Source organism: Ascaphus truei, chromosome 4, assembly GCF_040206685.1.
Source record: "Ascaphus truei isolate aAscTru1 chromosome 4, aAscTru1.hap1, whole genome shotgun sequence".
NCBI classification, from domain to species: domain Eukaryota; kingdom Metazoa; phylum Chordata; class Amphibia; order Anura; family Ascaphidae; genus Ascaphus; species Ascaphus truei.
The window spans coordinates 295,615,622-295,757,609 of record NC_134486.1 but is presented as its reverse complement, the minus strand read 5'-3'; the positions used below and the strand labels follow the sequence as shown (position 1 = coordinate 295,757,609).

The 141,988-nt window shown below is 41.2% G+C and overlaps 1 protein-coding gene across 3 annotated transcripts; it reads left to right on the top strand.

Annotated features, from left to right (window-relative positions):
* The first annotated feature begins 47,318 nt into the window (after nt 1-47,318).
* LOC142493527 (amine sulfotransferase-like) lies at nt 47,319-117,873 on the top strand. Of its 3 annotated transcripts, XM_075597685.1 has the most exons (8): nt 47,319-47,378; nt 51,555-51,637; nt 52,397-52,562; nt 53,374-53,582; nt 62,522-62,648; nt 65,540-65,634; nt 69,867-70,047; nt 117,248-117,873. In XM_075597685.1, exons 3-8 carry the CDS (start codon nt 52,406-52,408, stop codon nt 117,856-117,858), a joined length of 1,380 nt encoding a protein of 459 aa, XP_075453800.1. In that variant the 5' UTR covers nt 47,319-47,378; nt 51,555-51,637; nt 52,397-52,405; the 3' UTR covers nt 117,859-117,873. The 3 variants fall into 3 exon arrangements, with proteins under 3 accessions (XP_075453800.1, XP_075453797.1, XP_075453798.1); XM_075597682.1 differs by lacking the exons at nt 47,319-47,378; nt 51,555-51,637 and adding an exon at nt 52,183-52,286; XM_075597683.1 differs by lacking the exons at nt 47,319-47,378; nt 51,555-51,637 and adding an exon at nt 52,233-52,295.
* The last annotated feature ends 24,115 nt before the right edge of the window (nt 117,874-141,988 follow it).

Genomic DNA, 141,988 nt, shown 5'->3' with positions numbered 1-141,988 from the left:
CGTTTCATATGCATTTTTTGTTCAACCCCTTGAATTATAGCTGAAAGTCTGCACTTCTATTGCATCTCGGTTGTTTGTTTCATTTCAAATCCATTGTGGTGGCGTACAGAGCCAACATTATGAAAATTGTGTCAGTGTCCAATTATTTCCGGACCTAACTGTACATAAGAAACCAAGTAAAGGGACATGGAGACTAAATGAGTCACTACTAAAGATTCCAGAGGTTGTATCAGAAATTGGTAGAGAAGCAAATAATTATTTCCAATCCAATGCAGGTAGCGTGGCATCACCCTTTACATTATGAGAGGCCCATATGGCAGTTGTAAGAGGCAAACTTTTATGTGTTGCAACACATAGAATGCTGATGGAAACACAGAACAGGTAAGCGCTAACTAGATGTACAATAAACACAATGAAAAACCTTGCAAAAGTATGTGAGCCCCTTGGAAGGGGCTGCCTAAAATACTAAATCTGACCCCCTGGTCAGAGTGGTAAAAGGGAAAAAGAAGTGCGTATTATAAGGTGCCAAACGGTAAAGGATATATCACACCAGTTGAAGGGCCAGGATTAGGCTCCGGACAGATGGGTTGTGCTTGAAAGAAATAAAAACAAAAGCACAAAACATAGCGTAATATTGTAAAAAAAGAGATTTAAAGCTGTCAGGGCCTGTGACCGGTGCAAAGGATAAACCTTTGGATAATATTTTGCTTTCCTTTTCAGAAATAGGGTACTTACTAATATTAAAAATATTATTGTATGTGGGTTTTGATCTTAATGTTTTATTACCTTTTCAATTCTTTCGCCCTCCTCTCGTTCCTCTAAGGTGTTTTTTCGTTTTTTGTTGTGTGTGTCTCTTATGGAACTGTCTTTCCCCAGTACATCCCTTATTGCTTCTTTGGCATTTTTTGGGTCCCTGGATTGTCTCCAATCTAAAAAAGAGAATTTAGCTCTCTCTTCCTCTCGACTGGACATGGCGGGATGGCGTTCTTTGTCTAAATAAATTAGAGGTTGATATTTATTATGATGGTTATATTGATCAAAAACATTTTCCATATCTCTCTCCAATTGATTGATGACATGGGGGGGGGGGCTGTGACACTGGATCTTAATGGTTGATTGACCAAGTTTGTTTTGGGCTGTGTAACAATTTTCCTTTGTGGCTTGGGGGACATAAATTGCACTGGCTCAGTAGAATTTTGTTTAAAACTAGGAATGGTTTTTCTATAATTTGAGGGTATTTTATGAGATTAATCTTTTGGATACTTCTCTTTGTTAGATTTATATCTTTCGAATTCTTGTTTAGGTTTTTTCCAATTCCTATAACAACCGGTAGCATAACCGACTTTATCGCGTTGGAACTTTATTTGTTTTGAACTAATGGTTTCCTTTTGTAATTTATCCATTTTGTTCTTAATGCTGGTCTCCAACATTGGTAACTCACTATGATCTTTGTATTTATCAAAATATCCCTTCATATCGTTAATTTCCTTATCTAATATTTCAAGACAGACTTTACGTTTGGATATTAATAGACGCATAAGTTCAAATGAACAATTGTCGAGTATGCGATTCCATTCAAGAATAAATGATTCACTCTGAAAATCAGTAGTGGGCTTTTTGAATAACCTTAAGCCACGTGGTATGCGTTTTTGTTCCACGTATTTCTCAATGGTAATCGCATCCCAAAGTTGTTTATTTTCATTCACAAGCAGTTTTTCTAATTTGTCTGCCATTTCTTGTATATCATTTTGAACATTATCAACCACAATGGGAACATCCTCATCAGAGAATATACGATTAATATCAATATTCCTACTTACTCGCTGTGCAAACAGTAGAGACATAGGGAAATTAGAAAGCAGCTCACCTTAAGGGGAGAAAAACAGATGGAAACACAGAACAGGTAAGCGCTAACTAGATGTACAATAAACACAATGAAAAACCTTGCAAAAGTATGTGAGCCTCTTGGAAGGGGCTGCCTAAAATACTAAATCTGACCCCCTGGTCAGAGTGGTAAAAGGGAAAAAGAAGTACGTATTATAAGGCGCCAAACAGTAAAGGATATATCACACCAGTTGAAGGGCCAGGATGAGGCTCCGGACAGATGGGTTGTGCTTGAAAGAAATAAAAACAAAAGCACAAAACATAGCGTAATATTGTAAAAAAAGAGAGACAAACAACATATACTACACACACCATACAAGACTAGTGACTAACAGCTGAGATCGAGGTGAAAGATTATTTAAAAAACATTTAATAAAATACACTAAAACAATGGACATATGAAAAATAAAAAATACATAGAATTAATGAAAAGACAAATGGTTAGGACCGGCACACTGCAACACCAGGTGGATTGCCCACTCACCGGACGGGAGATAAAAACAGGCGGTGGATAATTCTGAGAGTATCCCCTCTCTGCTGCTCGCACAGCCACTGCACCGGAACAGATCTGCAGATGGAGTGTTGCACACGCCAGCCGGCGTGTGTACGTGTAACCTCTATCGGCGCTCAATGGAAGCCGTGCAGATGGTATTGATTTCACCGCAGCAGATTCGTCTGTAGTGTGTAACAGCTGATTCGCCTCTGGATCGACTCGGGAGAGTGAAGACAGACCTGGTGCCACAGTAGAAGTCCTGAAAGGCCACCCTACGCGTTTCGAAAGCGTGCTGCTTTCTTCCTCAGGGGTTCTACAATAATGTCCATTAGCGTCCTTTAAATAGGAGTCCAAATTAGTCCAAATTCACCTAAAACATTCCTGCACATGCGCAATGGATATTCAAGAAAGTCAATGGTGTTATGGTGATACACGCACATGCGCAGTGCTCATAACATCAGAAATAAATATACAAATTGCTGTTTTATAACGATCTCAGCATACAACATATACCTAATAATAAACAACTAAAAAAAACTAAAGAAAAAATACAAGAGTGATAATAATTAACTGTGTGGTGCAAACACATATAGGCAAAGGGCACATACCGCAAATAAAGATAGTATCCCATAAAAGGGTAATATCATATATAATTAAAAGAACTTTAAACAATGTGTGGAAAAGTGAATATACTATTGTGTAAAGGTTAAGATTATTTTATAAACTCTGTGTTTGTGTTTTATCTATTTATTAAGATTATATCATAGTGTGGGGGAAATAAACATTATTGTGTTTAGTGATCTAATTTAAAATTAAAGAGCTAGGCTCCAAATTATATTTGATTAATAAGGACATATAGGGCCTCATGCAGTAAGCGTTGATAAGGGAATTATCGCCATTTTATAGGCAAAATTGGGTTTGAGATTCAGTAAGCGCCGATAAGTGCTTGATTTCGCCAGGTTTCGGAGCCGATTATTTTGTTATGGCCATTCGCCTGCCGATAAGCCTGTTTTCGCCACTGATCGCCACTTTTTTAAATCGGCTGGATTCAACAAAAAAAAACAGCTTATCGGGGCTGATCGGCACTACGAAATTGAGATGTTATGGCCAATTTCTCCCGCCAACTAAAGTTGGCAGTTTGGAGGGGAGAACGATCGCTAAGGCTGCCGGAACGGCACTTAGAAAAAAAAAAACTTCTGTACATCAATGGAGTCAATGGAGCGGGGACGTATAACAGTATAGTACTGTTTACGTTTCATTGCTCACAATACAAACGTCATTTGCATTACAGTGTGGGGGCATTCCCTGCATTGTGTCACAGCTGACGTGTATTATTTGCATAACATTATACTTTTACATGTTTTCAGCATTTGCGGGTCACATTACTCATCATGTGATGATGTGCCAAGGGAAAATACTATTCTCAACTCTTAAAGGAGAACCTCACATCATATCACACATTTTACTGAACTGAGCGACAATTATTTACATGATGTTACACATGACACACATGTCACACATACACCGTATATTCATGTTCCTTTACATTACACAATGCTTGTAATGTGACACGCATCTTTAAACGTTCATGTACATCTGTCTTCTTATGTTTACATCTAGTTTTGGGTCCTCCCTATTTTCATGACGTCACTTATTGGACGCTCAATCACATTGCATGTTTACATTGTAACCGTAGCATTACAAGCACTTCAACCTAACTTATACACACATTTACAGTAATTCAGCATTGGGACACCTTGTAAACTCATTCTATAGCAACTATCCTCATTACAGAAATGCATGCATATGCACACGAATATTCATTGTTGTCAACATGTCACAATAACATGCCTAATTACACATGTTACACAAAACTTTTCCCACGTCAATCTCAGCCTTTTTGTCTAATTACATGACTGACTGTTGCGTTCACAAGTGTTACATGCATTGCACATGCAACTATTTATTTGCAAGCAATGTTTCTACAAAGGTTCACGTCACATCATTGCCAAATATCATCATTCCCTGCAGAATACACACAACAAATACTTATAACAAGAACTGCACACAGCTTGCCACAGAAGTACTTTATTATGTTAATGTAACACCTTGCATTTTACTATGTCACCTGACATCATCACATACCTATTTAAAGGACGCCCATTACCTGCTCATTCACAGCTACTCATTTCAAAATGTTGAGATTGTTTAGGAGACGGAGGAACATTCTTTTCTATGACATGCTTGATGATGAAGAGAATCATATAGGGCAAGGGAGGGACACACCGAGGGACAGTGACAGGGACAGTCACGCGGATACGACAGGGACAGGGAGAGGGACAGGCCGAGGGACAGGTAGAGGGACAGGAGATCAGAGGAGAAGACAGAGGAGACAAGTTGTGCCTCGTCCGCGTCTGTACAGGGAGAGAACCCTGTTAGATGGGATGAGTGAGGAGGAGATTGTAAGTCGCTATCGTTTGAGTTCAGCAGCAATCTTATCTCTTTATCAGGAGATAAGGGGAGATTTAGATTTTTTCACAGCCAGAGGTCGTGCAGTCCCTGGGCTTGTTAAAATGCTGTGCTCATTACATTATCTTGCTTCCGCGTCATACCAGACAACTGTGGGCATAGTGGGCGGGGTCTCGCAATCTACATTCTCGCGGGCCTTGACCCAGTTTCTCTATGCACTCAATAGACACGCTAGGAATTATATTCATTTTCCTACAGAGGCGACAGAGTGGCTGGAAGTCAGGACTGGCTTTTATAATATAGCAGGGATACCATGTGTGCTGGGTGCAATCGATTGCACGCATGTTGCTTTGATTGCACCTAGTCAGAGTGAGCATGTGTACCGCAATCGTAAGCACTACCATTCACTCAATGTACAGGTGGTATGTGATGCGACGATGAGGATAATGCATGTGGTACCCAAATTCCCTGGTTCCAGTCACGATTCCTCCATCCTGAGGAACTCTTCAGTCTTCCATGCGTTCGAAGAGGGACATTTTGAACATGGTTGGCTGCTGGGTGAGTACACATTTACATGTTCTAACACAAAACACATTTTTATTTAGGAATGTTGGCATTGTACAATTTGATCACTAATGTCAGCTTATGTGTGCTCCATTCATTATAGGTGACTCAGGATACGGAATTAGGCCGTGGCTCTTGACTCCGGTGCTAAACCCTCAAACTGAAGCAGAGGACAGGTACAATGCAGCCCATATATCTACAAGATCTGTTATAGAGAGGACATTTGGCCTACTCAAGACCAGATTTAGGTGTCTGGACAGAACTGGTGGGGCTCTTCTATACAAGCCTCAAAAAGTGTCTGATATTATCCTTGCCTGTTGCATTTTGCACAATGTTGCACTCAGGCACAATGTACAGTCAGACCTAGCTGAGCCTGTGGTAGACGAGCATCCCACCCATGTAGCTGCTGAAAATGAACAAACAGCCAGTGGTGGCCAGACACGCCAGAATCTCATCAATTAATTTTTTTCTTGTAAGTAAAAACATATCTGTTCCAAGTTCTACTTTTATACTTACATTATGTTATCTTAACAATAATGTTTTTTTATATACCCTTCTGGTAGGACACAGATGAATATGGGTTGCACACCTTTCTTCTCTCTGCTGTGTGCACAAAGGGATGTGGCACCGGTATGTTATTGTTGCACAGGTTATATAATCCCTCTTCAATTTTACTTTAGTTGTGTGTATGTGAATACAACTGGGGTAACAAAGCACTAATATTTTAGCATTGTGTTGTTCCTTATGCTAACACAATACACATATTATGCCCATACTCATTCATGCTTCTAGTATGCTTACATACAATGTTATTGGTGCAGTGTAACATGTACATCCATATGATGTGTACACCAGGCTGATTTACATTTTGAATGTCATGAAATATACATGGTGTTGCACATTTAACACCAAATACACACTTTGCTGTGTTGTTTACGGTACTGAAGATGGCATGTCAATGTTTGCAATTTATATATTGTTCCTTTGCATTATAGGTATATCTCCAGTATGACTGATCATGGTATGTATATTTGCTGACATCTCTCATAAGATGTGCCTACATCAATCTTCCTATAATTATTTGAAGTCAAAACCCAACATATTGGTTTTAACACAAATGTAACATACATGTACTTTCTGTATCATGTATATGCATTTAGCTACTCTTGAGCTTTCATGTGCATTGTATTAGAAAATGATTACTCACATTTCATCACATTTTATGTATGTTTCCTTATAAATTCCATTAATGTAATATAGATGTGTTTGGAGACAAGGGGATAACTGTACTTATTTGTTTACTTACGGGAGCTCATTCATCACGGATGAAATTGACTGATCCTAACACTCCATGCATGAATGCCTGTAATCACAACAATGCGTACTACATCTTATATTTAGCAATGTAGGTGTTTTTTAATGCTAGGAATTAATAGTCAACATTAATTTACATTTGTGACATGTGTATGTATAAGTCACACGTGTGTGGATGTGTCCTACATGTACCAAGTGTAAAACTGTTAACAGAAAACACAATGTTGTTGCAAATGTTACTGTCATTTAGCATTTCTAATTTACCAATATGACAATGTTGGTAATATTTTTGCAATATAAATCACGTCACTTCATCATTATCATGATGATAATTATCAAGTATTCTCACAATTGTAACGTCAATCACGTGCACATTAGCATAGACACACTTTGTAAGACAACTGTTTGTGTCTGTATCAATTTGTGAAGGATCCATGTATAACACCGACAAATGATAACACCAGCTTTATTATGGTAGCTTATATCATCATATTGACTATACTATGTATTTTTAGAACGTTTAATAAACACAGTAAACTATAGTTAGTTAGGTTAATGAAATATACACAGAAACGTACTTCATTACATGATGTTGATGTCATAATCAGAACATCATGCATTGTAGGGGACCACAACATCTGGCCAATAACATTATTTGCTACAGTCCCAAACCATTTTATCAACATACCCATGTAACAAGAGATTTTTAACAAGAAATGGCTAGTTGGTTGTAAGTGTCCTTTACATTGGGAGAAGGAGTGGCTCAGTGAGTAAAGACACACACTGGCACTGAGAGTTTGAAGCAGGGGAGTCTGGTTCAATTCCCGGTGTCGGCTCCTTGTGACCTTGGGCAAGTCACTTTATCTCCCTGTGCCTCAGGCGGCAAAAAATAAATTGTAAGTTCCACGGGCCAGGGACCTCAGCCTGAAAAATGTGTCTGTAAAGCGCTGTGTACAACTAGCAGCGCTATACATGAACATGCTCATATTATAATTATTATTATTATTCTTATTATTATTGTTACATAGTTTCGACAGTCATACGTTCCATTACACAATAGAATTCACAAATGTGTTAGCAGAGTGGGAATGGTTGTTATATATAAAACACACCATGCCATAAAATGATAGTAGTCATTAAAGAACACTCAATAAAAATTCAAGAGGCACTATTTTGCAACATCATTATGTTAATTAAGTGCTTATGCAATATAGGCATAAGGGCATCACATTTTTTATTGTTTGTTAATAAGCGCTGCAAGCAATATAAAATTAGTTCCATATGTAGTATAGTAGTCGGTGGCTCCTCCTCACAATCATCTCATATAAAGGTAGACTCTTCTGAAATCATACATTGATCCGATTGTATCTTCCCCGACATCTCTGAAATACAGCAAACACATGATGGTCAAATATGGCACCTTACTATATATGTATCCGTGACAACGCATTACACAGCTCTATATGATTGTGTACATACACACGTCACTCACTTATATGTTAGAAGTACAAGTGTACATCAGTATGTAATGTTTCTTTAAATTTGTAGCAGGCATAACTATGTATATGATGTGAACGTTGCTTGTATACTGAAAAATGTGCGCACACATCTTAGTGTGCGCACGCACTTCACGCTTGGCTGCACTAACTGTTAGCGCATGCGCAAAACAAAGCGTACGTTGTGCGTTCAATACATCTTGAAAATACCATTAAACATAAAATCTTTATTTCAAATACAATGAATACGAAACTACATTCGTTCTAAACGAGTACATCTGTATTCTTTTTAAACAGACGTGTTTGGACAGAAAGGACGGCCGATAACACAATGCGCAAATGCAATACGTGTGACGTCATGTTAAACCAGCGTGAAACGCACGCTAACACTCCTCCCACTCAATTAACATTCGGCTAACGCCCAGTTTACGCCTACAAACACTGAGCCGCACACATGACACACTGCAGTTACCGTTACTATAACAAAACATGACAGCCAATAGGCTTTGAGGCGCGCACGTCGCTTGGGGGCGGGACTTACATCCGTAATCCTTTTTAAGGACGCCTTGGGCCATGACAAGGGTCCCACGTCATACGTGGTGGACCCGCTTTTAAATGTTGCATGATAACAAAACAGGTATGTGTTAGAGTTATGTTAAAATGTTGCTAATATGGTTAAAGGGATAGGAAAGTACGTATATTTATTCCGTCAGCAATGTGTACTACTCTTTCAGGTTATACTATATTGTATTCGGCAACAATTTCTTTGTGATCGCTACATGTTATGCAGTCTGCTATGTTACGCTGTATCCACGCATTGAAAGTGAAAATGGTGGTTAAAAAAAAAAAAAAAAAACATTTAAACGCACAGTCAACGCATAACGGTTGTTATATTTACCATTCTTCTAGAATTAACTCTTCGTCTGGCTGCAACTGGTCGCTCCAGAAATGCAAGGCATTTTCATCCACGCTTGACCCACCCGCTGAATCCAGTATGACACACATCTCCTCCATGAAGCGCTCATAGGAATCGCCACTGCTTTCTTCAAACAATTGGTCGGGAGGTAGGTTCATTTCTTCGGGTTCCCATTCCAATGCATTTTCAGCTGAAAGGCTTGGTACATAATCATAGTACTTTTGTTGTTGTACAATGTGGGTTTCAGGAATGGAGGGTGCAGATATTGCAGCAGGTATCGATTCACACGGAACAGTAGTAGCGGATCCATTGCTATTGGCATTAGGAATAAATATGCCTTTCACAACAATATATGTGCCCTCTTTCAGGGTAAAATGCTTTTCCTTTGCAATCTTCCAGAAACCATAGGTGTGTTCTAGCTTATCCTGCACACGTTCAAAAAAGTCATTAGTTGATAAAGTGAATCTTATTGATGAATTAAAATTCCGCGCATGCCTACGGTCTTGGTAATAAGGATATTTTGCTCGAATCAAATCATAGATTTGGCGTGTGCTCGCTTTGTGTCCGCGACTGTTCAAAATTGCTTCTGAAACCATGTACTTATAACCTAAGAGTGGATTCATATTGTTAACGAATTCATCAGCCATGTCAGATTAGCACAAAAGATGTGTGCAGTTCTGTGTTCTTTGCTCATCAAAATGATTCTGCTCAATGGCTAACAAATTCCTGTGTTTCGTTTTCAAGGTCAACAAAAGTAACTACTTTTACTCCTTATTTCAAACGCCAATTGGATGTGTCCTTTTAATTGGTTTAACTTTTGTGGTTAGTGATAGCCGAATGTGGGAAAAACATGTATCATTTTTTTATCTCGTTTGTGAAAACATTCCTACACTTTTATTTCAGTAACATTGAGTTTTCTTGAAAAATAACAAAGAGCACTGTGTGAAAATAGTGCTTAGACAGCCATATCAGTAAATACACACACCTGCAAAATGAAATGTTTTTTTCCCACATACATTTCTGTGTGTATTTGAAAGTCTGGTTAACTACCTGTCTGCATGAATTTAAATACGTGTGTATCTATATATATATATATATAAATATATCTCTCTCATAAATATATATATATATATATATATATAAAGTGTATATTGTACTATATGTATAGTGTGTGTGTGTATATATGTATGTATATATATATGTATATATATATATATATATGTATATATATATGTGTATATATATATATGTGTGTATATATATATATATATATGTGTATATATATATATATATATATATGTGTATATATATATATGTGTATATATATATATATATATATATGTATTATATATATGTATGTATGTATGTATATATATATAGTTATTTTTTTTATATTGCAGGAGTACACACAACATATTGATGGCAGTAAGTAGGCCTTGTATGAAACCTATTTAAATGGTGATAAACATGAGTGAATTAAGTAATAAACATTTGTTTGCACCCAATAATGTTAGAGGCTCACACTTAGTATAGTTGTCAAACATTAGGCCTGTATTATTAAAATAGTGTGTTTTCACAAGGAAGCATGAAGTGTATGTTTTTTGTAAATACATCTATACCAGTTTAGATAGTACTATATATACACACACACACACACACACACACACACACACACACACACACACACACACACACACACACACACACACACACACACACACACACACACACACACACACACACACACACACACACACACACACACACACACACACACACACACACACTGTGTGTGTGTGTGTGTGTGTGTGTGTCTGTGTGTGTGTGTGCATATATCAATACATACTACATATATATTAGTATAAATTCAGAGATGTTCTTGAAACAAGAACACATAAATGATTAAAGGACAACATTACAATGGCCACCAAAGGTAAGTAATATTTAACACAAAATCCTGCTGTACACGTACAAGAAAGATGTTTGCAGTTAAATAGGTGCTTTTATAATTGCATGAAAATAATATGCACATGCAATGATTACATCAATTAACACACCCAAATGCAATGTTTTGCTGCAAAGTCAATGGCAGCTTCTCTAAACTTAGCAACTGGCTCCTGGTGGACCATTACTGAACAGACGATTAATACATCAATATTTATAACACTATTCATTAATTAGGAGTGTTAACATTTCCAATACTTCACGTGTACAAGAACATACTTGAAAGTTTGGAAACAACACAGTCTTCAGCATACATACAATAGTAATTAGATAATCTGAAGTCAACAAAACAAGGCCAAAGACATATTTTGTGAATTATAAAATTTATTTATTTTTTTCCTTTTGCGAGCGAGTAACAGGCCTGCTTGTTGTCTCTTGAATTTTCCTTTTTTTTTTGCCACCAACTTTAGCCACAACAGAGCCACTTTGAGTGGCCTCTGGCACTTCACGGGCAGGGCTTGTGGCCAGTGACTCACCTACAGGGCTTTTGGGCAGTGATTCACCTACAGGGCTTTTGGGCAGTGACTCACCTACAGGGCTTTTGGGTAGTAACTGTTCACCTACAGGGCTTGTGGCCAGTGACTCACCTACAGGGCTTTTGGGCAGTGATTCACCTACAGGGCTTTTGGGCAGTGATTCACCTACAGGGCTTTTGGGCAGCGATTCACCTACAGGGCTTTTGGGCAGTGACTCACCTACAGGGCTTTTGGGTAGTGACTGTTCACGGACAGGGCTTGTGCCCACTGACACATGTGAGCAAGTTGGTAGACACTGCACAAGTGATGGTTGGTCTGTTTCATGTGTGTCTTGTTTTGTTTTTGTCGCCTCCTTTGTAGGTGTCAGCTGCTGAATTTGTACAGATGGCAGCGGTAGGATGTCGTCAGGAACCTGCACAGCAATGTCTGCTACTTGACCGGTAACATTCGGACCTGGTGAATGAAGATCAGATGAATGTGGTGAAAACTGGCCAGCATGAACAGATCCTGCCTGTGAGGTGTTGATGTTGAATTGTGATACATTAGTCATTCTCAAGTAATTAGCTTGTGTTTGCTGAACAACTAATGCTTCGAATGAGGTGTTGATTTTTTGCAACTGTTTAGGCACTTCAATGAAGACTCTGTGGAGATGTGCCAATTGTGAAACTGTTTCTTCCTGCAGTGCAATCATCCTTTCCAGCACTGTCATCAGGTCAGAATGGCGACGATTTTCTGCTTCCACAATTTTTCCCTCAGAAGCTACAATTGCATCATATGTGGTATTTGCTGGACGATTTGGCGGTAAAACAGTTTCAATTGGAACCTCTTCATGGTCACTTGCTTGTATTTGTGTGTCTATGGCGGCGGCGGCATCATCATCATCATCATCATCATCATAATCCTCTTCATCATGTTCTACAAATAAATGTACACATTATTAAATGGCATGTTAATCTCTGCTGTGTTACTATGTAATTCTACTGTGTCATAAGTAACAACTAACATGTTTCCATACGTTTTATAACCTCACATTAAAAACTACCTTGACTTAAGAATAATGTTTGGACTCAGTATGAAATATGAGTGAATGAAAACTTGCTGTAAACTCACTACTCCTACATGATAGTTAACATCACTAACACAATACATGTTGCCTTACACTTCATTTTCACATACACTAAGTAATCCTATTTAAAGAAGATGTGCAAAACAAATAATGAACACGACAACATAACATATAGAAGAGCACATATTATATGGCCACCAACTGATACACTCACCTTCTAGGTGTGTTGAGCTGGCTGACCCAGGTGAAGACACTTGTTCAGTCTCAGGTGACACATGTCCTTCAGGGGCAACTATATATAACAATAACATAAGTTTTACATTTACATGTGTAAATATTGAACAAACAGTTATTGTATGTTCTGTATTTATGAGTACGTAACAGCATCAGTTCCTTAACCCAAAATGTGTGTGTGAAAGTGAACATAAATAGTTGTAATAACAATGTACATGCCTGTGTACTTAGAACTTTTGAGTTCCCTAACATAAAACATACTATGTTTCTGCAGTAATGCGTGAGGATAAATAGATAAAATTTGTACATAAAAATCATATGTTGTGTAGTGATATCAGTATCATAATGTACATAACTATCATGAGATGACCATTCACAATGGTTATCATGAAGGTGGTCATATTGCAAAAAGTGTTGTTTTTGGTAGAGGATATGTGTGGTACATTAATCGAAGATGTGGCACACATGAATGTGGCTGTGACTCAACAAGACAACACATGCAGTGTGTGATAATGTGTCGTTGATAGTAGTAGTTCAACTATAGATATGAGTGAACTAATGTGTGATGTACGCTTTGATAAGTAATGAGTTGTTGGGGCATTTAGTAGCTAAAGTGAAGCTTTCAAATGAGTGTGATTAACTTCAGTTGTGCTAGTCAGGTTGTAAGAACGGTATTCACTTCCCCAAAAAGCCTAATCAGCCACACCTTTCAATTACTTGAAACAGGTGAAAATGGTGTGAACTAAGTTGACCCTAAAATGAGGCTGTAATTAGTGTGTGTGCTGAACCCCACCCCCTCTGTTGAAGTGTATGCTGTGATGAGATATTAATTGCAGCTGCTTTAACACAATGGTAGATGAGCTAAATAGTCGTGTGCAGTTTTTAAGTTATGAAAACAATGACATAACATATGATACGTGTGCCTCATTATGCTGTCTGTATATGACTTAAAGCAAAAATGGACCTTTTCATAAACAACTATAGATGTGTTAGTGCAAGTGATGTTTGTAGGCCGTTGCATGCAATATATTTGATGCATGCTTAAAATAGGCAGTAATGTCATGTTTGTCGGAGTAAAATAAATAAAATACACAATAATATTATACATATTTATGTTCTGTACCTGTAGCTAGTAATAATTTCTCATTAACATGTGTTAAACATGTGTACTACCCTGTTGTTCCCCATCTTCGCCCACCATCAATTGCTTCCACTGCAGCAATGCATTTTGGGAATTCACATGTAAATGAGCACACAATGGCACGTGCTATATTAGTTACTGCTTTTAGTAGGACTACAACATATATGTCTATTTTGAGATATATATATATACAGAATCAGACATATACATATATAGATGCAGGTATGCTTATATTGTGAAGACAGTATAAAAAACAGTGTAAATATGCAAAATAACTGTAAGCAACGACACGCCTAGTACATTAATATTTCTCACCTGGTGGAAATTGTGAGGGATAAATTCCTATATCACGGTCACCAGGTAAGCCTTCCACGACGACGGGAAGTAATTTTGCCCGAAGCAGCTCCTCCAATGGACTTAATATGAGACGTTGTGGTGTCGGCCCACCTCCAGTGCCAGTAGCATGCACGCGTTGGTGTTGTATTTTCTTTTTCAATTTGGACCTAATATCATCAAATCTCTTGTGACAATTCCGCTTGTCCCTCACATGATTCCCACACGCATTGACACCAATGACTATTGTGTCCCACATTTCTTTTCTGCTTGCTGAACTTGTCCGCCCTTGAAAAACATATAAAATATATGAGGAAAATTAATAATAATAGAAGCACCAGTTTCCTACACTGCTAGCTGTTCCAAGAGATAGCAAACATGCTGTTTTATGTGTAATATGTGAAGCACATGAGCATTCACTACTAAACCTATACATGTAAGCAAGGTTGCATTCATATTGTATGCAGTTATGGCAAATTGACCGCCTGTGTTTAGTTGTCCTTGTAAGGCATGATAAAAAGCTGTGTTTCCAGACTAATTAACATAGAAAGATATTCTGAACCCATATTTGCATATGAACAAAACTCAGATGACCTAGGATCACATGTATTTGATTAATAAATGTAAAGGTACACTTACCTAGTAAATGTCCATATATACTGTCATAGTGCTCCAGAATGCCAGTGACAAGAGCTGTATTTTCCTGGTCATTGAAGCGAGGATTACGTGGCTTCTCCACACGTTTCTTCCGAGCAGGTTTAGGGTCAGAGCTTGGCTGGTGCTGACTGGACTCTCCTTCTTCCAATGGAAGAGACTCCAAAAGCTGCCCACCAGCAAGCACGCCACCACCATCCACCCCATCAGCAACTGCGCCACCAGCAGCACTCACAGCACCAGCACTCCCACTCCTAGCACTAGCACTCCCACTCCTAGCACCAGCACTCCCACTCCTAGCAACAGCACTCCCACTCCCAGCAACAGCACTCCCACTCCCAGCAACAACACTCCCACTCACAGCAACAGCACTCCCACTCACAGCAACAGCACTCCCACTCACAGCAACAGCACTCCCACTCCCAGCAACAACACTCCCACTCCCAGCAACAGCACTCCCACTCCCAGCAACACGACTCGGTGCACCAGCAACATCACTCCCCTGAACAGTACGTTCACTCCGACGCGTACTCGCACGAGTAGCACTCCCACTCCCACCAGCATCACTCTTCCCACGCTTTGCGGGCATACTTCCAGCACTCACAAAAAACAGACAACTAATGTACAGCCAATCACACGAAACACTTCCACATATAAAACAAGACAAAGATGTAAACAAAACAACAATGGACAAAGCTCACCCAATACACAACAAGTCTCTCCGTCAATATGCAAATGTTCAATCAGCCAGCTCTGTGCGTCTCTCTCTCTCTCACTCCCAACAACACAGAGAATGATTAGCAGTACACGTTGCCTTTAAATATGGCGCGCAATCCAATACATGCTTGTTTCGCCTGATTCAGCAAGATTTGTGATTGGGCAACCTATCAGCACCCCGCCACGCACGCCGATACACCTGTGTGTGATCGGCTAATCATCGTGAGAGTGGGCGGATTTGTTTTCGGGTTGATTTTGAATGTATTCGGCACTTACTGCATACGGAGAGGAAAAATCGCCATTAACATGACTAATCGGTAAGCTTGCCGATTTCACTTAATCGACGCTTACTGCATGAGGCCCATAGCGTTGACATAGAGTTAGTGTAAATCAAGATGAAGTGATACGGCTTATGGTTAAAAAAACAACCATAGCTATTGCGTGAGCTAAGTGTGAATTAAAGCAAGCTTGTGTAAATATAAAGAAAATATATATTTCAAACCAGTACAAGCAAACACTTATTTACATGCACGTAGTCACCATAACCAACATGGGTTAAAAATATACCCAAAGGTCAATTTATTAGACTAAAAAGAAATAGTTCCAGTGTTGAAACATTTCATACCCAAGCCGTAGATCTAAAGAAAAAATTTCTGGAAAGGGAATATTCCTCTAAAGATTTAGACAATTCAATAACGGAAGTCGCAGCAATGGAGAGATTGAGTCTCTTGAAATATAAAAACAAAACTATTAATAAATCTGCTAATTTAGCCTTTGTAACTCAATACAATCAAATGGCACCCAATATACGAAAAATCTTTAAAAAATATTGGCCAATTCTAAAAAAGGACAAAGAACTGGAGGGCATATTGCCAGAACATCCCCAGATTGTATTTACTAGAGCACCCAATATTGGACGAAAGTTGGCTCCAAGTTGTCCATCTTTGCAAGCAACTTCACGCAATGTGGTCACATATAAAGGATATTTTCCATGTAATAGGTGTACTGCGTACAAATATAGCATTTAATCATCTAATTTTACATCTAATAACACCTCAAAAAATTATTCCATTCACCAACACATCACATGTAAAAGTTCTTTTGTAGTTTATTTGCTTGATTGTCCCTGTGGTCTGCAGTATGTGGGTATGACCACTAGATCTGTCCAAAGACGTTTATACGAACATGTATACAACATAAAAAGAGGGTTAACAACGCACAACGTATCGCATCATTTTCTTCAAGTGCACGGACAAAACCCTACAGGTTTAAAATGTATGGCAATCGAAACTATCACTCCAAATTGGAGAGGAGGAAACGCTGTGAGCCTACTGGGGAGGAGGGAATCCTATTGAATCTACGAACTTCGCACTCTATCCCCATTGGGCCTCAACGTTGACTTCGATTTAAAAGCCTTTTTGGTGACTTGATTTCCTGTGTGGTTTATCCAAGTTGTTTTTCAATTTTCTTTTTTGGCTTGCAGAATTCTTTTGAGGGTATTGGGGCCCAATGAATAACTAATTGTATACACATACTATACGTAACACTGTTTATATGCAATTTATGAATACATATATTTACACAAGCTTGCTTTAATTCACACTTAGCTCACCCAATAGCTATGGTTGTTTTTTTAACCATAAGCCGTATCACTTCATCCTGATTTACACTAACTCTATGTCAACGCTATATGTCCTTATTAATCAAATATAATTTGGAGCCTAGCTCTTTAATTTTAAATTAGATCACTATACACAATAATGTTTATTTCCCCCACACTATGATATAATCTTAATAAATAGATAAAACACAAACACAGAGTTTATAAAATAATCTTAACCTTTACACGATAGTATATTCACTTTTCCACACATTGTTTAAAGTTCTTTTAATTATATATGATATTACCATTTTATGGGATACTATCTTTATTTGCGGTATGTGCCCTTTGCCTATATGTGTTTGCACCACACAGTTAATTATTATCACTCTTGTATTTTTTCTTTATTTTTTTTTAGTTGTTTAGTATTAGGTATATGTTGTATGCTGAGATCGTTATAAAACAGCAATTTGTATATTTATTTCTGATGTTATGAGCACTGCGCATGTGCGTGTATCACCATAACACCATTGACTTTCTTGAATATCCATTGCGCATGTGCAGGAATGTTTTAGGTGAATTTGGACTAATTTGGACTCCTATTTAAAGGACGCTAATGGACATTATTGTAGAACCCCTGAGGAAGAAAGCAGCACGCTTTCGAAACGCGTAGGGTGGCCTTTCAGGACTTCTACTGTGGCACCAGGTCTGTCTTCACTCTCCCGAGTCGATCTAGAGGCGAATCAGCTGTTACATACTACAGACGAATCTGCTGCGGTGAAATCAATACCATCTGCACGGCTTCCATTGAGCGCCGATAGAGGTTACACGTACACACGCCGGCTGGCGTGTGCAACCCTCCACCTGCAGATCTGTTCCGGTGCAGTGGCTGTGCGAGCAGCAGAGAGGGGATATTCTCAGAATTATCCACCGCCTGTTTTTATCTCCCGTCCGGTGAGTGGGCAATCCACCTGGTGTTGCAGTGTGCCGGTCCTAACCATTTGTCTTTTCATTAATTCTATGTATTTTTTATTTTTCATATGTCCATTGTTTTAGTGTATTTTATTAAATGTTTTTTAAATAATCTTTCACCTCGATCTCAGCTGTTAGTCACTAGTCTTGTATGGTGTGTGTAGTATATGTTGTTTGTCTCTCTTTTTTTACAATTTTACGCTATGTTTTGTGCTTTTGTTTTTATTTCTTTCAAGCAAAACCCATCTGTCCGGAGCCTCATCCTGGCCTTTCAACTGGTATGATATATCCTTTACCGTTTGGCGCCTTATAATACGCACTTCTTTTTCCCCCAACACATAGAATGCAACTATATATGAACACTGTGTATCTATGAGTATGTAACTTTTATCTGTTATCTGGGAATTGTTTTTCTTTGATACAAGCAAGAATATATGCACATTAGCATTATTTCCACAGTGGGAGGTGCGAGTTGGACAGCTAGCTTCCTTTCTCTTAAGAAGTTAATTTTCATCACTGTGATGGGCTAACCAAGTGCTATTATACAGTCTCCAACTGAGCTCTCTTGATATACCAACATTTCCCCACTGAGATACTTACAGTGGTTGTGTCATATAACACTTACTCATTCTGAGGGTGTGTACTATTATTAATAATATAGTTATCAATTGTAGCGTGGTCGTGGGAGGGGGGAGCTGGAATAGAAGCCCCCTTCCTCCTAATAGGCTCAACTTCTAATTTTGTTGGGCTATCCAGCCCGGCCATCACCTTATCTAAGGTGTATTGTCTTTACTACCAAGTAGTTCCTTCTACCTGAGGTTCTATGTGCACCAGGGAGTTTTTAATACCCTATTTTTATTGTTAATTAGAATTATAATAGTTTTTATTAATATTGACATCATATCATTTCATTATTAATGGATGTTTTTTGGTCCCGCACCTCTTCTAGCTACTGTACTATTACATATCCTATTAGGGATACTGAGTGCAGACAGGTAGAGGGCTTCTGACTGGACCACTGGCCCATCTGGGTTCTGTGTATACCAGTCTCTTTCTGTGCAATGTGGTTTTAATGCGAATAAAACACTGCAGCAGACCCGGAAGGGTATTCCGTATTCCACCAAGGTATAGTTTTTACTATATATCTCCTAACTTCCAAAATGTGGAAAAATATTATAAATGCAATTACATTTTTTCTTTTTTACCTTTTCCGTCTTAGTAGTTGATTTTTTGTATTCGTTATTTTGTGTGCTGTATACACCATTAAACGTGTTACATACTGTATGTATATATACTAATGTATGTAAAGTAAAAGTAACATGATCCTCTCTTTTCTTTCTGTACCCCAACCCCCACCTTTTTCACAGAAATTCAAATAAAGAACAAGTTTAAAAAAAAAATTAAAAAGGCACATTGCACACTGCAAGTAAAAGTGCAGTTAGACAAAAGCCCAATAGCCAACGTTAGTAACCACTATAGTAATTAAGGGTTCAACCCCTCTCCCCTGCTACCCACCCGGGATACCAAACCACCCTCCCTGGGGCAACTAACCCACCCTCTACCCATTGATTGGGAAAGTGGTACACCATGACCATATATTATGGGCATGATTTGCCACTCTGGCATCAAAGGGCAACTAAAAAACAAAGGACCGAGGGGGCGTGGCTTGGATGCAGAGTGAGCAAGTCGCAGGGAAGGCTAGCTCCGTCTAAGCAGAGAGAATAAATCACATAACTCCAGCCAAAGTAAGCCAAAACCACCCAGGGACGGCTCATAACATCCCCTGAAGCTAAACCACCACCCGCTGGCACCCAGATCGGGAGGCTCACGAAGAATCGGGACCCCAAGTACACCCGCAGATACTGGAAGCGCTGGCCTCCCTTAAACATTCCAGCCGAGGGCACAAGATGGCCGCCGCATGTGCCTGAACCAGAGCATACCCAAAGGCTAAAGCGGAGCACCGAGTGGCGGAGGAAGAGACACAAACCGGTGCCGAAGAGGCGAGGACCGCGGCTCACCGGAGGTAGAAGTACATGGGGGGGACACGGATTAGGACGGATCAGGGGGGGCCTCGCTGCCAGGAGAAGGCGGGAAATGACCATCTTGGAGTCAGAGCCCTCCTGCAGTGGCGCTAAGCCGGGGGTGACGGACGTTAACCCCTTAACCCCTTACCCCCCACCCCTGTTGTAGCAGAGAAAGTGGTGGAAGTGAAGGTGGTGGACTTGCCTAGAACAGGAACTTCTCTGCCACAGCCTTCTCCTATCTGGAAATCCAAGATGGCCACCACCAGCCCTTAAAGGGAGAGGTCAGATAAATTAATCATTACAAATAAACTAATACATAACACAGTTCAAGGTGTGCTGGAAGAACTATACAGAGGAAAAGGAGAATAATTAACAAACAGAGCTGTGAATGCACGCCCCCACCCCCCGTCACCCGACGAGATGAAACAGAGAACAATCAATTAGCCCCATGTACTAACTGAATGCCCAAGTGTGGGGGTGCATATGTGGTATAGATGTGAGCCCAGAAAAAAGCACAAGAACCACCCTAAGCTCTCAGAATTTAAAGCAACCTAACAAATAATGTAAAAGGGGAAGATCTAGACCTGATTTACCTCTACATTTCACCGCTGAACGCTGGCGTCATGGCCCCCCCACTCGGACTCGGACTCAGGGTCAGACGCAGATCAACACCCAGATATCAGGAAACAACTAAAAGCCTGGGTTAAAGAAATTAAACAGGTGTTCCATGAGGAGTTGCAAACTGCAATGAAGAGCCTACACACTAAAATCGTGGAGGTAGAGGAACGGACAACAGGACTGGAGGTAGCCATGGAAGCAGTCACCGAAAAACAAGTGGTGACAGATATAACCCAAATGAATAAACAGATTTCCTGTCTCCAAGACGCCCAAGAAGAGGCAGAGAATAGATCGCGAAGGAACAATCTCAGACTTCGTAACATCCCAGAGACAGACCTTAACGAGGATATCAAGCCATACCTAAACAGGCTTTTCCAGAGCATACTCCCAGAAATCACCAACGCTAAGCTGGAACTGGACCGAGCCCATAGAATCTACAGGCCGAAAGAATTTGAAACAGAGGGCCCAGAGACGTAATTACAAGGTTTCATTATATCTCTACCAAAGAGGAAATATCTACCAAAGTCAGAAACCTAGATAAAATGTCTTTTGAGGACACAGAACTGCAAATCTTCTCGGACCTCGCGCCAACAACTATAGCCAAAAGACGCGAACTCAAGGAAATCACAGGTTACCTGAGGAGTAAAGACGTCAGATACAGATGGGGCTTCCCCTTCCGTCTCCAAGCCACTCACAAGGGAAAACAGGCTACCCTGAGAACCCAATACAGAGTAGGTTGAAGCAACGCACAGCAAGAAGGGGGTGACAGCAGGTCTGGCAAAAAATCTTCTTTATTGTGGAAGCATTAAAAATGTGGAAGGCTGCAACCTTCTACGCGTTTCGTGCAATGAAAGTTGCACTTTATCAAGAAGTCAGTTTGAACATGGTATGACACGCTATATATAGGGACAGTCTGACTTCTTGATAAAGTGACTTCTTGATAAAGTGCAACTTTCATTGCACGAAACGCGTAGAAGGTTGCAGCCTTCCACATTTTTAATGCTTCCACAATAAAGAAGATTTTTTGCCAGACCTGCTGTCACCCCCTTCTTGCTGTGCGTTGCTTCAACCTACTCTCTATTGGATTCTACCCTCTGGCGACAGCACGCAGATTGTGAGTAACCCTGGTGATTTACACATTCAATTGTTAGTACTACTGGGGGCCAGCCCAATGAGGTTAGGGGTGGGTGTTTTCATGCAACTACCCCTGCCTTCAGGGTAACTGGAGCCCTTCTTATAGTTGTACTGTATTCAAGTCCCAGGAGGTTACTTCATTAATGACTTTAACAATCACAAGTAATGGGACTACATACTTGAGCACCATATTACCCTTTAGTATACCCTGAGAACCCCAGAGGAAGGTCCGGAATTTATCTCAACGCTGGCCTGGAGATCCCGGAAGAACTACGGAAAGGCACAGGGAAGGCTTTTCCGCAACCAAGACGCGAAAGGTGGACCATAGTGACAACTAACCCAGGATAACCCACCAAGCCCCAAACGCTGAGGTTTAACAATCAGAACTTGGCAAAGCTGTGAGAGCACAAGAGAGACAATTCCACCTCAACTGTAACCCCCAGTCCTGAACTTTTATGCCGATCCAAATAAAAGGACACGAACTACTGGGAGCAGGAGGAGGGAGGGAAAAGGTTAAAAAAAAACAAAAAAAAAGCAGTATAACTAAACAACTGAGAGTACAAGGTTTAAGCCATTATTAAGCCTCCAAAGACTCTGTTTAGCTTAATTAAAAATATAACTGTGCTTAAAAATGTTTAACATGTTTGATCCAAAAGTTTGACTGTTGTATTTTCTCTCCCTACATATGTGTTTTAGTTCCAGCCAGTTTTAGTAGAAAAGAAGGTTGACCAACAATCGAAACACCGCCATGTGTCCAAGCAGAGCTGACTACTGTTCACAACCAATACCCTTCAGACTGCAAGTACCACATTGCACCCCACACACACTTTCCCCCCTTTTTCTTGACCCTGCATGTCCCAAACACCCCAAACGCAGAGTCAAAGGCCAAAAGCACCAGAGGGCCCTACACCATTCCATGTTAAAATCCCCCAAGGTTATTTTTGTTCTCCCCCAATGTTCCCCTCAGTTCATCCTCACTGGAATACACTTGTATACATCCAACATGACATAACCAAAAAATAGCAAAGGTATGGTCCCGAAAATCAGAAAATCTCCATAAGGCACCCCCTAATAAAAAGCTGGCCTTTGCAAACACTTACGCAAGAAATTTTAAACTAGTACATGGCTAAAGTATTAAAATTAACAACACAAAATGTCAAGGGATTGAACTCTCCCATGAAAAGGAGACTACTGTTCAGAGATCTCAAAAAAAGACAAAGCGACATACACATGATCCAAGAAACGCACTTGAATAGAGTAGACACGGTTAGGTTAAGGGACAAAAACTTCCACCAAATCTATCACTCACCAGCGACAGACAAAAAAGCATGAGTAGCCATCCTGATTAGAACTAGTGTCCCCTTTGCAGTAGAAAAAATAAAGAGAGATAAGGCCGGGCAAATGCTAATTGTATCAGGTAAACTAGGCACGATAGAACTAACACTAGTATGCCTATATGCCCCCAACACAGATCAGGAAAGCTACATTAATGAGGCTTTCGAGGTGATAAACCAAAACAAGAAGGGTTACTTAATAATTGGAGGTGATCTCAATACAGTTATAGACTTCAACAAAGATGAGGCGAAGCTCAAGGGCAAAGAGCACCACTCGAGACTGAAGAGCTCAATCGCCCTAAAACAAAACATAAGAATGGGTGGGTGGGTTGGTCGATGCCTGGAGACTAATCAACCACATAACCAAAGGGTTTACTTTCTACTCGGCCCAGCATAAACAATATACTCGCATCGATTATATACTTATATGTAGAGAATCGACTGACCGGATAATCAAATCAGAAATAGGCAATATAACATGGTCAGACCACGCCCCGGTTTCATTAACCATAAGAGATCTTCACCAAAGGCCGACGGGCACACACTGGCGTATGAACGACCTTCTGCTCGGTTTCCAGATACTAAAAAAGCCATAGGAAATGCTATATGGGATTATTTCTCAATAAACCATAACGTGCAAGTCAGCGACTGTACACTATGGGCGGCGCATGAAGCTACTCTTAGAGGCAATACAATCAGTATTGCCTCTCATAGGAAAAGGGGGAAAAAGAAGAGGATAAATAAGCTAAACAATAGTGTCAGTAGTATCAGAGATAATGAGGAGACCTACCAACAAAGCCCAACAGACATAATCAGAGCAATGATTGATAAAGACAGATTGGAACTTAAAAATATACTGATAGAAGATAACGAAAAAGCAATGAGATGGACAAACCAGACCTTTTACGAAAAAGGCAATAAGGCAGACAGACAATTAGCGGCCAAACTACGAAATAAAACAGCAAGCCTTAATATATATAGCATAAAAACCAACCAAAATAGCCTAACATTCAACCCAGCTGAAATTAATAAAGAGTTTGTCCAGTATTATAGTAATTTATATAATCTGTCAAACCCCGATAGAGCCAACAGGGAGCTCGATATAAAGTTAGACGAATATATATATAAAAAAAAAAAATTATCCAAACTAGACTAATCAGAATCAGCCCAACTAGGAACCCCGATAACATCAGAGGAGGTCTCAGCAGCCATTAAATCTCTCAAGAACTCCAAAGCCCCGGGCCCAGATGGGTTCACTAATTTTTACTACAAGAAATTTGAACACACTTTGAAGCCATATCTGGTCCGCTGGTTCAATGAGATCCTAGACGGGGAAGCACCACCGAAAGAATCCCTAAAAGCTTCTATCATTGTCATACTAAAGGAAGGAAAAGACCCGGCGCTATGCTCCAGTTATAGGCCAATCACTCTGATCAATACAGACATAAAACTATTCGCCAAAATTTTAGCAACCAGATTGAACAGTGTATAAAATTCCTTGGTCCACCCAGACCAAGTGGGGTTCACCCCAGAACGACAGGCCTCTGATAACATCAGGAGAGTAATCAACATTATCCATAACAGTAATAAGAATCAATGCCCCACCCTGATTCTGGGGTTGGAAGCTGAGAAAGCTTTTGACCGAGTGGCCTGGCCTTTTATGTTCCGGGTATTCAGAGAGATGGGCCTACATGAAAACTTTATTAAAGCGCTATATTCCCACCCAATAGCCACAGTTCGCACCTCAGGTTATACCTCAGAACCATTCACATTCTCTAACGGAACCAGACAGGGGTGCCCGCTCTCCCCAATGCTATTCGCTTTGTGCATAGAAGTATTAGCCTCAAGAATAAGAGAGAACCAAGGGATAGAGGGAGTCCCTATAGGAAACAATATATACAAAGTGTTTTTATTCGTGGACGATACGCTACTCTCTTTGACTAACCCAGATACCTCATTAAAAAACCTATTTGACACACTAGACAAATTTGGCAAACTTTCAAACTTCAAAGTGAACAACACTAAGTCAGAGGCTATAGGCCTACACATACCTCAGGAAACAGAAAGCGCACTAAAGAAAAAATTCCCAATAAAATGGTTTGCAGACAAAATTAGATATCTGGGAGTATACATTACAAGACTATACGATGATCCCTATAGAGCAAATTACCCGAATCTTATTAAAAGCCTGAAAAAGACCTAGTATCCTGGTCAAGATAATCAGATATCCTGGACGGGTAAAATTATATCCGTGAAAATGAAACTATTACCCAGAATACTCTATTTATTCCAAGTGCTCCCAGTACCGTTCCAATCTACGTAATCAGAGATCTGGAGAAAGCGATAACTACATTTATCTGGAACGGTAGAAAACCTAGAAAAAAGAAGAAACTGATGGCCCTCCCCATGGCCAGAGGAGGCCTGGGCCAACCAGACCTAGCTAAATACTATGAAGCGGCTAGACTAAGCCCACTAATCTATTGGTCCGCAGCTCCAGGGAAAAAGCTGTGGGTGGACATAGAGAGGGCGGAAGCTGGGACCGAGGAGTTAGCGTCTCTTCTATGGGTAAAGAAGGCGAACAGGCAAATAGCCTATAGAGATCACCCAGTCTTACTGCACTCCCTAAATATCTGGGACAAAAACTGCCAACACAAGCAGATCTCTTCCATCCCCTCGCCCCTAACACCTATTGGATCCAACCCCGAATTTACACCAGTTCACAACTCAAATATCTTTAAGCAATGGGATGAGAAGGGGCTTTCCAAGCTAGGAGACATGCAGAAAGGAGGAAGAGTTACGTCATTCATGGGGATAAGAGAGGAATACAATATCCCAACCCCACAAATATTCCAATATATACAACTGGCCCACCATGTCTCCTCAATACAACCAAGCGACACTTGGAACAGACCACTCACCAACTTTGAGAGCCTGTTCCAAAGAGGTCAATAGGAAACCCCCTAGAGTTAGAGGACTGGGCAGAAATCCACTAAAGGATAGCCAAAGCCTCCCGATGTTCACTGGTTAGGGAAACAAACTTGAAAGTCCTACACAGGTGGTATTACACACCAGCTCGCCTCCATTCTTTTTTCCGCTAACCTCCCCTATGTGCTGGCGCAACTGCGGTCAAATAGGTACATTTAAACACATATGGTGGTCCTGCCCCAAGATAATTCTATTTTGGGGAAGAATTAGACGTCTAATAGAATGGGTAACAGGGGTGTAGCTACCATGGGAAATAGAAACAGTACTCCTCCTAAAACCGAATGAGGGGCTAGAGAGAAAATTGGACTTCTTGATAACACAGATCCTTTCCGCAGCTAAAACTTTAATCGCAAAACACTGGAAACAGAACGACCCCCCCTTATCACTGAGGTAATGCACAAGATAAATTATATAATGACAATGGAGAGACTTACACGCCTAATACACGACAGACACAGCACCTTCTTGACAACATGGGACCCCTGGGAGACTTATATATGGAAGAACCCAATAGGAACTATAAAATATAAAGGAAAATAGAAACAACTGCTAACGGTTAAGTAGACTTAGACCTAGCGAAGGATGTAACAAGTATTATTGAATGTTTGCTCCTGCGTGGAGCCAATGTTGGATGTCACCCTACTGCCCTGCCCCCCCCTACCCCACAACCTTTTTATTTTCTGTAGCCCCCCACCCCCCTCCATTTCCTTCCCCCTTTTTATGTTATCATGTTTCTTGAAAAAAAAAAATATATGTTGAAAAAAAAAAATGGACCAAAAATACAAAGCAATAAAAAAACAATCACCAAAAATACACAATTAAACAAACCAAGCAATAAAAATACACAATGAAACTAACCAAGCAACAAAAAACACAATAAAAAAAAGAAGCGCCAAAAATACATAATAACATTTAAAAAAAGTATTTGCCAAAAAATACATTGCTTGAAACTGTATTTATCTATAGCCCTAAAGGAGCATAGATACACACATTGGAAGTCAATGGGCAACCTCAAAAAAATAGGCAATGAAAAAAAATACAGTCAATGTTTTTCTTACTTTTGACGTCTTCACCATCCGATTCTTAGTTCACCAGCAACCTCTTCATCCTGGATGCAATTCTCCTCAACATCTGGTAAGTCCTTCTTCTTTCTTCTTTATCTTCATTTGTATATTTTAATCCTTTGGGCAGATGTTGTCCTGCAAGCTTCGTAAGGTCAAATGAGACGAGACAGGCCTTAAATAAGGCTTGTGATGTCACATTTGACTGTCAAATAATACACCCCCAATACGATTGGCTGGTGTACCATATGACAGGGTTCTTAGTTTTTAATGGATGTGATGTCATCTTAAAGGGAAGGATTTAAAAAAAAAATGTCTGCCATCTGTGAGAATCGCCACTAGGCTCTGCCCCTTGGATGCTCCACGCAACGACGTCAGCAGTGCGTGCGCAACTCAACCTCCATGCATGTGGAGGAGCGCATCCGAGCCCCGGCTTAGTCGCTTTGCGTCCACGTCCATCATTGACGTGCCCACTCCGCGCTGCATGCCACCTACGCATGCCACGTGACAACCAAACAGAGGAGGATATCGGCTGTCTCTCACCTGAGTCCAATCCAGGCTCCCCCTATCAGTCTCCTGCTATCCGGTTATTTCATTCTGTCTACCCATCCTGATTGGTGCTTTCCCCTTTAAATGCCTTCCTGTTTCCCTTGCATTTTGCTGAGCATAAACTAAGGTTTATGTGCTGTGCTTGCTACTGTCTGTTCCAGTGTTCCTCCGATCTGGGAGCAACGACCAGACCTGACCTTCGATATCAACCTCTTCACCGCGGACAGACGAGACCAAAGTGGAGATGTTTGGCCATAATGCACAGCGCCACGTTTGGCAAAAACCAAACACAGCATATCAGCACAAACACCTCATACCAACTGTCAAGCACAGTGGTGGAGGGGTGATGATTTGGGCTTGTTTTGCAGCCACAGGACCTGGGAACCTTGCAGTAATTGAGTCGACCATGAACTCCTATATATACCAAAGTATTCTAGAGTCAAATGTGAGACCATCTGTCCGAGAGCTAAAGCCTGGCCGAAATTGGGTCACGCAACAGGACAATGATCCCAAGCACACCAGCAAATCTACAGAATGGCTGAAAAAGAAAATAATCAAGGTGTTGCAATGGCCCAGTCAAAGTCCAGACCTCAACCCGATTGAAATGCTGTGGCTGAACCTTAAGAGAGATGTGCATAAACAAATGCCCACAAACCTTAATGAACTGAAGCAACGTTGTAAAGAAGAGTGGGCCAAAATTCTCCACAACGATCTGAGAGACTGATAAAGTCATACAGAAAACGATTACTTCAAGTTATTGCTGCTAAAGGTGGTTCTACAAGCTATTGAATCATAAGGTATACTTAGTTTTTCACACATGGTTTCTCCATTTTTGCTTTATTTTTGTTAAATAAATCATGACACGGTATAATATGTCATGTTTTGTTGTTCATCTGAGGTTGTATTTACCTAATTTTAAGACCTGCTAAGGAACAGATGATTGTTATTATGTCCTGATATGTAAAACCATAGAATTCAAAGCGGGTGTAGAATTCAAAGCGGGTGTACTTTCTTTTTCACACAACTGTACATAAACCTTGGCCCCTTGTAGATGCACATACCAGAACGCCCTGTATGTGCGTGTGTGTATATATATGTATATTTGCATATATATATATATATATATATATATATATATATATATATATATATATATATATATATATAGCAACAAAAGAAAAATGAAACCCCTATAATGAGAGCACTCTACACAGATATGTACAATATAACACCAGAGGAATCTAATGATGTAATGAATTGATGAATTATTTAAAATTATCTTTATTAGGAGATACCTCAAAATTAAAATATTGCAGGTAAGTAAACCTATGCCTCCTCTGAGGCTTGCCTATTCTAAAGTGCGAATTTAAAATTGAATGGGTATAAACTGGGGTATAAAGCCCCAATATAACGTATAAGTAGGACTATAAAGCCATCACGTTTAGATGCAAAATCACATCTAAACAAGTGTAGTTAAACACCAGACTCTGAATGGTTAATGAATAACCTATATATACCATGGGAAAAGTATGGGAGGGGTGGGAAAGGAAAGTAAACCTCTGCTCAGCTAACAAGTAAGTTTTTAATGGTGTAGATAAGGTGCTTGTCTGACAATTGTATTTGCAATAAATCGAAAGAGAAAGAACTCAGTTGAAGTAGCACTCAATTATCAATGATGATTAGTGTATTGATTAAAAATAATCTTTATTATTCAATTTGAATGTTAAAATAAATGGTGTACAAAGAAAAAAGAAAAAATGATCTTGACATGAATGTGTCAGATATCTGGGACTGTGCCAGTAGTAGCGGATCGCTACATAAGGATTGACCCCTATTGTCAGTCTAAGAGTAGCAGTGTCTAGTTGCTTAAGTTGGTAAAAGTAAGTAATTACACTCCCCCTTGGCCAAGGTGAGGAGTGTAGTGATGTGGAACTACAGATGATAAATCTCGTCAGCTGCTTGTATGATATAGTTTAACACAGCAATTTGTGCTGTAGTGATATGGTATGTTGTAGTTTAACGCCACGTTGCTATGCAGATGGAGGAGGAGCAACAGAGTGCAGCCTTGCTGCTTGTTCTCTGTATATAGATGTATATCTAAAGTTTAGCCATATATACAGCCCTTCACCCAATGGTATGTCAGATGCTGCCATAAGTTCCATAAGAGTGTTCAAATTCTCTCTACCTAACTGGTCTAGTGGGTCAAGACCTAAGTCATCTGTAATGCGGTTGTCTCTTCTTTTAAACATTTTTTGCAGCAGAAGATTGCGTTCAATCAAATTTAGGTCTTTAACCCACTCAAAAATGTCCAAAAGACCAGAAGGTGAGAATGTTAACCCTTTTAATAGAACACTTAAATGGTTGGAATTAAGTTCACGATCTGAGAGGTTAATAATCTGACTGGTATCAGATCTAAGATCTGAGCTTGACAGCTCGCATTCAGCTATCTGTGTCTCCCACCTCTGTTCCTCCTGTAATCCCATTCCCCTCTGTTTTTCTTTGGGCCTCCTCTGCCCCCTCCTGGTCTTCCTCTGCCCCTCTATGGGTTTGTAGGCCCAGTGCCCTCTAAAAAAGGATTTGTTTCTTGAAACCGTGTTTGCATAGGGTGTTTAGGGTATTTTGAAGTTTCCTCCTCTATATCTGAGATCTCATATTCAGTCGAGGTTTCCAATGTCTCCTGTTGGGTGGTTGTTTGACTAGTCTTTTTAAAATGATATTTATAGATAAGTCCTACATTAAAGTCTTTCTTATCTCTCTGATATTTCTTATATTTTCTTTCCTTCAAGTCTTGTGTATTTGTCTATATTAAATTGTAATTTATTTTCTAGGTCAATAAACTCAGTGTGTCTTCCATTTTTCCACTTCAATCAGTAGTTGGTCGACTTTAGTATTTTGTTGTTTCAACTGTGTTGATTGATAGTCTACTACCAACTGCATTAGTGAAGTTGAACACTTGCCTATAATAATATCCCAGTCCTTCATAAATTGTTCATCTGAGATATTATTAGCCGGAGCTAAATGACTCCTAAGTCCTCGTAGGATAAGGCCATCAGCAATCTGTCTCAAAGCTAAAAACTTCCCACCAGAGTCTAGTTTGTTTCTTGAAATGAAAGTCAGGGTCTAGAAATAAATCTTTGATGTTAACAACAGGAGGTTGTCCTTGTGTATCAGTGTGATCTGAATGTGTAGTGAAAACATTTTGGCTTCAGTCTGCCAATTAGTGCGATTTGGTTTATTTGATAGAAAACCTGCCATAGTCAATAGGCGTGCTAAGGGAGGAAGGAGCAATAGACACTCCAAAATTGTCAAACACTTCAGGGGAAGGGGGGGGGAAAGGGGGAAGGGAAAGAACACCTTCGCTACAGCCTGGCTGGAGGTGCTACAATCAGGGGCGATGTAGAATAGCAACAAAATAAAAATGAAACCCCTATAATGAGAGCACTATGTGAAAGAGAATGAGAGGCTACTTTCAGACAGGCATGAATATGAATATGAAGCAGTGTATATATTGGCCCTCATTGTATGCCTGTACTTTGACCAGTACCCCTTGCCATTTGTGTGACCAGTATTCCTTGTTTTATAATATGACTACTGGATACATCTGTACTACTTAGTTGCCAAGTATGCATTTACTATATCAATAGTTCAGTTCCTAGTGCCCCATCAGACTAATAATAGGATCTATCTGAAGCCGAGGAGCAACCTATGAATGAGGACACAATTCTCATGCTTCCCACTCTACTTATTTATTTATTTATCACGGTACCTTTGAGGATAATCTAGCTGTCTATCACTTTAAGTGAGAGGTATAGGCATATTAAGGATCGCACAGCATTAAAGTATATAAGAGGGCAGCACTGCTCTGTTCAACACCTCCCATCTTGAGAAAGCGCCAGCCCCCTTAAGCGCGAAACGTAAGTCGGCATGACGTCATCGCGTTTACGTCGTGGAGGAGGAAGTAACGGGTGAGATCATTCCGAACAGGGTGGTAGATGCGGGCTGCTTATTGTATTAGCTACATGGGGCATAGCGAATTATAGGCTGTCTGGATCTGCCCTGCTGTTCACCTTGTATATACCTTGAAGTATTTTGACCCCATGGTCTGCCTAACGGCATAGTACAGCCTGCACTGCACGACTCTCCACCCTGAGCTAAAGAGACAGGATAGATATTTGTATTCTGACACTAATTCATTGATTTTGTCTCACTCACTACGATCTACCCACCTGTTTAGGGATTTATTTGTAGATCAATTTGGAATTATCCATGGTCATCCCTAGATTGGTTGTCACCCGTTACATATATGTTTGAATTGTTTTTATGAGAGTTTAGAGTATGTGTTATATATTATGTGTCACTTTGGTTAATCAATAAATTATTTATTATTTTTGCCATCTGGCTTTTAGTGGCAATTGCCCTCCCACAGTGCTGGGAGCGATTGCTTACCTGTACATTACAGCTAATTGAATCACTCATACAGTGGGTATTCAAGCCCTGCTAAATATTCCTAGCTTTGTGTGCAGCCAATGAGGATCTTTCTAGGAGGATTCTTTGTCTCCTTATGTGAGTCTATGTCTGTCAGCATTATCTCTTTGCACCAGCAGGAACTAAAATATGCTTTATGATTATATTTGAATCATGGTGAGCGGTATCTCACAAGTTATGTATACATGACTGTTTGTGGACATTGCTAGTGTCCTTTTTTGATTTACCTGCTCCCAAATTGTGGGATTGAATTAACTATCTATACTAGATAAAATTCGTGATCTTTGTGCCCTTCATTGAGTTTTGTATACCTTGGCAGGTAATCACCTGTAGCCAGTAAACCCCATTGCCTTAATCAGGGCTAACCCAATAACCACTAATTAACTTGTCAGTATGACAGGCTTCTTATCTATGCAACAGGATATTGGTATGTGGCAAGCACAAGCACAGAATCTGTTTTCCAGTACAGAACCAATATCTCTAGATACATCTCACAAAAATATAAATAGATTTTTTTATGATCTAGAACGACTCTACTGTACAAGAGCTAAGATCTGGTGGGAGACAGCCAGTCTTGAGAACTACTTGAGACTAAATATAGTTCCAAGGGGCTTACGGGTTAACTTTGCACCGTCGCATCAAATTAGTGATGAATCCTTTTTAACACAATGGGAGAAAATATTATTGAAATGCTCAGATGATTTGATGCAACTCCTAGTGACATATGAAACTAAAACATTTGATACCATCCAACCCGAAATTAAGAAACGAGTACCTGAAATTGAGACCTGGCGAGAAGTCTCTAACTTTGATAAATATGAATCAAAGTTAAAGTCACAGGTAGATAGATTTATCGCAGAGCTAAAAGAGAGAAAACAACGCAAATATTTACGTGACAAAATAGATTTTGAGGAAAATCGTATTTTTAAGTACAAAATCTTTAAACATAGAAATAAGAACTTACGTTGCCCTGTGGCTTTGAATTCCTCTACAGAATGGGAAGGTTCTGCTAGTGACTTAGATCAAGAAACTGGCATTGAACCAAATCTACCTACAACTATCCCTGTAGCCTCGACTAGTACAGGGAATTTTTTAGAATTGGAGGGGCCATCATATCTAAGCAATACCACAGGAGAAAAACCAGGAGGGGATCGGGACGACTATTTAAGAGACAGAAAAGTATGGGGTTACAAAGATCCAGGCTATCAGAAATCCAACAGGACAAAGAAGAAGAAACAACAAAAACACAGGTCATAAACCTATCCTCCAGGGTATTGAATACACATCATCTGTAGGTTTTGGCAAAGGGTTTATCCTTTTGTCCAACCAGCAAGATGAATCTGTTTGAAATTGTAAAAGTTCTTAATTTTTTTTCAAGAAAGCTTCTCCTCCATAAATTTTTTATGAGGCGGCAACAAAGAAGCATTGCAAATACATCTCTTGAAAATTTGAATTTGATGGATCTGGATAATTTAGCTGTTCTTGAAGAACTCTTAATAGATAGTGACAGACCTCCAGGGGAAGGTCCTTTTACTCAGTTGAAGGCTAAATCAACATTTACACCACCACATAAAGTCAGTGCACAAGTAAAAGTGTTTACGGAACTAGTCACACATGATTTAGAAAAATTGAATAATAGGACTAGTAAGTACAATCTGAGTATGAAAGAGCATTCTGCACTTAGAGAATTGAGCCAAGACGACACCCTGGTGATTAAGCCATCTGATAAGTGTGGTAATGTGGTGGTTTGGATAAAACAGCATACTTGAAGGAATGCCTGAGATTGTTGTCTGATAAAACTTGTTATCGAATACTTGATTGTGACCCCACTTCCATCTTTCAGAGAAAATTACTTGCCATTCTCGAGGCAGGGAAATTAAACAAAGTTATTACCAACAAAGAGTTCGATTTCTTATATATTAAGAACCCAAGGGTAGCTACATTCTACCACCTTCCAAAGCTACATAAGGGGAAGATTCCATCCCCAGGGAGACCAATAGTGTCTGGCATTGGTAACTTGACATCCAATGCCAGTATCTATGTGGACAAACTGTTGCGCCCGTTTGTGATTTCCCTACCGTCGTATCTCTGTGACACCAAGGACGTGCTGTTAAAACTTGAGGGCATTACTACCAGTCCAAGCACGTTCTTGGTTGGTCTTGATGTTGAGGGATTATATATGAGCATTCCACACACGGTTGGCATGAAAGCCATTGCCCATTTTTTACGATCTAGAGGGCAAGATTTATTAATACATAACGATTTCATTCTCCAATTATTGGACCTTACCCTCACAAAAAACTATTTTGTGTTCAATAACAAATACTATCGTCAAATCCAGGGCACCGCTATGGGGACCACTTGTGCCCCCACCTATGCCATCTTATATCTAGGCTGGTGGGAGGAAACGGTGGTCTTCAGCGATGCCCTGGAATCTTACACTATATTTATTGATCTGTGGGTAAGGTTCATAGACGATATTTGTATGCTTTGGACAGGGACCTTGGACCTTCTAAATGAATTTGTCAAATTGTTAAACACTAACCAACACAATTTGAAACTGACCACTGTCTCGAGTCATCTAAGTATAGATTTCTTGGATATTACCATTTTCAAGGACACATCAGGGAAACTAAAAACCACTATCTATAGAAAAATTACCGCAACAAACAGTTTACTTAGAGCAGAGAGTCAACATCCGATACATATTATAAAAGCCATTCCAACAGGCCAATATTTACGTGTACAGCGTAACTGCTCAACCTTATTTGAGTTCAAAGAACAAGCTAATCTACTGACAAACAGATTCCTAGAACGAGGACATTCAAAAGGTAGTCTGACACGAGCCTATAATAGGGCATTGAATACTACAAGAACACAGCTTCTAGCCAATGTAAACCCTGGGAATTCAGGGGGTGATTAAAAACCTATACAGTTTATTGGAACATTCAGTGACCAGTGGGGCTCGATCTATCATATCCTCAATAAACACTGGCACATCCTCCTAGATGATTTGACCTGAGAGGGGCATTATCAACTACTCCTAAACTCACAAGTAGGAGAAATCGTAATTTGAAGGATATCTTAGTGAGAAGCCACTTTCAGGTCAAACCATGGGGTACTTGGTTAGATCAGAAACCCAAGGGCTCATATGCTTGCGTAAGGTGTAAGGCCTGCAGATATGTACCTAAAACAACTGAGTTCATGGACTCCACAAAAACATGTACGTTTAAAATCAAGGATTACATAAACTGCACTACAGAGGGGGTTATTTACCTGATCATTTGTTCCTGTGGGAAACTATACGTAGGCAAGACCTTTAGACATTTTAAAACAAGAATACTTGAACATCTCGGATCCATAAGGAATGTAAAAGATACCCCACTTGCACGACATGTGATAAGTGAACATCAAGGGAATAGTGATAAACTGGTGTTTATTGGCATTGAGCATATTTCAAGGTGTCAACGTAAGGGAGACTGGAATAAGATCCTTCTGCAGACTGAATGCAAATGGATCTACACATTACAAACACTGAGTCCAAAGGGCCTGAATGAGGGCTATATATACACTTCTTTTATATAAAGTTAGAACTGTAATGTTTGCAAACATTAGCTCTATATTATAACTTAGGGGGCTCCTGGTATATAGTATAAAACTAGATGTTCATTTTGACCTATTGGGCGGACAGCATAGGTTAGATCATTCCTACACTATTAAGACTTACAGATAATTATATGTTTTCCCTTTATACTATATATGTATGCAACATGAATATGAATATGAAGCAGTGTATATATTGGCCCTCATTGTATGATAATACTTTGACCAGTACCCCTTGCCATTTGTGTGACCAGTATTCCTTGTTTTATAATATGACTACTGGATACATCTGTACTACTTAGTTGCCGAGTATGCATTTACTATATGAATAGTTCAGTTCCTAGTGCCCCATCAGACTAATAATAGGATCTATCTGAAGCCGAGGAGCAACCTATGAATGAGGACACAATTCTCATGCTTCCCACTCTATTTGTTTATTTATTTATTTATCACGGTACCTATGAGGTTAATCTAGCTGTCTATCACTTTAAGTGAGAGGTATAGGCATATTAAGGATCGCACAGCATTAAAGTATATAAGAGGGCAGCGCTGCTCTGTTGAACACCTCCCACCTTGAGAAAGCACCAGTCCCCTTACGCGCGAAATGTACGTCGGCATGACGTCATTGCGTTGACGTCGTGGAGGAGGAAGTAACGGATGAGATCATTCCGAACAGGGTGGTAGCTGCGGGATGCTTATTGTATTACATACATGGGGCATAGCAAATTATAGGCTGTCTGGATCTGCCCTGCTGTTCACCTTGTATATACCTTGAAGTATTTTGACGCCATGGTCTGCCTAACGGCATAGTACATCCTGCACTGCACGACTCTCCACCCTGAGCTAAAGAGACAGGATAGATATTTGTATTCTGACACTAATTCATTGATTTTGTCTCACTCATTACGATCTACCCACCTGTTTAGGGATTTATTTGTAGATCAATTTGGAATTTTCCATGGTCATCCCTAGATTTGTTGTCACCCGTTACATATATGTTTTAATTGTTTTTATGAGAGTTTAGAGTATATGTGTTATATATTATGTGTCACTTTGGTTAATCAATAAATTATTTATTATTTTTGCCATCTGGCTTTTAGTGGCAATTGCCCTCCCACAGTGCTGGGAGCGATTGCTTACCTATACCTTACAGCTAATTGAATCACTCATACAGTGGGTATTCAAACCCTGCTAAATATTCCTAGCTTTGTGTGCAGCCAATGAGGATCTTTCTAGGAGGATTCTTTGTCTCCTTATATGAGTCTATGTCTGGAAAAACAAACGAAAGATTCCTCCTTGAATGCACTCAGATGGGCTAGTGAAAATGATATGGTTAATACATTAAAAAACCTTTTAATCACATATATATTAATAAAACAATGTTTGTATAGAGGGGCGTGGTGTATACAGTCCAGGGCCAGCCCATACTGGCAAGCCAAGAGATCTTCCTTAAAATAAATATGCGGAAGATAGTACAAATAACAATACACCACCTTAATGTGGGCTCACTTGCTAGAAAAATCACCTAAGTATACCTTCAGACTAGGAAACCTGTCCCACCTAGGGAAGTCCTATTATCAATAAAATCAACAGACCTGGACAGATGCAGGCTGTTGACACTGGATCTGAAAGGTGACTAACTGAAAGCAGACTGGTCAAATAATAAAAGACCCGTGTGATGTCAATGACACACATTAAGTATAGATGTAAAATAACTCCAGAACGGGGTGAAATCGACAAAAAAATAAATAAATATAATACATAATGCATAAAGTGAATAACCACATACTAAACAATCTATAAATACAATATACAAATAATGGTAAAATTCATGGCGTGATGGTGTTGAAATCTGCAGAGGGCAAGCACAAAGTGTGCTCTGCTGATGCCCTGAGGCACGGTTCAGGGACCGTATCCAGTTATAGCCTCTGAAATATACTGATAAGTTTGTGCAGAGATCACTCATAAAGTCTCCTTATTTAGAGCCACTGACTTAAATGGCAAATAAATCATTCAATCAGGCTGGCCCTGGACTGTTTACACCACGCCCCTCTATACAAACATTGTTTTATTAATATATATGTGATTAAAAGGTTTTTTAATGTATTAACCATATCATTTTCACTAGCCCATCTGAGTGCATTCAAGGAGGAATCTTTCGTTTGTTTTTCCACTATTACCCTTATCCTCTTTTGCACCATTATCTGGCTTTACTTATTTACGTATTATTTATTAATTTTGCTGATGCGGGAGCTCTCCCTTACCCTTTCCCTTCCCCTCTTTCCCTTTCCTGGACTTGTTTGTGAGTCTATGTCTGTCAGCATTATCCTCTTTGCACCAGCAGGAACTAAAATATGCTTTATGATTATATTTGAATCATGGTGAGCGGTACCTCGCAAGTTATGTATACTTTCAGACAGGGCCTGTTATTCCATTCTGAAAAATGACCCTACTGCTGACTATAATAGGGAACTTAGTGAGATCTTGACTAATGGCATACTTGATAAGGTTATCACTGAGAAAGAAAAATACTTTATCCTGGTTAAACATCCAAGAATCGCCACATTATATAGTTTACCTAAAATGCATAAGGGGAAAATACCCCCACCAGGTCGGTCAATAGTCTCAGGCATTGGCAGTTTAACTGAGAATGCCAGTGACTATATTGACCGGATCCTGAGGCCATTTGTTACTGCCCTCCCATCACACCTTAGGGACACCAAAGACATTCTCTGTAAAATCGAGTATGTCAATGTAACTAAAGATACTATTTTGGTGTCCCTAGATGTAGAGGGGCTATACACGAGTATTCCCCATGATATAGGTGTTTCAGCAGTTTCCTACTTCCTAAAGTCAAGAGGCAATCATCTTATTAAACATAATTAATTTGTTCTTAGGTTATTAACCTTTGTCTTGACAAAGAACTACTTTTGGTTTAATAAAACACTATACCACCAGACCCAGGGTAAAGCAATGGGCACTAAATGTGCACCTTCATATGCTAACCTGTACCTGGGCTGGTGGGAAGCTGAAATAGTGTTTGCAGACAATATGGAGAGATTCACAAACCATGTAGATTTCTGGTACAGGTATATAGATGACGTTCTCCTGCTTTGGAATGGGACTCAGGCACTGCTGAAAGAGTTCATTGATACACTAAATACGAATGTGAATAATTTAAGACTTACTTCTGAAATAGGCCCCAAAGAGATCTCTTTCCTTGATCTTAAAATTTTGATCAAGGACAATGGGGACCTAACATCAACCACATTCAGGAAAATGACTGCTACAAACAGTATCATCAGGGCTGATAGCCATCACCCCATGAATTTGATTAGGAACATCCCAGTGGGTCAATTCCTTCAAATTAGATTTGACTGTACTACACTTTCAGAATTTGAAGATCAAGCAAAGCTCATGAAAGAGAGATTCATGGCTCGGGGCTATAGTATGAACTCTACAAAAAGGGCCTACAAGAGGGCCAAAAGTACCCCTAGGGAAATTCTCCTTAAAGATAAGAAACATGATTTTGAGCCTAAGACCATAAGATTCATTGGAACCTTTAACTCCCAATGGGAACAAGCCAGAAAGGTGTTTCAAAAGCACTGGCATATTTTAAGAGCAGATTCAGATTTACAAGAGATACTTAAAACTTACCCTGAAATGACATCAAGAAGAGCCAAGAACCTTAGGGACCATTTAGTTACCAGTTACTATGAAGGAGCCAAAAGTCAAAATACTTGGCTACCGGATAAACCTAAAGGATGCTTTAGCTGTCACAACTGCAAGGCATGTAGGTCTATCAAAACATCAAAGACATTCCAAAATTGGGACAATACAAGAACGTTCGATATCAGGCAATTTATTAATTGTAAATCATCAGGTGTGATATACATGGCCATCTGTAATTGCCAAAAGAAATACGTGGGTAAAACTAGAAGACCATTCAGACACCGCGTGTTAGAACATCTCGGCACCATACGTAATCAAATGGACACACCAGTTGCCAGACATGTTCAGGAATGCCACAATGGGGACAGCAGTGTCCTTACATTTATTGGTATTGACCAATTTTCACTTGGACTGAGAAAAGGAGACTGGGATGAGATTCTTTTGCAAAAAGAATCCAGGTGGATTTATACCTTAGGCACACTCTCACCTCAGGGTTTAAATGAGGGTTTTGTTTTCCACCCATTCATTTAATATCTTTTGAGACTTTGACAATATATGTCATTTATTTGCTGCTCTGATGCTTACCAGCAACCATTATCATGTTTGACCACTAGATGCCCCCAGAGACTAAGGTCTTATAGGTCCCTGCTGTTTTTTTCCATCTAACAGCCAACACTATCACTTTTGACCACCAGATGCCCTCAGAGGCCAACAGGAATTGACTGGTGATTGGCCAACCAATAGGAAACCTTCTTTTGCCTTTAAATATCCAGGGTTGCAGGAAGTTCTTCCAGCCTTGACAAAGCCAATAGCAAAACGTATGTAGGCAATTGGACGTGCTGACGTCATTGGGAGGGGTGCAGAGACTGCCTGCTGTCCACCCATAGCACTGCTGTAACTTTTACACGAACTTAGCTCTGCTTTTGAGCGCAGGCAGATCACTAACACGCCTATTTTTATCATAGGGAAGGGGTATAGCTGATCATGGGATTTATGTTCATAAATGTTGCTATATGAGTTTGTTGCTACGCCAAAGTTACCACTGGGACATGGAGACAGTGTGTCAGACATTACTGGTCTGTCACTCTGTCCAGTCACACATTTTTTTGCAAGCTACCTAATTTGTGCAATAATCTAGAGCTTTTATCCGGATATATTATCTCTATGGGTTAACTTAGAGACATTTTGCCAGACATATTCAGCCTGTCATTTTGTCCATGTTAGAAGGTGGGGTAGAAATAGAACCCAAATACAGCACTCAGGTTCACGCTCTGTGTGTTTAGTGAATGATTTAAAACATAACTTTATTAACTGTACCAAATATATAAAATAATGGGTGTTAAAAACTGACGACCTGAAGGAATAGTGACCTTCAATACTAGAACCATATAGGTTTAGGGTCTAGAGTGTAGGTGTGTTCTGTGAAATACAGGTGACACACTAAACATAAATCCTAATGAGGATCAAACCAATCTATACTCACTGGCTCTAAGGTAAGTACTAATGGCCGCAATCGCCTAAGGCAAACTTAGTAAGGCTAGATAGTAAATTGTGTGCTCAGAGAGTAATGAATATCTGGTAAGTTGCTAGTAGTAAATCACAGTGCTTATAAGGTAGATAAGGAATTATAGCTCCAGTCAATAATTGTAGTATCCTTATAAGGTAGGTGCGGTGCTTGATCAGGTTGACCTAAAGTAACCTGCTTAGGTATAGAGTAGTAATGAGGGTATGACCTCTGATAACCTCAGTAGTGTTGTGAACAGGTTAATAGCACTGTGTGCAGGCTAATACAGGAGAAAGCACACTGACACCTTAGCTGTGAATAGCAACCAGTAAAAACAGTGAGTGTATCAAAGTACATGAACTGGTACACAATACAAATAGACCAGAGGCGATATTGGGCAGTAGCAAGCTCTCAGCTACTTCATATTATGATTGACAGTATATATAATGACCCTGAGGACAGGTATACTCCTGTACAGTGACTGATACCTCCTTCAACCAGGGATCAGTAAGGTCAAAACTGCATATATGAACAGGCTGAGTGCTGCTATTAGGTATAGAGTCCCCATAAGCTGCTGTCAGGGAGTCCCTGAGTAACAATAGTAACCAATGCAGCTAACTGTGAAGCAGGGGACCTAATCTGTACTTAGTACCTATACCATAAATAGGGCACCAGATGCCAGTATTAGAAAGGATTTAAGAGGCTCAGAGTGTCCATCGGGGCACTTTGAGAGCCTGTATAGACACACGAGCAGGGAACCGCATCACCTCGCAGTCTGAGACTGTGATTGCGGTGGAAGTCAGACCCCTGCGCGTGCACGTGGAATAACAGAGCCGCCGACGCGCGCATTTCGCGAGAGGCTTTTTCAAGGCGTGAGTGTAAGTACTTTAAGATGACGTCATTACAAGAAACATGTCCGTCCACACATGGTACGGTAGCCAATCAGAGCGTGGGAACTCCATCCCTACTCTGATTGGCTGTAGTATACCATGTGTGGATGGCCATGTTTCTTGTAATGACGTCATCTTAAAGGCAATGGAAGCAAAGCCATTCTGATTGGCTGTGCTTTCATTGCCTTTAAGTGACGTCATCTTTTTTTTTGTTAATCGGCCAAAACACATGGTTTCACGGGCCAATCAGGACCGTGGGAACCATGACGAAAATGTGACGTCATAGGCCTTTAAAAGCCTATGTCGTCTCATTTTCAAGCCAGACGCCGAGGAGGAAGGACCTCCGGAGAAGAAAGAAGACCAGGGCGTGGCCGAAGACGGGAAGAAGACCCCGGAAGAAGGTAGAAGAAAGAAGAATACAGATGAAGATGGATTACAAGTAGAAGACCCGTGGATTGTTTTGGATTTTTAGTTTAATGTTTATTTTTTTATGGTTTTTTTATTTTATGGGTTCCTGTGCCTGGCGGTTTTGTACGTGAGTAAGGTGTTCAACGGGAGTTGGTGGGGCCAAGTAATGGTAAGTGAAGTCAAGAAATGTATTTAGTTGAGCTTGTAAATTTTTAAAAGGTTTTTTTTACATGTGTATTTATTTATTTGTGGTATATCATTTCTTGCCACTGTATGTATGTATGTATATATGTCTAGAGAGATATATACATACAGGGTAAGAAATGTTGTTGTTTTAAAAGCTTGATTTGATGTGTTTTAAATTAATTTGCCTATGCTGCTATGCTTCAATGTGAGTATAATGTATTTTAAAATTACATAGATGTAATCGTTGGTATTGTATTGTTTGTTTGAGGTCAGGTTTAGCTTTGGTTTTAAATTTTGTATCCTGGTTGATACTTATATTTTTTCACATGCTAAATTGTTCTGTTCCAGGCTTGAATTAGTTAATTGTTTAATTGTTCGGGATGGAATGTCAATTGTTTAGGGATGAAATTAATGAATGCTAATTGATTTTTGTTTACTTGATTGGTTAAAATAGTGTACTTGTTTGGAGGTATTTGTATTTTGCTTGCAATGTTATTGTTAACATTCATTAGCAGAATATATATGGTGCATAGATTGTATGCATCATATATACAATGTAAATGCAATGTATTGATTGGAATGTGAGGTTTTTCATTGGCATTTGATGATGTAGATTGTAAGATACGTTATGATTATTAAAGGAAATTGATTTTAATGTAGTGTGTCTGTATGGAGAAGTGTGATTTGTAGTACAGTATGGTTTTGATAACCCTTCTACATTTATTTGTATATTGGTTCATCATGTGTGTGTGTGTATATATATATATAACTTACACCAAAAATGAATACCGCATCAACTACCAATAAATAATGCTGTGTCTAAACCTTCCTAAATCAGAGAAATAAATCTGAAAAAGTAATAGCAGAGAAAAGATAAACTGCTAGGTGGTGCTAGAGGAAAATAATGAATATAAAAACACAGAGAAAAGAAACCTCTTAAAGAGCACTCAGACAAATGTTAGCAAAAAATAGAAAGGGTAATTTTATTAATCAAAAAATAACAGACATACAAACAACTAACTGAAGAACCTGCCTGACCAGAAATGAAAAGAAAATATAGAATGAAAAATAAATAATTAAATTATATGCAATTAAATAGACCCAAAAATGTATAATAAAATATCCTAAAGTTGTAGCATCATTGCGGGAACAAAATTCCCACAATGAAGCAAACCAGACCTGCCGGTCACATGGAAAAAACTAGGATACAAAATATCATAGGTCTACACAAAAAAAAAAAAAAAAAAAAACCCATACAAACATACAAAAAAACTATCATATGTGCTGTGCCATGGCAGTATATAGGTTAACAACAATATGTCAGCCTATTGCCACTAATAAGATTATATAACAGAGGAGACATATACATGAATTATTTCAGTGACCCAAATAAATAAATCAGAGTAAATGGGAAAAAAAGAAAAAGGGATACACAATAATACTCAGCTCCTTAGTATGATGGCACTGCAATCATGGGTCAGCACAGTCCACAAAATAACATCCATAGGTAAAGGACATTAGAATGGTCCAAAAATAGACATAGACAGGCAGGGTCAACAGCAGCAAAAATTAAAATAGCCCACTAACGCGTTTCGGCAGCTAAGCCTTCTTCACGAGTGGTACTAGGGCCATAGAGCAGAAACACTTAAATAGGCAGCTAATGATTTCAAATTTCGTGCCAAAAACGCCCCTAAAACACAGATGCATATAGTCTCTCACTTAGATTATAATGATGATTGGCTGTAGAGCACTATAACAGCTGGGTGGAACTGTTGTATATCAATAGTGCAGACCGTGATCTTAAAATTCTCATCCAGGAAGCACAGTGACGTCACAGAATCCCGCGAGAATTGTCCATGAAATCCCGCACATGCTCACTTGTTACATGCCCATTGCGGCGGCCATTTTGGAAAAGGTATTCTCATTGCCCTCAATAGCATCATATTCTTCATAGGCAGACGATATATTTACGCCTTACACATGGGTAGCACACATTGGAGCCCACAGACACCTCCTACATGAGTCCAGTGTACAGTATTATGATCTTTATACACACATCACGAAAGTATGATGACATCACAAATACCCGCGAGGATTGCACATGAAATCCCGCACATGTGCACTGTAGCATGCCTGATACGGTGGCCATCTTTGATAAGGTATCCTTAATGCCCTCAATGTGTCATACTGTACAATACACAGTAGCCTTTCATATCATCCTGGCAGCAGATTGTCACAGCACAATGGCTGCTTAGTAAGGTATGAATACACTGGCGACACACTTTATTCGAGCTCGGCTAGTCCCACGAATTCGGGTATACCCGGGTGTATTGAGGTTTGTGACTGTTTTCTGCCCGAGTGCATTGAGGTATTTTCCAGGCAGGGATTGAAGCATTTTATTCCCGCTGGCTGCAATACTGCACAGTATATATATATATACTGCATTACAATTCATGAATTTATGCCATCTGGTAGACACGCGAAGCATTGCAGCCTATTAAATCCTAATCATTATCATTTAACAGATCAGCCACCCGTCAGCCAGGCATGAACCCAGGCTGGGAAGGCAAACACAACGGGGCTTGTCAGAGGTGAGGAGCGGCGCATTCCAGGTAAATACCAGGTAATACTGGGTATTTGCTCGAATAAAGTGTGTCGGTGCAGTACATGCATCTGTAGTAGAAACATTCTTATCCAAAGACATCCTTGTGGTTAGGTTGAAATCAATTTAACAAATTGGTAGATCCCCTTAGAATATGGGGGAGATGGAGCCATATAAAGATATTTGGTATAACATCCCAGCAGAAACAGAGATAACCTGCTTACAAGGAGTAGAAGCAGATCTAAGGTAGTGAAAGAAGAAGAGACAATGGTTAAGGCAATTCATAAAGCATAAGCCAGATCCTATACAAGAAAGAAAACAAGTCAATAACATCACAGTATGGAAACAATAGATTAATAAAAATACGTATATACATAATTAAAAAAATAAATAAAAAGTTTGAGGATGGTATGTTTGGATAACTGTAAAAACTGTTAATAAATTAAATATAAAAGACAGTCTGAACCTAAATCCCTACAACCAAACCCCCTAAAAAAAAAAAAAATATATATTTTTAAAGTATATACTATCAATCCATTGCTTCCATAAGGACTCATCAATTTTGCCTATATTCTGGAAACTCAGGAAGGGTTTAAGGTACCAAAAGAAGGAGACCATGATTATAGATGGAATAAGCAAATAATATTACAGGAACATTGCAAATCCCAAATAGTCATTAAGACCATTAGGTAGCATTGATCCTAAAGTGACAATCCACCTGCATTCATGTTGCAGAAGTGTTTTCTCAAAATCTCCCCCGCGTATCCCCAAAGAGACACGTTCTATTGCAAATGCGGAGAGAAGTGAATTGTTAGCATTGTGTTCCTGCAAAAAATGCTTTGCTACCATTGTAATTTTTTTAGATGAATCTAAATCCCATTTTTGCTGTTTTAATGTTCCGACTGTGTACCATAATTCTAAAACGCACTTCCCTGGTTGTCATCCCTACGTATGTCTTATTGCAGGGACACAACAGGCAGTAGATCACCCCCTTCGAGCGGCAGTTCAGAAATTGTTGTACCTTAAACTCATTATTACCCTTATAGTCCTTAAAAGTGGAAGTAGGTTTTGCAAATTTACAAGCAGGACAGCCACCACATTTGAAAAAGCCCTTTCTGTCAAAGGTTGACAGAAATGTTGTAATGTTGGGTACAGTGTAATGGCTGTGAACCAGTTTGTCTCTGAGGTTAGGAGATCTTCTGCTTGTAAGTTCCACCTTAGGACCTAGTTGATGTTTAAGGTCTGAGTCAATCATGAGAATTGGCCAATGTTTGTGAAGGATTTCACGCAGCTGATTCCATTGTTGATTGTACGTGCCAATGAATCTTATTTTGTTGGAATCTTGTGGTTTAATTTTTGGTTTCAATAAGGATACCCGGCTCATACCTTTGCTGCGTTCATATCCCTTCTTAATAATTAATTGGCTATATCCTCGATTTCTGAACCTATGTTTCATTTCTAAAGCTCTAGATTCATAAATAATGGGGTTGGAACAATTGCGTTTTAAACGAATGAATTCACCAATCGGGACTCCCGCAATTTGGTGTTGGGGGTGGGAGCTCGAAGCATGTAGAAGCTGTAAAAGGATAAATCTTGTATTTATGGGGGGGCACAGGGGGTGGGTACTGTATTTAATAAATAGAATGATGTTTATTGTGGGTCACTGTATTGTTTTTATTGTGGGTACTGGGGGTGGGGGGGGGGGGTTCCCCAACGGTATGTGGGTAGGCCTCCCTTGTGGGTAGTGGGTGAGGGTGGTTAGGCCTCACGGGGTGGGGGGCTTAGTGTGGGAGGGTATGTAGGCGTCCCGAGTGGTGGGTGAGGGTGGGTTAACCCCTTAATGACTGTAGCGGTTAATAACCGCTATGGTGATTAAGGGGTTAGGGGACATTACTTTTGATGTTTTCATTTTTGTGTCTGTTTTGTGCAGCGGAGGGGGCATGGGCAGGATGAAGATGAGGATGGCCTTCATCGTGGCAGCCGGACATGGGTGAGTACTATATGTATGTAATGTATGTATTGCTGTTTATGTATTTAAAATGGGCACATTCACTATTATCCCTTTGTGGATAATAGTAATTGTGGCCATAACTTTACTGTATGTGTTAGGGGGGGGGGGGGGTTATTTCTTTAAAAGTATGTATGTGTTTATTCATTAATTTGGGGGGGGGGCACATAATTGGTACTGCAGGCCTGCGGGTAACACCCGAGGGCCCCCGCCGGTCTATAGTATCATACATGTGCATATATGTGTATGTTAGGGTTTAAAGGGGTTGTTGTTATATATATATATATATATATATATAGGCTATACGATACCGTGTGAGCAGATATCAGAGGCAGCACTCCAGTAGATAGTCAAATAAATGGTATTTAATGTGACATATAAACCAACGTTTCGGTCCTCCACACGGGACCTTTCTCAAGGTGATGAACAAACAGAGTGAGTCATAACACATATATATACCCTAAACCCCCAAAGCAAACAGGTGCATCACATGATGTAAAGTAATAATTGCTTACATGCTGTATGCAGGAGCTGCACAGTAGCACCAGACTGTCAGATGACAGTGAAAACGCTTTAACACTCCTGCCACGTCGGCAGTGTTAACTGCGCATGTGTGTATGGGAAGTTGAAGTGTCAGAGTACTTAGACTCCTGTCACATGATAACGGGCCAGTGGAGGGCGCATCTAGGCAATGTGAATGGTTACTGCGCATGTGTGAGCTTAATGCTGTAGCAGGGAAAGATTGGATCTTAGAGACCTGTAGAATCGCTAATGCGCATGCGCGAACCGCCGATAAATAAATAAATAATGTGGAACTGTGCGCGATCGCCCAAGCACATCAGCTGGCGATCGCGCACAGTTCCACATTATTTATTTATTTATCGGCGGTTCGCGCATGCGCAATAGCGATTCTACAGGTCTCTAAGATCCAATCTTTCCCTGCTACAGCATTAAGCTCACACATGCGCAGTAACCATTCACATTGCCTAGATGCGCCCTCCACTGGCCCGTTATCATGTGACAGGAGTCTAAGTACTCTGACACTTCAACTTCCCATACACACATGCGCAGTTAACACTGCCGACGTGGCAGGAGTGTTAAAGCGTTTTCACTGTCATCTGACAGTCTGGTGCTACTGTGCAGCTCCTGCATACAGCATGTAAGCAATTATTACTTTACATCATGTGTTGCACCTGTTTGCTTTGGGGGTTTAGGGTATATATATGTGTTATGACTCACTCTGTTTGTTCATCACCTTGAGAAAGGTCCCGTGTGGAGGACCGAAACGTTGGTTTATATGTCACATTAAATACCATTTATTTGACTATCTACTGGAGTGCTGCCTCTGATATCTGCTCACACGGTATCGTATAGCCTATTTGATTTATATAGGATTAGCACCCACCTATATCTACCTGACGGAGTGCCTTGTTCTCATTTATTCACTATATATATATATATGTGTATGTGTATGTGTATGTGTATGTGTATGTGTATGTGTATGTGTATGTGTATGTGTATGTGTATGTGTATATATATGTATATATATGTATATATGTATATGTATATATATATATGTATATGTATATATATATGTATATGTATATATGTATATGTATATGTTTATATATATGTATATATATATATGTATATATATATATATATGTATATATATATATATATATATATATGTATATATATGTGTATATATATATGTATATATATGTGTATATATTTATATTCATTTATTTATTTATTCATTTAGATTTATTTATTTAGTGTGGGGCTGCTGTGTGTGATTATTCTTTATTGTGGGTAGCGGGTGTGAGTGAAGGGGTATTAGCCCCAACGGTGGTTGTTTAGGGCTTGCGGGGGGGGTCACGGGAGGTGTTAACCCCTTCATGACCGTAGCGGTATTAACTGCTACGGTCGTGAAGGGGTTAAGTGCACACGCAACCCCCCCGCAAGCCCTAAACTCACACCAAGGGCCAAATACCCCTTCACCCACTCCCGCTACCCACAATAAAGCTAGCACGGTGGGTTAACCCCTTCATTGCCTTAGCAGTTACCCGCTAAGTTAATGAAGTGGCCTGTACATGCATTTTTCCTGCCTCGGCTGCATGCCGGGGGGCCTCCGGTACTGGTATTAATGGTATCACCTCTGGAGACCCCTGGCATCAATCCGAGCCAGGAAAAGGGCGATTTTTTTTTATTTCCCCTATCCCCGCTCAGCTCCAGCTTCTTGCCAACTATTTTTGGCACAGCTATTTGGAGAACATCTCTCCATTTTATTGGCGCGATCAGCAACGAGATGGTGATCGGGGCTACCTGCATACGGCGGGTTTTAAAACTGGCGAGATATTGCTTCTCGCCACCCGCGCGGCGAGTTTTTAAACAAAAAAAAAAACCTGGCGCTTTTTCCTCATCTCGCCAGTTTCTCGCCATTTACTAAATTGCTGTAGGCATATTTGGTGAAAACCTGGCGAGATTGCGCTTCTTGCTGCTCTCTGCATAGGCCCCTGAAATATGTGCTTACATGAGGTTTAAAATGCACAGGAGCTATAATGTTTCATTATCTATGTGATACTATATGAGGTTAACTACAACAAATGTTTACACTATGAGTGATATTAATGCTCCAATATATATGTTCATTTAACAAGGATCTAGGCGTTTATTGAAGTGTGCACTAAAGTGTTCACACTACACTGCACTACCTGCTAGGTGGGAGGCCAGAGCTGATATAAGTGTTACATATTGATATTCATTTATATTTTTGGCCACAGGCATTGCACCCCCACAGTGCAGCAATCACTGAGACTCTCTATGACAGTAGATCCTTTCATTTCTCTGTATAGGTTACTCATTAACCATTCAGAGTCTGGTGTTTAACTACACTTATTTAGATGTGATTTCGCATCTAAACGTGATGGCTATATAGTTCTACTTATACGTTATATTGGGGCTTTATACCCCAGTTTATACCCACTCCATTTTAAATTTGCACTTTAGAATAGGCAAGCCTCAGAGGAGGCATAGGTTCACTTACCTGTAATATTTTAATTTTGAGGTATTTCATAATAAAGATAATTTTAAATAATTCATCAATTCATTACATCATTAGATTCCTCTGGTGTTATCAGTGTACATATCTGTTTAGAGTGCTCTCATTATAGGGGTTTCATTTTTCTTTTATTGCTATTCTACATCGCCCCTGATTGTAGCACCTCCAGCCAGGCTGTAGCGAGGGTGTTCTTTCCCTTCCCCCTTTCCCCTCCTTCCCCTGAAGTGTTTTATATATATATATATGTGTGTGTATATATATGTACCTTCAGCTAAGTATCATTTATTATGGCCGGCCGGTCTTTTGTCTTCACTGTGGGAACTATGTTCCCATAAGTGATCACTCAGTTTTTTTGAAACTGTATCATTCATGCTGGGTTTACAATATTGTACTTTTGTGTTTTTTTGGGGTTTATCTGTATGATTTTCTGATTTATTCAGTCAGGCAGGCTCTTCAGTCAGCTGTTTGTGTCTTTCCTTATTTTTTGATTTAATAAATTACCATTACTATTTTGGCATATACTTGTCTGAGTGCTTTTTAGAGGTTTTCTTTTTTGTGTTTATACATGTACTTTTTCCTCTAGCACCGCCTAGCAGTTAACGTGTTTTCTGTGATTTCTTTCTCAGATTTACTTTTTCTGGTTAAGATAGGTTTAGACATTGCATATATTAATTGGCAGTTGATGCGGTATTCACCTCCTGTGTATGTTGTATATATATATATATATATATATGTGTGTATATATGTGTGTGTGTGTGTCTGTGTGTGTGTGTGTGTGTGTGTGTGTGTGTATGTGTGTGTGTATATGTGTGTGTATATGTGTGTGTGTATATATATGTGTGTATATATATGTGTATATATATAATAAATTGCTTACGAAGTTTAGTAAAATTAATAATGTCATTAATAATAACTAGGCCACATTAACTATAAATAGACCACAACATATTTGCCATGACATGAATTAAACATAGTTACGATAATCAATATAAGGTCACAAATTAATTTTAAAAGGGAACTGTTAGGAATAACATATACTGTACATGGAGAGAAATCTATAGGTCTACTTCATTATTTCATTATATGTCTCTTAGCGAAGTAGGTATACAGCTGTAAAGGGCATGCTGTGTGTGTTGCAGTACTGGACATCACATCTTAGCAGATTCTACACCTTCAGGTAACTGCAGTTTCAAACCGCATGTAGTGCAATTTCCCCCAAAAATAACCTATCTTGAAAGTGACCTGAGTGTACAGCAGATAACTGACTTTATTTTCATTTTTCTTCCTAACAGGTTTTTTATTTTATTATTGTTTTTATTTAAAAAGCCCCAAAAGTCAGTCGTGCAGTATTCACGTGGTAGACTCTGCTGCTTATTCAAACATGCTCCTCCTCATCAATTAGCACAGTGCTGTTTTCCTTACAGATGTCAGAGACATACCGCGCTGTCTAGATTCTCACATAAGGTTTTTTGAAGTTTAGTGATGTCAGAAAGTGGATGTAGCATACTGTAGCTACCATCGTTATTTCAGATTTGTGCTCCTGTGTTTTGGAATAAAACACATTTGTATAGAAATTAAAAGCCAGTGAGAAATGAGAAAAACTAGCGCTGGCAAATCAGAAACTTCAGAATGGCAAATGAAAAAAAAAAAGCAAAGTACAAGGGATATCAAGATTATGGGAGTGAGCCAGCAGTTCACCTCGCTCTGGAACTCAGCCATTAATTGTGTAGTCAACTCCCTGCCTGTTTCCTATAAAAAGCCTTTACCCTGACCTTTATACTCAATATTTTGTGCCAACATTCCTGTAACAGGCAGTGAGAAGACAGGTAACAAAAGTATGATTAGAGCATAGAAAGCAGAACAACTTTGTTATTGTGAGTACTCATTTTTATTCCAAGTGAGCTTTCTTAAATCCCTTTTCTTTATATGGTTCTAGGTGTAGAAGATGTCCCAAGCTACCAGTGAGCCTGCTGACCCTTTTATGTTCAAGCACAGAGGAATTTACTTTCAAACTGAATTTATTGTACCAGAATACATAGATTCACTGGAGCACTTTGAGATCAGAGAAAGTGATGTTTTTCTGGTTACTTATCCAAAATCCGGTAAATATATTATTTCTTTTCATGCGGACCCATTTTTTGTTATTAACCAACAATGTGCATGCAATGTCTTGTATATAATGTATAACCCTGTACACTTAATGTAACTATGTATTTGTAACAATGTATTTGTCATCATAACTCTGTGCCCAGGGCATACTTGAAAACGAGAGGTAACTCTCAATGTATTACTTTCTTGTAAAACATTTTATAAATAAATAAAATGAATAACAATGAATTCTACCTGGACAGTAATCATGAATTATTTACATGACATTGTCAACTGTATTTAAAAAAAAGCAACCACTTAAATAACTGGAGATTTAGACAGTTGTGACTTTTGCCTCATTGTAACAAATGCCAGATCTTCATACTGTAGCTACAACTGTTGAACAGTTTATTTTTAATTCTTCAAACAGGGCTTCAAATCTTCTTCTAAAATTATATATAAAGGAGAGTGGTTAATTTCTGATGACTAATCTAATCTCAAACAAAAACAACCTACTGTATGAGTAGCTTTCATGTTATTTTATGTTTTCATAATATTTCATGTTATACCAATAAAAGTTCTTAAGAATAGCAACATAAAGCCAATAAAGATAATGGTTTTATAATGGTTTAGTAAATAAGGAATTTACAGTCTTCTAAATAACCGAGAGTTGTAATGCTATAGAACCATATTTTATTTAATTACAATATAATAATAACACTCATTATACCTACATTCCCATTACAGTAACTATAGATCTGCATAAAGTCTAAGGAACATTTGAATTTTTTTTATAAAGTACATATTTATATCTTGCTTTTACAGGAACAATTTGGACGCAGCAGATTATGAGTTTAATTTTTAATGAAGGTCATCGGAATGGAACAGAATCCATTGAGAACAGTGAAAGGGCCCCATGGCTTGAATTCAAACATCCCACTATGGATTATAACAGTCGCCCCTCTCCACGCCTCTTTACCTCCCACCTACCTTATTTTCTAATGCCTAATGATCTGAGGAACAAGAAAGGCAAAGTAAGGATTCTGCTACAAAAATCAAATTCTGAGTAGCAAATTGTATATACAGTAAGGCGTATTTTGGACCATCTCATATTGCTTGATGTAACTGTAAAAAAGGAACAAAAGCGCAAACGCACATAGTGAAGTATGCAAAGTAATATATATATATTGTTTAGGGTAAGATATCTGCGTACATCAGATTAGAAAGTTACCAGCATTTCATGTACATAAACATGAGTGAGTGGAGGTGATGCATCTGCCGCCAACCATCTGGGGATCTTCCTTAATGCAGCACGGCACACTCTGCAGCTGAGGACAAGCCTCCGTTTGAGTCCTTCTTTGGGTTACAGGAGTCTAATTGAAGAGCTTCACTCGAGGGGAACTCCGTTCATCTCTCCTAGCCTCGTTACCCGGCTCCGTCGGCGATGGAGGTCAACAGCTTCTCGGGCAAGCTGTTACCTCAAGTGTCCCGTATGTCCTGGGTGATCGGCCGCAAAGTGAGGACGGCCGTAAAGTGAGGATGTTTTTACCGCACTGTCCACAATCGCGGGAAAATGCCTAGTATTTCGGCTCCACGCAATATCAGAGAGTATAGCTAGCATACAGATAGGTAATAAAAAGTGATATATATGCTAAAAATTTATCCAACGCGTTTCGAAGCGAAGGCTTCTTCTTCAGGGGTACTAATACATTGAATAAATGTGGATTTTATACCCTAATATCATATCTGATAGGTCTGGCTTAATTGGAGCATTAACCAATCGGTGCATAGCACGGTGACTCCCACATGTGTGGATTTAAATGGGTCATAATGACCTACATGCTAGATAAGTTTAACTCCATCAGGTATGGTAAGGGTACAAATACATGTAACACAAATAATAATCTTTATTAACCAAGGCACAACATTATTAAACAACCTAACTCATACAAATTACATTATTAAAATAAATAAAAAATATATATATATTTATTAATGGTGGGTTTCTGAAATGAAACAGACAAGCAGTTAGTTTTCTAAAAGAAATAATGCAGTTATGCTTATACTGTCCAGCAAGAATCAGTAATTCAGACAAAACTTATAGAGATAAAAAGTGAAATCTATTTTCCGAGACAGATAATAAATTTAATAAAGACACCAGAGGTCTATATTTTCATTAAGGCCATCTGGACCTAATGTTTCCAACTTTTGTATCCAGTATGTTTCTTGGACTGAAACATCTTTTAGTCTATCCCCTCCTCGTCTGCTCCGAGGTATAAACTTTATCCCTTTATACAAGAGGGTTGAGGGATCCTTGTTGTGATGGGTAGCGTAATGTCTACTTACACTATGAGTCTGTAGAGCATTCCTAATGTTTCTCACATGCTCTTGTATGCGGAGTTTTAAACTGCGTTTAGTGCGGCCCACATATTGCAGGCCGCACGGGCATTCTAATAGATAAACTACAAAACTCGTGTTGCAGTTTATAAAGTCTGTAATATTAAACACCTTGTTAGTTTTATTGGACTTAAACGTATTATTCACTGGATGAAGGAACTTGCAAGTGCAGCATTTTCCACACGTGTAATTACCTAGTGGTTTATTACTTAGCCAAGAATGGCCAGACTTTTGTTCTATATTTTTCCCAATATCACTTGGTGCCAGCGCATCCTTCAGGCTACGAGCCTTCCTGTATATAAACCTGGGAGATGAACTAATATGACCACTTAAAATTGGATCTGTGGCTATAATACCCCAATGTTTTTTAATTACCCCCTCTATTTGTCTATGCATAGAGTTATAGTTGGTGATAAAGGGGACTGTAATTTTATCTCCATTAGTCTCCATTGTTTTCTTATTTTTTGGTAACAACATCTTTTGGCGATCTAGTTTCCTAACTTTATCTAGTTCCATTAATAAATGTTTATACTCATATCCCCGTTCCATAAATCTTAAGAAGAGAAATTGAGCTTGTTGCTCAAAATCAACCTCATTACTGCAGTTCCTTCTAACTCTCATAAATTGGCCTCCCGGTATATTTGTAATCCAAGATCTTTTATGGTTACTGGAGGCCAATAAAAGAGTGTTAGTGTCAACCTTTTTAAAGTGGGTTGTTGTTGTAACTCCTACCTCTGATGCCGTTAGATTTAAATCAAGATAGGTGACACTCTCTGTGTGTGTGACATGGGTAAATACCAGGTTGAGGTCGTTGGTGTTAAGATAATTGACAAAGCAGTCAACAGACTCCTCATCACCTTCCCACACACAGAGAATGTCATCTATATAGCGTCGCCATACCACTACTTGATGTTTGTATGGATTGTTATTCCAGATGTGAAGTTCCTCCCAGTTCCCCATGTACAGGTTTGCGAAGCTGGGGGCAAAGCGTGTGCCCATAGCAGTTCCGCAAACCTGCAAGAAGAACTGGGAGAGAAAAAGGAAGTAGTTATGGGTGAGTACATACTCAATGGCTTGGAGGATAAACCATCTATTAAGATCACTTAACTTAAGATCTTTTCTCAGGTAATCGTCAACCGCCGCAATACCCTTACTATGTGGAATGCTCGTGTACAGAGCTTGTACGTCGCACGTTAACCATCTGTACGACTTCTTCCATTTAAAATTTGCAAATACAGTAGATTTAATACCGCGGAGGAATCTTTAAGATAGGAAGGTAATTCCCCCACAATAGTCTGCAGGAAGTAGTCCACATATTGAGATAGGTTTGCGGTCAGTGAGGATATACCCGAGATTATGGGTCGACCTGGTGGATTATTCAGGGTTTTATGCAGTTTGGGGAGATGGTAAAATACCGGTATTTTAGGTGAGTTATTATAGAGAAAATCATATTCCCTTTGCGTAATAATTGTTAGAGTTAGGGCTTCATCAAGAAGTACCTTAAGTTTGGTTAGGAAAACATTGGTGGGATCTGAGGCCAATTTTCTATAATAGACAGGGTCACAAAGGAGTCGGTGTGCTTCCTGTTCATAGACAGAGCGATCTTGTAAAACCACACCTCCTCCTTTGTCAGCCTGTCTAATAATGAGTTGTTCATTGTTCTTAAGGAACTTGAGAGCAAGATTCTCGGCTCTAGTAAGATTATGTCTAATCATACCGCCCCTTCCACTGTCATTGATGCTGTTAAAGTCATTTTTCACCATATCAAAGAAGGTGTCTATATGATTACCCTTTGATTGATATGGGTAAAATTTTGATTGGGCTCTAAATGGAGTGTGTATACACACATCATCATCCTGCTGTAATTCTGGACTAGGGGTTAAGTTTGTGTTAACATTAGGTTCCTTCTCTGTTTTCAAAAAGTGTCTCTTCAGTGTGATGTTTCTAATAAATTTGTGTAAGTCTTTATATAATTGAAACGAGTTTGCTCCGCAGGACATGGAGAACGAGAGCCCTTTACTAAGAACTCTCTTTTGGTCATCTGTGAGGATGACCGAAGAGAGGTTAAAAATACCTCTGTCAATTGGAATGTTTAGACTTTTTATAACTATAGTTTTCATAGTATAATTTTTTCCTTTATAGTTTGGGTTTTTGGGATGTCCCTCCCTTCCAAAAACCCAAACTATAAAGGAAAAAATTATGATGAAAACTATAATTATAATAGAAAAAGACAGATGAATCACCAGCAACAGAATGATTCATACTGGCCTCCAGCAAGGGCTAGAGAATATATACATGAAAGTCGCCCTGCCCCCTCCCCCTCTCCCTCTTCTCCTTCCCTTTTTTTAGAGATGATAAGGAAAAGGCATGGTTCCCCGGAGAAGGGGCTGATAACATCAGAGAACCCCAAACAAACAACCCCAGGGTTAAAACTAAAAAGACCATAACCAGAAGAGGGAAAAGAGGAGGATCCTGGGTCCAAAAGAAAAGAATACTAAAAAGTCTAAACATTCCAATTGACAGAGGTATTTTTAACCTCTCTTCGGTCATCCTCACAGATGACCAAAAGAGAGTTCTTAGTAAAGGGCTCTCGTTCTCCATGTCCTGCGGAGCAAACTCGTTTCAATTATATAAAGACTTACACAAATTTATTAGAAACATCACACTGAAGAGACACTTTTTGAAAACAGAGAAGGAACCTAATGTTAACACAAACTTAACCCCTAGTCCAGAATTACAGCAGGATGATGATGTGTGTATACACACTCCATTTAGAGCCCAATCAAAATTTTACCCATATCAATCAAAGGGTAATCATATAGACACCTTCTTTGATATGGTGAAAAATGACTTTAACAGCATCAATGACAGTGGAAGGGGCGGTATGATTAGACATAATCTTACTAGAGCCGAGAATCTTGCTCTCAAGTTCCTTAAGAACAATGAACAACTCATTATTAGACAGGCTGACAAAGGAGGAGGTGTGGTTTTACAAGATCGCTCTGTCTATGAACAGGAAGCACACCGACTCCTTTGTGACCCTGTCTATTATAGAAAATTGGCCTCAGATCCCACCAATGTTTTCCTAACCAAACTTAAGGTACTTCTTGATGAAGCCCTAACTCTAACAATTATTACGCAAAGGGAATATGATTTTCTCTATAATAACTCACCTAAAATACCGGTATTTTACCATCTCCCCAAACTGCATAAAACCCTGAATAATCCACCAGGTCGACCCATAATCTCGGGTATATCCTCACTGACCGCAAACCTATCTCAATATGTGGACTACTTCCTGCAGACTATTGTGGGGGAATTACCTTCCTATCTTAAAGATTCCTCCGCGGTATTAAATCTATTTGCAAATTTTAAATGGAAGAAGTCGTACAGATGGTTAACGTGCGACGTACAAGCTCTGTACACGAGCATTCCACATAGTAAGGGTATTGCGGCGGTTGACGATTACCTGAGAAAAGATCTTAAGTTAAGTGATCTTAATAGATGGTTTATCCTCCAAGCCATTGAGTATGTACTCACCCATAACTACTTCCTTTTTCTCTCCCAGTTCTTCTTGCAGGTTTGCGGAACTGCTATGGGCACACGCTTTGCCCCCAGCTTCGCAAACCTGTACATGGGGAACTGGGAGGAACTTCACATCTGGAATAACAATCCATACAAACATCAAGTAGTGGTATGGCGACGCTATATAGATGACATTCTCTGTGTGTGGGAAGGTGATGAGGAGTCTGTTGACTGCTTTGTCAATTATCTTAACACCAACGACCTCAACCTGGTATTTACCAATGTCACACACACACAGAGTGTCACCTATCTTGATTTAAATCTAACGGCATCAGAGGTAGGAGTTACAACAACAACCCACTTTAAAAAGGTTGACACTAACACTCTTTTATTGGCCTCCAGTAACCATAAAAGATCTTGGATTACAAATATACCGGGAGGCCAATTTATGAGAGTTAGAAGGAACTGCAGTAATGAGGTTGATTTTGAGCAACAAGCTCAATTTCTCTTCTTAAGATTTATGGAACGGGGATATGAGTATAAACATTTATTAATGGAACTAGATAAAGTTAGGAAACTAGATCGCCAAAAGATGTTGTTACCAAAAAATAAGAAAACAATGGAGACTAATGGAGATAAAATTACAGTCCCCTTTATCACCAACTATAACTCTATGCATAGACAAATAGAGGGGGTAATTAAAAAACATTGGGGTATTATAGCCACAGATCCAATTTTAAGTGGTCATATTAGTTCATCTCCCAGGTTTATATACAGGAAGGCTCGTAGCCTGAAGGATGCGCTGGCACCAAGTGATATTGGGAAAAATATAGAACAAAAGTCTGGCCATTCTTGGCTAAGTAATAAACCACTAGGTAATTACACGTGTGGAAAATGCTGCACTTGCAAGTTCCTTCATCCAGTGAATAATACGTTTAAGTCCAATAAAACTAACAAGGTGTTTAATATTACAGACTTTATAAACTGCAACACGAGTTTTGTAGTTTATCTATTAGAATGCCCGTGCGGCCTGCAATATGTGGGCCGCACTAAACGCAGTTTAAAACTCCGCATACAAGAGCATGTGAGAAACATTAGGAATGCTCTACAGACTCATAGTGTAAGTAGACATTACGCTACCCATCACAACAAGGATCCCTCAACCCTCTTGTATAAAGGGATAAAGTTTATACCTCGGAGCAGACGAGGAGGGGATAGACTAAAAGATGTTTCAGTCCAAGAAACATACTGGATACAAAAGTTGGAAACATTAGGTCCAGATGGCCTTAATGAAAATATAGACCTCTGGTGTCTTTATTAAATTTATTATCTGTCTCGGAAAATAGATTTCACTTTTTATCTCTATAAGTTTTGTCTGAATTACTGATTCTTGCTGGACAGTATAAGCATAACTGCATTATTTCTTTTAGAAAACTAACTGCTTGTCTGTTTCATTTCAGAAACCCACCATTAATAAATATATATATATTTTTTATTTATTTTAATAATGTAATTTGTATGAGTTAGGTTGTTTAATAATGTTGTGCCTTGGTTAATAAAGATTATTATTTGTGTTACATGTATTTGTACCCTTACCATACCTGATGGAGTTAAACTTATCTAGCATGTAGGTCATTATGACCCATTTAAATCCACACATGTGGGAGTCACCGTGCTATGCACCGATTGGTTAATGCTCCAATTAAGCCAGACCTATCAGATATGATATTAGGGTATAAAATCCACATTTATTCAATGTATTAGTACCCCTGAAGAAGAAGCCTTCGCTTCGAAACGTGTTGGATAAATTTTTAGCATATATATCACTTTTTATTACCTATCTGTATGCTAGCTATACTCTCTGATATTGCGTGGAGCCGAAATACTAGGCATTTTCCCGCGATTGTGGACAGTGCGGTAAAAACATCCTCACTTTACGGCCGTCCTCACTTTGCGGCCGATCACCCAGGACATACGGGACACTTGAGGTAACAGCTTGCCCGAGAAGCTGTTGACCTCCATCGCCGACGGAGCCGGGTAACGAGGCTAGGAGAGATGAACGGAGTTCCCCTCGAGTGAAGCTCTTCAATTAGACTCCTGTAACCCAAAGAAGGACTCAAACGGAGGCTTGTCCTCAGCTGCAGAGTGTGCCGTGCTGCATTAAGGAAGATCCCCAGATGGTTGGCGGCAGATGCATCACCTCCACTCACTCATGTTTATGTACATGAAATGCTGGTAACTTTCTAATCTGATGTACGCAGATATCTTACCCTAAACAATATATATATATTACTTTGCATACTTCACTATGTGCGTTTGCGCTTTTGTTCCTTTTTTACAGTTGCTTTAGGGGTTCCTCTACCCTTACAACAGCTGCAGACGCCAGGTCTATATAGAGGTTGCATATTTATTATTTTCTCACTTCACCAAGTGGTGTTTTATTTGGGTTATATATACAGTAGACCTTAGTAGTTAGCGCACTCATTATATTTGTATATCATATTGCTTGATGCATGGGCTACATTAATATTGCCTAGAGATCAATAATACACAATACTAAGCATTCTCCTGTCATAAGACACTTTTCTGTGCTGGTAAACACCTGACAGACTATTAACTTGAATGGTCTGGAGAATGTGTTCAGAAGCTAGAAGACTGCTTGGTAAATAAGGCTATTTCTGCTTCCATATCAGTGTGAGGGTCTGTGCCCTGGCAATGTATCTTAACAAACCACTTTACGCTACTGGAGATATATGTGCAGTCCTTGCATAGTTTGGGTAAAATCACATACATGGTCACATGACACTTTCAATTTTTTTCACACTTAAAGAATGTTTTCAATTGAGAGTTTCACTGTACGGGTAAAATAATTTGCACAGCTAAGCTTTATAATTGTCATCATTACAAAACAAATATCTGCTGTCTTAGGAGAAGGAGAATTATTAGGGCAGCTTGTAGGTAAAAACTATGATAAGTAACTATGGTAACTCTTGCTCTGCTAATTACATAAAGTGAATGAGGTGGTAGAGGTGCATACAGGAATCAACAATTGTTCATTTGAGCAGAAAAAGGCATGGTTTAATGCACTCTAAACCAAAGGATATATATGTATCAATTAAAATGCAACTTTAATTCAACAACAATGAAGAAGAATGAAGTGATAATAATGAAAGATACGTATATACTGAAAAAACAGTCCTGAACAGGCAGTCTGTAACCAGCCTTGAGGGACGTAAAAACAAGTATTGTAACAAACCTCTGAGAATGATAATAGAATCAATATTGATCAAAGCAGGAATTGTAGAAAAATACCCACATCAATAAGACAAGTAATCATAGTGGTAATTATTTTATTAGGACAGGGCTTATGCAGCCGTATTGTAGCTGCTAGCTTGCTTTGGATGTTACAATTGCCACTATATTGCCACTATGAATACTTGTGCCTGATCGATGCGAGTATTTTTCAACAATTGCTGCTTGTAACAATATTGATACTATTACCACTCTGAGGTATGTTACAATATGTCACAGACTGCCTGTTGAGGATTTTTTTTTTTTTTTTAGTTTATACTTTTCTTTCATTATTATCCCTTGTGTTGAATTAAAGTTGCAGTTTAATTGATACATGTACACCTTTGGCTTAGAGCAAGTGGGCACAACATTTTCTAATGGGGACGCGGAACCGAGCCCAGCTCTTACAGAGGCCTCGCGCTTTCCCCAACATTTTAATAGATTGCCAGGGTAGAGCGCGGGGCCTCTGTAACTGTCTCTTACCTTCTCTCCGGCTTCTACTCTGGCATCTTCTGATAGTTGTCTTGACAACACGACGTTGTGACGTCGCAGAGATGAGGCGATGCCGGAGAGCAGGTAAAACGCATGTCTTTTTTCAACACCTTCCCCTATGTAACTATCAATGGAATACATTTTTCACCCAGGAATTTTTAATTAAAAGAAAGAAACTACTTGTCTGATGCTTAGTAACTTGTTTGAAAATGTCTTAAAAAGCAAATACTAAATGGTTTCAGGTAACAGTTGCCTTTACACTTTACAGGTTATTTATGTAACCAGGAATCCAAAAGATACTTTGGTGTCATATTTTCATTTCAATAAAATCGTGGTGAAAGCGTTGCAAACAGACAATATGGATGATTTCATGGAGAACTATTTGTCAGGGAAAGGTAATATTTACTTTAGGGGTAATGCTTCATTCATTTACTCTTCTCTCACCAACAAAAGGATTGCTCAGGACTATAATATAATTATTATTACTTAATAGCTTGATGAGACCAAGGTCCCAAGCAGGTGGGCTAAGTTAAAGTGCCACCTTAAAACATGCACTATAAATAATTATATCCTTAACATACAATGAAGCATGTTCATTTCAGAGTAAAATGTATTGTTTAAATATGAAATGATCTTCTCAGTGACAACCAGGTACAACTCATTGATTCCTATTAGAGATGTGTACACAATTTATCTATGCATGAGAAACTGGCAGAATTTGTTATTTTGCATTAAAAAATAAGCAAAAGTTCCTGAAAGGATGATGAGTATTTTTACTTTGGTAACATATAATAATTAATGTCTTGTACACAGAGGTTAAAAAAAACAAAAAAGGGAACGCCAGAAGAAAGACTTTAATAAAAAATGTAAACACTTTATCAAATAAATCTATGAACACTTACATTACATATAAAACAATTGATATGGCAGGATCCCCACACTATGGACTGGTGGTGCCAAAGCGGTCCCTTCAGACAGATGATAAACCGCAATTATACCGATAGCCAGATGGAAAGGGAGTCCTGTGGCAACAGAGCCTCAGCAGTGTGCTCGTTAAGGGAGGGGCCGTGTCACAGCGTCCAACGTGTAGACATTTCGATCAATTCTACACTTCATCGGGGGGTTGGTACGACGATCTGGGTACAGCCCTATATACGGACCAGTGTTTTCCCATTGGCCCAGATCCATCAATACATTTCATGATAAATATACTCTCTTAACATATAAAACCGAACAATGACAATTGACTCACTAAATTTACAACAATAAATAAAACGACAAACAATTCACAACACATAAAAATGACATCCTCATAAATTGTACCCCATCTTACATATTTGGAATAGCTCACTTAGATTACATTTAGATTGGTTCATATTTACAGCCACTTGATTGTAACTTCAAGGGGACTCCCTATCCCAATTAGATATTTACTGTTCACAGAGGTCGGACATAATCCTCTCAAGTACATATATTGATTTCTCTTATACTTTATAAAGTACCCTGCATGTGAAACGTGTAAGAGTGTCTGCATCAGTACTTTTTGTCCATGTTTTTATCTACTGTAAATAAACCCTTTTGATTATCATATCACTATTTTCTTTTTGTGAGACGCAGTGCACCGGTTTTTTCCCTTATGGGAGTTCCTGTATGGGATGTTGCTTGTCGTTTTATTTATTGTTGTAAATTTAGTGAGTCAATTGTCATTGTTTGGTTTTATATGTTAAGAGAGTATTTTTATCATGAAATTTATTGATGGATCTGGGCCAATGGGAAAACACTGATCCGTATATATAGGGCTGTACCCAGATCGTTAGACAAACCTCCTGATGATGCGTAGAATTGCACGAAACGCGTTGAGGTAATCAAGGTCTACACGCAGGAAGCTGTGACAACAGACGTCCGGACACGGCCCCTCCCCTAACCGCCCCCGTAAGCCATGAGCGAGCTGCTGAGGCTCCATAGCATTTCTTGTGTTGCCACAGGACTTCCTATATTGCGGTTCCTTTCCATCTGGCTATTGGTATAATTGCTGTTTATCATCTGCCTGAAGGGACCGCTTGGGCACCACCAGTCCATGGTGTGGGGATCCTGCTGTCTCAATTGTTTTATATGTAATGTAAGTGTTCATAGATTTATTTTGTTTGATAAAGTGTTTACAATTTTTAGTTAATCAGTCTTTCTTCTTGCACTCCCTTTTTTGTTTTTATAAATTTATAGTTTACCCCGTTGGATCATCTGAGAAGGTTGGAGTAGCGGGAATGATTGATTTTGAATATACCAGGAAGCCCGATATCAGCGCAGTCTCAAATTGGAAATTTCTTTGTACACAGAGGTTGAATTGATTTAAACAAGACATACTAGATACAAAATATTGGAGGCTTGCATAATGGCCCATATTTAACAAAGATGTATTCTCTATGCTATAAAAGCCGAACAGAAAAGTCTAAAATAAATTACTGTTCCTTTAAAAATAAAGTGGAATTGTACGTTTGTAAATAAACCACTGCTTTTAAATGGAGATGAAATTAACTTGTGTGGGGTCTACGGAGCTGCCACTGAAGCTATAGCTGAGGTCTATCACTTCACACTCATCATTGCAAGGACACGGTCCTGTTTTCCTATGATCAGAACTTCACATACAGTACTAAACTCATGCTACTGAGAATCTCTGAATTTCAATGAAATTCCATTTGCATCATGCTCCAAAGATCCCCATGGGCAGTAAGGCAACACAAGCTAAAATACCACTCATTCTTGGTAAACTAAAATAAATGTTTTGCTTATTGGTAATGCCCATTAAATAGTTTGGTATATCTATCCAGTATTTAGGTTATCCGAAATAATATGAATTCCTTCATAAACAACATTAGTACCAAGACATGCTAGTATTTGTATGTATTATTTAACCTTTATGTATTACCTGAGCTCTACAACAAACATTTCTTATTGACAAACACAATTTTGCAAATGTACACACTTTGATAACTTCAAGGTATGTGTGTTCAATACACCATTTTCTATTCCAATAATTGCATAAAATAGCACACTATCATGGTAGCAGTTCATAATGAATGTGGTGGTTCTGTACTAGTACATGAAGTCACTCATGTTCATTCATTATTGTTGCAAAAGGAGCAGGTCGCAATTAGAATTTCTGGCATTAATAGCTCCCTGAATCACTTGAAGCTAGGGAGGAATGTGCAGACCTGCATGTGACTAATATGCCTGCGGTGTGCAGAAAAGTATCTTTACTTTGTCATTAAATTCATTTTATTCCTTACAGTGGTTTATGGTTCTTGGTTTGATCATGTCACGAGCTGGTACACCAACAAGAAAGACTTCAATATTCTTTTTATGACATATGAGGAAATGATAATGGTAAGGGATTGTTTACAGTATATACCTAAATTATGATTGTAGTGCACAGACTAAAAGTAGTTTCTAAAAACGTTGTTGCTCCGTCAATAATTTGAATCAGAGTGAATAAAGTCATAAATAAAATGATCACATTTATTTGGTGTCCCACAGGGCTTGGACTTCTACCCCCCATTTTTTAATTCTATATACTATTTTTCTTGATGAGCACATATTGTAAGTACAGGCATACCCCGCATTAATATACGCAATAGGACCAGAGCATGTATGTAAAGCGAAAATGTACTTCAAGTGAAGCACTCCCTTTTTTCCACTTATTGAAGTATGTACTCTACTGCAATCATCATATACGTGAATAACTGATGTTAATAACGCATGTGTAAGAGGCTCTATAGTCTCCCCTCTCGTGCAAAGCTTCGGTACAGGTAGGTAGCCGGTATTGCTGTTCAGGACGTGCTGACAGGCGCATGTGTGAGCTGTCATTTGACTATTGGGTGATATGTACTTACTCGCGAGTGTACTTAAAGTGAGTGTCCTTAAAGCGGGGTATGCCTGTACATGATAGTCACAGCAATGCAAATTCATTTAAAAGGTTAGCTTACTTGACCTAATGTGTAGACGCTGGCCATGATGGAGCACCATCACCATGAGCTCTTAACACCATTTCTCGGAGCAATGGGTAGAAGTGCCATGTACAGGACTTGAGACAGGGTCATATGGGTGTTTTGTATTCTGAAGACAATGTTTCAATAAGGTAAGCTATCATTTTAATTAAATTGGGAGTGCTATCCTGTATTTATAAGAACAGTTCCGAGGATGAACTTTCGAACTTTGGGCACCCAAACACAGCAATATTATTATTCAACTGAGAAGACTAGTGAGTGCTCTTACACTATTACAGTGAGCTCATTATTCATTTGCCTTTTAGTAATATCAAATATAACTCAAAACCCATCAACAATATGCTACTGGATGCCCCACCATAAAGTAAAATGCAATATGCCCAAGACAGAATTGATGATCTTTCCACTACAGACAGATCCTGTTACATTCTTTAAAATTACAATAAATGGTATCCCCATTTATTCTCTCCTATAAGCACACTGCCTTTATTGCAGGGTCCTTTTGTTTTTCATACAGAAGACTGTAGATAATATACACTTCTATCCCTCTTACTATGCTGCAGCTAAAATGTAACTGCAACTTAACCTGTTGATTCCTGTCTTTTCTTTGTTTCAGTTCCACTTTCAATTGTTTTTAAATACAGCACTAGATTGCTGTCAAGTGAACCCAGGACATCCATCTCTTCCTCCCTCTGGCGAACCGGCCCGCAATGGAGTTCACGTCAGGTCATTTTCCCTCTTTCGAGGGATGGTGACTAGCCCGTGGGTTGTGCCGGAGCACCCCAGCCCTAATGGGCTGGTTGTAAGAATACCATCCCTCCATAGCCAAAAGGCGCAGGAGACATGTGGACATGGGGCTTATCCCACCTCTTTACTAGCTTTAGGACCAAGTGCGTGCAATTGAGCATCCTACTTAAGCCCCTGATAGGATTAGTACTGCACTTGGTCTTAGCCACAAGCCAAGAAGTGAATTCTGATCTTAGCCAAAAGGCCGAGAAGCGATCCTTAAGCAACTAAAAATCTAGAATATTCTGTAATCAGAGAGGAGTAAAACTAATCCAACAAAGGGCATCTAAATCAAGTAAAATAAATAATTTAGAGATGGGCAAACGTATCCTAAATCGCTTTAAGAAAGTTCCTTCAAATTATATAACGTAATTGCAGAATCGTGATATATTGGAGCAAAGACTATTTGTTGATTTGCAGATCAGCACGCCCCAAAAAGTAGAATGTGCGTCAAAATAGTTCAAGTTGAATCTGGCATAAACGCTAAAATTTCTAGTTATATAAGCAGAATTAAGTTTCTCTGCATCAAACACATCTATTTGGCACAGAAAATGTGTTTCATTATACAGGTTAACAAAATGTATTTTCTTAATGTAGTTACTATAAATAATGTTACATTGATCATTTATATTTACCAACACTAGTTATAAATATAAAATATATAATTCTGTTTTTATTTAAATTGTATCAATCAGATATTCAACATGACACAATGCATCAAACTACAAACTGTGCATGACATGTATGAAGTCGCATAATGTCTTTCATACATAAGACGCACATTTTTTTAAGTTTTGGACTACTTTTACGCACTAAAGTTGACCCACAATAAAACTTCAAATATGGTCTTCGTACATATACCCCGTAATGTTTTGCTGTACTAGAGCACATTTTTCTGGGGGGTGCGCGGTGTTGCAGGGGCCCTGCGCTCTTCCCCAAGGCATTGAAATGAAACGCCGGGGGATCGTGTGAGGCCCCTGCAACTCTAAACTTACCTTCACTCTTCCGGCGTCATGACTCGTGTCCATGGAAACCGCCGCGTAGTCATGTGATGTCACACGCTTCAAATTACACCGCGGGTCATGTAACGTGACTTCACATGACCCGCGGCATCATTTGACGCCACGCGAGGTAAGGGGGGCGGGGAGGGCACCACTGGAGCAGAACAGGCAGTGGGGGCGCAGCAAAAAAGTTTGCACGCCCCTGTACAAGAGAATAATAATAGGCATCAGAGGAACATTTTGCAGATAATTCCCAGTGAAAGACATACAGTAACAGGGGTCTGTGTGCATACTGTAAGCAGAAAGACTGATGTATGCACACTGTGAGGGGGAATAATGTGAGATGTTATATGTATTTGATGTATGACTGACCAATTAAAGGGACGGAAAGGGTGCATGCGAAGCTTGTGGTTATGTATTATGAAGAAAATAGATACAAAACTTTATGTAACTGATGTCTCCTTTCATTATCATTGTAAATACTAACTGTGGTGCATGCTTTGTTCCGAAGAGGAGAATCGACTTCTACTAACCAAGAGAATCCTGACTGCATTGTCTAAACTGTGTGCATGTCATTAGAAAGGCCTGCAGTATCCTGTCTATCTGTCTCATATTCAATAACCAGCATTATCTCCGCTTTACAACAGATAAAGAACTCCGGGGTATGCTTTCCACTACACATAATGAAAAAGAGAACGTAACGCACTCCCAAAACAAGGACAGGGTTTACATGGGTACCTTATTCGTGGTTGCAGCGCCTCCAGTCAGCATGGGTCCTTTGGGTGGAAGAATGGTCCATACTGACACCTTTTATTGGTTCTCAGACAGTGAATAACACTGATGATGGTACAATGGTGTTTATTTGCAGCTTCAGATCTTACAGCATTGCATATCTTTCCTATTAGGCCTGGTGATAGTAATGGTACTCCTCCTGAGGCCTCCTAGTGAGACCCAGGGTAGCTGGTACTCAATCAACAGTGAGAGTGCCAGTATTTATACCCGTTGGGTGTGACTGTAACTCTGTCTCATAACAAGACAGATCTGGATACTGATAGGCCATCACATCCAGTATATGGCCCAATCAGTATCCACCCCTCAGGCTGACACTCTCTGGCTGTTGCTAGGCTCGCCCTTAGATACATCAATGGCTCTAAGGCTGCAAAAGCACACAAGGCCTTTCTGAAGGAATTAACCCATCCACTGCCTGCACTTAACAGGACTTACACTGGTAGGGCCCCAGAAAAGAAGTAGCGGCCGGAGGCTAGGCAACATAGACAAAGTTGATTCTTTTAACTGATTGTGCAAATCTGGTCACTTTTACACGGAATCTACTACTGACTTCAGTGGAAGTTCCCATGAGATTATGCCCCTATCAGCACAAACACAGTTTAATGAATAGCCCCAAAGAATAATTGTTCATTTTTTTAAAACAATACTAATACTCTGTGTATTTGGTATTAAGGTACTTTGTATGTAATATTATGTCAGTTGGTGAATTTTTGCAAACTTTTCTTAGCTTAGCAAAGTTTTCGCCAGATGCAAATGTCTGTAATTTTCTCATTTTTAACAATAATGTATATATCTCCAACAATGTGTTGAAGAAAGGAGGGAAAGAATGGGATTTGGTGTTTTAAATGTGGGTATAATTGATCAACCTTACAGATTTAGGGATGTCTGTGGAATGAGCAACTTGGAATGGCTTTTTTTTTTTTTAAAGGTATATATCGTGATTCATTTTTCCAAATATTTTATAGTGTAACATTTAAACGTTGCATATGCAGTTTTCAGAAAATGTTTAAGTGCATAAATATTGTTCCTATTTCAGGATCTGAGGTCAAGTGTGCTAAAAATCTGTCGCTTTGTGGGAAAAGAGCTTGATGAACAGGCACTGGCAACTGTTATTGAAAAAGCCACATTCAAAAACATGAAACATGATCCAGTTGCAAATTATACATTTATTCCGGACGACGTCTTGAACAAAAAGAAAGGAGCTTTCGTTCGCAAAGGTACATTTGGCACAGGTGCATGTGCTCACACAAGAAGAAACTTTAGTTCCAAATTCCAATAGCTGTACTGGATATGGAGATGTGGTGATTCAATCTACACTGTAATTTCTTATTGTGGTTGACAGTTTCAAATAGTTTGGGAATATATATTATTTCAATGTGTATTTGGCTGTACTGATCCTTTATCTCTCTCTGTCTTGTCTCTTACTCTCTCTGTCTCTCTCTCTGTATGTCTCTGTCTCTCTCTCTCTCTGTCTCTGTCTCTCTCTCTCTCTGTCTCTCTCTCTCTCTGTCTCTGTCTCTCTGTCTCTCTCTGTCTCTGTCTCTGTATGTCTCTGCCTCTGTCTCTCTCTGTATGTCTCTGTCTTTCTCTCTGTCTCTCTCTGTCTCTCTCTCTCTCTGTCTCTCTCTGTCTCTCTCTATCTCTCTCTGTCTCTCTGTCTCTCTCTGTCTCTGTCTCTGTTTCTCTGTCTCTCTGTCTCTCTCTCTCTTCTTGTCTCTCTGTCTCTCTCTCTCTCTCTCTCTCTGTCTCTCTCTCTGTCTCTCTCTCTCTGTCTCTCTCTCTTCTTGTCTCTCTGTCTCTCTCTCTTCTTGTCTCTCTGTCTCTCTCTGTCTCTGTCTCTCTCTGTCTCTCTCTCTCTCTCTCTGTATTTATCTCTCTCTCTCTCTCTCTCTGTCTCTCTCTATTTCTCTCTTGAACAATCTGACAACAGATTTTGGATTGCTCTCTAAAATAAAAATTCGAGATGGTGATCGCCCTTTTAGATATTGATCCGCAGAAAGCCGCAGACCAAAGGAACCGGCCGATCCGAGGCACATCCCAATCCGGCACAAAAAAAATAAATCCCCATCTCTAGTAGATACTACTACAAACACACCAATTGTTCTGCACCAACCCTGCTGGTTACGAAGAGCAGCAGCACCCCAGCCCTGCGTGGAAACCAGGCACAAAAGATAGATTCAACACAACACTTTGGCCAAGATTCACAGAGCTCGTTAATTCCTTAACACAGTGTTAATGCCTTTATAAGTGCTAATGGGTCATTTCAAAGCTCAGGGACGCAGTGTTAAGTGCTGGGGTTTTTTTGGCCGAAAAGGGCAGTGCAGAAAACTTTTTACTGGAGTTTGAAGATGCATGTATACAACTCCAAACACACCTTAAACAACATGTGAAGAGAGACCTGTGCACAATAAGGAGCAAATCTGAGTTACTGGGGAAATATGCTAATTTAAGTCATTTAAATATATTGTGCATGTCCAAATTGGCATGTATCTCATGTGTACTCCTTCTTGTGCACAGGTGTCTCTCCGTGTGTCTCTGTCTCTCTGCAGCGCTAAATTAACATGACATTAATCCTATGCTAATTAGATATACAACAGCCGTGGTTTTTGCATACAATTAGCTTTGTGAATAGCCTTAATCTCAGAGAAAATACTGTCCTTTAATGATTGGGATAACGTCCTGTCATTAGCGCTTCATTAGTGGAGTTTTGTGGGGACTGGTCTGCTCTAGTTCTGTTCTGGCCCTGATGCATTCTTTAAAATCAACACCTTTTAATTCGGACAGCAGGACAGGCCCAGATTCTATAGGAAGGGGCCACGTGGCTGAGGGTAGGTTAAGAATTATTCTCAGAATCACTAAGCAGTGTTAAATAAATGATAAAACGCTACGCTAACCCATACAGGAACAGGCTTTCATTTCATTCAGTTAACGCCAGATTCACTGTCAATTACATGCAGAAATAACTCCCGTATTACAGCTCATTATCTCAGTATCACTTTCACTGTCATTGCAGTGATTTCATGGTGGAAATACCAAGTATATTATAATGGCCAACAATTAGCGTTGCAACCCATTGACCTATTAAGGCATGTATGAATTTGAATTGCAGACACTAAAAGGTGCCATACCTATGAGAGTTGTATTATACCATACAGTTATTACTTGTATTATATCCACATTTAGGCACCCACTTATCTGAAGCATGTAAACATCTAACACACAGTGCCAGTTATAGCTGAATGTGTCTCTTGTCTCAAATCCACCCCCCCCCCCACCCGTCTGGGAGATTTACATACTACTACATGGGTGTGTGGTGCTTTACCTGTTGGTTCAGGAGACTGGGAGCGATCTGCATTACATTGAGACCAGGACAGGCTACTTTCTTCTTCTTTAGTTCTCGTCTCTGGTGCTGTACACCTCCAGCAGTAAAGGGCTCGTGGGTGTCCTGAGGTCAGTTCCCACCACTGCATACTTATTCCACTCTACCCAGGAACTGACACTCAGGCAGATGAAAGATGAACAAGGGTCTTTATTGTATCGCATCTACTGCATTTCTTACATACAGTGAATGCATATCCAGAGGACTTCCGATCCCTCTAGATGGTGCATACCCCGGTAGTAGGGGGCAATGAGTCTGATGTTCCCCAGGCCTACGCCTGGGGTGGGCCAGCTCATCCTCGCAATGGGAGAGTCTGACAGCCCATTCTCTCTCCTCTCTCTCCAGAGCACGACTGAATACGTTTTGGCTCTACCTCTTCTTTAGCAAGCAGGTGCGGGCCCATCGACTGTACCTATCCCTGATAGGCTGCACCCAGGCCATGAGTCATCACCGCACTACTGTCCATCAAAGGAGGAGCACAAGGGGTGTCAAGAGCCCACAGTTTAACCTGTTAATGCCCTGAACTTATTAGGGACTTACATAACAGATATACTATGGGGAATGAGAGGCACAATGAGACATACCCTGTTACACATAATAGCCGTAGCCAAATATTATGAGAGTACATTATTAGAAAGCGGCAGGCTCATAGCTCAGTAATTACCACTTTGTTATTGAACCCTTCAATTGGTATAAAGAGATACCATATACCTATAGAAATTCAGACTCTGGTGACATTTTAATTTGCAGAATGAAATCTGAAAATTTCACCGTTCTTAGTTGATTTTGCTCACTATATTTTAAGTTATCAATTAAAACACTACATTTTCATTCACTCTATCTACACCATCATTACTACATAGGGGTATTGAGTGCTCACTCTATTTCTTCCTGTGTTTCGTACCTACTGCACCATCCATACCATTGGATTAAGGGATCCCCTCGATTTAAATAACGAGCCTGAAGAGACAGAATAATATTTGGGATATTAAATGTTAATTCTCAATGTATTGCTGGTTGGTAAATGTACTGTGTGTAATGTGATCTATTTATCACATCTCTCTGTATCCCTGACCAGGCACCATCGGGGATTGGAAAAATATATTGACTGTGGCACAGAACGAGAGGTTTGATAAGGTTTTTCTGGAGAAGACTAACGATCTTCCGCTCAAATTAATCTGGGATATTCATGAAGAAAAATGAATCCTGGAAGAGTCTTTGTTTGGAATTCACGGATTGGACTGAAAATAATGATAGTGCTCCTGGAGCAAGCAAATTAAATCCAGGCTCCTTTAAGTCATTTTGCACAATTACAATTCCTTCACTGTCAGGGGTGTCTGCCTGCATCCCATTCATTCTGAATAATGAGTAAATGAATAAAAATTAAATAAAAAATAATTGAGTTACTATAAATGAGTTAATTCTGCTAACTTGTGCAGCTGTTTACAGTATCCTCTGATGATTTAAACCAAGCTAGTGTTTGCCTTCATGGCGCCTGTACTCCAAATCAGGTCCATAGCAAACCACTGTTAAACTGTTAAACACTCTACCTGACTTGTTTGTGACAGCACAGCAGTATTTAGTGTTTTCTTTGCATGAAGATAATGCACTTTCTACCTGAATTTCAAACAAGGTGTACAAAATAAGTTATGGTGCGTAAAAAAGTGCCACAAACCCTCCACCGGACAGCGTAGAGCACTAGTGGGCAACAGGCGGCTTAGGGGCCACATGAAGCCCATGGCGGGGGCTTCACCTGTGACCCCCAACCACGGGTTAATCCAGCTGCCTGCTCTCCGCAGTACAGAGGGAGTGGAGATCTTGCTGTTGTGGATATACCTGCTTCCCACTCCTTTTGCTGCCTAATGATCGTGCTCATCACTAGTTCCAATTGTAAGTAGAGGAGTGGTACAGTTTTCATCAGTGTGCTGGCATGTCGATGCTGACTGGACTGCCCTAATTCTGTCTGTGTAACACATATACGTATATGTGGGTAATCTGTGGCCCTTTTTAGGGTTTAATAGCCACACATGCGGCCCTTATGGTATATCATGTTGCTTACCACTGGCATACAGCAATGATAAAGATTACTTCTGAGCATATTCCTATGTCCCAGACAGGACCACAAACCTGCCTTGCCCCATATTCACACGGCATACAATGCTTCCACTGCAGCCAGGTTACCTAAATTAGTAACAGATGTTCTTTTCCCTGCGTTGAATGCATATCCACAAAAGTAATGATATGCAAAAACAATGGCTGTTCTTCAACTAATTAGCATAGGCTTACCATCAGGTTAAATTAAAACTACATTGCCTTACATAAATTAGCACTACATTGTGTTAAGTACAGTAAGGTAGCACTATGTTGCATTAACTTCCAATAACCTGGCATTAAGCATACCTTACCTAAGAGTAACCTATATTTCATGGTATGGATACGGTAATGCCATCTTTTAGTATGACCTAAATAACAGGGGGAATGCCTGAATTGCATGTCGTTAGCCTAATGAAGCTTAGTGCATCGGGCCCACGGTGTGTCACTTTTTGTTTCTTATCCATTCTAACATCATTCTTTATAACCTAATGCCTGCCATATGACAGCTTTTTCATCATAGCCTGGATTAAAGTGCATGGTCAGCAAACCTGGTCACAGACAGCTGTTTGGACCTTTTGTGCATCAGTTGATGCACCATAACTTACTTTGTGTAACTAGTTTGTAGCAACTACCAGCTTCACAATGTAATGCCAGTAACCATCCTTCCATAGCTGTATGTGGGTAGGTTTGTTGTACAATCTGTGTAAAGAAATACTGTAAGCTTATAGGGAACCATATTAAATTGGATAAGAAGTCAAAAGTGCCACACTGAGAGTTCTAATTTGCACGTTCTTACCCCTTGCTGTAGTGGAATCATTGTATGCTGATTGACTATGGGGAAAGGCAGGTTAATCTGAGACTCTTGAATATGCTCACAATTGTGTGTTTTGTTTGTTTTTTAAATCTTTGCGCTAACTGTTGTAGCCATGTGTAAAATTGGTGTACAGATCTCTCTCATACTGAGCAGTAACTCTTGTTAAAAGGGCAGGGTTGCCAGTAGTCATCATGGAGGTTTGCCCTCAAACTCCTGTGATGTGTAAGATAGTAGCAAAGGAAGTAACAGCATGCTCTGTGTCCACTGTTAGTGACACAGAGGTGGGTCTTTCTGGAACCTATATATATTACACCTCACTTCCTAAAGTTGGTGTGGTTGAGAGTGTGGTTCAAGCTCAGAGTTGGAGTGAAGTGTCTGCAGCAGTTCAAGTCTGTCTGCCAGAGTGGCAAAGTGACAATCTGATTACACACTGTGTCCAGGGCTCTGGCACAGCTGGTGGTCTCCCTTAGGGGAGAGGTGTAAAGACAACTTGCTTAAAGAGTCAGGAGGAACCTTCTGAATGGAGGGCCACTACAAGATGTGCGGCTAAGTGTTGGTCACTGTGATGGGCAGTCTGCCACCCGACATGCTAATAAAGATGCCCATGAAAAGACCCTTCTTGCCTGTGAGTGGAGTTACTCAGGGAGAAGGTGCACCTGGGAGTTCCCTTTCAGAAACTCCTCCCTGCTATCATGGGGATCTGGATGGGATGGAGGCACTGTACCAAATGTGAGTAGGTCTCAGCACACTACCTGAGACACCTGTCATGGTGAAATCCCCACTACCAATGAGCGGGAGACTCAGTAGTCCTGTGAGCCAGCAGGTGCACCACACTACACAAACATGTAACTGGGGGCAGATTACACCCACAGGGGCCAATATACCTAAGAGTAACCTATATTTCATGGTATGGATGCGGTAATGCCATCTTTAAGTATGACCTAAATAACCGGGGGAATGCCTCTATTGCATGTCGTTAGCCTAATGAAGCTTAGTGCATCGGGCCCACAGTATGTCACTTTTTGTTTCTTATCCATTCTAACATCATTCTTTATAACCTAATGCCTGCCATATGACAGCTTTTTCATCATAGCCTGGATTAAAGTGCATGGTCAACAAACCTGGTCACAGATGTTTGGACCTTTTGTGCATCAGTTGATGCACCATAACTTAATTTGTGTAACTATTTTGTAGCAACTACCAGCTTCACAATGTAATGGCAGTAATCATCCTTCCATAGCTGTATGTGCGTAGGTTTGTTGTACAATCTGTGTAAAGAAATACTGTAAGCTTATAGGGAACCATATTAAATTGGATAAGAAGTCAAAAGTGCCACACTGAGAGTTCTAATTTGCACGTTCTTACCCCTTGCTGTAGTGGAATCATTGTATGCTGAGTGACTATGGGGAAAGGCAGGTTAATCTGAGACTCTTGAATACAGTGGCGACACACTTTATTCTAACTCGGCTAGCTCCTCGAATTTCAGATTATCCCGGTTATGTGCGGTTTTGTATCGTTTTTGCCCGGAGTGTATTGCGTTATTTTTGCGCCCGTGATTTAAGCATTTTATTCCCGCTGTCTGCAATACTGCAATGCCATGTAAAAACTCATGGGGGCGTTTGCGAGCTGTTGTCTTTGAAGTCTAATACCTTCGCGGTTCAACCTACGTCAGTACACAGTCTGTGCATGCGCGCGCAGTAATAGTAAAATTGCATATTTAATTTATTTTAAAGTACAGTACTGTACATGCTCGGACCCTGTAATGGTGAAGTGAGGGGGTTCCTAACATCTGGGGGCAAAATTAATTTTATTTCTAGGTGCCCTAGAACAGGAGTTCTCACGCCAATTGTCCGTGAACTTGATCGAGGCCCTAAGTAGTTCCCTCGCCAATTGTGCGAATATAATGTAAAATAATCCATTCTGTGGGTCTGAGCGGGTTGAAATTCGCCTGGTCCTCATGCGGAAGGATCCTTGCCATAGTGGCAAAATATCAGCCTTCCACAACCTCCGGAACCGGAGATACCAAAAGACAGTTTAAAAGCACATATCAAAGTGGCTTTTTTTCTGCCAGGCAAGTCAATGGCAGAAACCTAAACTTTACCATTACCCTGACTCCGTTCTGTTGCCACGAGAGGGTCGCAATTTGCCATGCAATCCTGCCGCAACTAGGACTACATGGTGACCGAATCTGAGCCCTCTAGGTTGAACAGAACCGGAGTTGTGGGTTCCAGGTTTCTGCTAATTCTGACTTAGCCGTTTCAAAGCTTTCTCCGCCATTACGCTCAATGGTAGGACCCTCCTCGCCGGCGTGACCCTTTCTCGCCGCTATTACTGCTCGGACCCTGTTGGGGTGAAGTGAGGGGGTTCCTAACATCTAGGGGCAAAATGAATTTTATCTCTAGGTGCCCTAGAACAAAAGTTCTCACGCCAATTGACCTAGTTCCCACGCCAATTGCGCGCTCATTGCTCTTTTTTTACAATGTTGCCGATCTTGCGGCTTTGCGGTCAGGCAGTAAAAAAACAGTGCAGTAAGCATCGACATGTGTTACACTGTCAAAGGAGCAAATGGAAACAATGTGAGACAAATGAACATGTTCTTTTATTGGTGGAGTCAGTACAAAAACATTTATTTACAAACACTGTATAATGTTGAAACATTTAAAGTGCACAGCAATTCAAACCATCAACAGGTGTATGGTTTACTGCTACAGTACAGGGCAACCTTGAAAACCGTGCCTGTTTGCGGCCCTCAGGGAGTGGAGTCGTGCATGTCCTGTGTAAAAAAAAACACAATAATACATACTGCAGCCTTTATTAAATTCTTGTGGCAGATTGAAATCGGAGAAACATTTACAAAACATTTGTAAAACATGGAGATACATGAAAAATGGATGTTTATACTGTATGAATATTAATTTATAATATATAAACAGTATATATATATACAGTATATAGAAAATCTACTGTTTGTTTTTGGTGCATGGGGCAAAGGGAGTTAAAGTGACTTGCTTTTTATGTACTGTATTTGGGGGTTGTATTTGGGGGTTTATTTATCAAATTATTATGATGAACTGCCTTTTGAAATTACAGTGCTGTTAACTATTTCAGCCACACACCTCTAGAGTCATTCATTTTCTGCAGTTGTAGTACTTTTGTCATTGTGTTTGTAATCCCTCCCTAGCCAAGCGTCAATCGGCTGAGTCACCCTATCCTACCAACCCCCTCTCTCCACTGGGTCGTTAATCTTCTGCATATTGCCATTGTGTTCTTAATTGTGTTCTTAATCCCCCCATAGCCGAGCTACAAAGACTCAGTACGCCTGCGTCTAATCACACCATCCCCCTCCCCAACCCTTAGAGGCCTGTTTTGTTAACGGTAACGCTTTGGAAAATCCCCTCTCGAATTTGAAATGTAAATCTGATGTGCACAGCACTGTGAGAATTGAGAATAAACTGATATTTCATCAGGGTGTGAAAACATTTGTCAGTCAGTATGGTTTACAGTCACATGTTTTAAATACAATACAGTACATTCTTTAATATCTTTTAAATAAACATATATAAATATATAAATATAATGTAAAATAATCCGTTCTGTGGGTCTGAGCGGGTTGAAATTCGCCTGGTCCTCATGCGGAAGGACCCTTGCCATAGTGGCAAAATATTAGCCTTCCACGACCCCCGGAATCGGAGATACCAAAAGACAGTTTAAAAGCACATTATCAAAGTGGCTTTTTTTCTGCCATGCAAGTCAATGGCAGAAACCTAAACTTTACCGTGTGTCCGTTCTGTTGCCACGAGAGGGTCACAATTTGCCATGCAATCCTGCCGCAACTAGGACTACATGGTGACCGAATCTGAGCCCTCTAGGTTGAACAGAACCGGAGTTGTGGGTTCCAGGTTTCTGCTCATTCTGACTTAGCCGTTTCAAAGCTTTCTCCGCCATTACGCTCAATGGTAGGACCCTCCTCGCCGGTGTGACCCTTTCTCGACGCCATTACTGCTCGGACCCTGTTGGGGTGAAGTGAGGGGGTTCCTAACATCTAGGGGCAAAATGAATTTTATCTCTAGGTGCCCTAGAACAAAAGTTCTCACGCCAATTGACCTAGTTCCCACGCCAATTGCCCCAGTTCCCACGCCAATTGCGTGATCAGGCAGTAAAAAAACAGTGCAGCAAGCCTCGACATTTGTTACTCTGTCAAAGGAGCAAATGGAAACAATGTGAGACAAATGAATATTAATTTATAATATATATACAGTATACAGTATACAGTATATATATATATATATATATATATATATATATATATATATATATATATATATATATATATATATATGTAAGTGAAAAGAGAAAAAAGTAACCCGTATGGGAGCACTCAGGTATGCAATTGATATATTTGTTTATTTATTTGACACAGTGCAAAAAGGGATGAATAATCAGTACATGATTAAAAACACTTAAAAAAGAGGCATGGACCCCTGTCACGGGTGCTACCCTTAAACACAAGTGAACAGCACTAGGGAACGACACAAGTTGTCAACCCTAAACATGAAAAGGATAGTGACTCAAAAAACACTAGGGTAAATCAAAGTGAATCACAACAGGTTAATGGGTTCAAAGGCACCTATACAAGGCTAAGAATAGTACACACTACACACCAAAAAGTAGACTGGTCAAAATATAAATGACAGTCTCAAAGCATCACACATCTGCATAAGCATACAGTAATATAACCAATACCAACAGCGCAAATAAATCATTTGTAGGTAAGCCTAGATGTGTAGAACATTGAAGTTTGTGAATAGCATGTATAGGAAAATGCCTAATGAACGCCTATTAAATAACCTTGTGTTTGTTATCAGTATCCCTAGTGAAAAAATGAAATGTCACAGTCCAGAAAAGTAGTTTGCATAAGTGCTGGGTAGCATAGTTACGTGAACCATGGGTCAGGGGTCCTGCCTAGCACCCCCACTCCGACGCGTTTCGTCCAGAGACTTTGACTAGGAGTGGTGAGGGAACTAAAGCTGGATACTGTTTATATAGGGTTGCTTTTCGCGCCAAAAACGGATGGGGGCGGCAGCAGCTGCAGGTGCTTAAGTGAATTGCTGCTAGTGTGCCGTGTCTGCGTGTCAGACTGGCACGCATGATGTCGGCTCGAGTAATATGCGCATGCGCGGCTTGAAAGTACTAAGTCCTACAAGTATGTCTACTGCGCATGTGCATAATGTGGCGCCCTAATCTCTGCGCCTAATATAGTAGTATACAAAGCGTCACGACACTCTGTTAGTGCGTGTCAGCTTGGACCGCACACCGCGCATGCGTGCTGAGTGTGTCATTTAATCCATGCGATCTTACACAGTGGCGCCAACAAAGATGACTGTGGTGGCAGTAATAAATGCCCATTATCACATCCATACAGGATATTAAAGAGATCAATGTAATTAAAGTCCACAAATGATAAAAAGAGCAACAAGCTTAATTCAAAACGAATCTAAGGAGTACCACAGAGAAAAACCCATGTATGGGAGCTGTAACAGCGCTCCCTAATGGAACGGAGGCATATTGAATGCATATTGTTATATTACAATGAGCTGTGTACCCTCAGTATTTGGGCCAGATAACATAACACATCCAACCTTGTGCGATACAAAGGAGAAATGAAAAACATATACAACATGTATCAATGTAGTCAAAATATGACAGAGTCCATTGAATAGTATTTAAGTCCGTGGTGTCCAACTTTTTATCCCCATTATTCCAGGAATGTGCCAAGTAAGTTAAATCCAGATATGTCCAAAATTGAAATATTTTAGCATCCACGGTTACGGTAAGCACATGGAGGTGAATTCCTTCCGCATGATTACTGATGACTTGTAATGTCTCTCTGTTGTATTAGTCCGTAGGTGTTATCCATTGTTCTGTAGTGTATGGATCATGTAGAGACTTGATTACACAGGCATGGAAAATTGGGACGCTGTATTCCGAATTCCATGGTTGATATGGCTTATGGTCAGGAAGATCTCTAACTTGAGCCTCTCAATAGCATGCAGTATCTAGAAGATTAGACAAAATACATGCAGTAAGTGCACTCATCAAGTTGGATATAGAACATTTACCTATAGACAGACAGAGTTAGAATAGTTAGTAGCTTTTTCCAGGTCGCCTCCACGTATACCGAGGGAGACTTTGTCAAGCGCAAAGGCCCTTAGTAACGTAGTGTCCGCCGCATGTTTATTCAAAAAATGCCTAGCGACACTTGTAATTTTTTTGAAGCTATCAAGGTCCCTTTGCGCATTCTTGATGTTCCTGACATGTTCCAAAACCCGAAATCTAACTTCTCTTGTAGTCATGCCTACATAAGGTAGATCACAGGGGCATAGGATACAATAGATCACCCCTTTAGATTTACAGTTGAGCGTGGAGCGAATTGTGTAGACATGGGTCTTTTGACTATTTGGGAACGTGAGTCTATTTTCCATATGTTTGCAAGCCGAGCATTTGGAACATTTGGCAAATCCTATGCGTGGGGTAACAGACACAAAAGTTTTATCAACATGTGGGATGTAATGACTGTTGACCAAAGTATCTTTAAGATTGGGTGCCCGGCGGCTTGTCATAGTGACTTGTTTGCCCAGGGCTTGTGCCAGGTCAGGATCAGTCATTAACACCCCCCAATGTTGCTGTAATACCCCACGTAGTAGTGGCCATTGCTGATTGTAAGACCCCACAAAGCGGATAACTTTTTTGTCTTTTGTCTTACGCTTGGGTTGTAAGAGGGAAGTACGGGTTTTGCTCAGGCTATTCCGGTACCCTCTCTCTACCATGGTCTTACTATAGCCTCTTTGTAAAAATCTTGATTTCATTTCCCTTGATCGTAAGTCAAAGTCATGAATTGACGAGACATTTCTCTTCAGTCTGAGAAACTCGCTTGTGGGGATGCCTTTCACTTGGTGGGGGGGATGAAAGCTTTTGGCGTGCAAGATCGAATTTGTAGCGGTGTGTTTCCGAAAAATGTCAGTACACAGCACTCCACCCTCGCCAATACTGATTGTCAGGTCCAGAAACTCGATTTTTATTGGACTTGACTGAAACGTCAATCTGATGTTTAGATCGTTGTGGTTGAGGGCATCGATAAACGCAGTAAATCCACTAGCATTACCTCGCAAGAGGACAAACACGTCATCGATGTACCTCAACCACAACAAGACATTTTGTGTATATACATAGTTCTCATCAGTAAACACAACCTCTCTCTCCCACCAGCCCAAGAAGAGATTGGCATAGGAGGGTGCACAAGTCGCGCCCATTGCAGTGCCTCTCTTCTGCAGATAATATCTGTTTTTAAAGATGAAGTAGTTGTGGGACAATATAAAGTTCAGTAGATTAATGATCAGCTCAATCAGGTCACCTGAGAGATTTTGCATAGACAGGTAAAACTTTGCTGCTTTTAAACCATCTTTATGATGGATGCATATGTAGAGAGATTCTACATCACAGGTCGCGAGAAGAACGCCTTCATCGACCGTGATGTTCTCCAATTTAGACAATACATCCATGGTGTCCCTTAAAAAAGATGGTAATGTTTCAACAGACAATTGCAGGAAGAGGTCAATGAATCTACATATGGGCTCACTCAACCCCCCTATGCCTGATACTATGGGTCTACCTGGGGGGTGGGAGAGATTTTTGTGTATTTTTGGCAATATATAAAAGGTGGGTACGACTGGACATTTTGTCACCAGGGCATCCATGTTGTGCCGAGTAATTACCCCATCCAGGACGGTAGCTCGGAGTAAACTCTCGAGCTCCTCCATAAACTGAATAGTGGGATCTCTACTCAGCTCAACATAGCACTGGGTGTCTCTGAGTTGTTTAAAGACTTCTCGCTCATACATCACCTTCGGCCATATGATCACATTTCCCCCTTTATCACTCGGTTTGATCTCCACCTCTTTAAGGTCGCGTAGCTCTGCAACTGCTCGTCTTTCAGACTTGGATAAATTCTGTTCACCTTTCTGGATGTGGATCTTATTAAAATCCTCCGTAACAAGTTTTGCATAAACTTCTACCTGTGGGCACACTTGCCATGGTGGGCAAAAGCTGGATTTGGATTTAAGTTTGGATAATAACAAGCTCTGGTCTACTGGAACAACACCCTGTTCAGAATGTAGTGTGTTGAGGTCCTCTAAGGCCAATATTTCCTGTTCGTTCCATTCCACTAATAAGGACGTATCCTGATCTGGGTCATGTGGTTTATTGAAGTACTTATATAAAAGCAACTTCCGACAAAACAGCTGTAGGTCTTTTGACCATTCAAAACGATCCATCGACATGGTGGGGCTAAAGGAGAGGCCCTTCTGCAAAACACTGAGTTGGTCTGCACTTAAAATAGTGTCTGACAGGTTTATTACTGTAAGGGTTTCGGTGGGCTCTAAGGGCTTAGACATGGGGTCTGGCAGTCCAATTAATTTCGTTTTCTTAGTTGCCTTTTTCCCTCTTCTTGTCCTCCTTTTTGTGATGTACTCCTTGCCCCTTTGTCTAAAAAAGCCTTTTCCCTTTGTGTGCTAGTGTTAGGACCCCCCTCTAGGTCGGACGACTCTATATCTGAAGCTGTTATTTCAGAGGAGGTTGATGCTGCAGTGACTCTCTGTTGGTTTTTCTGTTTTTTATTAAATCTTTTCCCTTTTTGCCACTTATACACTTTGTTGTTCTTATAATCGTCTTGATCTCTATCAAATTTTTTCTTTTTGAATGCTATTAAGTCTTTCTCAAACTTTCCAAGATCTAGTTCTATTTTGGCAAAGGATTGTGTCTCCGCTTCTGAGAGTCCTGATTTAATTGACTCTATTTGATCGGATACCTCCACCACTACTGCTTTATCATGCTCAATCAAAATTTGTAATAATTGAAATGAGCATGTTGACAGTGCTTCCTCCCATCTTTGTTTGTATGTGGTGTCTGTAAAGTCAAAGGAGGGGAAGGTTTGGAGACGAAGACCCCTGGGAATAAATTTATATTCTGTATATTTTTCAAGTGCTGTCTTCGTCCACCAAACTCGCAACCTCCTCTGTGATAAATGTTTTAAGTTTCTCAATTTGTCTGCACTCCCATTGCTATGTGGTGTCTGTGGCTGCGTGTTATCTGATGGATCTATGTTGAAGGCTGCATCTGCAGTTGCTTTCCTATTCACCTCATTGGCGAAAAAATCCATGAAAACAGTGTGTCAAATAAATATAAGTGAGCCAAGGTAAGTTGAAATCCAACAGAGCGGATGTAATAAATATGTTCAAATAACAGGGGAAAAAGAGGGGGAAGGGATAGGGAAGAAAAACCTCGCATCTACTTGTACAATATTCATGCCACCATAAGCCAAAGAAAATATACTATTTGCTTTACATGAGTAAGATTTGGCGGTACTCACGGGTTGTGAATTATGTAAGTGAAAAGAGAAAAAAGTAACCCGTATGGGAGCACTCAGGTATGCAATTGATATATTTGTTTATTTATTTGACACAGTGCAAAAAGGGATGAATAAACAGTACATGATTAAAAACACTTAAAAAAAGAGGCATGGACCCCTGTCACGGGTGCTACCCTTAAACACAAGTGAACAGCACTAGGGAACGACACAAGTTGTCAACCCTAAACATAAAAAGGATAGTGACTCAAAAAACACTAGAGTAAATCAAAGTGAATCACAACAGGTTAATGGGTTCAAAGGCACCTATACAAGGCTAAGAATAGTACACACTACACACCAAAAAGTAGACTGGTCAAAATATAAATGACAGTCTCAAAGCATCACACATCTGCATAAGCATACAGTAATATAACCAATACCAACAGCGCAAATAAATCATTTGTAGGTAAGATGGTAAGTTGGAATGAAATCCCTAGATGTGTAGAACATTGAAGTTTGTGAATAGCATGTATAGGAAAATGCCTAATGAACGCCTATTAAATAACCTTGTGTTTGTTATCAGTATCCCTAGTGAAAAAATGAAATGTCACAGTCCAGAAAAGTAGTTTGCATAAGTGCTGGGTAGCATATTTACGTGAACCATGGGTCAGGGGTCCTGCCTAGCACCCCCACTCCGACGCGTTACGTCCAGAGACTTTGACTAGGAGTGGTGAGGGAACTAAAGCTGGATACATCAAGAATGCGCAAAGGGACCTTGATAGCTTCAAAAAAATTACAAGTGTCGCCAGGCATTTTTTGAATAAACATGCGGTGGACACTACGTTACTAAGGGCCTTTGCGCTTGACAAAGTCTCCCTCGGTATACGTGGAGGCGACCTGGAAAAAGCTCTCCTAAAAAAAGAGACCAGGTGGATTACACAAATCAACTCAATGATTCCGAAAGGTCTGAATGACTATATTGGCTATGCCATGTTCTTGTAACACACAACTATTCTAACTCTGTCTGTCTATAGGTAAATGTTCTATATCCAACTTGATGAGTGCACTTACTGCATGTATTTTGTCTAATCTTCTAGATACTGCATGCTATTGAGAGGCTCAAGTTAGAGATCTTCCTGACCATAAGCCATATCAACCATGGAATTCGGAATACAGCGTCCCAATTTTCCATGCCTGTGTAATCAAGTCTCTACATGATCCATACACTACAGAACAATGGATAACACCTACGGACTAATACAACAGAGAGACATTACAAGTCATCAGTAATCATGCGGAAGGAATTCACCTCCATGTGCTTACCGTAACCGTGGATGCTAAAATATTTCAATTTTGGACATATCTGGATTTAACTTACTTGGCACATTCCTGGAATAATGGGGATAAAAAGTTGGACACCACGGACTTAAATACTATTCAATGGACTCTGTCATATTTTGACTACATTGATACATGTTGTATATGTTTTTCATTTCTCCTTTGTATCGCACAAGGTTGGATGTGTTATGTTATCTGGCCCAAATACTGAGGGTACACAGCTCATTGTAATATAACAATATGCATTCAATATGCCTCCGTTCCATTAGGGAGCGCTGTTACAGCTCCCATACATGGGTTTTTCTCTGTGGTACTCCTTAGATTCGTTTTGAATTAAGCTTGTTGCTCTTTTTATCATTTGTGGACTTTAATTACTTTGATCTCTTTAATATCCTGTATAGATGTGATAATGGGCATTTATTACTGCCACCACAGTCATCTTTGTTGGCGCCACTGTGCAAGATCGCATGGATTAACTGACACACTCAGCACGCATGCGCGGTGTGCGGTCCAAGCTGACACGCACTAACAGAGTGTCGTGACGCTTTGTATACTACTATATTAGGCGCAGAGATTAGGGCGCCACATTATGCACATGCGCAGTAGACATACTTGTAGGACTTAGTACTTTCAAGCCGCGCATGCGCATATTACTCGAGCCGACATCATGCGTGCCAGTCTAACACGCAGACACGGCACACTAGCAGCAATTCACTTAAGCACCTGCAGCTGCTGCCGCCCCCATCCGTTTTTGGCGCGAAAAGCAACCCTATATAAACAGTATCCAGCTTTAGTTCCCTCACCACTCCTAGTCAAAGTCTCTGGACGAAACGCGTCGGAGTGGGGGTGCTAGGCAGGACCCCTGACCCATGGTTCACGTAACTATGCTACCCAGCACTTATGCAAACTACTTTTCTGGACTGTGACATTTCATTTTTTCACTAGGGATACTGATAACAAACACAAGGTTATTTAATAGGCGTTCATTAGGCATTTTCCTATACATGCTATTCACAAACTTCAATGTTCTACACATCTAGGGATTTCATTCCAACTTACCATCTTACCTACAAATGATTTATTTGCGCTGTTGGTATTGGTTATATTACTGTATGCTTATGCAGATGTGTGATGCTTTGAGACTGTCATTTATATTTTGACCAGTCTACTTTTTGGTGTGTAGTGTGTACTATTCTTAGCCTTGTATAGGTGCCTTTGAACCCATTAACCTGTTGTGATTCACTTTGATTTAACCTAGTGTTTTTTGAGTCACTATCCTTTTCATGTTTAGGGTTGACAACTTGTGTCGTTCCCTAGTGCTGTTCACTTGTGTTTAAGGGTTGCACCCGTGACAGGGGTCCATGCCTCTTTTTTAAGTGTTTTTAATCATGTACTGTTTATTCATCCCTTTTTGCACTGTGTCAAATAAATAAACAAATATATCAATTGCATACCTGAGTGCTCCCATACGGGTTACTTTTTTCTCTTTTCACTTACATAATTCACAACCCGTGTGCACCGCCAAATCTTACTCATGTAAAGCAAATAGTATATTTTCTTTGGCTTATGGTGGCATGAATATTGTACAAGTAGATGCGAGGTTTTTCTTCCCTATCCCTTCCCCCTCCTTTTCCCCCGTTATTTGAACATATTTATTACATACGCTCTGTTGGATTTCAACTTACCTTGGCTCACTTATATTTATTTGACACACTGTTTTCATGGATTTTTTTGCCAATGAGGTGAATAGGAAAGCAACTGCAGATGCAGCCTTCAACATAGATCCATCAGATAACACGCAGCCACAGACACCACATAGCAATGGGAGTGCAGACAAATTGAGAAACTTAAAACATTTATCACAGAGGAGGTTGCGAGTTTGGTGGACGAAGACAGCACTTGAAAAATAAACAGAATATAAATTTATTCCCAGGGGTCTTCGTCTCCAAACCTTCCCCTCCTTTGACTTTACAGACACCACATACAAACAAAGATGGGAGGAAGCACTGTCAACATGCTCATTTCAACTATTACAAATCTTGATTGAGCATGATAAAGCAGTAGTGGTGGAGGTATCCGATCAAATAGAGTCAATTAAATCAGGACTCTCAGAAGCGGAGACACAATCCTTTGCCAAAATTGAACTAGATCTTGGAAAGTTTGAGAAAGACTTAATAGCATTCAAAAAGAAAAAATTTGATAGAGATCAAGACGATTATAAGAACAACAAAGTGTATAAGTGGCAAAAAGGGAAAAGATTTAATAAAAAACAGAAAAACCAACAGAGAGTCACTGCAGCATCAACCTCCTCTGAAATAACAGCTTCAGATATAGAGTCGTCCGACCTAGAGGGGGGTCCTAACACTAGCACACAAAGGGAAAAGGCTTTTTTAGACAAAGGGGCAAGGAGTACATCACAAAAAGGAGGACAAGAAGAGGGAAAAAGGCAACTAAGAAAACGAAATTAATTGGACTGCCAGACCCCATGTCTAAGCCCTTAGAGCCAACCGAAACCCTTACAGTAATAAACCTGTCAGACACTATTTTAAGTGCAGACCAACTCAGTGTTTTGCAGAAGGGCCTCTCCTTTAGCCCCACCATGTCGATGGATCGTTTTGAGTGGTCAAAAGACCTACAGCTGTTTTGTCGGAAGTTGCTTTTATATAAGTACTTCAATAAACCACATGACCCAGATCAGGATACGTCCTTATTAGTGGAATGGAACGAACAGGAAATATTGGCCTTAGAGGACCTCAACACACTACATTCTGAACAGGGTGTTGTTCCAGTAGACCAGAGCTTGTTATTATCCAAACTTAAATCCAAATCCAGCTTTTGCCCACCATGGCAAGTGTGCCCACAGGTAGAAGTTTATGCAAAACTTGTTACGGAGGATTTCAATAAGATCCACATCCAGAAAGGTGAACAGAATTTATCCAAGTCTGAAAGACGAGCAGTTGCAGAGCTACGCGACCTTAAAGAGGTGGAGATCAAACCGAGTGATAAAGGGGGAAATGTGATCATATGGCCGAAGGTGATGTATGAGCGAGAAGTCTTTAAACAACTCAGAGACACCCAGTGCTATGTTGAGCTGAGTAGAGATCCCACTATTCAGTTTATGGAGGAGCTCGAGAGTTTACTCCGAGCTGCCGTCCTGGATGGGGTAATTACTCGGCACAACATGGATGCCCTGGTGACAAAATGTCCAGTCGTACCCACCTTTTATATATTGCCAAAAATACACAAAAATCTCTCCCACCCCCCAGGTAGACCCATAGTATCAGGCATAGGGGGGTTGAGTGAGCCCATATGTAGATTCATTGACCTCTTCCTGCAATTGTCTGTTGAAACATTACCATCTTTTTTAAGGGACACCATGGATGTATTGTCTAAATTGGAGAACATCACGGTCGATGAAGGCGTTCTTCTCGCGACCTGTGATGTAGAATCTCTCTACACATGCATCCATCATAAAGACGGTTTAAAAGCAGCAAAGTTTTACCTGTCTATGCAAAATCTCTCAGGTGACCTGATTGAGCTGATCATTAATCTACTGAACTTTATATTGTCCCACAACTACTTCATCTTTAAAAACAGATATTATCTGCAGAAGAGAGGCACTGCAATGGGCGCGACTTGTGCACCCTCCTATGCCAATCTCTTCTTGGGCTGGTGGGAGAGAGAGGTGGTGTTTACTGATGAGAACTATGTATATACACAAAATGTCTTGTTGTGGTTGAGGTACATCGATGACGTGTTTGTCCTCTGGCGAGGTAATGCTAGTGGATTTACTGCGTTTATCGATGCCCTCAACCACAACGATCTAAACATCAGATTGACGTTTCAGTCAAGTCCAATAAAAATCGAGTTTCTGGACTTGACAATCAGTATTGGCGAGGGTGGAGTGCTGTGTACTGACATTTTTCGGAAACACACCGCTACAAATTCGATCTTGCACGCCAAAAGCTTTCATCCCCCCCACCAAGTGAAAGGCATCCCCACAAGCGAGTTTCTCAGACTGAAGAGAAATGTCTCGTCAATTCATGACTTTGACTTACGATCAAGGGAAATGAAATCAAGATTTTTACAAAGAGGCTATAATAAGACCATGGTAGAGAGAGGGTACCGGAATAGCCTGAGCAAAACCCGTACTTCCCTCTTACAACCCAAGCGTAAGACAAAAGACAAAAAAGTTATCCGCTTTGTGGGGTCTTACAATCAGCAATGGCCACTACTACGTGGGGTCTTACAGCAACATTGGGGGGTGTTAATGACTGATCCTGACCTGGCACAAGCCCTGGGCAAACAAGTCACTATGACAAGCCGCCGGGCACCCAATCTTAAAGATACTTTGGTCAACAGTCATTACATCCCACATGTTGATAAAACTTTTTTGTCTGTTACCCCACGCATAGGATTTGCCAAATGTTCCAAATGCTCGGCTTGCAAACATATGGAAAATAGACTCACGTTCCCAAATAGTCAAAAGACCCATGTCTACACAATTCGCTCCACACTCAACTGTAAATCTAAAGGGGTGATCTATTGTATCCTATGCCCCTGTGATCTACCTTATGTAGGCATGACTACAAGAGAAGTTAGATTTCGGATTTTGGAACATGTCAGGAACATCAAGAATGCGCAAAGGGACCTTGATAGCTTCAAAAAAATTACAAGTGTCGCCAGGCATTTTTTGAATAAACATGCGGCGGACACTACGTTACTAAGGGCCTTTGCGCTTGACAAAGTCTCCCTCGGTATACGTGGAGGCGACCTGGAAAAAGCTCTCCTAAAAAAAGAGACCAGGTGGATTACACAAATCAACTCAATGATTCCGAAAGGTCTGAATGACTATATTGACTATGCCATGTTCTTGTAACACACAACTATTCTAACTCTGTCTGTCTATAGGTAAATGTTCTATATCCAACTTGATGAGTACACTTACTGCATGTATTTTGTCTAATCTTCTAGATACTGCATGCTATTGAGAGGCTCAAGTTAGAGATCTTCCTGACCATAAGCCATATCAACCATGGAATTCGGAATACAGCGTCCCAATTTTCCATGCCTGTGTAATCAAGTCTCTACTGCACCGACACACTTTATTCGAGCAAATGCCCGGTTTGTACCTGGCAGAAACCTGGAATCCGCCGCTGCTCACCTCTTGCATGCTGCGTTGCGTTTGCCTTCCCAGCCACGGTTCATGCCTGGCTGACGGGCGGCTGATCTGTTAAATGATAACGAGAAGAATTTACTAGGCTGCAATGTTTCGTTTGTCCACCAGATGGCATAAACTCATGACTTAAGTAATGTTTGGGCTTTGCAAGTTGTTTCGTTTACAAAAAAAGTTACTTTATCCCAGTACAGTATGCTACAGTATTGTAACTTGTCCTTGAGACTGAAGGAAGAGTTGCAAAAAATGTATCAATTTAGGCTTTACATACAGTACTGTATTAAATAAAGACAAAGATCATTTTCACTTACTGCTGCGGCACAGTTTATTCGAGCATTTGCCCGTTCTGTGCCGCAGCTGTAGCCTGGCGCGCGCCCGAGTGTGACGGGCGCGCGCCGAAGCAGCGGAAGAGCGCCCTCCGATCGGGGCGCTCTCCCTACCGCTGCCGGGTCCGCCGGGTCCCCCGGAACCCCCTGCCGCTGTCCCGCGATCGCGGGACACCAGGGCTCCCTCGGGGAGCCCTGGACGCGCGTGCAGGGGGCGCAGGCTCCCGAAGACGCGTGACCGCGCATCTATGACGCGCGGCACGCCGAGGGGCGGCCACTAGCAAGCCGGGAAATCTCCCGGCTTGCGGATCTGGCCGCACTGCGATAAAGTGTGTCGCCAGTGTACACTATTCTACAGAGACATGAGTGTTCAAGTGGAGCCCGCTTTCCAAAAACCTGACAGAAGTTATGCTTATTTGATATGGGCCGCTATTAATGCAACAGAGGATAAGATGGCAACAGTTGTTCAAATTTATCAGTATTTTATCGAAAATTATGACTTTTACAGATTTTCGCCAACTCCTCATTTGTGGAAGCATGCAAAAGGAAAAGGTTATGTAGTGACCCCTGTTTTCACCGTATTGAGCCCCAATTTGTTGGAGGGTATTGGTGTGTGTCACAGGGTTTTTCCCGTATCTATGATAATGGAGGCGGCAAAAGGTGAAGGGTCGTGTTAAAACGAAATAAGAAGCGACAGTCCCTGCCAAGCAATGCGCCAGAACCAGAACCAGAACCAGAACCAGCAGCAGCACCAGCTTATCATCATGGTCCCGCCGTCGGTGACAACTCTGAGATGGATTTCGCAGCCAGTTTTGATGAAGCTTGCATGTACCTAAGCGATTTCCCGCTGACTACAGGTGGGCTAGTCCCTCTGCAAACTATCGACGTGGGTGATGATGAAAGCTGGACTGGAAGTGGGCCGGCGCCGGCGCAAGCTGAATGGGAAATTTAGTAATACTGTACAGTATGGTGAGTACTGTATTTTTGCCGTATTATTTTGGTGGGGCTGGCTGGGTACTTCTTTAGGGGGCTGACCATTACTGTACATTAAAACTTTTCATTTTGTTTTTCCTCAGAAAAGAAAACGGCTAATGGGGGGATTTCGATGGATTATATTGTACTGTATGCTGATGTTTTCCGGCCATACAGTATACTGTGTAATAAACCCGAATAAATAAAACTATGCATTTATTCTACAGTACATGTTCAGTAAATTACTGCACATACTGGGGGCGAGATGTGTTTGCAGCAGAGAGAGATTTAATAATATTGTACAGTGAGCAGAGCAGAGGGATACCGGCACCCCCTAAAGGGGCCTGTATCTCGGGGGGCACGGGGTCCCCAGACCTGAAACCTGTGCGCTTCTGCTCTGGAGACCCTCTGCACATGTACAGTATCAATAAAACACATACAATATACAGTATAAATAAACACTCGTTCTTTACCTTAGCGTCTATGCGCTATGGTAAAGAAGCATTATTTTAATAATATTGTAAAGTGAGCAGGGGGTTCCCTGAGCCAGAAATTAATGCTCAGGGAACGCCCCCCCCCCCCTGCTCCTGATCAATATTATTAAAAATACGGAAAATGCTGCATCATTACCATAGCGGATAGCCGCTAAGGCAATGAAGGGGTTAACCCACCGTGCCCGCTTTATTGTGTGTAGTGGGGATGGGTGAGGGGGGTATTTGGCCCTTGGTGTGAGTTTAGGACTTGCGGGAGGGGGGGGGGGGTTGCGGGTGCACTTAACCCCTTCACGACCGTAGCAGTTAATACCGCTACGGTCATGAAGGGGTTAAGCCCTCCCGCTACCCCCCCCCCCCGCAAGCACTCCCCAACCATCGTTGGGGCGAATACCCCATTCACCCACCCTCCCGCAACCCACAACAATAAAATACACACAGCAGCCGCCAAAAAATAAATAAATAAATGACAATAAATACATTTGAAATACATTTTTATTGATAGTGTAGATGTGCAGGGGGTCTCTGGAGCTGAACCGCGTTGGTTTTAGGTCTGGGGACCCCGTGCCCACCGAGATACAGGCCCCTTTAGGGGGTGCCGGTATCCCTCTGCGTTTCAAGGTCCCGATCACGTGACCGCGGCCTGTAAACTTCTGTTCTAAGGCCCCTATAAATAATATTCTTTATTTTATTTATAAACTCACATTTATAAACCCCGTCACCCACCCCCGCTAAACACAATAAAAAATAATCACACACAGCATCCCCGCAATAAATAAATAAATAAATAAATACAAATAAATACATTTGAAATACATTTTTATTTATAGTGTAGATGTGCAGGGGGTCTCTGGAGCTGAACCGCACTGGTTTCAGGTCTGGGGACCCCGTTCCCCCCGAGATACAGGCCCCTTTAGGGGGTGCCGGTATCCAGCTCTGCGTTAAAAGCCCCGATCACGTGACCGCGGCCTGTAAACCAAGCAGAGCAGAGGGATACCGGCATTCCCTAAAGGGGCCTGTATCTCGGGGGGCACGGGGTCCCCAGACCTGAAACCTGTGCGCTTCAGCTCCGGAGACCCCCTGCACATGTACACTATCAATAAAAATGTATTTCAAATGTATTTATTGTCATTTATTTATTTATTTATTTATATTTATTTATTAATTGTGCTGCTGCTGCAAGTCGTAAACTCACACCAAGGGCCAAACACCCCCCTCACCCCGAATAAAAAAAATTCACGCACAGCAGCCCCACAATTAATAAATAAAGCTAAATAAATAAAATCTATGTAAAACCCCCTCCCCCTATTCTCGCTTTTAAAACGCCCTGCCTTCTCTCTAATCTATGTAAAAACCCCTCCCCCTATCCCCCTATTGTGTGTGTGCGTTAAGCTTCCCTGCAAGCTATGTAAAAAAACCTCCCCCTATTGTGTGTGTGTGTTAAATCTGCCTGGCCTGTGTTTCTGAGTGCTGAGTGCTCTGCGTTTAAAGGTCCCGATCACGTGATCGCGGCCTGTAAACCAAGCAGAGCAGAGGGATACCGGCACCCCCTAAAGGGGCCTGTATCTCGGGGGGCACGGGGTCCCCAGACCTGAAACCTGTGCGCTTCAGCTCCGGAGACCCCCTGCACATGTACACTATCAATAAAAATGTATTTCAAATGTATTTATTGTCATTTATTTATTTATTTATTTATATTTATTTATTAATTGTGCTGCTGCTGCAAGTCGTAAACTCACACCAAGGGCCAAACACCCCCCTCACCCCCAATAAAAAAAATTCACGCACAGCAGCCCCACAATTAATAAATAAATCTAAATAAATAAATAAATAAAGACATGAAGAGAAATAAATATATACTGTACAGTATATACTTTGTATATATATATACACTGTATATATATATATATATATATATATATATATATATATATATATATATATATATATATATATATATACAGTATACATATATACACTGTGTATATATATATATATATATATATATATATATATATATATATATCATACAGCTATATTTGTATATATACAGTATATATATATATATATATATATATATATATATATATATATATATATATATATATATATATATACATACATACTGTATGTGAGTGAAAAGAGAAAAAAGTAACCCGTATGGGAGCACTCAGGTATGCAATTGATATATTTGTTTATTTATTTGACACAGTGCAAAAAGGGATGAATAAACAGTACATGATTTAAAAACACTTAAAAAAGAGGCATGGACCCTTAAACACTAATGAACAGCACTAGGGAACGACACACACTGTCAACCCTAAACATGAAAAGGATAGTGACTCAAAAAACACTAGGGAGAATCAAAGTGAATCACAATAGGTTACTGGGTTCAAAGGCACCTATACAACGCTAAGGATAATGCACACTACACACCAAAAGGTAGACTTGTCAAAGTATAAATGACAGTCTCAAAGCATCACACATCTGCATTAGCATACAGTAATATAACCAATGCCTACAGCACAAATCATGTGTAGGAAAGGTGGTAAGGTGGAATGAAATCCCTAGATGTGTAGAGCAATTAAGTTAATGAATAGCATACAGTATAAAACATAACATTACAATCCACACAGTACATTGCATTTACAGTACATTGTATACTGTAAATGATGCATAGCATTAAATCTATGCACCATATACAGTACTGTACATTCTGCAAATGAATGTTAACAATATAATTGCAAGCTACTCTACCAGTAAATACAAACACTTCCAAACAAGTCAACTACAGTATTTTAACCAATCAAGTAAACCAAAATCAATATATACTGTAAGTACCAACCAGAAAAGACAATTTAAAACCAAACTAACCCTTACAATACCAAGGATTACATCTATCTAATTGTAAAAAACCTTATACATTATACACAGCATTGTTTAAAACCCCCTTCCCCCTTAATGTTTCTGTTAAACAGATTACACTGAAGGGAGAGAGATATAAAGGCCTAAAGCCCCTTCCCCCCTAATGTTTGTGTTAAACAGATTACAATGAAGGGAGAGAGATATAAAGGCCTAAAGCCCCTTCCCCCCTAATGTTTGTGTTAAACAGATTACACTGAAGGGAGAGAGATATAAAGGCCTAAAGCCCCTTCCCCCCTAATGCTTGTGTTAAACAGATTACAATGAAGGGAGAGAGATATAAAGGCCTAAAGCCCCTTCCCCCCTAATGTTTGTGTTAAACAGATTACAATGAAGGGAGAGAGATATAAAGGCCTAAAGCCTTACCTGCATTGGTAAACCCTCCCTGCATTGATGTCGTGCTGTGTACAGTATGTAAATGTGGGGAGGAGGGGGGCCCAATGTGCATAATGTACTGTGAGGTCTAACCACCCTCACCCCCTACCCACATACTGTACCGTTACCCCCCCCCCCCCCATCCTGGCCATGGCCCCTCACGCACAGCAGCTCCACAATTAATAAATAAATCTAAATAAATACATGAAGAGAAATAAATATATACTTTATATATAAATGTGAGTTTATAAATAAAATAAAGAATATTATTTCTAGGGGCCCTAGAACAGAAGTTTCACGCTCATTGCTCTTTTTTTGCTCTTTTTTTACAATGTTGCTGGTCTTGCGGCTTTGCAGTCTGCAAGCAAAAAGCGCAAAGTGTATGAAGTCTGGGTGAGCGCTTTCCACATTTGATGCCTACGGCACCTTCCCATTTCTACACACTTCAATACCTGCACAATTGGTAGCGCTTTCCATCCCAGCTACCATTCTGGATATTCACCTCTCACAGGCCATTCTTGCCCGAGTCTGTCCTATCAGACAGGGGCATTAACCTGTATCCACACCACCTGGACAATTTCTCTCTGTCAGAGACTTGTGCTATTTATTTTATATATTTTTGTGTAATTATTCATGCAAATTTATGCTCATTTCATATGTGGTTTTCAACATAAAGTGGCTGCTGGGCCTGATCCTAACTCATACAGTATAGCGCTTCCCTGTTTGTTTGTTTATTGCAAGCAAAAAGCAGTTTGTAGTACTGAGTGTGAGATAAATTACTGTATTTATCAGTGTTGATCAAAGAGAGTTGATCAGAAGGATTCCCCTTATATACAGTACGTAGAATTCATAAAATTGTATTATTTTCCGATATCCGCAGTGATTCTGGTCAACCTGACAGATTTTTAGTAATACAGTATACTGTACTGCAAGACCATGTGTTGTCTACCTTTTACTACAGTATACTGTACTGTATGAATGACAATCGAGTGCTGTATACTTTATAAGGGGAATCCTTCTGATCAACTCTCTTTGATCAATACTGATAAATACAGTATCATATTTATACCCCTTTAGCACCTGTCGTTCCATCCTATGCACCCATTTACTGTACAATGGTGATTGCGGTCGTATTCACGTACTTTATGTGAGATAAATTAACCAGTTCTTTTATTGCTGAAGTCGCCACAAAATACTTTTATTTACAAATACAGTACAATACAATGGTGAAACATTTCAAGTTAACAGCAATTCAAAACATCAACACACAATAATACATACTTTACAGTACTGTATACTGTACTAGTACATTTGGGCCTTGTCTTTGGGGGTTTATTCATGCAATTATTAGGGTGACCTGGCGTTGGAAATACTGACACAGTACAATCCTACAGTACAGCTACACCACCCACCCCCTCCCTTAGAGTTTTTAATCCCTCCCTGGCCAAGCATCAATCGTCTGGCTAATCCAATCCAAGCCATTGTTTTGTTAATCTGGCCCTGGGCTGTTCAGAACAGCCACTGCTTCTAAATTACTGAAAATATACAGGATAAATATACAGTGATGTGAAATAATCCTTTCTGTGGGTCTGAGAGGGTTGAAAGTCACCAGGTCCTCATACAGTAGAGTACATTCTCGAATACCTTTAGAATAAAAATACAGTATATATAAATATACAGTATAAATATTGCACAGTATACTGTAATGTTAAATAACCCATCCTGTTCTTTTTCCCTTCATACTGTAACAGTATCCTCATTGTGTCTGCGGTACAGTAGTTCATTGAGAGAGGAGAGGTTTTGTGTACATCATTACTGCTGTTTATATACTGTACATTTGACTGCACAAGCAGATTTGACGAACACAAGGCCCCCCCTCCCCCCTGGTGCACCCTTTTTCCTGGAACGACAAGAAAACAAAAACTTTGTTCAGTTACTGTACTGTACTGTATGTGCGTACTGTATTATGGTAGAACTACTGTACAGTAGGTGGCTGGTGCAGCTTTCTCTGGAAAGAAAAAAATGGAGCAGTTAGTAGGCAGTTACTGTAGTATGTCAAACTAGTCTACTGTACTGTATACTGGAACTACTGTATACTCTGACTATTGGGAAAGCTAAAATCTGTGCCATACTTACCTGTATCATACTGTACCTACTGTACAATACTACAGCACTGTACTACTTTCCTGATGCTTGTCCATTGCGCGCGATGACAATGGGCAACACAGTGGCAATATGGTCTATATATTTATTGCATCGTTCCACGGTGAGTACATCGTTCCAAAAACTCATTATGGCTGTATACAACTCGTCCTTCTTGGAGGGTTTCGCCACTTTACGGATGTGGTCCTTCAGCTGATGCCAGACCATTTCGATCGGATTGAAGTCTGGCGATCTGTGATTGGAAAGAAAGGACAATTAGTTTAAGAGATACAGTACACAGTAAAAACAGTGGGGAACATATAAATGGGACACGGTCTACTGCACTTACTCCGCTGGCGTCTTCACCCAGTTGATGCCGCGCTCAAGGATATGCGCCGTCGACGCGGTGTGCTTGGGATCATTGTCCTGGTAAAAGCGATGACCATTGGGAAAGTCTTGTGTGATGTATCGCACTATCACGGGCACAATGTTGTCTTGGAAGAAATCTTTATTCATGATTCCTATAGCAAGAAAAGAAAAGTGCTCAATAGTACAGTACAGTGCATACGGTAAGGCAACACTAGTCAAGTACAGTGCATTAGGCGGCATTATATTTGAGAAATTGTACCTTCAAAGACGACAATGCATCCCGGTCCACGCCTAGAGATGGCACCCCACACATGCAGCTTCACAGGGTGTTTTGGCCGTGGCTTCAAAGTTATGCGGCCTTTTTTGTGGAACGCAAATCTTGCAAATCTCTCCAGCGACACAGTAGACTCATCAGTGAAGATGCAATCCTGGAAAGTCTCACCGCTGTCGATCCATGCCTGGGCCTGGAGCACTCTTTTGATTTTGTTTGCGTCCCGTATCATGGGGTACGCTCTGTAATGACAATGAATAAAAAATGTTAGCGTCACAGCGCAGTACAGTTTGCAAAACAACACTTTTACTTTACAGTACAGTACCTCCTGTACTGTCCACTACTAACCTCACACGTCCATATTTCCATCCAATTCTGCGTCTCATCTTCTTTATGCTGCTCTCGGATACAGTCAGATTGTGGTTTTCCTGAAGAGTGTTTTTAACCCTTAATGCGCTCCTCTCATCATTCTCCTCACTTATTCTGTCCACCAGAAGAGTAGTCTCCCTACAATGCAAAGAAATTATATTGTGTTATTAATATGCAGCAATATAAAATGTATACTGTATACTGTACATGTAATGTTGTAATATACAGTAAATATAAATATACAAAAAATGTATACTGCTGTACTATAAATATAAATAGACAAAATATACAGTATACAGTACTGTTGTAATATAAATATACTATATAAATATACTGTTGTTATATCATAATAAATACACATCATATACTGTATATTCCGTTGTCAGATGAATTGCAATATACCAAAAGTGTATACTGCTGCACAAAAAATATAAATTGACCACACATACAGTACACTACAGTATATACTGTTGTAATATAATAAATATACTATATAAATACGGTATACTGTTGTTATATCATAATAAATACACATCATATACTGTATATTCCGTTGTCAGATGAATTGCAATATACCAAAAGTGTATACTGCTGCACAAAAAATATAAATTGACCACACATACACTACAGTATATACTGTACTGTTGTAATATAATAAATATACTATATAAATACGGTATACTGTTGTTATATCATAATAAATACACATCATATACTGTATATTCCGTTGTCAGATGAATTGCAATATACCAAAAGTGTATACTGCTGCACAAAAAATATAAATTGACCACACATACACTACAGTATATACTGTACTGTTGTAATATAATAAATATACTATATAAATACGGTATACTGTAGATGTACACTACAGTTTTCTATATTTTTTTTGGTTAAGTTTTATAAATACAGTATACTTACGCATTTGTTATCTTTGGTGCCTTTTTGCGGTCTCTGTTTTTTCCTTGTGCATGATAGCACACGGTGCTTGATGGCACAACGAGGCCAGAAGCAGTTAACCAGCGCTGGATATCTGCAATTCGTTTTCCGCTCGTGTACATGTCCTTCATTCTCATGCTGAGATCCTTTGAAATCTTCTTAACAGGCATTGCTGCGAGTACTGTAGAAATAAATACAAACACAAGAATGTGTATTCGATGTTTAGTCGATGTGTATTCAATGTGCAGTGAATCCACAAAATGGATGGTGTATTTATATGTTAATGACTCACATTACAGACCACCCACTTTCAACACCTGTACCTGGCCGCCATGCATAAAAGGTTGTACACGTTGCATAGCCCACCACTTGCTGATCTTTATCTGAGCCATTGTCCAGATACTGCATTGTGCCTCCCGCTTACATGGAGCAGCCCCGGTTCTATGGACGAAAGAATCATCTCACCTCTGCTGTGCCTGCCACACTGAAAAAGAGAAAGGCAGTTACCGTTTCCAAGCCAAAGGCAAAGCGACAGGCTAAGGCCAACAAAGAAAACCTTCTGCTGACCCCAAAGGCTAAGGCTTTTAAAACACGTCAGCCTTATTATGTGAAGAAGAAATACGGTACTGTGCTCGGTACGCAAGACGCATGGCAGCCAACTCACCGAATCCGCAGACCACTTCCCATAAGCTTCGACGACTCTGCTGTAGCTGTCACGGAAATCTTCAGCCCGGCTTCTCCACCCCCATCTTCTCCGGTTCCATCTGAAGATGCTGCTGCCTCTGAAATCAACGGGTCACTGTCTCCTTTGCTCTTGGACGACTCTGCTTCTCTCCCGGAAATCCAGCGGTCACCTTCTCCATCCCTCTTCCACCACGCTGCAGCTTCTCCTGTACCGGGCATCCCCAGGTCACCTCTTCCACTCTCCATCGATGCCGCTTCTCTCCAGGGAACCCCCATCTCATCCTCCGTTGCACCCATCCCCCCAGATCTCCAGATGCCATGCACAAGCAGCTCATTGGACCGGATCCTGAATGGGCTAAGTGTGGATCTCCCCGGGAATTCTAGTGTGCTGGCAAAGCTAGATCTGCTTCTGGAGTCGGTGCTACATATGGAGCAACGGATGCTTCAAATGGAGCAGCGGCTGGATCAACGGATGCTACATATGGAGCAACGTATGGATCAACGGATGGACAAGATAGAGGCAGACATAGCGGGCATACATTATTTGCTCGGTGTTAATGCCCCTGTTTCCCCGACGCTGGAGCAGGGGGGTGACATGGATGTGATGCATGGTACCTTCGACCCCCTTCCATCACCAAGCACACCCCCTCCACCAGAAGATGCAGTGTACTATGCTATTGAGGAGGACATGACAACCCCATCAAGACCACGCCAGGAGACAACCCGGCGACCACTACCGGAGGAAAGCTTCCTCCCAGACACCCTACCATTGCCCATCGCCTCAAGTACACCCGCTCCCAAAAGACCTCCTACACCCGCTCGCATACAAACAGTGCCCGACATCTCCCTGTGCGATCTGCCACCGGCGCTGAGGGAGAAGTATAGGGTGAGGAGTGCTGGTATACCACACAAGTATGCCTTGATCATATTTAAACACCATGTTCCCTACACATTGTACTGCGAGTGGGTGTTCAAAGTGAACTATGATGGGAATCGCCAAAAAAATGCCCTTCCTGACAATTTAAGGAAAAAGATTGTGGAAGAAATGCAGCGCTATTACCCTGTTACAGATCCTGTAATGAGAGGCGTTAGAGACTGCATTAATGGCGTTTTGCGCCATGCAAGGCATCGGCCATGGCTGGAAAATGGGGAGGACTTTCAGTGAAACCATACTGTAATATTGTGCTGTACTGTACAGTACATGTTTTACCCTATAGTACCTGCTGTACTTAAACAAAGGATACTGAATGTTGTTGTGTGTTGCACGGTTTTTGTACTGTATTTGTAAATAAAAGTTTTTGGTGGCGACTTCAGCAATAAAAGAACCGGTTACTTTATCTCACACTCAGTACTACAGTACAAACTGCTTTTTGCTGCCAGACTGCAAACCCGCAAGACCAGCAACATTGTAACAAAAGAGCAATGAGCGCGCAATTGGCGTGGGAACTTCTGTTCTAAGGCCCCTATAAATAATATTCTTTATTTTATTTATAAACTCACATTTATAAACCCCGTCACCCACCCCCGCTAAACACAATAAAAAATAATCACACACAGCATCCCCGCAATAAATAAATAAATAAATAAATACAAATAAATACATTTGAAATACATTTTTATTTATAGTGTAGATGTGCAGGGGGTCTCTGGAGCTGAACTGCACTGGTTTCAGGTCTGGGGACCCCGTTCCCCCCGAGATACAGGCCCCTTTAGGGGGTGCCGGTATCCAGCTCTGCGTTAAAAGCCCCGATCACGTGACCGCGGCCTGTAAACCAAGCAGAGCAGAGGGATACCGGCACTCCCTAAAGGGGCCTGTATCTCGGGGGGCACGGGGTCCCCAGACCTGAAACCTGTGCGCTTCAGCTCCGGAGACCCCCTGCACATCTACACTGTGAATAAAACACACACATCATTAAAGAATCATTCTTTAGCTTAGCGGCTATGCGTTATGGTAAAGAAGCAGCATTTCTGTCTTTTTAATAATATTGTAGAGTGAGAAGGGGGTTCCCTGACACAGAAATCTAATCTCAGGGGACCCCCTGCTCCTGCACAATATTATTAAAAGTTCAGAAACGAGGCTTCATTAGCATAGCGTATAGCCGCTAAGGTAATGAAGGGGTTAAGGCATAATAACCAATAAATACATTAAATACACTACCCACTACCCATGGCAACCTCCGCTGCTGTACAGTAAAACAGAGAAAAAAATTAACACTTTCAAAGTAATGTCCCCTAACCCCTTAATCACCATAGCGGTTATTAACCGCTACAGTCATGAAGGGGTTAACCCGCCCTCACCCACCACTCGGGACGCCTACTGTACATACCCTCCCACTCTAACCCCCCACCCCGTGAGGCCTAACCACCCTCAACCCTCACCCACTAACTACCCACAAGGGAGGCCTACCCACATACCGTTGGGGAAACACCCCACCCCCACCCCAGTACCCACAATAAAAACAGTACAATCACCCACAATAAACAGCATTATATTTATTAAATACATTACCCACCCCCTGTGCCCCCCCCCCTAAATACAAGATTTATTCTTTTACATTCAGGGTCCATATCGCAGCCCCACGCTAGTCCCCGGTGGGCTGGCAGGGCACCTGGACAGACCTACAGTTTACCAGCAGCATTCCACAGGTTCTGGAGGCCTGCTGGTGGATCCTGCCAGCACCATGGCGCCCAGGGGGTCTCCTTGGGTCACCGTGAGCCACAATTGGGTCCCCACGGTAGGCCCAAGGATGTCTGGGAGCCCCGGGTCAAACCTACAGGTGTCTGCGGGGCCTCGGGTGGTTCCCATGGGGGTATGGGGAACTCACGGGTGCTCACTACGGGTCCGCGGTGCCCCCACAGAAGTGGGACCACACATCATCATCCCCGCACCTACGGGTCGGAGGTGCCCCCACAGAAGTGGGACCATACATCGTCATGCCCGCAGACTACGGGTCGGAGGTGCCCCCACAGAAGTGGGACCACACATCGTCATCCCCGCATGTGTCACCCGTGGAACCACCAGCCTGCTACCCTTTAGGATACCCGAGGATACCCACAGGTGGTCTCCATAGGCCCCACGCAAAACCACGGACTCAAACCCTGAATGTAAAAAAAATAAACCTGGCCTATACATTCAATACATACACCCTCCCCCCCAACACCTACAGTACAATAATGTGCAAAATAACTATTATCCAGATATGGATAATAGATTAATTGCCCATTATTAAAACATTAACTAGCATATACAAATAAATAAAGTACTACTGACCTCATCAATACGAAGTGTCCGATGCCAGCGCCTTCCTTCTCTTGCCCACACAAAACATAGCCAAAACCAAGCCAATACATTGCAATTACATTCAGATATCAATTAACCCCTTAAACACCTTATCGGATAATAACCGCAAAGGTAATTAAGGGGTTAAGCCACACAGGCACGATACCCACCCTTCACCCATGAATTTGTACTGTGGCTTCATCATGCAACTATATATATATACTGTACAGTATATATACTGTATACATACAGAGAGACAGAGAGAAAGAGAGAGAGAGATATATACAGTATATATATATATACACACGTTATATACACACCCATGATAAACCAAATATACAGTACAAATAAATGTAGAAGGGTTATCAAAACCATACTGTTCTACAACCAAACACTTCTCCATACAGACACTACATTAAAATCAATTTCCTTTAAAAATCCTAACTGATCTCACAATCTACTGTACTGTATATGATCACAAACCAATGAAAAAAGTCACATTCCAAAATGCATAAAATCTATGCACAATACTGTATACATTCTGCAAATTAATCAACGTAAACAAAAATCAATTAGCAATCATTATTTAGATCCCTAAACATTTCACACTCAATCATGAACAATGAAACCATTAACAGATTCACGCCTAGAGCAGAACAATTAAGCCTTTGAAAAAATATAAGTACCGACAAAAAATACAACCTTTACAGTACAACCAAGGCTATCTATCCCTGACCTTCCTCAAACACACAATACAATACCAAGGAATAATACATCTATCTAATTTTAAAATATTTTAAACTCACAAAATAATTAAAAACACATCCAATCCAGCTTTTAAAACAACATCATTTCTTACCCTGAATGTATACTGTACAGTATATCTCTCTAGACATATATATTGTACATACATACATACAGTGGCAAGAAATGATATACCACAAAAAAAAAAAAAATACACATGTTAAAAAACCTTTTGAAATAATTAACAAGTTAAATAAAATACATTTCTTTAATGTAGTTCACTTACCATTACTTGCCCCCACGACTCCCGTTGCCCAGCTTACTCACGAACCAATCCACGATCAGGAACCCATAAAATAATAAACCATTCAAAATAATAAACATTAAACTAAAAATCCAAATCAATCCACGGGTCTTCTACTTGTAATACATCTTCATCTGTATTCTTCTTTCTTCTATCTCCTTCCGGGCGGGGCAGGGCGTGGTCTTCTTTCCATCATCGGCCACGCCCTTGTCTTTTTTCTTCTCCGGAGGTCCTTCCTCCGCGGCGTCTGGCTGCAAAATGAGACGACATAGGCTTTTAAAGGCCTATGACGTCACATTTTGCGTCATGGTTCCCACGGTCCTGATTGGACCGTGAAAACCATGTGTGTTGGCCGATAATAAAATAATGATGACGTCACTTAAAGGGAATGAAAGCACAGCCAATCAGAATGGCTTTGCTTCAATTGCCTTTAAGTTGACGTCATGAAAAGGCACATGGCCGTGCACACATGGTACTAGAGCCAATCAGAGCGTGGGAACTTTATCCCTACTCTGATTGGCTCTGGTATACCATGTGTCAGGGGCTTGGGGGAGAAAGGATGTGACGTCAATGAAAAACTGTCACGTGGTACGGTAGCCAATCAGAGCGTGGGAACTTTATCCTTATTGACGTCACATCCTTTCTTAAGTGAGTTCCCCAGACCCCCATGGGAACCACCCGAGGCCCCGCAGACACCTGTGGGTTTGACCCGGGGCTCCCAGACATCCTTGGGCCTACCGTGGGGACCCAATTGTGGCTCACGGTGACCCAAGGAGACCACCTGGGCGCCATGGTGCTGGCAGGATCCACCAGCAGGCCTCCAGAACCTGTGGAATGCTGCTGGTAAACTGTAGGTCTGTCCAGGTGCCCTGCCAGCCCACCGGGGACTAGCGTGGGGCTGCGTTATGGACCCTGAATGTAAAAGAATAAATCTTGTATTTATGGGGGGGGGGCACAGGGGGTGGGTAATGTATTTAATAAATAGAATGCTGTTTATTGTGGGTGATTGTACTGTTTTTATTGTGGGTACTGGGGTGGGGGTGGGGTGTTTCCCCAACGGTATGTGGGTAGGCCTCCCTTGTGGGTACTGACTGGGTGGTTAGGCCTCACGGGTGGGGGGGGGTTAGTGTGGGAGGGTATGTAGGCATCCCGAGTGGTGGGTGGGTGAGGGTGGGTTAACCCCTTCATGACTGTAGCGGTTAATAACCGCTATGGTGATTAAGGGGTTAGGGGACATTACTTTGTATGTTTTAATTTTTGTGTCTGTTTTGCAGAAGCGGAGGGGCCATGGCCAGGATGGGGGGGGGGTTAACGGTATGTGGGTAGGGGGTGAGGGTGGTTAGCAATGCAGGGAGGGAGATTTACTGGTAACAGAAACATCTCTCTCCCTTCAATGTAATCTGTTTAAAGCCCCCTCCCCCCTAATGTGTGTTTCTGTAAAATCTCTCTCCCTTCAATGTACTGTAATCTGTTTAACAGAAACATTAGGGGGGGAAGGGGCTTTAGGCCTTTATATCTCTCTCCCTTCATTGTAATCTGTTTAACACAAACATTAGGGGGGAAGGGGCTTTAGGCCTTTATATCTCTCTCCCTTCAGTGTAATCTGCTTAACAGAAACATTAGGGGGGAGGGGGCTTTAGGCCTTTATATCTCTCTCCCTTCAGTGTAATCTTCTTAACAGAAACATTAGGGGGAGGGGGCTTTAAACAATGCTGTGTATAATGTATAAGGTTTTTTACAATTAGATAGATGTAATCCTTGGTATTGTAAGGGTTAGTTTGGTTTTAAATTGTCTTTTCTGGTTGGTACTTACAGTATACTGTATATTGATTTTGGTTTACTTGATTGGTTAAAATACTGTAGTTGACTTGTTTGGAAGTGTTTGTACAGTATTTACTGGTAGAGTAGCTTGCAATTATATTGTTAACATTCATTTGCAGAATGTACAGTATTGTATATGGTGCATAGATTTAATGCTATGCATCATTTACAGTATACAATGTAAATGCAATGTACTGTGTGGATTGTAATGTTATGTTTTATATTGTAAAATAAGTTAGGATTATTAAATGGATTATTATTATTGTCTGTATAGAGAAGCGTTATCTGTAGGACAGTATGATTTTGATAACCATTCTACATGTATTTGTACTATTGGTTCATCATGTGTGTATATATACTGTATACTGTATATATATATATATATATATATATATATATATATACATCTACACTACAGTATCAATAAAAATGTATTTCAAATGTATTTATTGTCATTTATTTATTTATTTATTTATTTAGATTTATTTATTAATTGTGGGGCTGCTGTGCGTGAATTTTTTTTATTGGGGGTGAGGGGGGTGTTTGGCCCTTGGTGTGAGTTTACGACTTGCAGCAGCAGCACAATTAATAAATAAATATAAATAAATAAATAAATAAATGACAATAAATACATTTGAAATACATTTTTATTGATAGTGTACATGTGCAGAGGGTCTCCAGAGCAGAAGCGCACAGGTTTCAGGTCTGGGGACCCCGTGCCCCCCGAGATACAGGCCCCTTTAGGGGGTGCCGGTATCCCTCTGCTCTGCTTGGTTTACAGGCCGCGGTCACGTGATCGGGACCTTGAAACGCAGAGGGATACCGGCACCCCCTAAAGGGGCCTGTATCTCGGGGGGCACGGGGTCCCCAGACCTAAAACCAACGCGGTTCAGCTCCGGAGACCCCCTGCACATCTACACTATCAATAAAAATGTATTTCAAATGTATTTATTGTCATTTATTTATTTATTTTTTGGCGGCTGCTGTGTGTATTTTATTGTTGTGGGTTGCGGGAGGGTGGGTGAATGGGGTATTCGCCCCAACGATGGTTGGGGAGGGCTTGCGGGGGGGGGGGGGTAGCGGGAGGGCTTAACCCCTTCATGACCGTAGCGGTATTAACTGCTACGGTCGTGAAGGGGTTAAGTGCACCCGCAACCCCCCCCCCCCCCCTCCCGCAAGTCCTAAACTCACACCAAGGGCCAAATACCCCCCTCACCCATCCCCACTACACACAATAAAGCGGGCACGGTGGGTTAACCCCTTCATTGCCTTAGCGGCTATCCGCTATGGTAATGACGCAGCATTTTCCGTATTTTTAATAATATTGATCAGGAGCAGGGGTGGGGGGGGGGTTCCCTGAGCATTAATTTCTGGCTCAGGGAACCCCCTGCTCACTTTACAATATTATTAAAATAATGCTTCTTTACCATAGCGCATAGACGCTAAGGTAAAGAACAAGTGTTTATTTATACTGTATATTGTATGTGTTTTATTGATACTGTACATGTGCAGAGGGTCTCCAGAGCAGAAGCGCACAGGTTTCAGGTCTGGGGACCCCGTGCCCCCCGAGATACAGGCCCCTTTAGGGAGTGCCGGTATCCCTCTGCTCTGCTTGGTTTACAGGCCGCGGTCACGTGATCGGGGCTTTTAACGCAGAGCTGGATACCGGCACCCCCTAAAGGGGCCTGTATCTCGGGGGGCACGGGGTCCCCAGACCTAAAATCAACGCGGTTCAGCTCCGGAGACCCCCTGCACATCTACACTATCAATAAAAATGTATTTCAAATAATTTTTAATGTACGGATGTTTGCGCAGAGAGAGAGCAGCGGATCTCTCTCTGCTGCAAACACATCTCGCCCCCGCCGCCCATACAGTAGTATCATTTATGTATGTGCATATACAGTACAGTACAGTACAGTACTGTACAGTACTGTATGTTAGGGCTTACAGGGGTTGTTGTTATACAGTATATATATATATATATATATATATATATATATATATATATATATATATATATATACAGTATACAGTATATATACTGCATTACAATTCATTATAGGGGACGGCTTCACAGAGAATAGCTCACAAGCGCCACCATGTGTATTTTGACGGCATTGCAGTATTGTAACCAGCCGGAATAAAAAGCTTAAATTCCTGCCGGAAAATAACGCAATGCACTCTGGCAGAAAACTATCAGAAACCTGAATACACCCGAGTATACCCGAATTCGCGGGACTAGCCGTGCTCGAATAAAGTGTGTCGCCAGTGTACATGATCCATACACTACAGAACAATGGATAACACCTACGGACTAATACAACAGAGAGACATTACAAGTCATCAGTAATCATGCGGAAGGAATTCACCTCCATGTGCTTACCGTAACCGTGGATGCTAAAATATATCAATTTTGGACATATCTGGATTTAACTTACTTGGCACATTCCTGGAATAATGGGGATAAAAAGTTGGACACCACGGACTTAAATACTATTCAATGGACTCTGTCATATTTTGACTACATTGATACATGTTGTATATGTTTTTCATTTCTCCTTTGTATCGCACAAGGTTGGATGTGTTATGTTATCTGGCCCAAATACTGAGGGTACACAGCTCATTGTAATATAACAATATGCATTCAATATGCCTCCGTTCCATTAGGGAGCGCTGTTACAGCTCCCATACATGGGTTTTTCTCTGTGGTACTCCTTAGATTCGTTTTGAATTAAGCTTGTTGCTCTTTTTATCATTTGTGGACTTTAATTACATTGATCTCTTTAATATCCTGTATGGATGTGATAATGGGCATTTATTACTGCCACCACAGTCATCTTTGTTGGCGCCACTGTGCAAGATCGCATGGATTAACTGACACACTCAGCACGCATGCACGGTGTGCAGTGCAAGCTGACACGCACTAACAGAGTGTCATGACGCTTTGTATACTACTATATTAGGCGCAGAGATTAGGGCGCCACATTATGCACATGCGCAGTAGACATACTTGTAGGACTTAGTACTTACAAGCCGCGCATGCGCATATTACTCGAGCCGACATCATGCGTGCCAGTCTGACACGCAGACACGGCACACTAGCAGCAATTCACTTAAGCACCTGCAGCTGCTGCCGCCCCCATCCGTTTTTGGCGCGAAAAGCAACCCTATATAAACAGTATCCAGCTTTAGTTCCCTCACCACTCCTAGTCAAAGTCTCTGGACGAAACGGGTCGGAGTGGGGGTGCTAGGCAGGACCCCTGACCCATGGTTCACGTAACTACAGTATGCTACCCAGCACTTATGCAAACTACTTTTCTGGACTGTGACATTTCATTTTTTCACTAGGGATACTGATAACAAACACAAGGTTATTTAATAGGCGTTCATTAGGCATTTTCCTATACATGCTATTCACAAACTTCAATGTTCTACACATCTAGGGATTTCATTCCAACTTACCATCTTACCTACAAATGATTTATTTGCGCTGTTGGTATTGGTTATATTACTGTATGCTTATGCAGATGTGTGATGCTTTGAGACTGTCATTTATATTTTGACCAGTCTACTTTTTGGTGTGTAGTGTGTACTATTCTTAGCCTTGTATAGGTGCCTTTGAACCCATTAACCTGTTGTGATTCACTTTGATTTACCCTAGTGTTTTTTGAGTCACTATCCTTTTCATGTTTAGGGTTGACAACTTGTGTCGTTCCCTAGTGCTGTTCACTTGTGTTTAAGGGTAGCACCCGTGACAGGGGTCCATGCCTCTTTTTTAAGTGTTTTTAATCATGCACTGTTTATTCATCCCTTTTTGCTCTGTGTCAAATAAATAAACAAATATATCAATTGCATACCTGAGTGCTCCCATACGGGTTACTTTTTTCTCTTTTCACTTACATAATTCACAACCCGTGAGCACCGCCAAATCTTACTCATGTAAAGCAAATAGTATATTTTCTTTGGCTTATGGTGGCATGAATATTGTACAAGTAGATGCGAGGTTTTTCTTCCCTATCCCTTCCCCCTCTTTTCCCCCCGTTATTTGAACATATATATATATATATATATATATATATATATATATATATATATATATATATATATAGAAAATCTACTGTTTGTTTTTGGTGCATGGGGCACAGGGAGTTAAAGTGACATGCTTTTTATGTACTGTATTTGGGGGTTGTATTTGGGGTTTACTCATCAAATTATTATGATGAACTGCCTTTTGAAATTACAGTGCTTTAACTATTTCAGCCACACACCTCCAGAGTCATTCATTTTCTGCAGTTGCAGTACTTTTGTCATTGTGTTTGTAATCCCTCCCTAGCCATGCGTCAATCGGCTGAGTCACCCTATCCTACCAACCCCCTCTCTCCACTGGGTCGTTAATCTTCTGCATATTGCAAATTCTTCTGGCAGATTTAAATTGGAGAAACATTTACAAAACATTCTTATACATTGGTGCACTGTAGGGGTGGCTGTCAATGATTATGATTTGCAGGAAAGTGAATAAATATTTATTTTATTTTATCAGGAACCAAAAAATACAAATATAAAAATAATCAGGAATAATACATAATGCAGTCTTTATTAAGTTCTTTTGGCAGCTTGAAATTGGATAACCATTTGGAAAACATTTGTAAAACATGGGGAAACATGAGTAATGCACATTTATAAGAATATTATTTAGTACTACAGTATATACAGTACTGTAATGTACTGTATACTATATACTGTATAGTAATATTATTTTTTATGTCTTTATCTTTTCCTCATTCTGTCTGCAGTACAGTAGTTCATTGAGAGAGGAGAGGTTTTGTGTACATCATTACTGCTGTTTATATACTGTACATTTGACTGTACAAGCAGATTTGACTGTACACAACACCCCCACCTCCCCCTAGGCCACCCTTTTTCCTGAAACGACAAGAAAACCAAAAATTAGTGCAGTTACTGTACTGTACTGTATGTGCATACTGTACTGTATTATGGCATTGTGTGATGTGTAGAACTACTGTAGGTGGCTGGTGCAGCTTTCTCTGGAAAGAAACAAATGGAGCAGTTAGTAGGCAGTTACTGTAGTACTTTCAAACTAGTCTACTGTATACTGGAACTACTGTATACTCTGCCTAGTGTTAAATTCTATGTACTGTACTGTAACCTGATGGCTGGTGCTGCTCTCTCTGTAAAGAAAAAACTAACTACTGTACTGTATACTCTTACTATCTGGAAAGAAAAAATCTGTGCCATACTTACCTGTATCATACTGTACTTAGAATACTACAGCACAGTACTATTTTCCTGATGCTTGCCCATTACGCGCAATGACAATGGGCAACACAGTGGCAATATGGTCTATATATTTATTGCAGCGTTCCACAGTGAGTACATCGTTCCAAAAACTCAGTATGCCTTTCAACAACTCGTTATTTTTGGAGGGTTTCGCAACTTTCCGCATATGGTCCTTCAGCTGATGCCAGACCATTTCGATCGGATTGAAGTCTGGCGATCTGTCAGGAGGAACCTTCTGAATGGAGGGCCACTACAAGACGTGCGGCTAAGTGTTGGTCGCTTTGATGCCCATGAAAAGACCCTTCTTGCCTGTGAGTGGAGTTACTCATGGAGAAGGTGCACCCGGGAGTTCCCTTTCAGAAACTCCTCCCTGCTATCGTGGGGATCTAGATGGGATGGAGGCGCTGTACCAAATGTGAGTAGGACTCAGCACACTACCTCAGACACCTGTCATGGTGAAATCCCCACTACCAACGAGCGGGAGACTCAGGAGTCGTGTGAGCCAGCAGGTGCACCACACTACACCTACATGTAACTGGGGGAAGATTACACCCACATGGGCCAATATCAGATTGGGTGGGGGTCGTACTGTTACACTGTATTACTAAATGCATACCTCAATATAACTTTTTAAGGGCCAAAGTGAATTAGGGTGCCCTGATTCACCTGGCATATTTTATTACAGATCCTTATTACAGTTTGTGTATTTGGAGCTGCATTCAATCTATGGGCGATACATTCACTTTAAGACACAAGGATTTTTTATACTGTGAAGATATTTGCACTAAAACACTTTTCTTTCACAATCTTTTAAGGTCTGGTTACAAATCATGCTTTAAAAATGTTTGGAAAAAAACATCCTATATAAATTGTATTTTCCACCTCAAACATAATCATGCTTCAGTTAGAGGATTCAGCCATGTTGTCCTGGGGTTACAGCTCAATCTGTGTATTACCTAAAGAAAGGGACAATTTAAATATTAGGATTATTTGCCAACCCCGATAGCGCTCTAGATTTATTAAAAAACTAAAAGCAGGAATGGACTTTTTGGGGCGCAGTGAATTGATTGTAATATGAAAAATGAATAGAAAAGATATGTGGATGTAACCCCTCTTTATTTTACCTCAGATTATATGGCCTATCACCGAGGTGAGAGCCTGAGTCCTATGGGTTACTGTTTAATTCTTATAGTGTGTGGTACATGTTGTGTGAGACTGTAGTGACTAGACACAACACAGTGGTAATTAATTATAACAAGCTTTATATACAGTACTCGTATAGCTATGATTTGTGGTGTTACATATCTCATATGAATCAGTACGTTGACTCTTAGGGCCTCATGCAGTAAGCGTCGATTATGTGAAATCGGCAATCTTACCGATTAGTCATGTTATTGGCGATTTTTCCTCTCCGTATGCAGTAAGTGCCGAATACATTCAAAATCAACCCGAAAACAAATCCGCCCACTCTCACGATGATTAGCCGATCACACACAGGTGTATCGGCGTGCGTGGCGCGGTGCTGTTAGGTTGCCCAATCACAAATCTTGCTGAATCAGGCGAAACAAGCATGTTTTTGATTGCGCGCCATATTTAAAGGCAACGTGTACTGCTAATCATTCTCTGTGTTGTTGGGAGTGAGAGAGAGAGAGACGCACAGAGCTGGACGATTGAAGATTTGCATATTGACTGAGAGACTTGTTGTGTATTGGGTGAGCTTTGTCCTTTGTTGTTTTGTTTACATCTTTGTCTTGTTTTATATGTGGAAGTGTTTCGTGTGATTGCCTGTACATTTATTGTCTGTTTTTTGTGAGTGCTGGAAGTATGCCCGCAAAGCGTGGGAAGAGTGATGCCGGTGGGAGTGGGAGTGCTACTCGTGCGAGTACGCGTCGGAGTGAACGTACTGTTCAGGGGAGTGATGTTGCTGAGAGTGAGAGTGGTGTTGCAGGGAGTGGGAGTGCTGGTGCTGCGAGTGGTGTTGCTGGGAGTGGGAGTGCTGTTGCTGGGAGTGGGAGTGCTGTTGCTGGGAGTGGGAGTGCTGGGAGTGCTGGTGCTAGGAGTGTGAGTGCTGTTGCTAGGAGTGGGAGTGCTGGTGCTAGGAGTGGGAGTGCTGGTGCTAGGAGTGGGAGTGCTGGTGCTAGGAGTGGGAGTGCTGGTGCTGGGAGTGCTGCTGGTGGCGCAGTTGCAGATGGGGTGGATGGTGGTGGCGTGCTTGCTGGTGGGCAGCTTTTGGAGGCTCTTCCATTGGAAGAAGGAGAGTCCAGTCAGCACCAGCCAAGCTCTGACCCTAAACCTGCTCGGAAGAAACGTGTGGAGAAGCCACGTAATCCTCGCTTCAATGACCAGGAAAATACAGCTCTTGTCACTGGCATTCTGGAGCACTATGACAGTATATATGGACATTTACTAGGTAAGTGTACCTTTACATTTATTATTCAAATACATGTGATCCTAGGTCATCTGAGTTTTGTTCATATGCAAATATGGGTTCACAATATCTTTCTATGTTAATTAGTCTGGAAACACAGCTTTTTATCATGCCTTACAAGGACAACTAAACACAGGCGGTCAATTTGCCATAACTGCATACAATATGAATGCAACCTTGCTTACATGTATAGGTTTAGTAGTGAATGCTCATGTGCTTCACATATTACACATAAAACAGCATGTTTGCTATCTCTTGGAACAGCTAGCAGTGTAGGAAACTGGTGCTTATATTATTATTAATTTACCTCATATATTTTATGTTTTTCAAGGGCGGACAAGTTCAGCAAGCAGAAAAGAGATGTGGGACACAATAGTCATTGGTGTCAATGCGTGTGGGAATCATGTGAGGGACAAGCGGAGTTGTCACAAGAGATTTGATGATATTAGGTCCAAATTGAAAAAGAAAATACAACACCAACGCGTGCATGCTACTGGCACTGGAGGTGGGCCCACACCACAACGTCTCATATTAAGTCCATTGGAGGAGCTGCTTCGGGCAAAATTACTTCCCGTCGTCGTGGAAGGCTTACCTGGTGACCGTGATATAGGAATTTACCCCTCACAATTTCCACCAGGTGAGAAATATTACTGTACTAGGCGTGTCATTGCTTACAGTTATTTTGCATAGTTACACTGCTTTTTATACTGTCTTCACAATATAAGCATACCTGCATCTATATATGTATATGTCTGATTCTGTATATATATATATCTCAAAATAGACATATATGTTGTACTCCTACTAAAAGCAGTAACTAATATAGCACGTGCCATTGCGTGCTCATTTACATGTGAATTCCCAAAATGCATTGCTGCAGTGGAAGCAATTGATGGTGGGCGAAGATGGGGAACAACAGGGTAGTACACATGTGTAACACATGTTAATGAGAAATTATTACTAGCTACAGGTACAGAACAGAAATATGTAGAATATTATTGTGTATTTTATTTATTTTACTCCGACAAACATGACATTACTGCCTATTTTAAGCATGCATCAAATATATTGCATGCAACGGCCTACAAACATCACTTGCACTAACACATCTATAGTTGTTTATGAAAAGGTCCATTTTTACTTTAACTCATATACAGACAGCATAATGAGGCACACGTATCATATTTTATGTCATTGTTTTCATAACTTAAAAACTGCACACGACTATTTAGCTCATCTACCATTGTGTTAAAGCAGCTGCAATTAATATCTCATCACAGCATACACTTCAACAGAGGGGGTGGGGTTCAGCACACACACTAATTACAGCCTCATTTTAGGGTCAACTTAGTTCACACCATTTGCACCTGTTTCAAGTCATTGAAAGGTGTGGCTGATTAGGCTTTTTGGGGAAGGGAATACCGTTCTTACAACCTGACTAGCACAACTGAAGTTAATCACACTCATTTGAAAGCTTCACTTTAGCTACTAAATGCCCCAACAACTCATTACTTATCAAACCGTACGTCACACATTAGTTCACTCATATCTATAGTTGAACTACTACTATCAACGACACATTATCACACACTGCATGTGTTGTCTTGTTGAGTCACAGCCACATTCATGTGTGCCACATCTTATATTAATGTACCACACATATCCTCTACCAAAAACAACACTTTGTGCAATATGACCACCTTCATGATAACCATTGTGAATGGTCATCTCATGATAGTTATGTACATTATGATACTGATATCACTACACAACATATGATTTTTATGTTCAAATTTAATCTATTTATCCTCACGCATTACTGCAGGAACATAGTATGTTTTATGTTAGGGAACTCAAAAGTTCTAAGTACACAGGCATGTACATTGTTATTACAACTATTTATGTTCACTTTCACACACACATTTTGGGTTAAGGAAATGATGCTGTTAGGTACTCATAAATACAGAAAATACATTAACTGTTTGTTCAATATTTACACATGTAAATGTAAAACTTATGTTATTGTTATATATAGTTGCCCCTGAAGGACATGTGTCACCTGAGACTGAACAAGTGTCTTCACCTGGGTCAGCCAGCTCAACACACCTAGAAGGTGAGTGTATCACTTGGTGGCCATATAATATATGCTCTTCTATATGTTATGTTGTCATGTTCATTATTTGTTTTGCACATCTTCTTTAAATAGGATTACTTAGTGTCAGTGAAAATGAAGTGTAAGCCAACTTGTATTGTGTTAGTGATGTTAACTATCATGTAGGAGTTGTGAGTTTACAGCAAGTTTTCATTCACTCATATTTCATACTGAGTCCAAACATTATTCTTAAGTCAAGGTAGTTTTTAATGTGAGGTTATAAAACGTATGGAAACATGTTAGTTGTTACTTATGACACAGTACAATTACATAGTAACACAGCAGAGATTAACATGCCATTTAATAATGTGTACATTTATTTGTAGAACATGATGAAGAGGATTATGATGATGATGATGATGATGATGATGATGCCGCCGCCGCCGCCATAGACACACAAATACAAGCAAGTGACCATGAAGAGGTTCCAATTGAAACTGTTTTACCGCCAAAACGTCCAGCAAATACCACATATGATGCAATTGTAGCTTCTGAGGGAAAAATTGTGGAAGCAGAAAATCGTCGCCATTCTGACCTGATGACAGTGCTGGAAAGGATGATTGCACTGCAGGAAGAAACAGTTTCACAATTGGCACATCTCCACAGAGTCTTCATTGAAGTGCCTAAACAGTTGCAAAAAATCAACACCTCATTCGAAGCATTAGTTGTTCAGCAAACACAAGCTAATTACTGGAGAATGACTAATGTACCACAATTCAACACCTCACAGCCAGGATCTGTTCATGCAGGTCAGTTTTCACCACATTCATCTGATATTCATTCACCAGGCCCAAATGTTACCGGTCAAGTAGCAGACATTGCTGTGCAGGTTCCTGACGACATCCTACCGCTGCCATCTGTACAAATTCAGCAGCTGACACCTACAAAGGAGGCCACAAAAAGAAAACACAAGCAGTTACTACTGACCAGTTTTTAGTCAAAAACAACAAAAGACACACATGAAACAGACCAACCATCACTTGTGCAGTGTCTACCAACTTGCTCACATGTGTCAGTGGGCACAAGCCCTGTCCGTGAACAGTCACTACCCAAAAGCCCTGTAGGTGAGTCACTGCCCAAAAGCCCTGTAGGTGAATCGCTGCCCAAAAGCCCTGTAGGTGAATCGCTGCCCAAAAGCCCTGTAGGTGAGTCACTGGCCACAAGCCCTGTAGGTGAGTCACTGGCCACAAGCCCCGTAGGTGAACAGTCACTGCCCAAAAGCCCTGTAGGTGAGTCACTGGCCACAAGCCCTGCCCGTGAAGTGCCAGAGGCCACTCAAAGTGGCTCTGTTGTGCCTAAAGTTGGTGGCAAAAGAAAAAGGAAAACTCAAGAGACAACAAGCAGGCCTGTTACTCGCTCGCAAAAGGAACAAAAAAATAAATGTTATAATTCAGAAAATATGTCTTTGGCCTTGTTTTGTTGACTTCAGATTATCTAATTACTATTGTATGTATGCTGAAGACTGTGTTGTTTCCAAACTTTCAAGTATGTTTTTGTACACGTGAAGTTTTGGAAATGTTAACACTCCTAATTAATGAATAGTGTTATAAATATTTATGTTTTAATCGTCTGTTCAGTAATGGTCCACCAGGAGCCAGTTGCTAAGTTTAGAGAAGCTGACATTGACTTTGCAGCAAAACATTGCATTTGGGTGTGTTAATTGATGTAATCATTGCATGTGCATATTATTTTCATGCAATTATAAAAGCACCTATTTAACTGCAAACATCTTTCTTGTACGTGTACAGCAGGATTTTGTGTTAAATATTACTTACCTTTGGTGGCCATTGTAATGTTGTCCTTTAATCATTTATGTGTTCTTGTTTCAAGAACATCTCTGAATTGATACTAATATATATGTAGTATGTATTGATATATGCACACACACACACACAGACACACACTGTGTGTGTGTGTGTGTGTGTGTGTGTGTGTGTGTATATAGTACTATCTAAACTGGTATAGATGTATTTACAAAAAACATACACTTCATGCTTCCTTGTGAAAACACACTATTTTAATAATACAGGCCTAATGTTTGACAACTATACTAAGTGTGAGCCTCTAACATTATTGGGTGCAAACAAATGTTTATTACTTAATTCACTCATGTTTATCACCATTTAAATAGGTTTCATACAAGGCCTACTTACTGCCATCAATATGTTGTGTGTACTCCTGCAATATAAAAAAAAAAAAAAAAGATACATTATATATATATATATATATATATATATATATATATATATATATATATATATATACATATAGTACAATATACACTTTATATATATATATATATATTTTTTTATGAGAGAGAGATATAATTATATATATATAGATACACACGTATTTAAACTCATGCAGACAGGTAGTTAACCAGAATTTCAAATACACACAAATGTATGTGGGAAAAAAACATTTCATTTTGCAGGTGTGTGTATTTACTGATATGGCTGTCTAAGCACTATTTTCACACACTGCTCTTTGTTATTTTGCAAGAAAACTCAATGTTACTGAAATAAGTGTAGGAATGTTTTCACAAACGAGATAAAAAAATGATACATGTTTTTCCCACATTCGCCTATCACTAACCACAAAACTTAAACCAATTAAAAGGACACATCCAATTGGCCTTTGAAATAAGGAGTAAAAGTAGTTACTTTTGTTGACCTTGAAAACGAAACACAGGAATTTGTTAGCCATTGAGCAGAATCATTTTGATGAGCAAAGAAGACAGAACTGCACACATCTTTTGTGCTACTCTGACATGGCTGATGAATTCGTTAACAATATGAATCCCCTCTTAGGTTATAAGTACATGGTTTCCGAAGCAATTTTAAACAGTCGCGGACACAAAGCAAGCACACGCCAAATCTATGATTTGATTCGAGCTAAATATCCTTATTACCAAGACCGTAGGCATGCGCGGAATTTTAATTCCTCAATAAGATTCACTTTATCAACTAATGACTTTTTTGAACGTGTGCAGGATAAGCTAGAACACACCTATGGTTTCTGGAAGATTGCAAAGGAAAAGCATTTTACCCTGAAAGAGGGCACATATATTGTTGTGAAAGGCATATTTATTCCTAATGCCAATAGCAATGGATCCGCTACTACTGTTCCGTGTGAATCGATACCTGCTGCAATATCTGCACCCTCCATTCCTGAAACCCACATTGTACAACAACAAAAGTACTATGATTATGTACCAAGCCTTTCAGCTGAAAATGCATTGGAATGGGAACCAGAAGAAATGAACCTACCTCCCGACCAATTGTTTGAAGAAAGCAGTGGCGATTCCTATGAGCACTTCATGGAGGAGATGTGTGTCATACTGGATTCAGCGGGTGGGTCAAGCGTGGATGAAAATGCCTTGCATTTCTGGAGCGACCAGTTGCAGCCATACGAACAGTTAATTCTAGAAGAATGGTAAATATAACAACCGTTATGCGTTGACTGTGCGTTTAAATGTTTTTTTTTTTTTTTTTTTTTAACCACCATTTTCCCTTCCAATGCGTGGATACAGCGTAACATTGCAGACTGCATAACATGTAGCGATCACAAAGAAATTGTTGCCGAATACAATATAGTATAACCTGAAAGAGTAGTACACATTGCTGACGGAATAAATATACGTACTTTCCTATCCCTTTAACCATATTAGCAACATTTTACCATAACCCTAACACATACCTGTTTTGTTATCATGCTACATCTACAACATTTAAAAGCGGGTCCACCACGTATGACGTGGGACCCTTGTCATGGCCCAAGGCGTCCTTAAAAAGGATTACGGATGTAAGTCCCGCCCCCAAGCGACATGCGCGCCTCAAAGCCTATTGGCTGTCATGTTTTGTTATAGTAACGGTAACTGCAGTGTGGCATGTGTGCGGCTCAGTGTTTGTAGGCGTCAACTGGGCGTTAGCTGAATGTTAATTGAGTGGGAGGAGTGTTAGCGTGCGTTTCACGCTGGTTTAACATGACGTCACACGTATTGCATTTGCGCATTGTGTTATCGGCCGTCCTTTCTGTCCAAACACGTCTGTTTAAAAAGAATACAGATGTACTCGTTTAGAACGAATGTAGTTTCGTATTCATTGTATTTGAAATAAAGATTTTATGTTTAATGGTATTTTCAAGATGTATTGAACGCACAACGTACGCTTTGTTTTGCGCATGCGCTAACAGTTAGTGCAGCCAAGCGTGAAGTGCGTGCGCACACTAAGATGTGTGCGCACATTTTTCAGTATACAGGCAACGTTCACATCATATACATAGTTATGCCTGCTACAAATTTAAAGAAACATTACATACTGATGTACACTTGTACTTCTAACATATAAGTGAGTGACGTGTGTATGTACACAATCATATAGAGCTGTGTAATGCGTTGTCACGGATACATATATAGTAAGGTGCCATATTTGACCCTCATGTGTTTGCTGTATTTCAGAGATGTCGGGGAAGATACAATCGGATCAATGTATGATTTCAGAAGAGTCTACCTTTATATGAGATGATTGTGAGGAGGAGCCACCGACTACTATACTACATATGGAACTAATTTTATATTGCTTGCAGCGCTTATTAACAAACAATTAAAAATGTGATACCCTTATGCCTATATTGCATAAGCACTTAATTAACATAATGATGTTGCAAAATAGTGCCTCATGAATTTTTATTGAGTGTTCTTTAATGACTACTATCATTTTATGGCATGGTGTGTTTTATATATACAACCATTCCCACTCTGCTAACACATTTGTGAATTCTATTGTGTAATGGAACGTATGACTGTCGAAACTATGTAACAATAATAATAATAATAATAATAATAATTATAATATGAGCATGTTCATGTATAGCGCTGCTAGTTGTACACAGCGCTTTACAGACACATTTTTCAGGCTGAGGTCCCTGGCCCGTGGAACTTACAATGTATTTTTTGCCGCCTGAGGCACAGGGAGATAAAGTGACTTGCCCAAGGTCACAAGGAGCCGACATCGGGAATTGAACCAGACTCCCCTGCTTCAAAATCTCAGTGCCAGTGTGTGTCTTTACTCACTGAGCCACTCCTTCTCCCAATGTAAAGGACACTTACAACCAACTAGCCATTTCTTGTTAAAAATCTCTTGTTACATGGGTATGTTGATAAAATGGTTTGGGACTGTAGCAAATAATGTTATTGGCCAGATGTTGTGGTCCCCTACAATGCATGATGTTCTGATTATGACATCAACATCATGTAATGAAGTACGTTTCTGTGTATATTTTATTAACCTAACTAACTATAGTTTACTGTGTTTATTAAACGTTCTAAAAATACATAGTATAGTCAATATGATGATATAAGCTACCATAATAAAGCTGGTGTTATCATTTGTCGGTGTTATACATGGATCCTACACAAATTGATACAGACACAAACAGTTGTCTTACAAAGTGTGTCTATGCTAATGTGCACGTGATTGACGTTACAATTGTGACAATACTTGATAATTATCATCATGATAATGATGAAGTGACGTGATTTATATTGCAAAAATATTACCAACATTGTCATATTGGTAAATTAGAAATGCTAAATTACAGTAACATTAGTGACAAATTTGTCTTCTCTGTTAACAGTTTAACACTTGGTACATGTAGGACACATCCACACACGTGTGACTTATACATACACATGTCACAAATGTAAATTAATGTTGACTATTAATTCCTAGCATTACAAAACACCAACATTGCTAAATATAAGATGTAGTACGCATTGTTGTGATTGCAGGCATTCATGCATGGAGTGTTATGATCAGTCAATTTCATCCGTGATGAATGATCTCCCGTAAGTAAAGAAATAACTACAGTTATCCCCTTGTCTCCAAACACTTCTATATTACATGAATGGAATTTATAAGGAAACATACATAAAATGTGATGAAATGGGAGTAATCATTTTCTAATACAATGCACATGAAAGCTCAAGAGTAGCTAAATGCATATACATGATACAGAAAGTACATATATGTAACATTTGTGTTTAAACCAATATGTTGGGTTTTGACTTCAAATAATTATAGGAAGATTGATGTAGGCACATCTTATGAGAGATGTCAGCAAATATACATACCATGATCAGTCATACTGGAGATATACCTATAATGCAAAGGAACAATATATAAATTGCAAACATTGACATGCCATCTTCAGTACCGTAAACAACACAGCAAAGTGTGTATTTGGTGTTAAATGTGCAACACCATGTATATTTCATGACATTCAAAATGTAAATCAGGCTGGTGTACACATCATATGGATGTACATGTTACACTGCACCAATAACATTGTATGTAAGCATACTAGAAGCATGAATGAGTATGGGCATAATATGTGTATTGTGTTAGCATAAGGAACAACACAATGCTAAAATATTAGTGCTTTGTTACCCCAGTTGTATTCACATACACACAACTAAAGTAAAATTGAAGAGGGATTATATAACCTGTGCAACAATAACATACCGGTGCCACATCCCTTTGTGCACACAGCAGAGAGAAGAAAGGTGTGCAACCCATATTCATCTGTGTCCTACCAGAAGGGTATATAAAAAAACATTATTGTTAAGATAACATAATGTAAGTATAAAAGTAGAACCTGGAACATATATGTTTGTACTTACAAGAAAAAAATGAATTGATGAGATTCTGGCGTGTCTGGCCACCACTGGCTGTTTGTTCATTTTCAGCAGCTACATGGGTGGGATGCTCGTCTACCACAGGCTCAGCTAGGTCTGACTGTACATTGTGCCTCAGTGCAACATTGTGCAAAATGCAACAGGCAAGGATAATATCAGACACTTTTTGAGGCTTGTATAGAAGAGCCCCACCAGTTCTGTCCAGACACCTAAATCTGGTCTTGAGTAGGCCAAATGTCCTCTCTATAACAGATCTTGTAGAGATATGGGCTGCATTGTACCTCTCCTCTGCTTCAGTTTGAGGGTTTAGCACCGGAGTCAAGAGCCACGGCCTAATTCCGTATCCTGAGTCACCTATAATGAATGGAGCACACATAAGCTGACATTAGTGATCAAATTGTACAATGCCAACATTCCTAAATAAAAAAGTGTTTTGTGTTATAACATGTAAATGTGTACTCACCCAGCAGCCAACCATGTTCAAAATGTCCCTCTTCGAACGCATGGAAGACTGAAGAGTTCCTCAGGATGGAGGAATCGTGACTGGAACCAGGGAATTTGGGTACCACATGCATTATCCTCATCGTGGCATCACATACCACCTGTACATTGAGTGAATGGTAGTGCTTCCGATTGCGGTACACATGCTCACTCTGACTAGGTGCAATCAAAGCAACATGTGTGCAATCGATTGCACCCAGCACACATGGTATCCCTGCTATATTATAAAAGCCAGTCCTGACTTCCAGCCACTCTGTCGCCTCTGTAGGAAAATGAATATAATTCCTAGCGCGTCTATTGAGTGCATAGAGAAACTGGGTCAAGGCCCGCGAGAATGTAGATTGCGAGACCCCGCCCACTATGCCCACAGTTGTCTGGTATGACGCGGAAGCAAGATAATGTAATGAGCACAGCATTTTAACAAGCCCAGGGACTGCACGACCTCTGGCTGTGAAAAAATCTAAATCTCCCCTTAACTCCTGATAAAGAGCTAAGATTGCTGCTGAACTCAAACGATAGCGACTTACAATCTCCTCCTCACTCATCCCATCTAACAGGGTTCTCTCCCTGTACAGACGCGGACGAGGCACAACTTGTCTCCTCTGTCTTCTCCTCTGATCTCCTGTCCCTCTCCCTGTCTCTGTCGTATCCGCGTGACTGTCCCTGTCACTGTCACTGTCCCTCGGTGTGTCCCTCCCTTGCCCTATATGATTGTCTTCATCATCAAGCATGTCATAGAAAAGAATGTTCCTCCGTCTCCTAAACAATCTCAACATTTTGAAATGAGTAGCTGTGAATGATCAGGTAATGGGCGTCCTTTAAATAGGTATGTGATGATGTCAGGTGACATAGTAAAATGCAAGGTGTTACATTAACATAATAAAGTACTTCTGTGGCAAGCTGTGTGCAGTTCTTGTTATAAGTATTTGTTGTGTGTATTCTGCAGGGAATGATGATATTTGGCAATGATGTGACGTGAACCTTTGTAGAAACATTGCTTGCAAATAAATAGTGTAATGTGCAATGCATGTAACACTTGTGAACGCAACAGTCAGTCATGTAATTAGGCAAAAAGGCTGAGATTGACGTGGGAAAAATTTTGTGTAACATGTGTAATTAGGCATGTTATTGTGACATGTTGACAACAATGAATAGTCGTGTGCATATGCATGCATTTCTGTAAGGAGGATAGTTGGTATAGAATGAGTTAACAAGGTGTCCCAATGCTGAATTACTGTACATGTGTGTATAAGTTAGGTTGAAGTGCTTGTAATGCTACGGTTACAATGTAAACATGCAATGTGATTGAGCGTCCAATAAGTGACGTCATGAAAATAGGGAGGACCCAAAAGTATATGTAAACATGAGAATTTAGATGTACATGAACGTTTAAAGATGCGTGACACATTACAAGCATTGTGTAATGTAAAGGAACATGAATATACTGTGTATGTGTGACATGTGTGACATGTGTAACATCATGTAAATAATTGTCGCTCAGTTCATTAAAATGTGTGATATGATGTGAGGTTCTCCTTTAAGAGTTGAGTATAGTATTTTCCCTTGGCACATCATCACATGATGAGTAATGTGACCCGCAAATGCTACAAACATGTAAAAGTATAATGTTATGCAAATAATACACGTCAGCTGTGACACAATGCAGGGAATGCCCCCACACTGTAATGCAAATGACGTCTGTATTGTGAGCAATGAAACGTAAACAGTACTATACTGTTATACGTCCCCGCTCCATTGACTCCATTGATGTACAGAAGTTTTTTTTTTCTAAGTGCCGTTGCGGCAGCCTTAGCGATCGTTCTCCCCTCCAAACTGCCAACTTTAGTTGGCGGGAGAAATTGGCCATAACATCTCAATTTCGTAGTGCCGATCAGGCCCGATAAGCTGTTTTTTTTTGTTGAATCCAGCCGATTTAAAAAAGTTGCGATCAGTGGCGAAAACAGGCTTATCGGCAGCCGACTGGCCATAACAAAATAATCGGCTCCGAAACCTGGCGAAATCAAGCACTTATCGGCGCTTACTGAATCTCAAACCCAATTTTGGCTATAAAATGGTGATAATTCCCTTATCAACGCTTACTGCATGAGGCCCTTAATCTCAAAATCACCCAATACACATGCACAAAGCAGTGATAGGTGTTTTTAAGTGAGATAAATGCCTTTATAGCGCGTTCCTGCCTGCTGTGCAATTCACAAAGCAGTGATAAGTGAATCGTACTTTTAAAGCTCACTATTTCTTTTCACCAGCTAAAGGCTGGCGCAAAAGAGATTGAGCCATGAATAAAAGCATTGTTTATGTATTTTTGCACAACTTAATACAAGAGGCCGGCGGGTGTCCCCGGGTGGTTCCTACGGGTGTCCGGGGATTCTTGGGTGGTCCCCGCAGGTGTCTGGGGGCCCTCTGGTTGTCCCTGTGGGTGTCTGGGAGCACTCAGGTGGTCCACGCGGGTGTCCGGGGGACTCCTGGTAGTCACCGCAGGTGTCTGGGGGCCCCATTGGGGTCTTCTGGTGGTCCACACAGGTGTCTGGGGGCCCTCGGGTGGTCTCCATGGGTGTCTGGGGGCCCTCAGGTGGTCTCTACGGGTGTCTGGGGGTCCTCGGGGGGTTCCTGTGGGTGTCCGGGGGTCCTCGGGTGGTACCCATGTGTGTCTACCCCCACCCTCCACCCATTCATTGGTACAATGGGTACATTATGCTCATAAAATATGGACACTTTGCTCTCTATGCCAACCTCAAGGTCAGTAATAAACAAGTTAAAAAGCTTATTGGTCCCAGTACCGGCCTATATGTACTCCACTCACGACTTTAGCTCAACTTGAAAAAGTTCCATGATGACAACCCTCTGTTGTCTATCCTTCAACCAGTTTTTAATCCAGGATATATTTGTCCAGTTTTCTTTACTTTGTACACAAACCTCGTGTGGAACCATATCACAAGCCTTTGCAAAATCTAAGTAAACCACATCAACTGCATTACCCTGGTTTAAATTCCTACTTACCTCCTCAAAGAAACAAATAAGGTTAGTTTGGCATGATCTATCCTTCATAAATCCATGCTGACTATTACTAATATTTTTTTCTATTAGGTATTCCTGAATATTATCCCTTCAATTAGTTTCCCTACTATTAAAGTCAGGCTTACAGGTCTGTAATTTCCCGGTTATGATCTAGCTCCCTTTTTAAATATAGGCACCACATCTGCTTTACGCCAATCTTGTGGTACTGAGCCAGTGGAAAAGGAGTCCTTGAATATTAAATGTAATGGTTTGGCTATTAATGAACTTAACTCCTTAAGAACTCTTGGATGTATGCCATCGGGCCAGGAGCCTTATTTACTTAAATATTATCAAGCCGCTTATGAACTTCTTCCTCAGATAACCAATTGTTTGTTAATATAGCGGTTGTGGCTTCCTCCTGTGGCACTACTATTGAAATGTATTCTTCCCTGGTAAACACAGAGGCAAAGAATTTGTTTAATACTTCTCCTTTTTCCTTATCTCCAATAATCTGTCTGCCCGTCTCACACTGAAAGGTTCCTATATTTTCTTTTCTGATTTTTTTTTGTTATTATGGTACTTAAAGAACTTTTAAGGGTTGATCTTTCTAAAACAATTCTTTTTTCATTGTTCATTTTTGCTAATTTGATTGCCCTTTTGCAATTTTTGTTACATTCCTTATAATTCTGATATCTTCATCCCTTCTGACTTCAATATCTAAATGCCTTCCTCTTCTTGTCCATTTCCTCCCTTACCTGTTTATTTAGCCACGTTGCTTTTGACTTGTTTCTTTTATGTTTATTTACCAAGGGTATACACTGATAAGTGTGCTTTTCTAACAATGTTTTAAAGACTGACCATTTATCTTCTACATTTTTCCCTGCAAAAACATCATCCCAATGTATTCCTTACCCAAATGTTCCAGGTTTTGAATATTTGTTATTACTTTTACATTGTTTGATATTACCAAATCCAGTATTGCCACTCTCCTGGTTGGTTCCTCAATAATTTGGATCATGTAATTGTCTTTAAGCACCCCTAAAAAAAGGTTTCCTTTTGTTGTAATGCTAATCTCATTGCCCCAGTCTATATCTGGATGATTACAATTACCCATTATGCAAACATGACCCAGTTTTTATGCCTTCTCCATTTTCAAAAGTATTTTGGCTTCCTCAATCTCTCAGATATTTGATGGTTTATAGCATATCCCTTCAAACATTTTCTTTATACTTTTACCTCCACTGCTAATTTCTATCCACAAGGTCTCTACATTTTTATTATTCCCTTCATAAACATCTTCCCTTTTAATAGGTGTAGCACCCTTCCCCGCCATCTCCCCCCTGAGGGAGATTGGTCAGCTACCTGCTCTTTCTGGTGCTGGGTGCTCCCCTGTAGGTCCTCCATTAGACTGCGGGCTCCGAGGTTGTTAGGTGGGAGCAAAATGGGACAGGCTTCTGTAAATTTATTCTCTACTTCATGATAAGTAAGAATCTTCTCTGTTACTCGGACAGATTACCCCCCGGGAGGCCTTTACCACTCTTAAGGTGCTGAACAGGAAAAGATTACGAGCAGCTCAGAGGAGCAAGTAATTCAGTCGGACACCAACGATCGTTGTCAAAAACCTCTCCTGTTTATTAATAGTCACAGTCAGGCTTTTATAGCCGAGCGAAAGTGTGTACGTGTGTAACCCTTGTTCCCCCCCCCCCCCCCGGACTCATCTGTGGTGTCTAGGGTGCGTGAGGGCAGATTACATGCATAGTGGTGGTGCATACCTGCGTGGAACAGGAGGGCCTGAGCTTCCAGCATTGTTATTGGGGAGACAGGACCAGGCTTCTGGGGTGGTAGCCGCCATGGTATCTTAGTGGTGCAGCGCTTCCATCTTCTATACTCCCAGGGATATGGGATAGGACCTGTATAGAAGAATCGCCCTCGTCCAGGGTTGAATGCTCCGGACTCACACAACAGTCTTTGTATAAAGGTATTGTCTCTTTATTGGTCAGATCAGCGACTACCAAATGTAGTGGCGACCAGCAGCCACAACAACAACAGCTATGTTCTGCTTAACACTCCACTCTCCTCCCTTTACAAGTCCTTCCTCCTCTCCTCCCCTCCAAGTCTCTCCTCTGACAGGATGGTCTGTGCTGGGGCGGCAATACCCCGCGGCCCACCTCAGAGGTTAGCCTCTGGGTGGGGACTGGATTCTCCCCATCACCCCAGCAGCGGGGTGAGGGGCATTGGTCCACCGGGTCTATCGTGCTATCAGCTCTACTCAACGTGGCTGAGTCTTTCCTCTCCTCTCTCTGCTCCTGTACGACTGCACAGGTGAGACCGCACTGTCTCCTCCAACTCCTCGGACAGAACCGCACCGTCACTTACGGGAGCTGGCTCCTAAATAGAGTCAGCCCCACCCCTCATGATGTCAGCAGAACCTCCCCTCCGGCTCATGCCTGCAGCAGTGTCAGGGGCCTGCATCTACCACTCAGGGCAGCGCTTGGAAGGGGGAAAACCCATGATGACTACTGGTGCCTGCCCTTAACAGGACTTACCACAGTAGGAGGAAGATATGCATAGCCTGTGCTGTTTACAGGGGGCTACATGTGTATAGCTTACTTCCCTCATTACATGCTTATCTGGAAAGTTACAGTTAGCTCAGTCTTGAGCGAAATCATAATTCTTGCTTGAAGTGCTGAGACAGTACATAAATTTAGACCATGCATCCTTGGCTAAATTTCCTGTTTCTTCATTCCGAAACTATGTCTGAACATACATAGTCCAGGAGTTCAGCCAACATTAATTGGGTAAAAGGTCAGTTCACAACATAATAAAACATAATGGCAGTGTTAGTATAGCATGGTTACAGACAAAATGGTGTCCCCCCACTGACATATACATTATCACTTTCTCCTGATGATATACTGTAGTGTGCAGCACCTCCATCCTATGAGGATCCTGGCAGGCAGGGTGGTCCCCATAGGCACTCCTTCCCCATTCACGGAACAAACAAGGGTGGGTACAACAACATCTTTACTGGATACAGGCTTCCTCCGCCTCCACAGGCCCTGGAGTAAACCCCCAGGCTCTTAGGAGCCCGTCCTCTGCTCCCTCACTCCCTGACAGGCCAAGGGGAATCACTCCCACTCCATTGTGGGAGGGAAGACACACACACACACAATTTGGTGGAGTACCTGCTTTTATACCTGGGGGAGGGGCTTGTAACAGGGCTGGTCCAAGTATTGACAGGCATGACACCATCTGCATGTGACCCAGTCATTACCCTCCCCAGGTATGGCACTCTAACTGCCGGTTAGACCTTACCCTGTATACGGTAACTATGTACCCATCCAGGCTGCAACTGCAGGCTAGGCCCTGTGCAGGAGTTTAAACCCAACACTGCCTGTTCCTATCAGGACTTATAGTGTTGAGGCCAGTGGACAGGCTATAGCAAGGGGCACTCTGCTACATAGGTTTAAGATCCAGTTTAACATAAAATCATACTCCACCTCCTCTTGTATTTGCACGATTCTCCTGAAAAAGGGAATAACCATCTAAATTACCTGCCCAGTCATGAGTTTCATCCCACCATGTTTCAGTAATGCCTATGATATCATACAGTTCCCTTGCAGCTATTAATTCAAGCTCCCCCATTTTATTTGCCAGGCTTCTGGCATTAGCAAGCATGCATTTAAGTTTTATTTTCAGTCTGTACTATTATCTTATCTGCTCCTGCTTTCTGTGCCCATTGGGTTTAGTCTTTAGAAGGTTTCTAGTATTATCTGTATCTACTATGGGTTTCTCGCTGCTTGCCAAACTCGCACCTGCCCCTTTTCAACCTCCATAACCCCTATTTCCCTATCTATTCAATGTAGTTCTGTATCTGTTTCTTTCCCCTCCACCCCTCCATCCTATTTACATTCTCCTCCAACCTTTTTAACATTATCCCCCCTAGCACAGAAGTTCCCTTTTCATTGAGGTGCAAACCATCCCTACCTTAAAGATTGCACCTCTCAGAAAAGGAGTCCCAGTACTCTAAAAACCCCAAGCCCTCCTTCCTACACCATTTTCTTAGCCTTGGATTAACCTCCCTAATATCTGACGGTCTCCCTGGGGTAGTGCATGGCACTGGTAGTATTTCAGAAAATACTACTTTGGAGGTCCTTGCCTTAAACATTTGGCCTAGATCCCTGAAACCATTCTTTAGGATCCTCCATCTGTCTCTAACTGTAAGGAATCCGCTCCACGGTTTACTGGTTGCCTTACCTTGCAGACCGGTGCAGTTCTGGATCAGCTCTCCTGAGGTTTGCTGCAGCCTGGATTCACTCATCAAAGCAATACACACTCCCTCTGGTATCTACTGCAGCTGTGCAGCCTATCACTGCAACCTAGACTTGCATTCATTCATTGGAGCAGTACCTTCACACCCTCCTCCGGGGATTGGCCCGCTGGCCTTTAAGTACTGTCTTCCCATAATGCTCCCTGCCGAGCATAGTCCTAACTGGATGTCTACTGTTTTGCCACAAGCCCTCGCTTGTTCTCCTATGCTGATACCAGGTTCCGCCCTGCGTCCTTCAGCTTCCTTCAAGCCGCTTGTTCTCCTATGCTGATACCAGGTTCCGCCCTGCGTCCTTCAGCTCCCTTCAAGCCGCTTGTTCTCCTATGCTGATACGGAGGTTCCGCCCTGCGTCCTTCAGCTTCCTTCAAGCTCCCGCTTGTCCTCCTGCGCTGAAGCAAAGGTATTCCCTATGTCTTCAGCTTCCTGCTTTCCTGCACTGAGGCAAAGGTATCCCCCGCGCTCTTCAGTCTCCTGATTCCTGCACTGTAGCGGAGGTTTCCCTGTGGATCTTCAGCTTCCTGGTTCCTGGGGCCTACTCTTTCCCTAATCTAGAGAGGCCGTGTCCTGGTTCCTGCGCTGAGACAGAGGATTCCCTAGCCCGCTCAGGACTCTTGCGCTGTAGCACTGGTGCACCCGTGCAGCAAAGCGGTGTGCTACTCTGGTCTGCCTACCATCTCCTGTGACCAGTACCATGGGCCATGGTCGTCGCTCGTGCAGAGGCCAACCCCGCGCTCCTAAGCTGAAGCGGGGCTCTCCTGACTACCTGTTGCCGAACTCTTGCCTGAACAATGTTTATCCTGATGTCTCCTGTCCTGACCCTGGCTTCTACAACGACGACGCTGTCTTCTCCAATCCTGATCCTGCAACATATGACTACGAACTGCGCAATCCGGATCAGCCTGCGCGGTCTCAGGTCGGTGCTTTTACAACCCCACCTCAGCCTCGCGGTCCGGTCCTGGTTTGTGGCGAGCAGAACCCTGACAGTATGCTCGGCCACACAAACTCGGACCGCCCTGTGGTGAGGGTTGGTAAGTTTCTGTCTGAAAGCCTGTCCCAGCCTGTAAACCAGTCCCAGTGTGAATACCAGTTTCTATGTGAGATATTACCCATGCTTGAGGATCTGATTGTGTTTGTAGGTTTAACCCCTTTGCAAAACAAATGCCGTAGTGATCTCATGATGAAGGTTTACCGCCTCCGGGACTTAAAACAATCGCTGGCCGCTTGTATTTGCTTTCCTGGTTACCCCTTAACTTGGGAAAATGTGTACCCTTTAGAATTGGACGACGCCCAAAAGGAACTCTCTTCCCTGGCCTTGTCTTTAGACATTTATATAGCAAAAGTGGACCCTCTCCTCATGTTGGCTGATGCCCAAAAAACACTCCATATCCTTTCTATGACATTGGACATTTGCATAAAGGAACAGGATCCTCCCCTCGCCAGCTTCGCTGCCGCTTGGCTGTATCCCTGGTCTACCACGGATCCTTGCCCTGAGTGTATGCCCGGGTTCCCTGACACCAATGATATGTTTTCGTTAACCCCTGCCGATCAGTCCTGTGAGGTCCCCCTGGAGAATCCATATGTTGCTCTACCCAGCACTAATGTTCTTGTATCAGAGAATAAGTTCATTAGGTCTCCTATTTCTAGCTCAGAAGTCCTTTCTCTAGGTCTTGAGGGTTTTCCAGCTTTAACCCCTGCCGAGCAGTCCTGTGAGGTTCCCCTGGAGAATACATATGTTTCACTAGCCAACACTAAGGTTCTACTATCAGAGAATAAGTCCCTTTGTTCCCCTATTTCTAACTCCGAATCTGTCACTCCAGCTCTTCAGGGTTTTCCAGCTTTAAACTCTGCTAGGCAGTCCTGTGCGCTTTCCCCGTCAGAGAAAGAATCCCTAAGTTCTGTTCCCAGGGTCATTTCTGTATTAACCCCTGAGGGGCAGCTCTCTGAGTCTCCTTTGATAATTCCCTGTTCTCTGCCAGCCACGGTCACGCCCCTAGCTCCAGAGGAGAGATCCCTTGTCTCTCCTAATACAGAAAATTTTTTTCCTGTGTTTTACTCTCAGGCACTGTCTGCATTAACCCCTGTAAATTCTTGCTGCCTCCAAGTTAATGCCTTCGTTTTAGCCTCAGAGAATGAGTCCACAAGTCAGACAGCAGAGGTTGCATTGAGGGATTCCTATAACCGTACGGAGTCCCTAGATATTCTTTGCTATAAATCCCCTGCTTCAGCTCAAGTTTCCGCAGCTTCGCCTCCGGGGACTTCGGCTAAAGTTCTGGTTCCTGATAAATGTAGTCAGGAGTCAGGTTTTTCCCTAAGCTTGGTCGCAGAGTTCCTTCTCCCGGGTATTTCACTGAACCAGCCTGTCGCCCACATAGCGGTGATCCCTGCTTCAGCGCATAGTTCCCACATTATGGAGTCTGCAGTAATTTCTGGTTTCCCAGATATTCCTTACCAAATACCTACTTCAGAGACCAGTACAGTTATGATTAACCCCCGTGTACTGTCTGAGTTCTTCTCCTCTTTATGCTTAGGGTTAAAAGCATACAGTAGTCTGTATGTTCCTCCTAGGGTTCATATTGTGTTCCCAGGAATGTTTGCTGACACACGGTTTTCTTCCAAAAGTGACGCTTTTTCATATAGATTAGTAAAAAGCTTGCACACGGTTTCTCTTTTCGCTGAATTGTGTCTTACTAGTTTTGAGACTCTGAGAGGTAATGATTCTCCTTCTGATTCTGAAGCTCTTTCTACAATGAGTATCCTGTCTGGGGTTCCCCCTGATTTCTCTCTCCAGGCTAATCCTTTGGGGATCAGCATATCTGTGGTCACTCCCTTAGTACTGTCTGAGGTCACCATGCACATATTACAAGTCCTGGGGTTTAAATCTGAGCTATTTAGCTGTCCTGCCTTTGCTGAAACCCAGTCCCTCAGTACTGTGTCTAAATATGTCCCAGCAAACATGGGGTTACTCTGGGAGGAAATTAAAGCTCCTGTCTTAAAGGGTATTTTTTCTCACATGTCCAGCAAATCTAGAACCTCAGTAGTTGTTTCTAAGTCACTTATCAATACATCTGATTTTTTCTCTAATCAAACCCAGACACCCTCACTATCGGTTAGGAGTCCTGTGATCAGAGATTTTGCACTAGAAAACACACCTATTCATGTTTTTGTCAGGTTAGGCACCCCTGTGGTAAGGGCCATTGCAGTTTCGGAAAAGACTCCTTGTACTCCTAAGGTGCCTGTCATTAAGAGTTTTCATAGTTCATACTTGCTGCTTGTTGATTCTCAGGGCCCTGTCACTGAGGTACAGACTTCAGCTTCTGATGTTAGCTTCCCTCCCACCACTACCCTGGCTCTGCCTTTTTCTCAAGCTACTGATTTGAAGATCCCAAGGACTATTCCTGATTCACTGACAATATTATCTCCCAATGAAGATTTCCCAGTATTGGAGAGCTCTACTGTTGTTTGCTTCTCTGCTCCTGCTAAACCATGGTTTTGTCCCTCGGAATTTTCAGTTGCCCCTGTTATTTCCTCTCAGTTGGAAATACTCTGTACGTATCCCAAGATTTCGGTCCCTATGCCTGGTTTACTGCTTGCCTTGTCACCTTCCATACCAATACCGGGAGATGCTTCCAACCAACCTTTACCCCTACTAAACAGTACCTGGGAGCCTTCTAGAGGAAAAATTCCTCGCAAATTCCAACATACAGTGGTCAGTCAAGACTTTTTCTGTTACAAAGTTCCTCTTGGTGTATTCGATCAATTATCAGGGCCGCTGATCCTAGATTCAGGTTCCTTTATTAAAGACTGGGCTTCCTGTAGGGGTTCTTCTGCCGTTTCTGCTCTGGAACCCTCTGGTTCTTCACAACCCTGGATTTCCAAGTCATTTTGCGGGGCGAGCCATGTACCAAGGATGTTTCTTCTACTACTCTTATTTCTTAGAACTGTACTCACTAAAGAACTGCTCGTTTATGGATGCCCTTTCTACCTAAAGAATTTTAGGAACAACTCAATGTCCCCAAGGCCCATGGATGGTCCTGTCTGGCCACAGTTCTCACCGGGGGGTGGGGGTACACTAAGGACTAACCACGAGTCTCTGGACCACGACTCTAACCCCAATCCTAGACTGTTCAGCAACAATTCCCGGTCCTCCAACTCTATGAGTGCTCATGTTCGCCCGGAGGTCTCGCGTGAAGGGGGGGGTACTGTAAGGAATCCGCTCCACGGTTTACTGGTTGCCTTACCTTGCAGACCGGTGCAGTTCTGGATCAGCTCTCCTGAGGTTTGCTGCAGCCTGGATTCACTCATCAAAGCAATACACACTCCCTCTGGTATCTACTGCAGCTGTGCAGCCTATCACTGCAACCTAGACTTGCATTCATTCATTGGAGCAGTACCTTCACACCCTCCTCCGGGGATTGGCCCGCTGGCCTTTAAGTACTGTCTTCCCATAATGCTCCCTGCCGAGCATAGTCCTAACTGGATGTCTACTGTTTTGCCACAAGCCCTCGCTTGTTCTCCTATGCTGATACCAGGTTCCGCCCTGCGTCCTTCAGCTTCCTTCAAGCCGCTTGTTCTCCTATGCTGATACCAGGTTCCGCCCTGCGTCCTTCAGCTCCCTTCAAGCCGCTTGTTCTCCTATGCTGATACGGAGGTTCCGCCCTGCGTCCTTCAGCTTCCTTCAAGCTCCCGCTTGTCCTCCTGCGCTGAAGCAAAGGTATTCCCTATGTCTTCAGCTTCCTGCTTTCCTGCACTGAGGCAAAGGTATCCCCCGCGCTCTTCAGTCTCCTGATTCCTGCACTGTAGCGGAGGTTTCCCTGTGGATCTTCAGCTTCCTGGTTCCTGGGGCCTACTCTTTCCCTAATCTAGAGAGGCCGTGTCCTGGTTCCTGCGCTGAGACAGAGGATTCCCTAGCCCGCTCAGGACTCTTGCGCTGTAGCACTGGTGCACCCGTGCAGCAAAGCGGTGTGCTACTCTGGTCTGCCTACCATCTCCTGTGACCAGTACCATGGGCCATGGTCGTCGCTCGTGCAGAGGCCAACCCCGCGCTCCTAAGCTGAAGCGGGGCTCTCCTGACTACCTGTTGCCGAACTCTTGCCTGAACAATGTTTATCCTGATGTCTCCTGTCCTGACCCTAGCTTCTACAACGACGACGCTGTCTTCTCCAATCCTGATCCTGCGACATATGACTACGAACTGCGCAATCCGGATCAGCCTGCGCGGTCTCAGGTCGGTGCTTTTACAACCCCACCTCAGCCTCGCGGTCCGGTCCTGGTTTGTGGCGAGCAGAACCCTGACACTAACTTTGTCATTGGTGCTAATGCATACCAAGACCACCGGGTCAATCCCAGCCCCTCTCAACAATCTGTCTACCCGATCCGCAATGTGCTGAACCAGAAGACAACAAGCTGTTCGGTTCATGAGGTCATGGCAACAAAGTGTCCTATCTACCTTCCTAATAATGGAGTCCCCTACCACCACAATCTTTCTTGGTATCTGAGCATCCTGAGTCCCCTCTCTGCTGGAGGAACTATACTCCTGGCTGCTAGAGGAATCAGCATCCACCAGCCTTGTCATTTCTGCCCTGACACTCCCAAAATCTTCATTCAATATGGCAAATCTATTGGGATGGGTCAGCTCAGAACTGGCCTGCGGCTTCCTCTGGCCCCTGATTCCCCTTCTAGCTATTACTCAGCTACCTACCTGCTCCTCACTCACAGCGCCACCCTCTGAACCACTAGTCTCAGCAAGGGCCTGCTCAGTGAGCACTACACTCCTTTCAAGATTGTCAATGTCCCTCAATATTGCAAGTTTCCTCTTCAGATCATCAATCTCTGACTCCACCTGCTCAAACTTCTCACATCGGTATGCTCCTTGGAACATCTGCTCCAAGTGTACATAGATGTGGCAAGATGTGCATTGAGTGGCATTCTCAATCCAGCTCATTATTGCAACTATAAAGTTATAAGTATCAATAATAAACTGTACTTCACTATAATATACCTTGTTTAATGCCTTCCTTGCTCAAACGCCTTCTGGTTCAAACTGCACACTTAATACAACCAGTACTTGAAATCAACTAGACACACTGATCAGGACACGCAAGCTATGTTTAAATAGGGACACACACATACACCAACCCACAAGGTGTGTTAGGTTAGCAATCAACTAACCACACCCACTGCAGGCTCAATAAAGCAGGAGATTGGGGAAAAAAATGAGTGAACTCACACAGAGAATGTTATTTTGCTCAGAGGATGAATGTAACTGGAATTGACAGCCAGAGGTGTGGAGATAGTAGAAAGCATTATGTATAATCAGGCTGCCACAATGGAAACCTCTATAAGGGGGGAATATTTACAGAGAACATAGTGTAAATTCACATTTATTAAAAAAAAATACAAACTGTGGCTTAGATGCAGGGCAGAGCAGACGCACTTCACCTCTGCTCCGTGGAACGGACACAAAATAAGTTAAATAAAATAAAGAACACCGAAAAAAAAGCTAAAGGAAGCAAAATAAGAAATCATACATGCTTTGGAGCCTGGCTACAGACTCGAGAGTGGCTGGTTACAGGAGAAAACCAGATATGGCTGGCTGTGTACTGTAGGCCCCCTCTCAAACACCAGCACTCAAGCAACCTAAAATGGCTGCCAATTATGCGCCAATCCAGGAGCTAAAATCAAACCTGAAAGCACGACTACAACAAATGAAAGGCCAACATCAACAGAGGCCTCCAAACCGCCAGCAACACCGGTGTAAGGCGGCGAGCTTTCACCTGAAGGACGGAGGGAAGAGCCAGAGAGAGACGGCCAGATTGAGAGCTCAAGCGGAGTTCGCGAGCCCTCCTCTTCTCTCCAATGCAGAGACAAGATGGGCGACAGAGTGGCATGGCAGTGAGAGGTCGAGGGCAAAATCTGTGCGAGGACCAGGAAATCCAGCAGCCGGAGTGCACTGAATTGCCTGCCTGAAGCTGAAACTGAGGTGGTCGCTGCGGAGGAGCTGACACCAACACTCTGCATACCTGATACGCGAGGGCGACAGGAGTGCAGGAGTGTGGTGGCCATTTTCTACCCGGAGAAGCAGCAGAGGCTTTCAATCCCCCCTGGGACATTGGGCCCACCACCTCTGAGGTAGAGTGGAAGAGACTGCCCGAGCAGCTCCCTGGTCTGGCCCCAATGCAAGATGGCCGCCGGGGGTCCATGAGGACATCAGAGAAGCGGAGAGGCAATTCTGCTCACGAGATCCTGGGAGCCGCCACCACGGGCTGCAGGATGGCCCCTGACTGACGGGTCTAGAGAGCGAGGTCTCTGCTACGTAACGCCATGGCTCAGAGTCAGAGAGAGCCGGTGAGAATCGGGACACCCTGTCGATGGAGAGGGTGTCCCCTGAGGGAGGTGCTGTGGTCTGGGGATAGTCGACGGGACCCGCGGTGCGCTGCCAAGAGGAGAGAAAATGCAAGTCAGACAGAGGATATCAGTCCCTGGCAGGTGTAGTGCAGAAGATAATTGTGAGCTCTAGAGTGAATTAGATAATTGTGAAGCTCTAGCGTGAATTAGATAATTGTGAAGCTCTAGAGTTAATTAGATAATTGTGATATTTAATTTAGGGTGATATCAGTGACTACTAAGGAGCCCTTGTTGATGACATCTAGAGTGGAGGACAACTTTAATCAGCCCAGTACCTGCTGTGACGGCCGTGGAGCAGATGCTGTTGCTGTGAATACCTTGTCTGACCCTATGACCCAGGGTGGTCTGAATGCTCATAAACAAAGGCACTTATGTAAGTGGAATACTTTGTGTTTTAACATTAAAAACAGTACTATAATATTTTGCTTTCCCCTTTTTTTGTATATGGAATTTCCCCCCCTCTATGTGGATCTGGAGTACCTGTCTGGAGACACAAGTTGGTAACTTTGAACAACCAAAACGCTTTCATTACACGTTAAACACGTGAGTGCAAATTCTATAGAACTTCCAACATTGAAGCTATTTTGTTGGAGTAGACAATATTGCACTATTCTGTGTTTCTACTTTCTTTTCCATGTCCTGATGTGATTTGCGCACCTCTTTCTCGTTCGTTCAGGTGTAGTGCAGAGTCTAGCCGCCGAAGCAGGCGAGGGGGTTCCCGAGGCTTATAAAGGGAGGCCAGATGGGGCTGATCACTGCAGCCAAAAGCATGAGGAGAGGAGGGGCGGCCATCTTGCCCTGAGCTGCTGCAGAAGAAGAGCTGCGGAAAACATACTACCATAGTGCAGAGAAGCCCTCACCAGGGCCAATACCCTCATGACCTGGGCCAATACCCTCAAAACCTGGGCCTCTAAAGAACAATCAGATCCCATACATGTTTCATCTTGGCTACTTAATGCCACAGACCCTGAGATAAATAAACCAAGGCCAATAAACAGTATCCATTTGCACTACTACAGCTGGAGGGGTCCCAACCTTGTTTCCTCAAGAGCAGAACAGGAGTAATTAAAATGACATTAAAATTAAAACAAAGATGTCTTTCAGAGGCGCGCATGTGGCGCAGTCCACAATGACCACCTGAAGCGGGCTCCATGAGGCAGTGGGTCTAGAAAAGATTTTAACAATAGAAAAAAGCTGGCAGAGCACAGATTGCAGGAGTAGGATCTGGAATTCTTCAGGATGGCTCAGAAAAAGCTTACCCAGCAGGATTTCTTTAAGATAAGGGAGAGAAATGGATCGGTTGGTCAGAAAGCAGGATGACGTCTCCCACACAGACGGATGCAGAATCTGAACATGAGGTATGCACACAAGTATCAACTAAAAAAATACATTCAGAACCTAAATACAAACTTAAAGGCCCTGCTCCACCAAGAACTGCAAAGTGCACTTAAAGATATCAGAGAGGAGGTCAACTCCATAGGAGAGCGCACGGACATGCTGGAACATAAAGTGGATGAAGTTATTAATAATCAGATGACTATGGACACAGAGATCCTGGCCCTGATCCAAAATCGCTGACTTGGAGGAAAAACTGGAGGATCAAGCAAACAGGGCAAGAAGAAATAACCTCAGGTTCAAAAACATACCGGAGACGGTTACGGATCTAGAAAGAGCAACAACTGAGTGGTTGCAGACCCTATTGCCGGAGATGCTCCCTTCAGCCCTGACCCTTGACATAGCTCATAGGGTGCTTAGACCAAGACCACAAGCCGGAGATAGATTAAGAGATGCAGTGGTGCGGTTCCACTATTTTAAATCTAAAGAAGCGATCCTAGCCCTGGCACGGAAAAAAGAAGGACTTAAATGGGGAGACGTGTTGGTAGACATGTATAACGACCTTGCACCATCAACTCTAATGAAAAGGATGGCTCTGAAACATATTACAAAAATTCTGAGAGACAATGAATTACGCTTTAAGTGTGGATTCCCATTCCATGTTATGGCCACTAGGAATGGAATGCAAGCTCACAAGAGGGATCCAGAAGAGGGAGCAGATTTCCTAGACAGGCTGGGGTTGAAACTACCAGAGTCCATGATCCTGGAAGGAGGCAGACCGCCACCCGCCAGACCCATGAGGAAAGCCAAGAGAGACACAGAATTCCTAAGTCTATGCAAAGCCTGTTGTGGCAGACGAAATAAAGAAAATATAATGAAAATAACTTTGTCAATAATCAAAGGCCTAGATGGTCTTCACAAAGAGACTGTGATGATTGACAGCTCAACAGAACCAGATTGTAACACTCGGGTTGCCCGCAAACCAGATTAGACCCCGTACTGAGGTGGAAGGGGATGATACCACGCACCCACAGCAGCGGAGAGTAGCTCAGAGTGTGGTATCAAGCGTAGCTGGACCGGGGGCAAGAAAAGAGAGTAGTGGTGCTTGCCAAATCCTGGATAGAATGGTCGTGTCCGTAAGCCAAGGGTCCGGGAGTGGAGAGAGTTGCGTGGTCGAATGTCCATGTGCCTGGTCCGGGGATTGGGAAGACAGCGTAGTAAAAGTTCGTTTAACCAAGTCCGAGGAGTGGAGAGTGCAGCGTCGTAGAAAGTCTGTATGCCAAGTCCAAGGGGGTAGAGAAGTCCACAACGTTGAAATCCAAAGCCAAGGTCAAGATCCGGAGGGGGTACGCAGACAATCCAAGTTCAGGAATTTCATGGGCTGAAACAAGAAGAGAGGAGCCTAGCAGAAGCAGACAGCACCAAGGATACAGGAGCTATGCAGAGCACTGAGGGAATGGAGAGTCAGTGCTAAATAGTAGGCAGGTACCTATCAGGAGGAGGGTGGAGCGGGGGTGCGACCCAGGAGCTGGTCCTGATAGGAGGCAGGGACTTGGGAGGCTAGGTGGGGGCAAAGCTATGTCCTGCGTGCTTGGGGTAAGTTGCGCGGGTCCGTGCGCCCCCTGTAAGGAAGGTGGGCCGACGCACGTGACCTGGAAGAGGAGGGGGAGCCATGCTGGAGAAGCCGGTGAGTGCGGGGGACCGCTCGGGATCCGGAGCGGTGGCGTCTGAGGGCGCACAAGGTAAGGGGATGCCGCGGGTGGTAGAACGTGACCTGCGGCTCCT

What these genes read in the sequence shown, in the direction of transcription:
- LOC142493527 (XM_075597685.1), top strand. Translation starts at nt 52,406, where the DNA reads ATGTCCCAAGCTACCAGTGAGCCTGCTGACCCTTTTATGTTCAAGCAC. An exon ending in CATATGAGGAAATGATAATG is followed by an intron (nt 65,635 to 69,866) that starts GTAAGGGATTGT and finishes TTCCTATTTCAG; the next exon opens with GATCTGAGGTCAAGTGTGCT. An exon ending in AGGAGCTTTCGTTCGCAAAG is followed by an intron (nt 70,048 to 117,247) that starts GTACATTTGGCA and finishes ATTTATTTGTAG; the next exon opens with AACATGATGAAGAGGATTAT.